Raw genomic sequence first — 144,179 nt, 5'->3', positions numbered from 1 at the left:
AGAGGCAATGAATTATTATTAAAGATAATAGAACTTGCGGCCTTTCGAAGTGATTCCGAATGGAGAATCGGCATTGATGGAGGCTTACACTTTCAAGGCCGTTTTTGCGTCCCGGATCATCCCAAGCTGAAGGAAGCACTGCTAGCTGAGGCCCATAATGTTAAGCTATCCATGCACCCTAGAAGTACCAAGATGTACCAGGACCTCAAGCGTAATTACTGGTGGGACAACATGAAGAGAGAGATAGTTGGCTTTGTATCTTGGTGCCTTACATGTCGACAAGTCAAGGTAGAACATCGTCAAATGCCAGTTCTCCTACAGCCCATGCCACTCGCTGAATGGAAATGGGACTACATTTCCATGGACTTCATTTCGGGTTTGCCCAGGACAAAGAAAGGGGCATGATTTAATTTGGGTGATTATGGACCGGTTGACGAAATCAACCCACTTTCTCCCTATTCAAACTTCATACTCCATAGATGATTTAGCCAAATTGTATAACAAAGAGATAGTTCGACTTCATGGTGTTCCTTTGAAAATTATGTCGAACCGAGACACACGATTCACTTTGATGCTCTGGACCCGAATGCAAGACGCCATGGGAGTCAAGATGAAGTTCAGCCAGCACCGCTTTCTACCCTCAAACTGATGGACAAACGAAACGAGTGAATCGAATACTAGAAGATATGTTGAGAGCGTGTGCATTAGATTTCTTGGACAGTTGGGATGAGTGTCTCCCCTATGCTAAGTTTGCCTACAACAACAGTTTTCCAAGCTAGCATTAGCATGACACCCTATAAAGCCCTATATGGACGCCCGTGTCGAGCTCCACATTGCTGGGCTGAAGTTGATGAGAAAAGTTTGTTGGGACCTGAAATAGTACAGACAACTACTGAAAAGATCGAAATTATCAGACGACGCTTATTGACGGCCCAGAGCAGGCAAAAAAGTTATACGGATACAAGGCGAAGATATTTGGAGTTTGAAGCAGGAGACCATGTATTTCTGAAATTTTCATCAATGAAGGGAGTTCAACGATTTGGTAAGAAGGGAAAACTTACCCACGATATATCGACCCTTTCCAGATCTTGGATCGGATAGGACCGGTTGCGTATCGTCTGGCTTTGCCTACTCCCCTCGTTGGCGTGCATAATGTATTTCACGTCTCCATGCTTAAGAAGTACATTTCGGATCCTTCACATATTATTCGATGGGAGCACATGGAACTCAAGGACAAAGCCACGTATGTTCTTAAGCCCACCAGAATTTTGGATAAGGAGCAAGTGTTGCAAAACAAGGTGATCTCACTAGTGAAGGTGCTATGGACGCATCACGGAGAAGAAGAGGCCACTTGGGAAACCGAAGCTGAAGTACGCAAACACTATCCCAACTTACACAAGCAATACGAACAGGTACAAATTTTGAGGGTGAAATTTATTTGTAACGGGGGTAGATTGTAACACTCCGTCCAAAAGAGGAACAGTGTCTTGAGGCACTCACGTGCGAACTGATTCTGGACCAAATGATTCGATCGCATGTGTAGGCCTAAGGCAGATTAATTAATTCTAATTTACCCTTTTATGCAATTAAATTAAAGAATGACCGGGCTGAGCACGGGCCGTAGAGCTAAACAACCAAGCAATACTTGGCGACTGTCCGTACGAGCTGTGTATCGCCCGAGGAAGGTCTAAAAATTTCAAAATTTTGTCAAGCCTTAGGTCTCACTGGGTTTGTGGTCCCATGCAGACGCCAGCCCTAAAGACACCCAGAAATGGTTAATTAATGCTGCCCGCCGACACTTGCAAACCACAAGTCGCCTAGCCTAAAGAAATAAAATCCTAAAATTAATCAAATAGCCCTGCTGCTTGAGTCTGCATATTCGAGCGTTCTAGCCATCGAATCTCTTCTAAATTCACACTGAAGGTTGGAAATAATTCCCAGCCGTCGCCTACAAAATCTGGCCGTTGATCGTAAGACGGTGACCGTTGATCGCGAATCGGGCCGTTATGGCAAAACCCCGCATCCGTTTACGATCAAACTTTGCCCAACCCTTCATCGGGCCATGGGGCGCCTATCCCATGAATCAGATGGGCCAGGGGCCCCTCAGAGTAGCTCCAATAACCTGATATGGGCTCCACTTGGCTATTTGGGGAATTACCCAACAGCCAAGGTCAATTGAAATAACCTTGAGCATATAAAAACTCATCCTCTCTCAAACCCCATTCTCAGCAGCTGAGAGAGAGAGAGAGAGAAAGAGAAGAGGAGAGAGAAAGGGGTCATTGTGCTTGCATGTGGTCTTGGTGCTTTAATTTGGGAAATCTCAATGTCCTCTCCTCCTACGGCAACTCCTCGTCATTCTCTGCCGTCGAAGAAAAGGAATTCCAACCCATTTAAGGTAAGCTAGGATCATACATCTTATTTCCTTAATTTTTCACAACATACAAGTAACTATTGACCGTTCTATGCAATGCAGGGACCCGACACCTCGAGCTTGCAGACCTAGCGTCGCTAGAACCATCTCAGCAACCTCCGGCTAAGAATAAATGCGGACCATTACCTTTAGGTGGAAGGTTATCGCGCCTAGAGTAGGTTTAATGAATGTGATTGGTGAATTGTTAGTGCATGTGGCTGAATTTATGTTTGGATTGCATAACTAGGATAAGGGACTAGAAATTACTAAAATTTAAAAAAGGGAGGAGACCCTAATATCCCAATCATATGATTTAGTGATTTGCATGTCATGTAGGATGCAAATATTTGATCTTCCCCAAATTGTTGCTGATTTACTATTGATTCCTTAATTTAGAGTTAATTTGCTTGGTTCGAAGACATGAATTGTTGTTTGATGTTTGATTCCCGGATTTCCTGATTTTGTGATTGAATATGCTTGAGTGTAGATTTGTAATGATGAGGATTGGCTGATTAGGTCGAGTCACTTGTCTGGATTTTCAATGCATGGTTGAATTATATGATATATGTTGACCTATGGAAGATTTATTTTGTGCATTGCTATATGGCTGTCCACATAATTGTATGAGCTGAAATATTTTATGTAGGACCTGTAAATTTGAGTGGCACTTTGTGTGTGGCTGTCCATATACTGATTATACTGAAATTGTGTCTGTCATATGTGAATTATATCAAAGGAATCTATGTTTTGTTGTGAATTGTTACATATTCCCCTATGGATCGGCTGATTACGTGGAATTTCTTGGGCGGTCCTTGTTGGACCTGTCCGTGAGTGAATCTGGCCCAAATAGTTAAGCTATAGGTTGTTGGTTGTAGTTGGACTACACGAGACAGTGTTCTCAGGCCGATTAGCTACAGTGCAGCCCATCAGAGCATATTGACTAGAAGTTGACCATCCTTGTACATTAACCATGTTTAATCATGCCTGTATGAACCCAAAGTACCCTGATACCATTGCGCCCACTTCAAATTATTATGTACGGCCCACAAGATTCATGAGCTGGGGATGGTGGTATGGGACACTATACCCGTGTTGTCGGCCTACACTGGGGTGACGAGCCTCCCCGTAGTGTTCATTGAGCACTTAAACTCATGAGCCGAGAACGGTGGTATGGGACACTGTACCTGTGTTGTGGGCCTATGTTGGGGTGATGACCTCCCTACGGTGACTGCGAGTAGGACATTTAAGGCTCAATCTGTTTCGTCTATATTTATACTACTTTTCAGGATTGACGACCCCAAGATAAGACTAAGGGTCGCGAGAGTCACATGGCCACGGTCTTGAGCCGCGTGATCGGGTTAGGGCAATAACTCCACTAGGGTATTCCAGTTTCCCCAACCTGCTAGATGAATAAACTTAACTAATCAACATGACTAACATGTTCCACGACATTACATTTATTATTGTTAGCGATTATGCCATCGAGGTTGCTTTTGAGGGAGTGTTGTTTCATTGCGAATGTTAGATGTTGTCGCTTGAGAGAGCGCTGGTTGTGAGGAGCATGCATCATATCATGACCATGCATTTACATTAACAATAGTGTTTAGGATTCTATGCTGCTTGCTGTTCATTAAATATATCATATGCATGATAATTTGTATGCCTATTGCTAATGGTACCACTGAGTTGATCACTCACTCCCACTCTGGGACGGTATTCTAAAACACCAACCAGAACCCGATATAGATGCAGGTATCCTATAGCAGCACACATTACACGATATCGGTGCCGACGACGACGAGGAGCGAGTATATTTCCAAGAGTTTGGCGGGGCATATTAGCGAGGTAGATGTCGGCGGGAATGGGCCAGAACCCAGATCATTTGGGGAGTGATGAGTGTATGGGATTGGATCCCTGGATGACTGCTATTTGAATTTATTAAGTTATTATGTGGATATGAATTTACGATGGAACTTTATTTGGTTAATAGCACTTGGAACTTAATTAGATGATTAGCAATTAAACATGATTAGTCTAATTCATCATTGCTTGATAATATCTGATTAACTATATGTATTTGTGACTCATTATTGCACACGTGGCACTCAAGAATTCGGGAGCCGAGTAGCCACTCGGTCCTTGAATTTCAGGGCACTACACATTTGCTCCCACGATCGTTGATGTGAGTGATTTAGCTCCACGATCAAACACCTTGCATGCGATGTATTTATGAGGTGATTAAGGTAATGGGAGTTGGGTTGAATATCCTACAACTAATGGTTTTGATTGGTTTCTAGTAGGGATCCACCTAGATGAGTGTTCTAAAGAATTTAGACAAGGATTTACCTATAAGTTTAGCTTCTAATATCTTAAAAGGGGAGAGTTCATCCATGTCTTCATAATGGAGTTTGAAATGCTCATTAGAGCGATCAATCACAAAAAGATTGGCATGAAACTCTTTGGTATAGAGTCTGGAAGAGGGCTAAGAGTGGGGAATCACCTAGGCTTTATTTGGATAAAAAAACTCATTATTTTGTCCAAGAACCGAATGCCCATTTTATAGAAAAAAAAATTTAACGGTTATAAAATGGTTAGTTAATGGCTCTATCGATAGAATTGAAAGGGCCTCTAATAGGATCGAACTTATCCTTTGATCCACTCGAGAAAATTTAGGAATGTGCAATCTAGTTGCTAGACTGATTCTTTGATTTCATCAAGGAGATATTTGATTCTATCAAGTCTTATTAACAGTCTATTGATGGGATCTAGATCCACTTGACAACTATTGTTTTGGGGCTATGAGATTACAACAGCTTTACACCTCTAAAACTTATCTAATTATGATCAAATTAAGATTATAAGGCTATGTGATGATTAAACAAATGTTTACCTATTTGGGAATATATTATCTAGAGGCTAATGTTGTTTTGGACATAAAAGGGTCTAAGGTTAAGGTCATTAAGGCATCGCAACTTACATGTTTCTTCACTCCTTTATGCACCAAGCATTCATGTGTCTTTGGTCTTCAACTTCCAAGGCCTCAATTGACTTACTGACACATGTAATTACCAAACAAGTATACTTATAATCTCCTCATTTGTCAATTACATGACAAAAATTAACGTAGACATTGTCATGGTCCGTACCAATGACAAACTAAAATAATTAAAAAAAATTACATATCAATAATAAAGATTTACAAATTAATTACAAACAAGACATGTAAACACTTGCAATGCCCCTCTAACTTCATCAATTCTTGCAACAAATATAACCTACAAAACAACATTCAACTTGTTTGGGTGGGACTCAATTTTCTCCCCCCCTTTTGTCAGTAAATGACAAAGAGTCGATTCCAGGATAATAGACCAATAAGCGCAAAAACTAGAAAGATTCATAAGTAATTGATTTACCTATAAACATATACTAACAATGGAATATAGGATGCATATAAATATTATGAACATACAGCATGCATAAATATGGTTATTTAAAAGATATACCTGTCAAGCAATATGACCAATGATAGTTTTTAGCCAAAAAAATATATGATACTAAAATTAAGCAACTTTAAAGCTTAAACTATCAAGAAGATTATGAGTCTGAAATCCTGAGATTTACCTATTAACTCATAAAAAAATAATAATGTTAAATATCTTATATTTATATATTAAGCACACATAAACCTTCTAAGGTCACCTATCCCTCTTCACAATCCACTTGGATGTGGATTATTTTTAGGAGAGAGGTCTTCTTTCTCAAATTCAAATCTCTCAAGTGATGTTCTATTTGGAGATCTATGTTTGGCATGTGATTTTCCTATGTTGTTCCTACCATGATTGTTGTCGCCTTAACTAAGTATTTTTATTTTTTTCTCATTCAGAAGGATAACTTATTTTATCAACTCCTTCATATAACTTATCATTTCAGGAGGGGTTAGAAACTTCTTCTTTTCCAGCGATCCTCCATGAGACTTTTCCGTTTGTGTGTTGATTTATCAGTCATGATATATTTACCTATTCAGTTTTGGACTAAGGTGGATTGTGGCCATTTGGACATTAACCATTTAAACTTTAAATAGCCCGCATCTCCATAATTTTGGCACACAAGAGAGGCTCTCGATCTATTTCCTGAAGCAGATGAATACTTTTGGATTACCAAAGAGGTAGATATTGTTGCAATAGTTTTTCTATCAAGTTCAAAACTTTTTTATATCCCCCAAAGGCTTACCCGTATTAATAGATTTTTCTACTTGGTTCAGTTGGGCAACATTAGCCTTGGTATTGGAAAGAAGAGATTCAAGTTGGCTAACATCTTGTCTCATGCCTTAATTTACAGACTAAACTATTTCAAGCTCATATTCAAGGCCTGCATATCTCCTCAAAGTCTCATTTAAATTAGACTTAAGATTTTTCTTTTCTTGCACTAGGGAGATATTTTTAGATTTTACTCTTTCTAGTTCATTAGCCAATTAATTCTTTTTCCGCCTTTACCCGACCCAGCTATTTAAAAATCTTTATACATTTTGTATAAAGTTGGTCGTAGGCCTCTTACAAGTCATTATCTTCTCCATCTTCATTTTATTCATTAGAAGATGACTCTTCTTCTTCTTCCGAGGTGATATGGTTGGAATCTCCTAGCAAATCTCTGGGGAGGGAAGTAGTGGTGGACGCCATCAAAACTCTAAAAGAGTTGAGGTCTTCATCCCTATTGGAGTCTTCATAATCAGAATTGGATTCCTTAGTATCATCCTATGTTGTTGCCATAGCCTTATATTTTACTTCGGTGGCAACACATCCATACCCTCGTAATTGTGACATCGGATATCTGTTATTTTCTTGAAAAGTTTACCTCTACACTTAGATTTAAGAGATTTCTCCTTTTTATCATAATCACTCCATCTAATGATCTTGAGGAATTTTTTTGAATTTTCTAGCCATTTCCTCTTCATCTTCTTCCTCGTCATTGTCATATTTAGATTTGATTTTTCTATCCTTGTGCCCATTTGAAGTTCTAAAAACAATGAGTTTTTTCTTGCTTGAGGGAGTATATTTAAAGTATAGTTCAAATGTATGTAGGAAACCTACAAGTTCTACTTTCATCTTATCTCTGTTTTTACACTCTTATATTGAGAATACTTTGGAAGTGAACATATCCGAAAGGGATCTAAATATTTTCCTACATATAATAGAATTCTCCTCCCCTAAATCCCACATGGAGTTACAAATATCGTTCAATTTTAAATAAAACTCCACTCCACGAAAGTTTCAAACTCTTCATCTTTATATTTTCAAATTGTGTGGTCAAGAGTTTAAGCTTTGATCGATTTACTGTACTATTTCCCTCGTGGGTGATTTCTAATATATCTCATACTTCCTTACCCATTTCACATGTATATATGAGTTTAAATTTATCGAGGGAAACCACACAGTAAATCACATTTAGAGATTTGACATCATATGTATATCTACCTTTCTCACCAACACTCCATTTGGATTTATCTTTGGGAGTGCTAATGGTTTTACTGTCAACTACAACTTATTTTACGGGCATAGTCTATCCTTGTTTGATAATAGCCTAAACCATAAGGTCAAATGATCTAAAAAATACCTCATCCTAGCCTTCTAATAGGCATAGTTAGACCCATTAAAGTACGGTGGTCATGTGATGACATGTTCCTCATGGGTAGACATAATTTTAAAGCTCCTAGCGAATCTTATTCTAAACGGTTGAGTCCTTAAAGAGTGACCCGCTTTGATACGAATTGCAATTGCGTAGATTGTCTACAATGGCATGTGGAAACTTGGCGGAGCTTAAAATTACGACTAAGTCTTAGATGGGGATGAATAAGACCACTTAAAAATTCTTTACTTAATTAACTAATTTACCAATTAAGAATACTTTAGGCATAAGGGTCAAATTCTCATATATTACAATTAAGGCAACTAATTGAGCAACTAGTTTATATATTATAGATAGTGATCTTGTGTATGCGTATGCTATCAATCAAATTCCTAGCATAAAATTCATTCAAGTATTTATTTAATGCAACTAATTAAACCCATAAGCATGAATAGAAATGTTATCAAATCACAATCACAAACATAGTGATATATAGTGGTTTGGCTACTAGCCTACTCCACTACGGGTAGACGTACTCTCCTCGAGTGTTTTACTATCTTGGGAGTTTTTAATGGTTTTACCCCTAACTTTTATAGCCCTACACAATGACATATAATGGTTTTACACAGGCTAACCTAGGCCTAATCCAATGACCTATGTTTTGCTCCCGCTGGAGGCTCCCACGGAAACTAACACGTATACACTTATATCCGGTGAATCCAATCTTGCACAAGAACCTAGGTATTACAAAAGAAATTATGCAAGTTTGGATCTTAAATTGTATACTTAATCCTACATAAGAAATGCGTATACATGAACTTTAACAAATGCCCCTTACTAGGTGGTAGGATTTAGCCCCGTTGTGCCTTCTTGACATGCTTCTTCAATGCTCTCATGTGCTTGAATTAGTCTCTCATTTGATCCTACGATCGTTGATGCAGGTGGTTCAACTCCACAATCAAACACCTGCATGAGAGGTACTTATGAGGTGACCAAGGTAATGAGAGTTGGGATGAATCTCTCACAACTGGTGGTTTTAGTTGGTTCCTAGTAGGGATTCACGTATATGGGTGTTCTAGAGAATTTAGATAAGGATTTACCTATAGATTTAGTATCAAATCTTTAGAAAGGGAGAGTTCATCTACATCTTCATAATGCAGCTTGAAATACTCACTAGAATTATTAATCACAAGAATATTGGTATGAAACTCTTTGGTATAGAATCTAGAAGAGTGATTAAGAGTAGGGAATCACCTATGCTCTATTTTCATTATAAAAAAAATTTCTATCATTTTGCCTAATGACTGAATGCCCATTTTATAGAAAAAGATTTCAAATGGTTATAAAATGTCTAGTTAATGGCTTTGTTGATATGATCGGAGGCCTTTCGATACAATCGAGAAAATTCAAGAATGTGCAATTTAATTGCTGGACCGATTCTTCAATTTTATCGAGATCTTCGATTCTATCAAGTCGTATCGACAACATGTCGATAGGATCGAGATTCACTTGACAAGTGCTATTTTGGGTTATGAAATTACAATAACTTTGCACCTTTAAAGCCTATATAATTATGATCAAATTAATATACTACGAGCATGTAATGATCAAGCAAAGTTTTACCTATTTAGAAATGGAATATATAAACACTAATGTTGTTTTGGACCTAAAGAGGTCTAAGGTTAGGGTTACCAAAGCACCTCAATTTACATGTTTCTTCACTCCTTGATGCACTAAGTCTTTATGTGTCTTCGATCATCAGCTTCCAAGGGATCAACCAATTTACTGATACACTAAAACACATGATTGACAAATGAGTGCACTTACAATATAACAAATGACTAACATAAACTATGGACTGACTTTTAATTTATCTCATTAATTTTATTTGTTTGTAAGTTTTAATTATGAATATTTTTAAAAATATTATTTTAGTTATTCTAAATGTTACTAAATTGTTACATGATAGTTAGAAATTTAAATTTATATGTTAGTTCATTTTTTAATCCAAGCATGAATTGAAATATTGGGTTAACAGTTAGACCCATGTTTAAATTCCATTTATTATCACTTTAGTTGCATTTAACGGACTGTCAGCTTAGCCCAAACCTGACCCAACACGTTTAAGATTTCAAGGCACTTTTGTCTAGAGTGGATTGCTTAAGATTCGACTTCACCAAAGACTATGCAACCCTTACTGTCATGCCCCAAACTCGGAAACCAGACTCACAAAATTTTCGATCGTAGAATCCGGCCCGATAGCCTCCATAGTACCCCATTCTCGGCTCCCGGTTCCCATACACCAGGTTCCGATCCTAGGATCCTATAAGGAGGATTTTTAACAAAAATTTAATTCGTAATAAGCATAACCATAAGCATAACCCATGAACAATAACCAAGGCACCATCACTAAATCCACTATGATAAAAAACTTTAAGGTACAATGCGCATAAAAGGAAATACAATAATAGAATCGGAAGCTCCAGAAGTCTGCTGCACGCCCCAATCTCAATGCTGCTACGGTGTCCTAGCGTTACCTGCTCACATCAATCGTGCATAAGCTTATAGAAAGCTTAGAGGGTAGTGTAAGTGTGTGCGTAATATGAGCATGCTCAGAATGCAATATCAGAGTTATGCGGAATCATGCTGATGAGTACATGAATGCAATCAGCCATACCAAGGCTATATGGTGTAAGACATGAATGCTATCAGTCATATCAAGACCATGCGATGTAAGTCATGAATATTATCGGCCACATTAAAGCCATACGATGCAAGGAGTGAATGATGCTAGCCATACTAAGGCCATGCGATGCAAGATGCAACTCATGCACACCAGTCCTCATCTGAATCCACATATCAATGTAACTCATCATTAGAGCATCAAATATCAGTATAATTCTCACACTGGACAATCACTGGGGTCTAGTACACTCTACGCCAGCTTGTCCCCCTATCCGAGCGCACAACTGGGTAAGTGGAAGAGACCTCACTATCCGTCTGCCAATATTGGGCCCAGCTCGTCGATAGGGGACCCATTCCTCAAGCTGGTCAAACTCAACCTAGATATTGCCTCCTCACTCAGGCGGGTAAGGTCACACCCCTTTCCAACTGACCACGACACAGTGGGAGATGCGACCTACTGGTATATGACCCTTGTGCGCTCATGTATCCACTCGGTCTCGACGTTAGAGTCATCATCTGGTACCATCAGGTTTAGAAATTTTCACCAGGGACATTTATGGCGGTCCGATGCTAGTAACAGTATTTCTGGTGTCCGATCCTGCCATCCACGATATGCTTGTGGAGGCCACAACCTTGATGTCGCTAGGGCGTATAGTAATCATGTCATACAAATGCGATGTGCATGAATCACACTATCAGTCATGCAACAACCCTGCGCGTATCGCGTGCTCATGTGGGGTAACTCTGCCTATCAGGGAACCCCATAAATAATCTGCCCGAAGGCATATGCTATGATCAGTCACTCCTCATATCAAGCATACATATGATGCGTATGAGTATGAATAATGGAGCTATACTGAGCATGTTATATGGTGATGAACTCTATTCATAACGAAGATGGGCCTAAACGGCCTACACACTACAAGTATGGGCCTAACAATGGGCCCTAGGGAGAGTTACAATGCAGACATTTAACCATCATTGCTCTTACAATGTGGATGTCAAACCATCATTGCTCCCAAGGTATGACATATTGTAAACATTATTACATACATCGTGGTGGAATCACGTATCAATCGGTCCTCACATATACTGCTTGGGCCACATCCCATGGGCCTCAAATATATCACAATGGGCCGCATCATATGGGCTTTATATATATCAAATGAGCCTTATTAACGGGCCACACCAATGGGCCTTATATACATCAAGTGGGTCGTATTAACGGGCCGTACCAATGGGCCTCATATACATCAAATGGGCCATATCAACGGGTCACACCAATGGGCCTCATATACATCAAATGGGCCATATCAACGGGTCACACCAATGGGCCTCATATACATCAAATGGGCCGTATCAACGGGTCACACCAATGGGCCTCGCCAAATGTGCCATATATACATCATCTGGGCCTCACACATGGGTCATAAACACACCACATTGGGCCTCAGACGTGGGCCACAATTACATCACATTGGGCCTCCTCACATGGGCCTTAAGACACTCAAACACAGGCCTCAAAACATGCCACCATGGACCTCATATTTGGGCCTCAAATATATCATAAAGGGCCTCCCATATGGGCCCAACAAACATCACATCAAGGTGGGGCCTACACATTAATTAGAGGTTATTTTAGAACATTTCCAAAAAAAATAAATCCCATCAGAAGGTCATCTAGACCATACCACAAATAACAGTAGAGATAATGATTTTCACCATTTAAATTCACGGGGCCCACCATTTTATTTTCTGTCCAACTTGATCATAAGGTCACAAAGTCCTGGATTAAGAGGAAAATAAATTTGATATTGATCCAAACTTCTGTGACCCCAAAAGGGGTTTCAATGGTGGACATTCACTCTACACTATTTTCTGCGGTGTGGTCCACCTGATCATCAGATCTGCTTCATTTTTTTTTCTTAAGCCTTAAGATGAGCTTGACAAATGGCTGGACGGTATGGATATACCTCACATACATCATGGTGGGGTCCCTCACAGCCCGTCTAGATGGACGACGTGGAATATTAAACATACATCACAGTGGGTTTCCACAGATGGATGGATGGTGTGATAAACACAAGCATTAAGGTGGGCCACTGCACAGACGGTGCAGATACAACACTGCATCATGGTGGGGTAGTACATGGCACTGTCCAGATAGACGGTGCAGATGAAACGCTTACATTTATGGTGGGTCCCACCAGATAGACGGACAGTGTGGATTTACTCCACATCACAGCAGGCGTATAGCTGTTGTGCAGTAGGCCAGCCAATGTGTTGCCATGGTGGGTGGTCCCATGTGGTGCTCACCTCGATATATATATATATATATATATATATATATATATATATATTGTTGTTGTTGTTTTAGAAAACTTCCAACGTCCAGGAAGGGATGGACGGCCTGGATGCAAGACGCATCCATCATGTCGGTCACACCGTCCAGGAGGCTGGACGGTGTGGTTAAATTACGTGCATCACGGTGGTCCCACATCCAGTGGGCCACACGTTTGGATCAAGCTGATTCTTATGTTTCCCTTCATTTAGGGCCTATAAAAAGGCAGCAGCAAGGTGGCCTCACTATCGGACGGTCAAGATCATCTTGCATCATGGTGGGCCATAAGGCATCACACAGAGAGAGAGAGAGAGAGAGAGAGAGAGAGAGAGAGAGAGAGAGAGAGAGAGAGAGAGAGAAACGTGAAGGGGAAAGACCCGCCACTATTGGGCTCTCCCTTATACAATGCATACATCAAGTGGGTCTCACAACAAGTGGGCCCTTAAAACAAAAAAATCAATGATGGATCACCCACCTATCGACTTTCTTTTTTAGCTCCTTGAACTCCGAGGCTCCTTGGCTTCGATTTTGACGGAGGATGATGTAGATTGGATGGCTAAGATGGGAGACTGGGGTAGGGAAGTGGGCCACACTTGGGTTAGGCTTGGGAAGCTTGGACATTGGATGCTCTTGGGTTGCTTGGAAGTGAAGAGAGAGAATGAGAGAGAGAGGGAAGTGGTGAGATGAAAAGAGATGGAGTAATGGGTGATGGGTATAAGGAAGGGATGGATGGAGAGAGAGAGTTGACTTTGAGAATGAGAGAGAGATGGGTTGCTTGTATTTGATTGATTGATTGATTGATTGATTGATGGGATAAGTTGTACAGATTCTTTCAAAATTCGCACACACGGCGTTTTCCCCGAAATAAACGCGGGCCCACATCTTCTGACCTGGGATCGCAACGGTGCGCTAGACGCGGCGTTGGAACTGCGGTGACGACGCGGTCGTTAGGATACAAGTTTCGAGTCGAGCCGATATAAACCTTTGGGATGTGACTTAAAGTCGCGCGCAAGAGCCGTTTACAGGTCGAGGGTTGCCATAATTCGACCGGCAGGATAGCGGAAGCCTACGGAACAGTACGGTCTAAGATATGGGCCTTACACTTACCCTATAGTTATCGTGATGCCCACATTGATGTATGTATTATGTATTCATGCTGTCCATCCATTTTTCTAGATCATTTTAGGGCATTATCCCCAAAATGAAGCATATCTAATTATTAGGTCGACCACACCATAAAAAATAATGAATAGTGGTGATTGACCGTTCCACCATTAAAAACTTTTTAGAGTGTTTATTTACCATCGGATCTATTGATAAGGTCACGTCTACCTCAAGGGAAAATACAAATATTAGCTTGATTCATAACTTTTGTGACCCATTAACAGTCAACACCACTGTTTCTCATAATACAGTCCACCCCTTAATTGAATCTTCTTCATTTTTTTAAATAATGTCCTAAAATAATATGAGAAAAACTGATAGATGACGGGGATGCACCATCTTGGGTAAGGCCAGGGCCTCACCTAATCCTGCGAGCTTGTAGATGGCTATTGGAGAAGAGCAGGATATCCTGCAACCCAATGTCAAGGATTTGATTGGGCCACATGTTGTCGTTTGATACTGAACCATCTTGCATGACCAATCAAATCTCACCACGTGCCACCACTAGAAATATCCTTGGTGATTCGGTTGGCAGTTGCAACCGTAAAAGAAAAAGGGTGGTCTCTGGCTTGAGCCAGGCTTAGACCCTAGCCACGCATAATCGTCACGGTAGCGCTCGGGCCTGGGGTTGCTTTTCCAACCGGGCTGGAAAGACACACGGCTGTCAGCACCAGGACCACGTAGTCCCATGTTTGTCGAGGCTAGCCTCATGATAGTCCCTGGCTACTTTACAAATGGTGGTAAATCTTCCACCGTACTCATGTATAGTTTCACAGCAATCCAGGCCGTTCAAGTTGCTGAACCTACCATAAAAGGAGCATAACCGATAAATCAAACAGAGAAAGTGATGGTAACCACCTGAATTTCCGTCTCTCAATTTGTACCAATAACCATCCATTTGGCACTCACGAATTAAATAATTAAGAGTACTCGATCAGTCTAACTTTCGAGCCATGTAATGTCCCAAACTTTTGGGTGGTCTAGATTGCTTTACACGTGTCCACATGTATGGAGAACGAGTCATCACCATTTTAAAAATGGTGGTGGACTATGACCGGTGTCCTGTTAGTTATCCAATTCGATTTTGAGCAAATCGTGAAAACCATCCAAACACACTCGAAAGAAAGCCCTCTGCACCTTCTGAAGTAGAGAGAAAGAGAGAGACACTCAAAAGAAAACCCTCTGCACCTTCTGAAGTACAGAGAGAGAGAGAGAGAGAGAGAGAGAGAGAGATGGCGTGCGGGAGCATGGGATTTGGAAGCCCCTGCACCCTGCAAATGCCCATGGCGTCTTCCTTGCGTTCTCCAAGAAGCGCCTATGCTGCTGCGTCGATTCCAATGCCACCTCTAAACCCTCGAGACCCTTTCCTTTCCAAGCTCGCCTCTGCTGCTGCCACTGCTCCAGACCCTCTTCCCCTCCGTCAGACCTCCACCGATTCGGATACACCTCCGTATCTCGATCTATTCGACAATCCCAAGCTGATGGCTACTCCCGCTCAGGTATAAATACAAACCCATTTCAAGATTCTGTGATTTGGTTCTTTGATTTTGTTCTCGTTTGGAGAAAGACCCATTTCCATTTACGCTTCTTGGCTGTATTTTTTAAATGGATTTCTTTTATTTCTATTAATATTATTGGTTATATTTTTATTTTGTGGATTTTTTTTTTTATTTTGTGATTTTTCGTTTAATTTTGTTCGTCATTGAGTTGATGTGAATTTGATTTAAAAACATTGGGTTTTTATTTATTTATTTATTTTTATTTTTTAAATTTAAAGAGAAAAAGCCATTTCTCAGGTTAGCTTATTGGTTATGCTCTTTATTTGATTTTTAAAATTTTTTAGTTTTATTTTTTTTTTATATATAATTGATGGGTTTTATCATTGGTTTATTCTTCATTTCAACCATGTTAGTTTAATTGAGTTTCATGTTTTTTCTGAGTGGTATTTTTCATGTTTGGAGGAAAATCCATTTGCAATTTATACTTCTTGGTTTTTTTTTTTTTTTGGTTTTTTCTGTGTTTTGGATGAAATTGTTAACTTTCTTTTTTAATAGAATTTCCTAATTTTTAAGAAATTAGGTAGACTTTTTTCTTTTGTAGTTGTTGTATTTTCTTTCCTCTACAATGTTGTTCTGGATTGAGCGTACATTTTATATAGAAGATCCAATACCGACCTTAAGAAAGACCCATTTCTCAGATCAGCCTCTTTGTTAGTTCTTCATCAAAAGAATTTTTTATTGCATATCGACAGATTTTTCATCCTCGCCCCCTTCTAACTAGTTTCTTTTGAGATATTAGAGAATTTATTATAAATTGTTTCTTTTTAGCTTTGCTACTGACAGAGTTCTTTAGGGTCATTTATTATTATGTGAGTAGGCCAACTTCATTTCTTGATTTTTATTTTTATTTTCCTTTTTTGCTTCAGAAACTGAATTCTCCAATAGGGTTCTTGAATACCTGTGGATGACGTTTAGAGACTTTTTAACCCCTTTTTCCTCATTTATGGGTGTTACTTTTGATGGGTTCTATTTTTATTTTTTTTATCATTCCTCATTTCTGAAGTGAGGTTCTGTACTTTCTTTATCATGTTTTTTCTCTTCTTGATGTGTGTTTTATTCTTCTTTTCATTGCCTGTATCAGGTGGAACGCACTGTTACTTACAATGAGCACAGGCCGAGAAAACCTCCCCCGGATTTGCCATCTCTACTTCTACATGGACGGATAGTTTACATTGGCATGCCTGTAAGTTTTTTAAAATTTCATTTGCTTGGGATTTTTTGGCCAAGTCATTCCAGTTGGCATTTAACATAATTGAAATTGATTGTGAATGTTTATTCAGTTATGGGAAAATTGTCAGTTCTAGGCTTCCAGCAATGCTTTCCTTCTGCTTTAGGCAGTTTGCTTTTTCTCTTAAGGATAGTTTCTGATCAGCCACAAATTGGATACCTTTGAATTTATCATCCTTCTTTTTCCCCACCTTGCTATCTTTCATAAACAGTTAAACACATTTGCAGGTGCACTCTCTCTCTCTCTCTCTCTCTCTCTCTCTCTCTCTCTCTCTTTTAATTCCTTGTTTTTCTTTTTTAGAGTTTCACTCTCATAGTTTTATTTTTTATTTTAGTTAGTAACGGGTGTAGCATGTCACTATCTTATTGCTAGTAGAATACACAACTATATTCATGGTAAAAAGTTTGGACGTGGTCAACTATTGTAGTATTAACTGTTAATACTTGTAAAACCATGTTTTTTTGCTTGTAGAATTATACATACGAATATTGAGCCTTTCTGCTATTAGTTGATTTCTGTTCCACATACAAAACTGTTTCCTATCACTTCTTATGTTGTTAGTCTCCCTATATATTGTTACACATACAATCTGTTATCGGTAGACTCTCATGTCTTATCTAATGGCACAATACATGCTAATAATTAGCCATTTGCATTGATTAGTTGGTGCCAGCTGTCACAGAGCTCGTCATAGCAGAACTGCTTTACTTGCAATGGATGGATCCAAACCAGCCAATTTATCTTTACATCAATTCAACTGGAACGACTCGTGATGATGGTGAAACGGTATGTTGGTTCTCATTTCTAACTTGGTTTAGTCTTAGACTCAGCTGGACAAGTTTATAGGCTCTTCAAATTTAAGTTTTCAAATCTCTACTGTTCCAATTTTCAGAGCAGCTGTTGAATTTGTTCCATGCAAACCTGAATCTTAATTTTTTTTTTTTTCTAGATTCTGTTAATATTTGTAGACTTACCAGTCTGTCTCTTCATGACTTATCATATCATAAATTGATCTCTTTATCTTGAATTTCTCATGACATATGGTTGAATTGTTTTACAATTCCAATGTGGAATGTGGAAACTCTTGGTTTTGGACAACACAGTTAGAGAAGCCATTGTACTTATCAATATGCAATGATAAGGTTTTCTGCAGTATTTTAATTTTCAATTTTATAGCTTTTGTTTCTTTGATAGAGTAATTTTAGAAACCAAAAAATTATGAACATGTGGAACAAAAAACAGATTTGAGTTACACGGACAAAAGGACCCAATTTAGGCTCCTATAAATTTCCATTACTTACCCTGCCATAATGACTTAGAAAAAAATGGGAAGTACTGGTGTATTATCTGAATTCTTACTTAATAAAAGATAGCCTACTCAATTCTATTAACAAAATAGCAGCAACTTTTCCATCAGCAGCAGAGTCAACTTCAGAAATTGAGATTTTCTTTTTTGCTTATAAAAATAATAAAAGAAAGAAGTAAAGAATAAAAAGGAAAAAAAGAGGAAATTGAATATAAATTCGAGTTTCTAAGTCACATTTGAGTAGAGCAAGTAGACATTAGGGAGGAGAGGTTTTCAAGGCTTTTGCCCACCCTTTTATCTCATAGGATGGATAGGCTTCTCTTGTGTCTTTTCTCATTTAGTTCATGCAAATAGAGATTAAATAGTTGCAATGATGTATTTTTATGCTTCATGTTTTCTAATGATTTTAATGATTTTAATGTGTGTGTGTGTGTTTTATTTTATTTATTATTATTATTATTTTTTTTCCGTATTTTACAGCCATATGCTAGTAGCATCACTTGACAATTTAAGGAGAAATAATTGAGGGTAAAGAAGCTAGTCCAAGAGAATAAGATTCATCTTGCCACATGGAATATAGGAACATTGACAAATTAGACTATGGAGTTTGTAGATACGATGAAACGAAGGAGAGTTATCATAGCTTGTGTTCAGGCGACTAAGTGGAAAGGGGCCAAAACTAGAGAAAGATGGATATAAGATCTGGTAGAAGAATACTCCATTTGGGAAATTCACAGTTAAATCATTTTACAAGAGGATTCGGGATTCTTCAGAGCCTAGAGGGGTAGAGGGCATTTCCTCACTTTTTGGTTTTATGGGGCCCCTCCAAAGGTAGCTTCATTCACATTGTTAGTTGGGTGGAATCGTATTTTAACCATAGACAATCTTCAACAAAGATCTATGGTCCTTCCTAACATGTGCCTATTTTGTGAATGCAATGTGAAGTCGGTAGACCATATTTTCATCCATTGCACCTTTGTGTATAAAGTGTAGTATGCTTTCCTAAGGTCCTTTGGTGTATAGTGGGTGATGCCCCGATCGGTTGTAGATCTCTTTTGGGCTTGGAACGACAGCCCCATTCCCAAAAGTTGGCATCCCCCATGGCATCTTCTCTTCGTGACCATTTTATGGAACATCTGGTGAGAACATAACCGAAGATGCTTCCTCAACAAGCGGGGAACTTGGGAAGACATTTTGGGGCAATCTAGGAGGGATGTGTTAGAATGGGTTGGTTTCGGCGGTAAAGGATGTACATTCTGATGATGTCTCAAGGCTGATTTGTTTGTAATATCCGGTGGCTGCTAGTTGGTGGGTTTGTATTCTTTGCTGTCGTGATGATTGTCCAATAGTTGATCAATAAATTTAACTTCTTATCCTTAAAAAAAAGATTTGGTATATAAGAAAGAACTATAATATAAATGGATTGGGGATAGTGGTAGATAAATATTTAAAGGATAAAATTGTAGATGTTAAGAGAGTAAGTGATAGGATTTTTTTAATAGAACTTGTGTTAGGAGAGGAGATAATCAATGTTATTAGTGCATATGTGACACAGGTAGGGTTAGAGGATAGAATCAAGAGACAATTGTGGTAGCATGTGGATGGACTAATGTGAGAAATTCTACTAGGATAGAGGATATTTGTAGAGGAGACTTTAATGGTTATGTAGGAAAAGAAAGTAGAGGATATGAGACTCTACATGGAGGATATGGGTTTGGGAGAAGAAATGAGATGGGGGAAGCTATCCTTGGTGTTGCTATGGCATGCAATCCAGCTCTAGCAAACACATACGTTAAGAAGAGACTACATTTAATAACTTTCAAAAGTAGATCATATACAAGCCAAATAAATTTGTTTCTACTTAGGGAGACAATGATTAATATGTAAGGACTATAAAGTGATACCTGGAGAGAGTTTGATTGCGCAACATAGGTTAATGGTCATTGATGTTTACTCTAAGCGATGGAAGAAATGGAATGGAATTAATAGGCGTCCAAAAACTAGGTGGAATTTAAAAGAAGAGAACAATGTTGTTCGGAAATAAATTGATAGAAGAAGGAAAGTGAAATGTCAAAGAAGAAGTAAACTTTTCATATGGAACGAGATGACTGAGTGCATTAGGAAAGTGGCAAAAGATGTCCTAGAAGTATTTAGAGGGAAAAGCCAATCATATCAGGAAACTTGGTGGTGGAATAACAATGTACAAAAAAGCTATTAATAAGAAACATCCATGTTTCAAAGCTTGGTAGGGGAATAGAAACAACAAAAATTTTGAACAATATAGAAATGCGAAAAAGATTGCTAAGAATGTAGTAGGGCTAAACTTGAGGCTTATGATGATCTTTACAGTAGATTGGAGAAAAGAGAAGGTGAGAAAGATGTCTTCAAACTTGCAAAAATGAGAGGGAAAGGAAGAGTGGGGACCTAGATCATGTTAGATATATTAAGAGCGATAACCATAGGGTGCTAGTAAAGAAGAATGAGATCAATGAAAGGTGGAGAAGCTATTTTCAGAACTTGTTAAATGACAACCACTCTAAGAGCATAGGGATAGAAGAAACCATAAACTCAAATAACGTTGGAGTGCATAGATACTTTCATAGGATTATGATATCTGAAGTGAAAAAAGCTTTGAGAAAGATGAAAACAGGAAAGGCCCTTAGACCATATAGTATATCTGTAGAGGTTAGATTTGTATGGGAGATATTGGGTTATTTTGGTTGATAAAGTTGTTCAACAAGTTGTAAGATCGAAGAAAATGGTAGATGAATGGAGGAAAAGTACCATGGTACCTATTGATAAGAATACAGGAGACATGTAGAGCTGTAGTAACCATCATGGAATTAAGGGGCCATTTGATAAAACTTATTTTCAGCATTTATCATTGAAATTTGATATTTTCAGTGATTTTCACTAATTTAGATTGTTTGGCAAATCAGACTTATTAAGTGCTTAAATTAATTTTCACTGAAAATATTCCTTCACTAAATGTTGAAGGTTGAACGTTGAAAGTAGTGGTGCATTAAAATTTCTTTTGAGTTTTGACTAAAACATCCTTAAAATTATTTTAAAATTACAATTTAGCATTTCAGCACTTAAATTAATTTTCAGAGCTTATTTTTCAGTTTATTAAATGGCACCCAACTTATAAGCCATATTATGAAACTTTGGGAAAGGGTGATTGAGCAAGAAGACAAAATGCATTAGAAAAATCAGTTTGGTTTCATACCATGGAGGTCTACCATTCATGTTATTTTCCTTGGATAAATGATGAAGAAATATAGGGAGAAGAGGTAGGATCTCCACATGGTCTTGATTGACTTAGAAAAAGCTTAAGATAGGGTCCCTAAAGAGGTAATGTGGTGGGTTTTTTTTTTTTTTTTTTAATAGATGAAATTTTATTGGGGCCAAAGGCCAAAGAAAAATGGAACTACACAAACAAAAGGAAAAGAAAAAGAAAACAAAATGAAGACGAGCCACAAACACTTAGAAAGAAAAATGAGTTCCAAAAGGAGAGCAAGGAGTTCCAAAAGGATATATTGACATGATTAAGGATATATGGGGGAGTAGTAACAAATACAAGGACCACTGGTGGAGAGACAAGTAAGTTCCTAATTACTGTAGGCTTGCATCAAGGGCCGACATTGAGCGCGTACCTTTTCACATTGGTTATGGATGAATTAACGGGGCATTTGCAGGAAGAGATCCCATTGTGTATGTTGTTTGTAGATGGCATAGTTTCGATTGACAAGATGAGGGAGGGCGTAAACACGAAGCTAGATTTTTGGAGAGGCGCTTTAAAATCTAAAGAGTTTAAAATTAGTTGGACTAAAACAGAGTAAATGGAGTGCAATTGGACTATTGGAGTGGGACAAAGAATTAGTAAAGATTGTTGACCAAGAAGTTTCCCAACATAACCACTTTTGTTATCTTGGTCGATAATTCTTGAGAGTGGAGGGATTGAGAATGATGTTACCCATAGAATTCAAGCAGGGTGGAACAAATGGAGATGTGCCTCTGGAGTTTTATGTGATCGTCATGTATCACTCAAAACTAAAAGTAAATTTTTATATGATGGCTATAAGACCAGCCATGCTTTATGGGATAGAATGTTGGGCAGTTAAGGAACGGCATGTCCATAGGATGAGTATAGTTGAAATGAGGATGTTGAGATGGACGAGTGGCAAGACAAGGATAAAATCAGAAATGAATGCATTTGAGGGAGTTTAGGAGTAGCATCAATAGGTAAGAAGATGAAGGAACGTAGACTTTGTTTGTTCATGTGCAACGGAGACCAAGAACTGGGCCTGTTAGAAGGAGTGAATTTGTACAAGTTGAAGGCTCAAGGGGAAGGCATAAAAGGATGTAGGTGGAGTTCAAGGTGTGCTAAATCGGCTATGTATTGGCCGATACACAATGGTAAGAACTGCAGTTACGTGATATGGGTCTGAATTGGCGTGGGGTAGAAAAGCAAATGCAGAACGGTCCTTACGACTCCCGTAATGGCTGTTATGGGTTCTGACAGTTGTTACCTCGTAATGTCTACCTCCATATATATATATATATAAATATAAAATATTCTTTTATCTTCTTCAAGGAAAAAAAAAAAAGCATACCTAATTGGAGACGCTTCTTCTCCTCCTCCTCTACCATCTCTCTCTTCATTTCAAAATATGCAATGTGGCTTAATATTGTCCAAGTTGTTTTTTGTTTTTTTTTTTTTTAAATAAAAAATAAATAAATAAATAAATAAAAGGTCCAACTGGTTGGACCATAAGTTTTGTCCAATAAGTTTAACCTTTTTTGTGTGAGAAATCCACTCCATCCAATAGGTTCCCCATCACGAGGATCACCTTTTCAAAATTCAGGCATGTCCGCTTTTTAAGTAGACCACACTTGTACTTTTTTGTTGTTTGTCAATGGATAGTCATTTTTGTGTATGGTATGGCCCACCTAATGAGTAGATATGAATTATTTTTGCATTAGGTGGCCCTCATTTTGGAGCTAATCTATTTGAAAGGTTGGATTTCGCACACGCTTTGTGGTCCAACCGATTTGACTTGAGACCACCTCTTTTTTCTTTTTATGATACTCTAGTAGAGCACGACACTTGATACACTTGCACCCAGAAATTGTACATGTGGCATATATTAACTCAAAATTAACCAATTAAATTATGGGACCTGTTGTTGCTAAGTCACAATCCCAATATCAATTTGTTTTAACGATCTTAACCGTTGATTTGCGGACACTTGTTTTTTGAAATAGGACCATTGGATATTTTTCATTCTTCACCATCCAATAAATGTCCACCACTCTAGGGCCAATTACATTGGTGGGATGGGTACCAATAGACTACATGAATTTGATGCCGGTTTCAGGCATCAAGTGGCCCCCAAATCGGCGATTCTATTCATTCGAATTTAATTTTAACTTTTTCTTAAAATTTATTGGGGGAAATTATGCCAAATGGTTAGGGATATGCATTAGTGGGATGGGTATCATAGCTTGCATGGATTTTGGGCTGATTTGGGGGCAATTGAGTAGCTCACCAAATCGGCAAACACTATTTATCCGAATTTAATTTTGTTTTTTTTCTTATAATTACTCACGAGGAGTGATGTCAAATGCTTATAGATATGCATTAGTGGCGTGAATGCCATACATTACATGAATTTTAGGACTATTTGGGGGCATTTGAATAGCCCCCTAAATTAGCGACATTAGTCATCCGAATTTAATTTCAAAATTTTCTTAAGATTTCTTTGGGGGAATGATGTCAAATGCTTGGGGATGTGCATTGGTGTGATGAGTGCTATAACTTGCATGAATTGTGAGCCAATTTGAAATCAATCTAAGCATATCAGGTCGATAAAATCATCAGAAGGGCCGAGACAACATTCTCACCAAAGAGTGGACCGTTTCGCCATCATAAACATGGTCAAAACAAAAAAGAATACATATTTGGAATCATCTAAATATTTGGGATTTTCCCTACATTTTTTGGAATTTTACGCCCACTAAAATTGATACGGCACACCTTTGTGGAGGTAGTAAGAAAAGTCTTGATGACCTATGGTCTAACCAAAGTTATTATTATTATTATTATTATTTTTCAAGTAACGGAATTTTATAAAGGAAAAAGAGGATACAAAAAAGACTGCTGAGGTAGCAGAGCCAAGAGCCTACAAACCCAAAAATAAAAGGTTATGATCCTTGAGATCCATTACATTAACGACCCATTCTATGATCAGATATTTAGCAAAAGAACTGACAGATTGAGCCGAACTCTGAACATTGTTAAAACATCTATCATTTCTTTCCTTCCAAACGGCCCACCAAATGGCAAGGATTGCCATCCTCCAGATACGGGAATTGGTTTTACCCAGCTTAAAACCATGCCAATAAGCCAACATAGAAGAGGCAGAGCTCGGCGTACATCCACTAAGATTGAAACGTGTGAAGAAATCCCTCTAAATTTGGGATATAAAAGGACAGAGAACTAGGAGAAGACCCACAAAATTTTCATTCTTCATGCAACATAGGCATACGTTAACCAGTTGCATTCCTCTTTTCTTCAAATTGTCGACGGTTAAGATCCGATTGTTGGCCGCCAGCCAAGTAAAACAGATATATTTGGGGGGGGGTCGGGGAAGGGGGAGGGGCGAGAATGGAATAGAGGGAATTAACCGTAAATTTTCTAGAAGTTTCCTTTTTCCAAAAAATGCTATCTGGTGCAGACGGATGCAGATTCACATTAGACAAACAGTCCAGCAGTTCCACATAATCCTTTATCTCCCATTCGTGGAGATTTCTGACGCAGGGGATGTCCCACACCACACCACCTGAAGAAAAGACATACCAATTAGCGACCGTGCTATCTTTCTCAGCAGCGATATTAAAGATATGGGGGAATCTGTTCCTCGGGGTGCTATCTCCCACCCACTTGTCCTCCTAGAACCTGATTGATGCTCCATTTCCCGAGCTGAAGGCAATGTTATCAGTGACCACTTTTTTTAAACACAGAATGCCCCTCCAGACAAAGGAAGCTCTATAAGTAGTAGTCCTTGGACCACCAACCGCCCTGAGACGAGCCATACTTGCCTAAAATGATCTTCTTCCAAAGAGCATCCCTTTCCGATCCCAGCCTCCAGATCCATTTTCCCATAGAGCACTGTTCATGATCCTTAGATTTCTTATACTCGCACCGCCATCTCAAAAATTCTTACAAACATCTTTCTAGTCCATAAGGTGAAGCTTTTTCTGGTTCTCCTTGCCGCACCAGAGAAAACCTCTTCTAAGGTTATTAATCCTTTTCAAGCCTGAAGAGGGGCATCTGAAAAGCGACATAAAATAAATTGGGAGATTGGACAGGGCAGCTTTTATGAGGGTCAACCTACCTCCCATCGATAGATAACGGCACTTCCACCTTGCGAGAGACTTTTGGAATTTTTCTACTACTTTGTCCCACATAGATATCGGAGGCGGACCTATAGCGAGAGGAAGGCCAACGAAAGAAGAAGGGAAGGAAGCCGGCGAGCAGCCCAGAGAGTCAGCGAAGGAGGTGAGTTCCATATCGTTGATGGTGATGCCTAACATCTTTGATTTGGACATATTGATTTTTAGACCCGAGACCGCCTCAAAACATTTTAAGGTAGTATTAAGATTTTCAGTAGCTTCTGAGGTTGCTTCCACCATGATCAGAGTGTTGTCTGCGAATTGGACTAGAGGGAGAGGAGCATCCAAACCAGATATCGGGATACCCTTGAAGAGACCAGCACGCTGCCCGTTTAGGATCATTTGAGAGAGAGCTTCGGCTATAAAGAGGAATAGAAGAGGGGACAGGGGATCCCCTTGTCGCAAACCTCTAGTGCCAGGGAAGAAGCCTTTTGGAATACCATTCAAAAGAACCGAAAAGTGAGCCGAGGACATAAAGGAAGTTATCCAGCGTCTCCATTTTTCTCCGAATCCCATACGGATCAGCATATATTGGAGGAAATCCCAGTCAACGTGGTCGTAGGCCTTTTCGATGTCCAGCTTACAGAAGATATTTTTCTTTCCAGACCTGTGACAAGAATGGAGGCATTCGTTCGCAATGAGAGCACCGTCTATTATTTGTCTCCCCTTTATAAATGCATTTTGATATTTGGAGATCAGCTTCCCCATAATTGTTGACAGCCTAACAGATAGGATTTTAGCCAGAATTTTATAAGGACCTCCAATAAGGCTGATTGGCCGGAACTCCGAACAAGAAGAAGCACCCGAAACCTTAGGGATGAGAGTGATGAAGGTAGCGCCCAGACCTTTGGACAACTTTCCCCTCACATGGAATTCGTGGAGAAAATTCATGAAATCGGTTCGGATGCAGTCCCAGAAAACTTGGAAAAAAATAATTGGAAAGCCGTCAGGACCGGGAGATTTATCTCCTTCTAACGTAGATAACGCTACTTTGGTTTCATCTTCAGAGAAAGGGCCTCCAGTAAGTCCGCCTCAGATCTTTCGAGGGCAGAGAAAGCGATACCATCGAGACGGGGTCTCACCCAGCCATCCGACGAAAGAATTGATTTGAAATGACTGATGGCACAGTCGGCGATCTCATCTTTATCCTCAATCTGCCTACCATCGACCATGATGCATTTAATGGCTTTAGCACGAGCTCGAATGTTGGCTAAGTTGTGAAAGTACTTCGTGTTTTTATCTCCCTCGGCAATCCATTTAGATCTCGATTTCAGCTTCCAAGAGATTTCTTCTTCCAAGGCTCTTGTCGATAAAGCTTGGATGATCTGAATACGCCTGGCCAGAACATCTAACGGAAGAGCTTGGTCTACTATAGTGGCATCGATCTCCTGGAGATTTGAAAGGAGGGCTTCAGAATCCTTCTCTCTTTTGCAAAACTCATCCTGCTTCCAGGCTTTGATCTTCTCTTTAAGAAGTTTGAGCTTACATAACAATCTATGGCTAGCAAAATCGTTGACTTGGAACGAGGACCACCATTCCTCAATTTGCTGATGGAACCCCTCAGTTTTAAGCCAGGCTGAGTCGAACTTGAAGGCTTTGGGCCCCAATTCTCTTCTGCCATTAAGAGCAAGATCGGGCAATGGTCGGAAGTCGTTCTGGGAAGGGCTGATTGGCTCGAAGAAGGGAACGTCTCCAACCAGTCCGAAGAAAGGAGGAATTGGTCCAGACAGGATTGAATAGGAGTCCTTCGGCCATTAGACCATGTGAACCTAGCTCCAGACAGCGGCAGATCAATCAGTTCTTGGGACTGAATCCAGTCGGAGAAGGCTTCCATGGCAGGGGTGACTCTCCTTTTGCAGGAATGATCCTCCGCAAATCGAATTATATTGAAATCCCCCACAAAACAACAAGGGCCTGGAAAAGATAATCTGTAAGCGGTCAATTCGTCCCAGAAGGATGGCCTGAGGGAATCAACGTTTGGCCCGTAAACTACTATAACCATACAACAAAAACTAGACAACTTATCTTGAAGGGTGACCGATGCCGAGAAGACGCCTGTTGAGGAATGCTGTAGGTCCCATCTGGATGATTTCCAAGCAAGAAGGATTCCTCCCGACGAGCCGATAGCATCCAAAGTAATACGATGAGCATCCTTCACTCTCCAAATCGAAGCCAGAAGTTTATCAGAGAAGTGGGGGACTTTTGTCTCCTGAAGGCATAGAATATCCGGGTTTATCCTCCGAATAGCATCGCTGATCAAGCTCCTTTTTTGTTTGGAGCCGATTCTCCTAACGTTCCAAGAGAGAATATTCATTGGGGAATCGAACTTCCCCGACGTCCCTTTCGGCCTCGTCTAGCAGCTGACGGAGATGCCATTTCTGGAGATACTCTGAGATTTAGCAGCTCTCTGTTGATGGAAGAACGCGTCCCTTGTCTGGCAGGACTTTTGGAGGGAGGTAGAGGTCGTCCCCTATTTTCTATAAACTGAAAGAGGCCCGTGTAATCTTCAGTTCTATTGCCGAAAGATAAGCCCAAAGATCGGCCGATGTGGCCTACCGCTTCCCTGATCCATTTTTTGTTTTGGATCTCGTCAAATATTTCTTATTTGCTTTTCCCCTCAGTGTTGATTAGCATTTTATCAGGCTGCTGATGGTAGACAATCGTCGAATTGTCTTCTGGTTGTTGGTGGGGAAAATCAGCGCACATTTGGATGGGTTGTGCTACAATCACTTCAATGGAGACATCTTCCTGGAATAAGGTAATGGGACCCAGATCAGTCCAATCCCTGGCTTGTTGATCAGAATTAGCTGGTGAAGAGGGAGTGGAGAGCAAGCTATGAGTCTCAGACATATGACTATCTGTAATTTCTCCCTTGGAGGAATCATCCCCCAAATAATTAGTCGAATGAAGACGGAGAGATGTAGAAGGGTAGAAGTAAGTGGGCCTCGAGGATCGCGTCGGGGAAGAAGCGGGTCTGGGAGTGGGGCTTTTAGGCACGTAGTCAGATATATTAAGCAGGCCCCTTTTTGCAGGAGACAAGTGGATTCTGGTCCCGAACGGACCCACCTCCACAGATTCGAAATCGATAAGGGGTGTCAGCGTAGGGAAGGGCGATAGGTCATCCTGATGGGTGGCTTTGATTGGTTCTTGAGATAAATCCGGAGACACGTGTCGGGAGTCCGCTACTGATGGATTTGCATCTCGGGAAGGTAAGCAACAACAATAAACTTGTCATATTTTGCTTAACTTGAAGGGATGGACGGTTCAATCAGCAATGAACGTGTCGTATTTTGCTTAACTTGAAGGGATGGGCGGTTCAAATCTCGAGAGTCGGGATCGGGGTCGTCGCCACGTGGCATGACATTTGACGCCAGCGGTTGCTTCTCACGAACGCAATCGGTTGCGTCTGACGCAAAGGCTCCTGGATGAACGAGAATGTTGCCACCTAGAGGCAGGGGACAACGATTGCAGTCCCTGTGAACAACGATTGCCTACCGTGCTGGTACTCCGGAGGAGTATGGAAAGCGAGCTCCTTCTTCCAACGAAGCCTCCTGGTTCTGCGAAGAGGGTTGAGTAGCCAACTCCCTGGATCTCCAAACATCACCCCATCTTGGCTGTACAGAATGAGGGGATTCCAACTGGACTGGGAGCATGATGATCCGATCATCGACCTCAACTTAGATATGAGATGGGAGGGGAGTACTCTTCTTAATTCTAACCCTGGCTCTGATGAACTCCTACTTCGACTCCCAACTGAGTTTTGGAATCCATTTCCAGAAGAAAACACAAACAAGAAGCCGCTGATATAAGGAACTCATCATACCAGCATTCCATAGGGATCTCCCAAATAAGAACCCAAATATTCTCCTTACTGAAGCTCGAAAACTCTTCCCATGGAATAATCTTGGCGATCGGGCCCGAGGCATGCAACTGACCCACCATCGTCAACATTTCAGGGTTAAGGCCAGGACATGCCATGACCCACGATGTGTTGAAACCCAGTGGTTTGACATCGGAGTTTCCATATTGGAAGCCGGTACAATCTTTGATCCATTCTCTGACTGCCGCAATAGTGGCTCCCTCTTTGTAAAGATGACTACTGATTTCGCCAATTCCGCTCTGTTTTTTTTTTCAAATATATCTTGGTCCACGGAAATAGAGAAGTCTAAATGATCCGTCTTCTCTACTCTATGGGGTTGGCTACGCGGAGCCTTGACAGCGTCTTCCATAGGAGGCGAAGAGCGGGGGCAAAGGAATGTGATTTGGGTGGCTGATACCCTGAAGGAGAGCATTTCTCAAGGATTGCTCCTCGGAAGGAACTGGGAGGATCCTTGTATGTGCTTGAAGAGGCTCTTGGGACTAGGGGGCCTGAAGAGGGGGTTTGGGATGATCAAAGGGATTCCACTTCAGAGAGGAGGATCTGGGAGGAAGGGACTCAGGCCCGAACCGAGTCCTCTGCACCAATATTTTCTTACCGGCGAAACTTACCCCATGGAGCATGTTGACTGCTCTTGCCAGTTCTGCTTCATTGCCCATATGCACAAGAGCAAACCCCCGATAAGCACCACTGGATTTATCTCTCGGCATAACGACGTCCATCACAGCTCCCGCCCGCCCGAAAATCTTTTCCAGATTTATAGGGTACCAACCATGGGGATATCCTTTCACGAATAGGGTAGGATATGAGGCATATTTCCTACGCCCAGGGTCAGCCAATGGCCTGGCCAGAACTAGTTGCCATCCCCCTCCACCCCCCCGGTCTGTACCCCTCACAGGATCGTTGGCTTCTGAAATTTCGCTCTTCCCTTTCTCCCTAGCATCGGCTCTAGACCCAGCGTTTCTAAGCGAGGTCGACATCGATCGATAGAGAAATCGATGTCATATAATACTTTCTATCATCTGATAACACATAGTCAATGTCTGTCGTCGGTCGTCAGGTCATCGTCATAGGTCGTCATCGTCAGGTCGTCGTCGTCGGTCGTAATTCCCCCAGCCCAAGAATCTGGTTGATCCACTGGTCAGGTGTTAATAAGAAAGTTCATCTAGACCAATTATATGTCTAACCGAAGTTATGCCCCTTGATAGAGTGGAATGGTGGAAAAGGATTCATGTAGCCAACCCCAATTAGTTGGGATAAGGCTTAGATGATGATGATCGCCTACCTATGCACCACCATTTGATTAATCTTGTATACTTCGACGGCGTCATTTTTCTTGACCATTGTTCTATTAATTATTTAGATTTGTACAAATGGTTCTTGCATTTATTTTTTTCCTTTTTATGACCCATTATGTCTTCCTGTTGTTCATGTTTCAGGTTGGAATGGAGTCTGAAGGTTTTGCTATCTATGATGCAATGATGCAGTTGAAAAACGAGGTACATTCATCTTCTCATATATTTTTCTTTCCATTTCTTTCTACACTCATTCCCTTGATAGGGTGGAATGGCAGAACAGGATTCATGTAGCTGATCCCAATTAGTTGGGATAAAGCTTTTAGATGATGATGATGATGATTTCTAGGATTATTAATTTGGTGGATGATTGCAAATGCATAGCAGTACATCAGTAGCTGCTGTGATCTCTATGACATATGCATATCCTATGCTGCTTACAAACACTATTAATTTCTTTATGATTATCTCCAAGCAGCTTGTGGTAGACTTTTCAATCAATTTTGGATTTTTATAATTATTTCCAAGCATCTCCACCCTTTGAAAAGTATGGTTGTTTTCATATTTTGAATTTCCAAGGTTTTAATTGTATTGGTCTGCTTTATGAAATAGCTTAGACAAGGCTATGGTGGTGACAGCCATGATAATGATGATGATGATCTTATGTGTTAGATTCTTCTTTTCTTTGAACAATTTCTAAATCTGAAGTTCTCTTTATTTTTCTTTCATAACATATATGCCAATGTGCAACCATCGTTTTTTCTGACTGTTGATACTCTGGCCATCTTATGATAGATTTACCTTCTATATGGTCCTTCTATTGGTTCCAATTTTCAAGGTATTACTTGAAGAAATAAAGTGGGAGCATGCATCTTGAGGAGTCCGTGCATAGCTCTCCTAGACCTTCCTAGGTCTCAACTTTGCGGAATTGTGAAGTCCTTGTGCCGAGGATGTGCATGGTATCCTCAAATCATCAGTCTGTGCAAATGGAGTTGCAAATGGAGTCTGTAGTTGAGGGATCAGACTGGGGGTGTAATGGGCCTTGGATGTAGTGTGACCAAATATTCTCCTCAATGAGACAATCCAAACCTTCGTTGGTATAGCCAGCAAATAGATGGTTAAGGAAACAGATACAGCAACAATACATATGCCAAAGATAGACAGTATAGGATCTTCCAGTCTAGTAGATTTGTGGGTGTCGCCCCTTAAAGGTGAAGCCTGTCATATGACTCATACAAATGGTCTAGATTACTTTAAAGTGGTCACCACTTGTACAAACAGAAGACCCAGGGATACTATATACAGATCTCAGGTCGAGGATCTCAGGTCAAGTTCTAAATATGCATATGAAGCGTTGGAGAATGTCTGTCTTGGCTGTTTGGTGGGCCGTGTGGGAAGAAAGGAATGGGAGATGTTTTAATGGTATTACTAACTCGGTGGAGTTTACCGTGCATAGGGTGATTCACTTAATAGTTGAGTGGGCCTCTTCTGTCGAAAAGCTAAAGGGTTGTAATTTGCTCTTTTTGGGAGAATAGTTGGTCGGCTATCTCAGCGGTCCAACTTTCCCCTATGTTTCTGTTTTCTTCTTTTGCTTCAATAACGTTCTCGTTATCTTTCAAAAATAAAAATAAAAATTGCATATGAAGCTGATTGATGTCTGAAAGTCTGAATATTTTCACATCCTCATTAATACCACTGCTTGATAGGAATCCTTGTGTTAGGAAAATTTTGAAATTATCTTGGTTTCTTTGCACATAATATTTTTCACTTCATGGTGAAACGGGCGTCACATATGCAGATCCAGACAGTTGCTGTTGGAGCCGCCATAGGGCAGGCTTGTCTACTTCTTGCTGCTGGAAAGAAGGGTAGACGGTTTATGATGCCGCATGCCAAAGGTTTGCTGCTATTCTGTTTGATGTTGCATACATTTTAGCCCTTTTCTCTATCATGCTAAGGTTATGATGCATCATGTTGTTCGTTCTAATTCAATCTCAGCCATGATTCAACAACCCCGAGTCCCATCATCTGGGCTAATGCCAGCAAGTGATGTTCTTATTCGTGCCAATGAGGTTAGTTTTTATTTCACTCTCTTACTAGCATTTGCTTGTAATGGACTTGGGAACCTTGATTTAGTTAGACAAATTCATTTGGATGTTCAATCAGGTTGAATTGCTGTCCATTCATGTAATTGGAAGTGACCTGATGCCCCCGTAGGCAAGGCATTTTTGTGTCTCCATGTCATTCTGCTCATGTGGAATACATTTCATTTAGTAGGCCTAAAGTGAGAGGGCCATTGTCCAAAAAATAACAACGTTTGGACGATCCCTAGCCTTGGTGGCGTACAAATGAGCACTAAAAGACATATCAGCAACATTGCCCATTCAGTGAGAAAAGTTTCATTCATGAGACTGTTAAGATATTACAATAAAAGCATTTCTTTTATCAGTGCCCAATCAATGGTGGGGCCAGGGGTACGGTGCCTGGTTTGGATCATCATGCACATTTGTTGCATGTATGGTATGTAATCTGGAGGAGAAAATGCAATGCCTTCAGGAGCATTGGATCTACTCCCCACTTCATTATGGAAGAAATACAGAACATGGGCACACCATTTTAATTCAAAATGATGAGCGCACTCCGAAGTGCAATTCCATGCATTTCAAGTCAAGACTTAGAATGATAGAATTGGAATTTGGTGGGTAGTTCTCATTATGAATGGAATTGGGCATATCCCACTTTGGTTGTTTACTCTTTGGGAAGTGCTTTGATGCGCTAGCAATTCAATTGAAGTTAATAATCTAGAAAGGTGGAAATAACCAAATAATAATTTTCTTCTGAGCATCATATTGAGGGTCTGGGCTCCAAAGTGCAGCTCCGCTGCATTCAAATTGGACTTGAAAGAAACGTAACTGAAATTGGAGGGCTAATTCCTCGTCATGAGTACAAGGTGATGACACAAGTTTCTGTCATTTCCAATTGCTAATGCATTCAAATGTAGCCTTATTGAGCTGAACTGTAGTTCCAATTCAATTCTATTGTTCATCCAAATGATCCCTTGAATCTATTTTTGACTCTTGAAGGGAGCCTGGTGATTATATGCATTCACAAATCTAGAATCCCATTTACTATTTAAATGACAACCTCCCTCTCTGGTCTAAACTCTAAAGGCCAACTTCAAATTGCTGGGAGAAACACTTGGATGATGGTGACAAAATATGTTGGTATGTTTACCACCTCATCTACTAAAAGCAATGCACTCCAGTGGCACCAGTACCACCATAACCTTACAGTAGTACATGCCATATGTGGGGTGCACGTGATGTTTGCAAGACATCCAGCCCATCCAGATGTGTGAGCTTATTTTTGTCCCAGATGTCAAAAGTAGTCCGATTCAACACTCAGGTGGACCATATTACAGGGAACAAGATGAGAGGAAATGCCCCCTCCCAAAAAAAAAAAAAAAAAAAAAAAACGAAGCTTGCATTTGCATTTCTACCATGAATTTTTTGTGCAAGAATTCATGCCACCAAATGTTCTGGCAGGTTATAAAGAACAGGGACACGCTTGTTAAGCTTATATCCAGACACACTGGAAATGTGAGTGATTCCTCCCCCCCACCGCTTTTTAATTTTAAGTAGAGGATTTGTTTCCTTTTTAATTCACGCAAGGAAAGGACCTCAACTCAAGGATTAAAACATCCATATTTGAGTATGCATCCAAATCTGATATGGACATTGCATCGTCTTACATGGTTTTGTCATATGGGAAACAGAGAGAAAAATAAATTTACCTGTTAATATTATGATGGTTTCACCTATTGTATCTAATGATGGTTCCAATCCCTGATCTGTCTAAACTGTTTATCAGTCAACCGAGACAGTAGCAAAAGTGATGCGAAGACCATTCTATATGGATTCCATGAGAGCCCAGGAGTTTGGTGTCATTGACAAGGTACATTCTGCTTTTACATGTTTTTCTTGCTGATGGGGGACATGCATTCCTTGACTCCATAATGTGGTTAAATAGGTTTTTGCACTCAAATGCTCAACTCGGCTCAGAGCTCTGTTGGGTCAAGTGACTCGATAGTTGGTCGAGGTTTTTTTTTTTTTTTTTTTTGGGAGTACTGAAAACCAAGTATCTGTAATATGAAATGTTTTAAGAGGGTCTCAAACTCAACTAGTTGGATAGTATTGTTATTGTCAAACTAGTGCAGAACTGCTTCCTGATGTGTATATGACATCCAACCTGTCAAACTGGTTGGTCCACCATGAAGACTACCTAGTGCAAAAATCAGACCACTCCACTCATCAGGTTGTCCGCATGTGTACGTTGGACCAAATTGATGTGTCCATGGTTCTTTATGTTGTGGACCATGTGGCTTTGGACCAGATTGGTGATTGTCCATGTTTCTCGATGTTGTGGACCACATGATGAGTGGATCTGTGGCTTTTGCATAGTTGTTCTTCGTGGTGGAGGCTACAGAGGTTTTATGCATGGTTTTACACTATTGCACCTGAGTTTTGCATCTGGCTGAGTCTTGGGTTGCCCCGTTTCATGATGGGAGGCATCTGATGCATGGTTTGGATGTCTGACACACATCATGGTGGACCTCACAGAGTCGACTGTGTGGTATAATAAACTCTACGCAATTATTCCCTTTACACACACACATCGAGTTGTGATCTAGTTGAGTTTTTTCCCAGTCTTGATTTAATCTTATTGAGTTGAGTCAAACCCACCAAAGCATGTCCATTTTCTTCAAGTTTCTAAACTCTCAAGTCGTGAAAACATGCATACACATGCATGCGTAATTCACTCGTACTGATTTTTTGTGTAAATGATCTGACTGAGAATCTGGTTGAGATTAGATGGTAATTGCACATAGGTATCGCCACAAGTGAAGCTGGTAGGCCCCACACCTTGCCAGCTTCAGGTGGTAACCCCCACATGTGACAACTGCCTGATGGTGTCCAGTCCCATGGTGTCCTTTACCCTTGTTCTGAGACCGTCTGATGGTGTCCACTCGCATGAGCATATTACAATTCAGGGAGTGATTTTGGATGTGTTTGCAGATTCTTTGGCGTGGACAAGAGAAGATAATGGCGGATGCAGCCTCACCAGAAGAATGGGACAGGAAAGCGGGCATTAAAATCGTCGATGGGTTGTAATATTCTCTCGAAAGCATGTCAACCCTGTGACTACAAGCTGTGTTTTTGCTGCAGGTGACAAGTCCACAGTCGCTCATACACTGTAGCATACAATGGAAGTTTCCTCCCGTATCATGGGATAGAGATCCTGGTATAAGAAATGATGTCCTCAAGTCACCCTGCGAATTTCATGCCTTTAAAGGAACTATAAAAATGTAAAATGCATCCATCAATGCATGCGATTGCGGAACTTACACCGTTTGATGGGATATTTGGGATATTGATAATTGAGCCTCTTGATCATTGCGAAATGATGCGTTAAAGGAACTATAAAATGAAAAATGCATACAATGAATGCCTTCAAAGAAACTTAATGATAGACTCCCTCAAATACTTGAGCCTCTGATCATGACATTGCGAATGTGATCCATAAAACAAGGTATGAGAAATTTGGTGATTTATAAGGTCAGATTGTCTGATGAAAGCAATTTTTAGTCAGTGGCTAATCAGCAGTAGATGGCTCAGATCATCATACATCTATGGCATGGTAAATGGGCAGAAGTTCTGCAACTCCTGTACCTCAGGGACATTGGCCCAAACAAAAAAAAAAAAAACACAACTGCGTTTGTTGTAATTAGACCAATGCAACATATGTTGATTTGGAAAAAAAATAAATCATTTTCTTTACTTGCACTTGCAGTTTTTCAGCGTACCATTAATAGCTGACATTCAATTGATCAGGTTCCTTGTTCATTAGTAGCAACATACTAATGAAAGATCACACAATGTATCCACCTATGCAAGTGAATCGGTCTGCCAGGTAATTCATGAGGTATGAATAGCCATGGTTTCCTTAGCATTTGTGTTGCCTTCAAATTGCAATATTTAAGTTTGTAGCTGGTGGCTACAATTTAATGGCCATTTCCTCATTATGAATAATATGGAACATAGCTTATTGTTGCCATTTTGTCTAGGATTCACAATGGATTGCGCCTGGGCTTGAAAGCTGGGCCAAGCCAGCAAGGGCTGATGATGAAAGGCCAATTACCAAGTGGGTCACTGTTCTACAAAAGGATGGACGATTTGAAGACATTTGTTGTAAGGGTACTTGTGGATTCGAGGTCATGTTTCTGTCATGAAAACCATTTATATGATGGGACTCATTGCAGATGGACACACCTTTGATCATGTCTTATGTCCCCATTCAATTTCCATGTCTAGTGCAAGGGCACTTCAAATTTGAGGTCATGTTCCTATGATGAAAACCACTTATGTGATGGACATCTTTGATGGTGTCTGATGCCTTGATTAGGGATAGATCCCTCCCTCCCTCCCTCCCTCCCTCCCTTCCCCTACCTCACACAAACCATTGCTACTCCCCTATGTGACCCAAATTGCAATTCCAGTAACTTGGGACTCATAAAGGAACATGAGTGCAATTTGAAGGCTATTTCCTCATCATGAATGGTAGGATACGACATAATAATTTTTTCATCATCTACTGTTAATTAAACTGCATGTCGGCAACTGGATTTGCTTGTGCATCCAAATGCCATGTCAGCGTTACGACCTTTGAGGCTAGTGTGTTTTTTTGCTCCCCAACCCTTCAATGCTGGTTTAGTGCATCATGCTTTGAGAATCCTACATATGGAACAATCAGATTCGATAACCGTATCAATAATTATGATCTTACATATGGACAATTCCTCAATATCTTGTTCATTCGCAACAAAATATTTTCTTTGCGCGTCGGTAAAAAAAAAAAAAAAACATGTTTTTTTGGAGAGATACCATATCACCAATTGAGTCACAGGTATGTGAAAATACTTACCTTCTTTTCTTATTTTATTGCCGTCGAGTCGTCGACTCACCGCTTGCTTCTTCGAATTATATCAAAACTTCACTTCTTCAGCTTATTCTTCAACAGGCACGCGGTCAGATATTTCTCCTCCCAAGCAGTGGGAGGTCACAGTTTCTTGGGTACCAAACCAACACACACACACACACACACACACACAATCAGATGGTTCGAAGCTTCCAAGCAATAGCATGAAAATGGACAGTCCAATCATCATCTTGAAACATTAGTGGATAGATCCCACTTTGCATTTCTTATGATTCCAAAGCAATGCTTTGGTTTGATGATTCTAATCATGTGACATGATTAATGGCTCGTAAACAATGGAAGGTCGTAACAAGTTGGCCTTATTCAAAGGGTTAAGATCATCCGATCAGCACGATTCTTCCACCATGGCTTGCTCCTAGTTGTATAATTGAATGAGTGGTTCAAAGGTCGTAACAAGTTGGCCTTATTCAAAGGGTTAAGATCATCCGATCAGCACGATTCTTCCACCATGGCTTGCTCCTAGTTGTATAATTGAATGAGTGGTTCATATCGACGATAGGTCACCCCTTAGCAGTTTAAAAGGTTTCGAGACATTACTAACGTCCCCATCTTCGTGGGGAGAGAACTTCCGACAGACGAGCATGGCAATGACAGACACTCTCTATAAAATAGTTTTTAGCTAAGGCCCATCTGGGGAGGGGATCCTGCATAATCGGGATTTAAGTCTAATCGCGTTTATTTGGAGGAAAGACCTCTTTTTGAACTCCCACCTCAAATCTGTGATTTCAAATACACAAATCTGTGCAGACAAAAATCCACCTGATTCCATAAACGAGCCCTAAAACTTCCTTAATTGTGTTTATGCGGAAGAAAGTGCCGATTTTAGTGCAGTGAACCCAAAATGGAGAGCATGGGGCTTGCCAAAATCAGGATTAGACAATCCTGATCTGGGGGATCCCATACCCAAATGGACCCTAAAGTACTTCTCATCATCATATTTCGGCTAAACGAATATAACTTGCTGTCATGGCTGTAAAAATTAATTATTGTTCAACAGTTATGTAATGCTATTGAGCAGACAAAAGTTCTAAACTGAAATGGAAAAACCAAAATCAGGATATAAAGAGCACATTGTCACTAAACCATGCTAAATATTCAAGCTATCTGATTTTTGATCCCCTCGTGATCTCAGATTAATGACTATAACATGAAACAAAACAAAAAAAAATCTAGTGAGCGAACTGAGATTCACCGGGCCAGATGATCCTGAAGACTGAAATGGCGATAGGAAGAAGACCCATGAGCGCGATCTGGAGTTGCTCTGAGCTGGTCGTCCGGACCGTGATCTGCCCACTGAGTTTGTTGTTGAGTCCGACACGGATGGCCATCTTAGAGTTCCTACCACATGCAAATTGTGATTGCAGGTTGGCCCCCAATGCTAAGTTGCCCTGCCACTTCATCAAAGACAGACCAAAGGTGGACTGGTCTTGGCCTATCGGATAATCCTGATCTCTGAGGCGAACTTCCAAGTTGGCCCCATAGGCAACATTGCCCTCCCCGCAGACCGCACCAGTGCTACAGGCCAGACTCAACTGTCTACCAATTGAAATATGATCCTCGATCTTGATTCCGGTGGCTATATTTTCACCTATGAAAGCAATGGATACACCAGCAGCGGTCTTGTTCTTTTTAATAATTTTGAATTTTGTTTCGCCTGTTAGAATGTAGGCGAGCTGCTTTCCAACTCTTCGAATTTCAAAGCCTGCTAGAGTCGAACCATTCTCGCCATGTTTTGCTGAAACCGCTGAATCCAAGTGAATGCTGAATTCCTTCTTATCCTTTGTGATTTGGAGCGATGCAGACACTGGAAACCGGCCAAGAACAGCGAGACTCTCTTCAAGGCTGATTCCGTCATACCCGCAATCATGGTCCCACCCATTCGTGTCTAAAACAGGCCGCACCAGAAGCCGCGATGTCGGTTCCAAAAACCGGTACCTGTAAGAAGGATTGTCCCCATCGAAGGATGATGGCAAGGCCATATCGGGTAAAGGAACTGATATAGCTGCAGGGTCCTCATTCACATGATCGAAATCTTCATGGGCCATATCTCTGTACCCATAGTCATCCTGCCCTTCCTTCACTCTCTGCTTGCTCTCCTTCAATCTTTTAAGCTCCTCTCTCCACTGTTTCTTCTGAAGGAGCTTGACCCGATAATCATACTCCACGAGATATGCCTTCTTTTGTTCCTTGGTAAGCTGGGCAATCTGAGATCTTCTCAGAGGCTTGAACGGCGGAAGCTGATCATACTCATCTTCTTCCTCCTCTTGGTCAGAATCCAATAAGTCTGCCAAATCAACATCAGAGCCGCCATTCTCACCGCCTACATCGGTAGAGAGTTTGGGATGAGCCCGAGATTGCAGAAGAGAAGACAAGAAGAAGGGTAGTGGCAGGGAACGAACACGGAACCCGAAAAGCTTCCTGGCAGGTGGGTCTTGAAGTTTCAATAGTGAATTCACTTCGGATGAGACCTTCAAAGAGTAGCACAACAGCAGTAGCTGAGACCTCCAACTTTGGCCATTGGGAAGCACTGCTCGGCCATCTTGGTTCCTTATGCAAGAGGGATGATTCTCAACTAGAGTGACTGGATTCATCAGATGAATATCACCAGCGGCCCGCCGCATGGAGTGCTGAACAATGTGGGATCTTTGAGCAATGGATGCCTCGTAGCTCAACGGAGCCCCATTTGGTCCATCTGGTAGTGCAGAAGCAGCATGAGTCAGCACAACAATGGCATTCAACCAGATGGATGGACTCAAAGTAGTACTGATTGATCTTAACATCGGCAGATCATTAAAATCTCTTGTTTGAGTGTCAAGCCGATCAATGTAGAGAACGATATCCGGTGGAAATTTCTTCATAATCTTCTTCACGGACAGTAAGATCTTCTTGTTCATATTTTGGTCCATCACAGATGGTCGGAGACCTGGCGTGTCTATGACATGCATCCTAACCCCATTTACCATTCCAAAAATCTCTTTCGCAGCATTAGTTGCGGGTTCAAATGCACTTGTTGGAGTCTTTTCTTTGCCAAAAATGGAATTTATGGTTGCGCTCTTACCCACTCCAGTTTTCCCAATGACTAGAATATTGCAGGAGAAGTCAAGATCATCTTGCCTAGCTGTTTCCATTTGCATTGCTGTTTTCTTGGCACCTTCGAGGGAAAAATCTCGACCAGCCTGTCTCCCCAGGCTGATACTCTCAGCGAGGCCCAGCTGATGTAAAACCTGTGCGGCCACTGCATCTTCGGGAGAATGGCCCAGTCGCTGAACAAGACGCAAGAACTTCACCCTCATCTGCTGTATCTTGTCCCACAACTTCTTTTCGTCCTCACCCATGTTAGTTTCCGACTCTCCCACAACGGAAACTTCTGAGGGAGTAAAGATGCTTGGTTGGTATGGGTGAGGACCACGCCATAGAGATGGAGCCCTCGGTCCCAAACTGGCAGGACGCTCAACAGAGAAAATCCCAGCGTTGTCCGGAGCGGTGATAGTGACACTCCCATTTTCTCCTGTGCCACTAGCTGCCTTCAAGAGTGCAACCAATGCAGCAGAGTCGAATAACCCTTTCCTGTCTGCCTCCTCATCAGTGCTCCCTTCTTCATCTGAGTCCGAAATGATCTGTGCATCAATCTTCTGCAAGTCATCATAAGAGCTCTCAAAACCCATTTGAGAACGGGAAGAACCTAGGTCCATTTCTCTTAGAATCAGGTTGGCAGTTTCAGAGCCCCCGGAGATTGCATATTCATCTGAAACCAAGTCTTCGTCTGCTCCAATCATGTAAGCATTTTCTTCATATTCCCCAATCACTTGCGATTCTTCAGCATCCGCCATTCCATTATCATGAGAAGTTAGGCCGAAACTCCCTGTCATCTCACTATCATTCTCCAAACATTCGGAATTCTCAACAACAAGAGGCTGTGATTCCATCTGCTCACATAAATTCAGTTCTATTGGATTACAGCTAGAGTCAGCGATCTGCTCTTCGTACATGCCATGTCCATCGGTTAGACATTCAGATTCCATTGCATCCACAGCCAACATGGTTACTTGCTCATTCAGTTGTGTTTCAAAATCAGATAATGCTGCAACTGATCTGAATCCTAGTTCCTCATGTAAATCTGCTTCAGTGAGCTTCAAATCTTTCGCTTCTTCAATGACGGGGCTAGATTGATTGGACCCACCATGCAAAACTGCATCTTCTTCAACTACAGGCTTCCCCTTTTGTGTTTCCGAAGGCCCATTTTCAGACACCCCCAACACACCTGACTGTTCAGTTTCAGCAATCAAACCCCCTCCAATTGCTGACTTCTGATTATTGCTATCAGGTACCCCATCCTTCTCATCTGGAATACTGTCTTTTGATTCAATCAACAAAAGCTCCTGCCTTTCAAATGCAAGGATTTCTTCCACTGACACATTTACATTCTCACTGGTCATCAGATTTTCAGGCAAGACATTGCCCTTGTCCGCCTCCAAACTGTATTCAACCAATTCAACTGCAGCCGAAGCCTCAACAGGATCCTTTTCCACAGGACAGTCTTTTGCTTCCCGACACAAAACACCATTTTCAGCACTTTCAACATCTCCTTTGATCGCGTTTTCAGCACTTTCAGCATCTCCTTTGATTGCATCCGCATCCTTGACAAGAACCAATATCTCACCCAATCCCGTTGCTCTGATGGCATCGGAATCTCTTGATGGGTCTTCTAATTCACCACCTGAAACCCAAATTCCTTGATTTTCAGCATTACAATCTCTGCTCTCATCCATTTTCAAACCATCTAGAAACAGAGGAACCCGAACAATCACATCTGAAAACCCATCATCCTCGATGTCACCAACCGACCCCACATCGCCAATTCCATCCTCATCCTCAACCGATAAATGCGCGACCGGCATCAGCGTTTTCAGCGGAGGAAAACCCACATCGGAACTGACAAAAGGAACTCCGTTTTCCTCTCCCCCAGAGGCTATTTCCAGATTCTCTCCATCTGGGTCTTTGGAAAAAGACCTTCCAGAAACCACCTCAATGCTATCTTCAAAGATTTTCGATTCAGAACTGGTTTTTCTGTAATGAATGGAAATTTTTCTGTGTTCTTCACTTTCGCTCGGTTCTTCGACAATGGTTTCTTCATCATCAGAGGAATCTGAAGTAGGAGGAGCTCTTATAGGAAGAGAATAAGACGAAGAAGAAGAACCTGAAGGAGAGAGAGAAGTCTCTGCCGCTGCTCCTGCTGGAAGTGTTCCTGTTGATTTTGGTGGGGCTTTCGAAGGTGGGGCCCTTTGTGCTGTGGAAAGAGATGGAGAGAGGGTTGAGTACATGGCTTTTAGCTTTGTTTCTACAACAGAAAACAGAGCTTGGAAAAATACAAAGAGAGAGAGAGAGAGAGAGAGAGAGAGGGTTTTGGTAGGGTTTTAGCTTTTGGCTGCGACTATGGAAGACAGGATAGGAGAAGATGAGAGAGATGGCTAGCCGTGCATGGCTTGACTTCGACAGATGTGTGGTGCATGACATTACTAGCCCTCACACATTGGATTTTGCATTAATCAAGTGGGGCCCACCTAGTCCATCATCACCTGCCCTAGGAATTTTCACCGTCCACTCATCAGTTGGGCCACACGTGTTCGTTGAGTATAGGATGTGGGTTGTTTTCCTTCTAACGGTCCATGTCCCTCTTACAAGTGTTATCCACATGGAACGCGGATTGCGTCCTGCCACCTATTGGACGGATTACCTTCCAGGTAGATCTGTGGAGGATCCCACCGTGATGTATCTGTTTATCCACGCCGTCCATCCCTTTTCTCGGATCATTTTAAGGTATGCTAATAAGAATGAGGCAGATCCAACGCTCAAATGGACCACACCACAGATGACTCTTGCATTTAATGCAACCCAAATGGCCAATTTGGTGTGGTCCACTTGAGCATTGGATCGGCCTCATTCTTGGGATAAAACCTTAAAATGATCCGAGAAAAGGTATGAACGACGTGGATAAACAGATACATCACGGTGGGCCCCTCCACCGATTAACCGTCCAGGCGGGGGCAGGACGCAATTCACGTTCATCCCATGATAAGTGGATTAGCTTGATTTACTGGACAAAGTATCTTCATGGTCAGGTCCACACAACGGGTGGCTTAGATCACACACGTGTGATATATGTGGTTAGAGCATGCTCAGGACGGCTGACCACCATACATACATATGGCTCATTTACAGGGAGCGTGGCCCCATTCATCGGTAGCGGAGCATCAATCAATGTGGAATCTGGATCGCTCAAAAAACGCCAACGTGTCTCCACCAGTGCCATAAAATCAATTTTTGGGATTTTACTGTCCTGTATCTACAAAAAGGTTAAGGCGACGGTCCATATTCAAACCCAAAAAATTAAATGTTAGAAGTGTTGAAATATTTCAATTTATTGATTTATGTTCCTTTACTACATCCTCCATCCTTCATCCAAGGTATGGAAATATTGACAAATCTCATCATCAGCAATTTCTTGGCCAGAAAATTTATTAGGAGATTTTCAAAAATTTTGAAGTATTTATTTTAAATTATTAAATAATTTTAAATTTTAAATATATATTTATTAACAAATTACTTTTATCTCATTTGACACCGTAAATTTGGAGTAGGAATGCATAAAACGCCCGCGATCCAAAAGTAACTATATATTTAAATTATGTAGTATATTTATAAAAGTTCGAATTTAGTTTCTAAATTAACTTCAATATCTTTAATTAGTGTACATATATGATGTTTGACACAATAATTAAGATAAGCCCAATGAAATACATATTTTGGCCAAAATAAAAATAAAATTTCTAGGCTACGGATGGGCCATAAGCACTGGAATACAACCAAGCAACTAATAAATATTTTCTAACCGTTGATTCACAATACTAATGTTTGGGCTACTCAAATCATTCTATTATTGTAATTTTAGTGATGTAATTGATAATTTAATTGTTTTGGAATATAATATGCAGGCCGCATGTATAGTGGATTGGTAGTCTAGTGACACAAATGTTATACAGCCAATTCTCTTACCTTTAAAAGTGATCAAAAAAAAAAAAAAAAAAAAAAAAAACACTAACAATTGCAAAACTCATCAAAATATGAGGATTTGAGATCTCTTGGATTTGGAATACCCTCCGATCAATGAATTTGGAATACCCTCAAATCTTCCAAAATCAGCGGTGCCAGACAATACCAATCCTCTAAAATGTTTACAAATTTTCAAGGTCACATTGCATTGATGTCAGAATAAAATGTGATAATTTAGAATCTTCCTCGAGCTTTTAAAAATTCTGTGATAATAGTGTTTAGTTTATTTCTCACAGTATCTACAAGATTCTCAAAATAATATTTATTACACAGATTAAGAAACATGACATGTCCAAAGGCTAAAGTCCAAGATATTACCTAAAAATGCAACAGGATGTCTTCTAGTGGACCACTCTCTTTTCTACTTTCTTGCCAGGGTTATTTGATACTCTAGCTGCGACACTTTGATACACTTTGATATGACAACACTCAGAATTTGTATGCGCCCATGGATTAACTTAGATTAAATCAATTAAAGTATGACACCCACTATTGCAAAGTAGTGGTCCCAAAATCAAATTGGTTGAACAACTTTAACATCTGATTCATGGATATTTGTTTATTAAAATTGGACCATTCAATATATTTTTATTTTTTAATTTTGACCACCCAATAAATGTCCAACGATTTGATTGTTAGAGTATATAAATTACATTTTGAAAAATTAAATTTATTATTATTTTATTAACAATCACGACAATATATAAAAGTGGCTACATAGAAGTGACTGGAGATCTCTAAAAGTCTAGAAAATTCCTAACAGATACATATTTTTTAAAAAAAAAAGAAAAGAAAAAAAAGAAAGAGGCTGTATCTTAATCTACCTAATATACTCATTCAATCAAATAAGCTCAATTTATTTATTTATTTATTCATGATGCATGTAAAGTGAGACCCCTAATTTGGACAGTTTGTTTGAATTATATTTATACCATGCCTGTATAAGTGCCCATCTTTAATAGTGCTGAATATTGACCAAACCTAAGTTTGGGTCAGGTTGATCAGGTTGCTAGGGAGCTTAAGTCGGGTTAGGGTTGGAAAACATGCTCGCACAAACTTGTGTAGGGTTTGGTCGGGTTCCAAATAATAACATGTATTTGGGACAGGTCGGGCAGGGTCGGTTTAGGGTCAAAATAGGGAAATTCCAGTTGTGTTGGGTTAGAATTTAGGTTGGGAGGGGTTGCATGTTGGGTCCCCTTAAGGTCAAGTTGCGGTTGGATTAACCCTCAATTAGACCCGACCCCTCCAAGTTGCACCCCTACCTGCGTCTCATTTATCACACCGTGCTAGAGTATCGAAGTTTTTCACTTCCCACTTATCTCGGGATTTGCTTGAATATATCCTGGCATATTGCAATAGAATTCTTGGGGACTTTAGTCCTAGAAAAAAATGCGGCATTTTTCTATGATCCATACCATTTTCTAATAACCTCAACTAGTAAATAGATTAATAACAAAGGTCTGCAAGAAAATGAATACATTAATGAGTTCGTCTCATGTCAGTCGTGACTCAAGCTTGAGCATTAGTCAACCATTCTATCTACCATATTAAAGTAGTAATTTGAGATTTACCAGCTTTAATAATTGCTAAAACCAGCCAAGACAGAAAGAAAAAAGTGATAAAAATAAATAAATTAGAGATTTTTCTTTTAATTTTCTTTAACAAATTTCCTTGCTTCTCTCCACAGCAACTTCTCTCATTCACTTTCCTCCTCCCTCGTCCAGTTACTTGGTCCTAGAACAGTCTTTTGGGTTGGCGTACATCAACAAATCTCTCTAGGCCTACCGTATGGTATGTGTGACATTCGTTCTCTTTAACTGCTACTTTATTGGATAATGTTATTAGAACAAAACAATCAGATTCACAATTCAAGTAGGCCACAAACACAAGAAAAAATGAATATGCTATCGTAAGTTTATATGTGTGGCCACCATTGTATTATATCTTTCATCAAATATATTAATCAAGTATTACCCACTAAGATGATCAGAAAATACAAAAAATCAAGACAATCCAAAAGTCAGACATGCCACACCACACGAACATGGAAGTTTTAGGTGTAATTTTTTATTTTTCTCCATGATACGGTCCATCTAAGTTTGTTATTGTACTGACACTCTATGTGTACGGTCAAAATAAGGGTTCACACTTGATTGACGGAGTGGATTTTATATATACAGCAAGGTGGGCTCACAGAGTGACTTCCACGCATAGAACATGTTAACCTGCAAAACACCGAGTCCTATCCAACACCTGTTTTACTCCCCATTTTACAAATACCCAAGTTCTGTGGTGCCCACCACTTTTACACGTAAGATTCACTCCATTCATCAGATTTTATCCTCCATTCTAAGCCATTGGTATATAAATCAACTGCATCCACAACTTAGGTGGGCAACATCAAAGGGAATAAGGAGAAGGATGCCAACCATAGGTTTATGCATGAATTCACCATGGCCTGTGTCTGTAATCAAACTCATTAATCAGGCATAACTCACCAAAGTGAAGTGAAGACAATTCGGTGAGATCCAAAACTAAGGCCGATCACACCGTGTGAACTTGGAGGTTTTTAGGATGAATTTTTATTAGTTCTCATTGGTGCTGCCCATTAAGTTATTTATTGGAATTATCTTTTGCTTGTACGCTGCAAATAAGGTTTCTCAACTAATGAAAAGAGTGGATTGACATAGACAATATGATCGCCCCACATAAATAAAGTGTTAAAAAAAAGTGTTTTATGCTGCTAGGATTTTTTATTTTTATATTTATTTTTTTAAAGCTCTCCATTGAAACATTCGTGGGGCCATGTGAGTTTTGAATCAAACTAATATTTATATTTTTAGTTCATTACATTTCCAATAACCTTATGAATGGTTTGGTTCGCATATAACCTACGAGACTCTTGAAGATCCATCCCCTGCAGAGAAGTCCAAGCCGTGCAGCCTCCAGAGAATAGGCCAGACCTCACCTCCGTCCATTACTTGTAACTTTTTGTCTTTGTTGTAATGCCCCTCCTCTTTCATGTAATGAGGAGACATATAACCCCCCCACCCCTTCGGATGTGTGTGGCCTTCTCAAGTTAGTAGAATCAGTAGGTTAGACAAAGTATAACTAGTAGGTCTAGCAATGAATAACTAATAGACCAATCATGTGGTGGGCCAAGTACGGTAGAACTAATAGGCCGACCAAGTAGTACTAGGCCGAGTGCTCGGAGAAGGGACTTTCTTCCCTTCAATTGAGGTCGGTCATATAGCTCGGGCAGTCGAAACAATAGTATTAAAAGAAATTCCCTTCCCTAGAATGGGAGAAGGTTTTTTTTTTTTTTTTTTAAATTATTATTATTATTATTTATTGTAGAATTCCTAGGACAGTAGAGAGAAAATAATAGCAATATTAAGAGCACCTTCTTTACTTTGGAAAGGGGGTGGCTCTAAGTTGGTCGAACTATTGTCGAGTAGATCAAACACGGTTGACATACCCGTAGAACTTCTCAAATCCTTTCTCAGGAGTAGTAGATCTTTAAATGCTCGGTGTTGCATGGATGAGGCAAGGGTTGCCCATTCATGTCCTCAAGTCGATGTAGACCTGGTCGCGTCGTGCTTGTTACTTTGTAGGGTCCTTCCCAGCTCGATCCCAATGTCCCCGAGTCAGGCTCTTTGGTGATCTAAAAGGTTTTGCGGAGGACCAGGTCCCCTACTCGAAATTGGTGCACTTTGACTCAAGTTGTAAAACTGAGCAGTCCTTTGTTAATAAGTGGAGATCTTCAACTGTTTTTTCCCTCTTTCTTCCTCGAGGAGATCTAGGCTCAGAGTCATCTGCTCAACATTTTGACTTTTGTTGAACGATTTGACACGTGTGGTTGGAATACCCACTTTGACTGGTACCGCTACTTATGCACCAAAGGTTAGGGAGAAAGTGGTCTCTCCAGTTGAAGTTTGATCAGTTGTTCAGTACGCCTAGAGGACATGTGGCAATTCCTCGGCCCATGCCCCTTTGGACTTCTTGTGCCTAGCTTTGAGATGGTTCTTTATGATCTTGTTAACTGTCTTTACTTGTCCATTGGCATGAGAATGCCAAGGTGATGAGTAGGCATGACAGATACCAAGTCTTTCACAAGGTCCTCAGAAACATGCTGTGGACACTGGAAATCGGCGCCCAGGCAGATTTAAAATGTTTTTGAATTTGGTTTGATAGGTTGGAATTAGTTGGCTAATTTGTGAATGTTGGAGTCACCACTAGCTAATTGATCTCAGAATCCCACAGTCGGCTAAAACCCACGAAATATATAAGGTTGAAGAAATCCGAAAACTCTCTTACCTTAGATTGACTCTTGGTCTACGATCCGGGATTCCGGGTAAGGGACCTCGGTTATAAAGAAGGAAGGGGTTAGGCACCCTCTTTGCCCATACAAATGTACGGTCTTTACTTGGTGTGGTAAAATAATATCAAAGGATGATGCATGTTGTGGTTGAGAATGGACTAGGCACACACACAGATTTCTGATGCAGCAAGATCTGAGACTTTGGTAAGCTACAGAGCATACGTCCAACGACATGTCTAGAAGGTAGATATGATGATGCTTATGCAAAGAGATGAAGAAAATTGGACTAGATCACTAGGAATTTCTGATGTGATAGGATCCGGTATACGGCAAGTCACAGAGCATACGTTCACTAGAAATCTAGAGGAGAAGGGAGGTTGAGAAGGGAATAAATGTCCTGTTGAATGCTTGCGTATGAGATGAATGGATCTTTGGCTTGAACTTGGATAGGCTAAGACATGGACTGAGCCATGACCACTTTGGGCTGGGTCTAAAAGGTTGAGATGGTTGAGGTGAGGCTAGGAGGTGGCTGGAAAAAAACTGGTATTTAAGGCTTGGGAGCTCCTCCTCACCCCTCACTCTCACTTTCTTCTCTTTTCTCCCTTTCCTTATCTCACACTTGGAAAGTGAAGTGGTTGTTGTGAAAATGTGAAGAGGAGAGGGCTATTTATAGCCTTCTCTAGTGGTCGTATGGTAAATGTGAGGCTTAGGAGGGGTAAATGCTAATGTGGCAAGTTATGAGTGCTTGAGGAGAGAGAGATGCCACGTGGTGGATCCTATTGGCTCTTGGGGTTGGTAAAATAGTAAATAAGGTTGGATGGGGGTTAATTCTCGAAAAAAGTTGACTTTCGGACGTTGTGCCAGCTGTTGCTTGAAGAACACACGTGCCCCTCGAGCGGAGGTAATCGGAGTACCGCCAAGCTAGGCTCAGGCTGGACTTGAGTGTGTGGGCCTCGTTTAGTGCACTGGTTCGTCCGATCGGGCTTTTGGGTTCAAATAAGTGGGTTTTTGTGTTGATCTGGCTCTAATGAGTTGGGTTGTGGGGTTTTAGGTTTGGATTAGGATTTTGATTAAGGTTTGGGTTTTGGATTAGGTTTGGGGTTTGTGTTATTGATCATGGTCTAGATTGTACTTGCCTTTTCAAGATGTTAGCCCAGGTGGGGTGTTTACAGATGTCCCTCTTTGGCCGAGGTTGTGAGCAACCGAAGGTCAAAGTAAGTGGACACCCCACCCTTCTAGTCAGAAAGGATAGTGATTCGAATATATTGCCTGCCATTGTATCATCATCAGCTGACTGTTTGGGAAAGAGATGACTTGCACATATCATGAGGGTTGAGAAAAACGTTGTGATTGTCCCTACGCGTTCGTGCGGCATTACGGGTAACCAATCACAACCCTTTCACATCGGATTGTTAATAGCATCAGAGGATAAGTCTGAAAAGTAAGGCCTTTGCGCGTTGGTGCGGCTATATGAGGATTCCCATACTGTTTGGTCTATCGTTCCTTTGCTACATAATCACCCTAGGAGTATTCGATCCATTTGATAGTCAAAGTGATTAGCTACCATGCGCGTTGGTGCGGTCTTACAGGGAACTCACTACACGAATTGGACTCGATCAAATTTTGTGAATATCCCAGACTAGGTATGTGCAGGTAATCTTTTGTCATGCAGTGTGCTAATTCTGATACTTTGGTTACAATGGATGGTTGTCACTTTGAGTTTGATTATTCTTTCCAGAGATAGATCCACTCATTTCTACTAACATTCATAAAACTGTCTAGATATAGAGATCAGGCCAATCGTGCATGTATCATGTACGGATTCGATCATCCTCCGGAGAAATCGGGAAAGATCAAATCTTATTTAATTGTTTGCACTGACCACAACTGGAGAATATGGAAGATTCCTCAGTGTACTGCGCGCTGCATACGTTTTTTGAAACCTTCTCTTGACAGCTATTCCCTTTGGAGCTAGACTCTTTGGGGATTTTATTTGAAAATATTTTTGAATTTTTTGAAAAATATATGTTCAGTCTCACGGGTGGGCGTCGTCGTTCGATTTTTCTTGTAAAGTTCAGATCAAATAGTCAGATGGCCTCCACCAATAAATTAATGGGGCATTAATCATGATATGGTCCATATCAAATAGTCAGATAGCCTCCATTAATGAATCAATGGGGCATTTAACCATGATTTATTGTTTTTTTTTTTTTGTCGGGATTTTTCCTTTTTCTTCTTTTTTGTTGTTTTTTCTTCTTTTTATGTATTTTTGTATTTTCTAGCAATTTCAAGTTCTATTTTATCAAGATTCTCAATTTCTCACGAGATTTTGAATTTCTTGCGAGATTTCGAAATGGAATTATGAGAAGAATCTTCTCTCTCTCTCTCTTGTCTTTTCTTACCTTTAGAGTTATTGCCCATTGGATCCAAGAGAGGTTCGGATGTCCCATCCTATCAAAAGGGACCATCCCACTGTCTCATGCAAATCTGGTCGGGGGCGGTAGTTGGACTGCCGCCTATGGCAATCCAATTATGACTGGACAATGGGTTTGTCCACTGGTTTGGGCTGAACACTGGTCCAATGGGTGTTGGCTCCTTCCCTATTTGATTTCTCTTCATGAACATTGAGGGACACTGTTAATCTTGGCATTTTTTCTTGATCTCTCTCCTTCTCTGTTTATTTAGGTGGATGATCTATGGATTGTATCATGTTTTGCTTTGGTTGGATCCTCTTTGTAGTATATTTTTGAAGGAGTTCATCTATGACCTTGAATCTTCTTTTTCATCTTGGGTGAACCATGATCGGGACCATCTTAACCATTGGATCGTTTTGGCTAGATCTTAATGATTGGATATTGCTGGATTTTCTATTTTGGGCCAAAGAGTTGGCTGGATTTTTTTATTATATATATATATATATTGTTTTATTAGAGTGGGGTGTGATAAGAAAGGGAGCCCCACTCTTTTATTTAGTTTTGTCTTTTCTCTCTTTGGTTTTTTTTTTGTTTTTTTTTTTGTGATAATCTGGACCATAGATGATTTAGGGCCCACTTGAGCACTTTAATGGTATGGATCTTGATGGCGGGCCACCACTCGTTGAGTGGGTTGCACACCTTAGCTTGATTTTTTTATTCTATGAATGAAGTCTTTCAAGTGGGCCTAAGATCATGATCCTGATTTGATCAAATTGGAGTGTACCTTGATTTAAATATGTGGTCCCAGGAGATGATCTTGTGGGAATATGGACTTATGGAAGTAGGCTTGAATTATGGACATGTGGACCGAGAGAATGGGCCTTGGAGAAGTAGGCTTGAGCCTTAGAAACATGGGCTTTTTGAAAATGGGCTTTGATGGGCTTTGGGCATTTTGGCTTTGATGGGCCTTGAAGAAGTGGGCTCTTGGGCTCTTGAAAATGTGCCTTGATGGGCTCTGAACATTTGGGCCTTTACCGTTGACTTGGCCCTTTTGTCTTTAGATTTTGACCATTAACTTTGACTTTTGACTTTGACCATTGACTTGGACTTTGACCATTGACTTGAGCTCTGACTTGGTAGCGAGAAGGATACTTACCTATAAATCTTGCTTGTGCAGCATGCCTTACCGTAGTAGAAATGAGCCTGGCCCTTCTCGTCATTCTGCTGATCCGTGTTACGTTCCTTGCGAGGGCCATCACTTATCTGATGTGGCTAGGGAGGGTGGCGCTCCTGCGATCTTAAGGTGTTGTGGAGTCAGGACGCATTGGTATGATTGGTTTCATGATCCCCAACCTCTGTTCTTTGACGTACTGGAGCGTACACCTTTTGTCAATCTGTTCCGAGTTCATCTTAGCAAGATGAATATGTCCCTCTTGTCTATTTTGATGGAATAGTGGCATGCAAAGACCCACACTTTCCATTTGCCCTTCGGGGAATGGGGGATCACCCCATATGACATTTATATGCAGCTGGGTCTGAGGTATAATGGGGGATCCATCCCATTTGAGGACGATCTTCCGATACCTTCTCCTGACGATTGGATGAACCTGTTGGAGATGAAGCTAGATCCTTCTGAATTCTCTGGTCATCGGTTCAAACTACTTTGGTTGTCTACCAATTTTGCCCAGTGCATCCTTGAGACCGAGGCCGCGGCCATTGTAAAGGCCCATGCCTTGATATTGTACACCATGGGGGCGATGATTTTCTATTACGGGAACGAGCTAGTAAGTTCTTGTTTGTTGATGCTTGTGGCTAACATCACCTTCCCCACGTCGTACAATTGGAACGCGGTTCTCCTTGATTATTTGTATGAGGGGTTGGATAAAGCCAGTCGTTGCTTCAGCAAGTCTTTGACTGGTTTCTATCTGGTCATCGAGGTACGATCAAGTCCTTTTATCTGTATATCCCCCTTGAGATGATTGCTTGTAGTTTCTAATTAAGGCCCCATGCAAGTCTACTTTTTCGACCACCTTCTGCATCTAGCACCCACTCTGATTGACTGTTTCCCTCCTTTTCCACGCATGATGTTGTAGTATAAAGATAACCGCTGCCACACGCGTAGCTTCCCAGATCTTGCATGAAGGTCAAACATTGATGCCCTTATCCCTGATGATGTAAGTGATTGTTCCATCCTCTTGTTAGTTACTCCTGCTTGTTTTGCCTTTTATTTCTAATTTTTCAGTTTTCTGCAGTTTCATACTAGACCGTACCTTCGATCAAATGCGGCGCTTACTCCCGCAGCTTAGGAGGCTTTTCAGGCCTCGCAACAGCGTCGCATCCTGGAAGATCCCAGCATGACAAAATGGTATCTTGGGGAGAGGTTCTTTTGCAATTAACAGGCAGTTCTTTGGTTCCGCTTAGCCCTCCGATGGGTCCGTTGGATTGAAGGGCGGTGCCTGAGCGGGAGTTGACTGCTACTTTAGAGGGGTTTGATGCCAGTGCCTTTGTCGATCTGGCAAGGGAGTACAGCTCGTGGTGTGAGCAATACGGTATTAGCCCGATTTTACAGCCTGCCTATGCTCCGGGTGACGGTACGCGTTTTGCTGGAGGGGGACTTTTGGGGCTGCATGTTCGTCGAAAGGATACAGACGACTATATACTTGATGATGATTAGTTCCATTGTATCATGTGATCATATATCACCAGCTGTATTATCTTCTGTATATATGAAATTTTGGTCACTTGATGCTGCTTCTCGGATTGTCTTTGATCATTTTTGTAATCTCACTTTCACTTTAGGCAGACATTTCATGTTTCAAGACCCCTGAAGTGGACCCCACCTTGATTTCGTTGAAAAGTGGGCCCAGGCGGTAGTCGGACCACCTCTGCTGACTTTTTCCTCTTCGTTCAGTCTGTCAGCAATGCAGTGATGCAGCGATGTCAGGGTTTGACGGTGGTACTCGGATTACTGCTGGTGGTAATTGGATTACCACCTCCATCCATCTTTTCTTCTAGCGAACTCCCTTCTCCATCTGCTTCCAACCCTTTTCCTATTTATTCTCTCCCTGTTCAGACCGTCCGATCATTCTCCCTTTTGTCTCCTTTCCTTCTTTTATCTCCTTTCTTTGTCCTCTTCTTCTTTGTCTTTTACTCTCTTTTATCCTTTATTATGGCTGGATTCGGTGGATCACACATCAATGGTGATGGTATGGTAGGTGGGGACCCATTTATGAGTGTTGAAGGTGGTTGGATGGAGGTTAATGGTGGAATAGTGGGCCCCTTCGAGGAAGTTAATGCTATTTATGGTATTGTTCCTCCCACTATTAATGGTGAAGATGGGATGTGGTTAGGAGGATTTGATGGGTTGGATGGGCTTGGTGGGCCTATGCCAAGTGGGCCACCAGGGTTTGTGGATGTTGGTGGGATGAGGATGGACGGGTTTGATGGTGTGGATGATGCGATGATGATGATCGATGGTTCGATTGGTGGGCCCATGGGAGTGATGGGTATGGATGGTGTGGATGTGATGGATCAGGCTCAGATAGATGGTGAGTCACACTTTGATGTTTTGGATTTGGCAGTTGATGGATTTCCTACAGCTAGCTTAGGTCAGATATTTGGTGCGGATTTTGAGGCAGTGATGGGACAGGCTACTGTTGTCAGGGATCAGGGTACCGGTCCAGTCAGCTACTAGGGTACTGCAGCTCTTGGGGCATGTGCTTTTCAGATTGCTCCTGATGTGGTGGTCATTGGAGGCTTGAGCCCACCTGTTGCAGCTTTTTACGATACGCTTCGAGATGCATTGGGTGAGTCCGGCTTTTTTCGGCACCATGAAATAGATCTACTGGATGAGGGCATGCCCATTTTTGATGATTCGCCTATGGATCCAGGGTTCCAGATTGTAGAGGGCGTACCCGTTCGGACTTGCTGATTGCAGCCGCGCGACACCTATTCTGAGCGGTTGCATATTTGGATTGAGAGTCTGACCGAGTCTGAGATCTTTGAGTTAGGCTCCTTGGGCTTCAGGAAGGTTCTTCATTTTCACAGAGTTCGCTTAGACTGGCGACTGTTGAGCATGGCATCATATGATTGGGTTCCAGTGTTGAACTTATTTTCCTTTAATGATATGGAGCTGGGCCCGTCTTTGGAGGAGTTTGCGTGCCTGTTTGGTCTTCCTCTCACTCGGGAGCCTTATATTCCTTTGTATGAGCCGGTTGGTCCAGCTAATCTGATCCCTTGGTTTAGATTTTCAGCTGCTTTTCCCACTACAGAGGGTAGAGCCGATGAGCTTTCGCTCGAGCTTCTGTATGATCGCTACTCTACTGCTCGAGGAGGCCTTGGATCTAATCGCTAGCTTCAGTGCTTGAACGCACTGATATTCTGTGTCTTGGCTGAGCTACTTTTCTCAAGTTGGTGGCAGTCATCGTTGGCGATTTTATTGGATGTTTTTTGCAGCGTTCTATTCCGTAGGGGTATTGTTTCTGTGGTGCCGGCAGAGTTCTTTTTAGGCCTGACCGAGTGCTCTCTTGGTCATACTCATATCCTCTGGAGTTGCTGCTCATTCCTTCAGGTATATATATATATATATATATATATATGCTCTTATCCTCTTTCTTTTCTTCTACTTTGTTATTTGCTTGCAACTTGAACTCGACTCGTTCCTTTCTCCAGGTATGGCTGTGGAAGCACCTTTATATGACCCCCCCACTTATGTGACTTGTCTCCCGTCGTGACGACGTACTATCTCTGTTGCTTAATGGCCTTCCTCTTGGTGCAAAGGCCATTGAGTCATTATACCGTCGTATGCTTTCTCAACTCCAAGGATGGGAGATTAATTGGGAGGCTCCATGGCTCTACCGTACTCATTTGATCTGCAGCACAGCTCCCACTCCTCTATTGTTGCTAGGCCTTCGAGGGTACTGCTCTTATCATCTCATATGCTTTCTTCAGCAGTTTGACTTTTAGCAGGATGTTCCTGACTTCATCTTTTCTGGATTTGGGCATGCTCCTCTTCCTTCTAGCTTGATCGCTCTGTATCGGCGAGTCTGGATTTCCTGGCAGGTCTCTTTGGATGCGGCGACTCTAGAGTTCAAGTCTCGGGCTCCACCCTTGGCAACAGTACCATACCAGCGATGGATGGCAGAGCAGTTGCTTTATCGTCAGGTCCCTGGTTGGCACTTGGCGGATGAGTCGATGATCAAGACATGGCTAGCGATACTGCTTCATTTTCCCAATGTGTCAATGATTCGTTGGAGGCATTCGAGGAGCGGTCGTTCATTGATCCGTCGTTTCTACTCGCGACACATGGCCATCTCATATCTGAGATTACCGTCCTTCGCCATTCCTGTGAGGAAATGGCCCACTGATTGGCAGTGGGGAGACGGTATGATGAGGGTATGCTTGTTGCACATCGCTTGGAGAGGGATGAGGTCTTCTACTTGTGCATAGAGGTAGAGCGACTCAGACAGATTGTTGATGTATGAGAGATAGGAGCTTACCTCCCTGATTTTGACCAGCTGCCTGTCCTATATGGATGGATACATATTTTTTGTTTTCTTGTTGTTTTTGCAAGTAAAGAAAAGACAAGTGATGTAAAAGACTTTTGATAAGAAAGAATATTTTTGTGTGTGCCAAAACTTGTGAATGCTAGCTCAAGTTTGGGTTTGTGCTTTGGATGATTGGGATCAGAATATTAGGCTCAGCACACATTGCGTGCAGTAGTCTGGATTGTATATTAGAGATCTTGGTCCCCTGAGAGTGTGTCCAAGATCGTGTCCTTTAGATTTAAGTAGAGTTGGATGGAATACTGATCCGGAGTTAGTCTCTTCTTTGTATCTCATTGTTGCACTTGTTGCCTCGGCTTCTTTTGTTCCCGCACTTTTTTTTTGTTCTTATTTGTTAGCCATTTTTAACCCGTAGCGCCCTTTCGGGTTTTCACTACGACTGGCTTTTCTGTCATTTTTGCCTGTAGCATCCTTTCAGATTTTCACCATGTCTTGGGATTTTAATCTTGCTTGCCCCTTGGCAACTATGTTGTTTTTATCCTTGGCGCCCTTTCGGGTTTTCACCAAGTCTGTCACATACCAGCTATTTTTACTCGAGCTGCCCTTTCAGGTTTTCAACTTTCCCTTTTACTTAGGCATGTTTCTCTCTCTCTCTCTCTTTTGTTTGAAGTGTCGGAAGAGACGGAGAGGTTTCCTTCATAGCCGGCCGAAAGGTTACCCTCCTGTCCTTGTCTTTGATCATAATCGCAAGTTGTTTTATGTCAGTTGGATGACTCGGGGATGGTGGTTTTATTTTCTTCTCCTTTTTTGTCTTCTTTTTTGGGATTTCTGTCTTTTCCTTTTTCCTTGTTTCCTTTTGTTTTTGTGTTTTCTTTCCTTTTTTGTTAGGAGAGATGACAGATATATATATATATATATATATATATATATATATATATATATATATATATATTGGTATGGGAGAGGTGAGGGATACTCTTTAGAAGGAGAAGTGGTGGGTATATATATATATATATTTGACGGACGAAGAGTACTTTTCTCTTCCTTTCTTTTTTTTTGGTTGGGGGAAGTGATGGGTATAACTTTGCGATTGTGATCATTGACAAGGTTAGGTATGATTACCTGTGATAGATTTTCACATTGTCAGCGTTGATGGGCTCGTGAAGATCTTCTCCTCTCAGACTAATGAGTCGAAGAGTGCCTCGTGGAAGTACCTCTCGAATGATTAGCGATCCGTCCTACAAGGGTTTGAACTTTCCTTTAGGATCTGGCAAGTGCATGGTAGGATACGCTTCATGACCATGTCAGAGACTTTGAAACTTCTTTTTCGGACCCTCTTGTTGTAAGCCCGGGCGATCCTTCTTTGATAGCATTGCGAGTGACTAAGCACACGCATGCGCTTTTCATATGCCAGATGCAGTTGATCGTATCTTGCTTGTTGCCACTCACCTTCCTTGACATCGCTCTCCAGCAATACTCGGAGCAATGAGATTTCAATTTCAACTGATAACACTGCTTCCATTTCGTATGCGAGTTCGTATGGAGTTGCGCCCGTAGCAGACTGTACAGATGTTCGATAAGCCCAAAGTGCGTATGGGAGCATTTCCGACTAGTCGCGATATGTTTTGACCATTTTTTTCAGTATGCGGATGATAGTCTTGTTTGTAGCTTCGACCCCTCCATTCATTTGAGGACGGTAGGGGCTTGACCGATGACGTTGAATTTTGAACTTGTTGAGGAAATCGCCCATCCTTTTATTGACGAAAGGAGTCCCGTTATTGGTAATAATGGCATGAGAAACCCCGTACCGGCTGATGATATTGTTCTTCATAAACTTGACCACGTGCACTACCGCGATGGTGGTGTAGGATGTTGTATCTATCCATTTGGTGAAGTAATCTACCGCCACCAGGATATACTCATGCCCGTTTAAAGCTTTGGGGTTGACCTTGCCGATGATGTCAAATCCCCATATAGAGAAGGGCCATGGTGTCGTTAGTTTGTAGAGTTCAGAAGCAGGTGCATGAATATAATTCAAATGTTCCTGACACTTGAAGCATTTCCTAACATGTTTGTAGCAATCTATCTCCATCGTTAACTAGTAATAACCGAGCCATAGGATCTTCTTTGCCATTATATGTCCGTTCATGTGTGGGCCGCATAGTCCTTCATAGATTTCCGTCATGATCTGTGCTGCTTCTATTTCATCCATGTAATGAAGAAGGACTTGATTGAAGGATTGCTTGTAGAGGATGCTCCCGCTGATCGTGAATTGGGCCGCTAGCCGTTGGATAGTGCGACGATCGGTTGATATCGTTCCTTCTGGGTACTTTTGATGCTCTAGATATTCTTTGATATCTGTGTACCATGGCTGATCGTTCAGAGAGGTTTCGACTTTATCGATATGTAGATAGAACATGGGTTCTTCTTGGAGTTCAACGATGAGTTCCCATTCAGCTGCTCCTTTTGAAATTTCTAGCATTGAGGCAAGGGTAGCCAGAGCGTCCGCAAATTGATTCTTGGCTTGAGGCATGTAAGAGAATGTAATCTCTTCAAAGTCCTCAGTCAGATTTTTCAAATAGACATGATACGGGATCAACTTTTCATCCTTGGTCTTCCAGTCGCCATTCATCTGGTTGATGATGAGTTGTGAGTCTCCAAAAACTCGTAACTTCTTCACGTTGAGGATTATAGTTTCTCATAGACTAGTGATACATGTTTTATATTCAGCCACATTATTGGTGCATTGGAATGCCAATCGCCTGGAGATGGGAATTAGGATGTCATCGGGGGAGTAGAGTATTGCTCCTACCCCACTCCCTTTTGAATTGGCAGCTCTATCGAAGAAGAGTGTCCACTCTCCTGCCTTTCTTTCTTCTTCTTCCTCGATTAGGAGGATGTCCTCGTCAGGGAAGAAGGTCTTCAGTGGTTGGTAATCTGGCAGAGAGTACACTACTAAATGGTCAGCCAGTGCTTGTCCCTTGATTGCTTTCTGAGTGACATATGTGATGTCAAACTCGGAAAGCAGCAGTTGCCATTTTATGATTCTCCTCGTTGGTGTCGATTTTTCGAATAAGTACTTTAACGGGTCTATGCGAGCGAGCAGAAGGATTGGGTGAGTGATCATGTATTGTCGTAATCGTTGCATTGCCTAGGTTAGGGCGAGGCACATTTTCTCTAAGCTGGAGTATTTGACTTCATAGCTTGTGAACCATTAGCATAGATAGTAGATTGTTTGCTCCTTTTTTCCTGAGTCATTATGTTGGCCTGAGAATGCATCTGATTGCTTTTGCTGCGACAGAGATGTACAGTAGTAGGGGCCTACCTGAGATAGGTGGCATAAGTAGTGGAGGATTTAGCAGGTACTTCTTGATCTTGTCGAAAGCCACTTAATAGTCGTCATTCCATTCCTTTAGCAAATTCTTCCTTAGAAGCTTGAATATGGCCTCACAGATGGGTGTGAGCTGTGCGATGAATCGGCTGATATACTAGATCCTTCCGAGGAAACACTGAATCTCTTTTTTCGGTACTGGGCGGAAGCATCTTGATGATTGCTTTAGTTTTGTTCTCATCCACTCGGATGCCATCTTCGTTGACGATGAAACCTAGCAGCTTGCCTCCGGTTGTGCCAAAGACACATTTTTGTAAATTGAGGTAGAGCTTGAACTTTTTTAACCTATCGAAGAACTTCTTGAGGTCTTTAAAATGTCCTTCGATCATGTGAGATTTGACGATCATGTCATCCACATAGACTTCCATTTCCTTATTTATCATGTCGTGGAACAAGGCAGTTATGACTCGCTGATATGTAGCTCCTGCATTCTTTAACCCGAAGGGCATAACCCAATAACAAAAAGTTTCCCATGGTGTGATGAAAGAAGTCTTCTCACGATCCTCGACTGCCATCTTGATCTGATTGTAGCCAGAGAAGCCATCTATGAAGGAGAAGATCTTGTGTCCAACAATGTTATCTACCAGTGTATCAATATGAGGCAGAGGAAAATCGTCTTTAAGACTTGCTTTGTTGAGGTCCTTAAAGTCGATGCACATCCTGACTTTGCCGTCCTTCTTTGGAACTTGTACGATATTTGCGAGCCATTTCGAACAGTTGGAGACTACTAAGAACTCTGCATTGTATTGCTTGATGACTTCATCACGGACCTTTAGAGCCCATTTTGACTTCATTCTCCATAGCTTCTGTTTGATAGGCTTCATGTCTGTCTTTGTTGGCAGGTGGTGTATTACCAAATCTTCATCAAACCCTGACATATCTTCCTAAGAGAAGGTAAAGTTGGATAACCTCGGTTTCAAGAATTCTATCATCCTCTGCTTAAGTTCCAGAGATAGTGAACTACCGATGTGCACTTTTCTAGGGAGTTCCTATGATCCCAAGTTCACAACTTCAAAGTCATTTGCCAAAACGTTAGCCTTTGTTTCGAACCTTTCGAGGGAATCCTCGAGTTCGAGAGCTGTATCATCATTTCCCTCATCCTGGTCTACATCCAAACTCATGAGCTCGAAGCCCAACTCTAGATCGAAATCGTTTGAGTTGACCTCGAATTCGGGGGCTGCGTGTGGAGTGTTTGGCACAGTAATTTTTGAAAGTTTTTTCGATGTTTTTGATTTTTAAAGGTTTTCTGATGGTTTGTGGTTTTGAGAAATATTTGATGTTTTTATGGTTTTTGAAATATCTGTTGTTTTTGTGTTTTGAAGGTTTTCTTATTTTTTTATGTCATCAAGGATCCCGAATAGGACGGTGTTGTAAACCATGATTGATCATGTCCTGATTTGGGGTATCAACTGCTATTTACATTGGTGTTTTTTTTAAGCCAATGTCCATGGGTGGTTCACTGGCCGATTCGATCGTCAGGGGGATGGTTGTCCAGCCTGGTTCTTTCCCGTTTCTATCCTATTGTTCTGTTCCGTTTGTTCCTACGGGTCATCCATCCTGATGACTATGATGTCTGCTGGGTTGGGCTTAGAGTCAGAGTTTAATTCAATCTCTTCGCTTAGAAGTTGGAGCTCCTCGGGCTCCTCGGGTCCGCACTGTGGTGGGATATTGATATCTGTCCAGTCAAGGGAAGGCCACTTCCCCTTCTTGATCTAATGGATGGGCTGCTTCTCCCCCTTGTGCTGCTGAGTTGTTGGTAGGGGTGTTTCCCCTTGACTATTAGTAGGGATGGGTGCCTCCCCGTTCTTGCCTGGGTGACTTGTAATGGGCACTCATGGTCCCGGGTCCTCTATGGGTGGCCCTGCCTCCGTGCTCTTGGCTTTATGTGAGGGGTCCGGGGGTTCTGCCCCTGACATCGAGTGTGCTTTTGATGCCCTGAGGATCTTATCCTAACGTATTGGCGGCCAAATGAATTCCTGGCTAGAATATTCTGTTAGTTTGAGCCGCTAGAGGTAATCCTCAAGAGAGATCATCGTGTCACCATAGACAGTTCCGACTTTAACAAACTCAATGGGTGTACACTTGAATGGTTGCCTCTTCTTTGACCTTGCAATCTGATCTTCCGGTGTTGGTTGATACCCCACTCCGTATCTTTGTACGTTGGCACGGGCTGGCTTTACTACCATACCTTTCTCATGGAACTCAGTACAGTAGTTTAGGATTAGCTGTTCAGCAGGAGGAATGACATATTCGACTACGAGTGGGTATGGGTTGGAAATGGAATTCACAATTTCGAATTCAAAATTGTGATATGATATGTCACCTTCTGTGTGCTGGACGTCAATCACTGGAATGTCAGTTTCTAGGGTATTGATCGCCACTGGTAGGATGATTTTTGGTTCGGCTAGCACTGAGATGATCCGATTTCCCAAAGGAAATTTAACCCTTTGATGGAGAGTAGATTCGATGGCTCCAACAGCATGAAGCCATGGCCGTCCCAACAGAAGGTTAAATGAGGCAGGAATGTCAATGATTTGAAATGTAACAAGAGTCATGTCTGGTCCGATTTGTAACTCAATATCTATTTCCACCTCTACTTGCCTTCGGGAGTTATCGATGGCTCTGACACTCATGGTGTGTAACGTCTCGAAAAAATTCATACAAAGACCGAAGTACCACCTCAGGCAGAAATCGCTAAGGACCAAATCCTTTAAAAATTAGATGAAAATTAATGAAGTACTAAACTGAATTAGTCGGCAAATTAGCTCGAATCACTTTCTATATGAACTGCAAAACCCAAAACTAGTAGAATCGCTAGCTCTACATTACCTAAAAACTTAGGGTCAATCTCAAAACCCAGTTGCTCTCGAGAGCACATTGAAACTCCGTCTCGGACCTATATTGCCCGTCGAAAGTCCAATTACTGCGAAATTATACGGTTATGACCGCCTTACTGGCTTGACAACCATCTCGGAAATCAAGTCCAAATAGTATCCAGAAACGCACAACTTGAGCTCGTAGCGAAGTGTGTGAGAAACGTGAATATCTTTAGAAAATAGACTCAAACTTAAGTGAATTGGGCCGTTCGGTTGTAGGTCAAATTTGAAGTTTCAGATCGTCAGATTCTGACCCAACTACACCCTCACATCAGAGAAATTTTCATACACATGTCAGTGCACTGGTGGCCCTGATCGAGAGATGATGACCGTTGAACTGAAACTGGTCCTCCACGGTCGATCTACAAACCCAATCGGACCAAAAACTTAACCTAACATAGATCCATTGTCAGGAAACTTTTGTTGGACCGTATGCAGGAAATGAACCTCCAGATGAGCTCCGTTGGCCCAGATCAGCCACTCTTGGGCTATAACCTAAGTATACCATGGCCCTGGGGCCATTGACATCAGTTCTGGGCCTATATAAGGGCCTTAACCCACCCCTCTCTCATTCGATACGAATTCCCTAAACCCTAGGAGAGAGAAGAGAGAAAAGAGAAGGAAAGAGTGAGGTGAAGTGAGAGAAAGTGAGAGAGAGTTGCTGGGATTCTTTCCCACCGCTCCATGTGCCGAATCATCCTACCTGTATCGCTATACTAGTAATTTTGACTCTGTTCACGGGTAAGAAATTCTAACCCTAATCTATTTTAGGTATCTAGATAGGTAAAATGGTGAACTAGCTAACCTATTTCATGTTATAGGTTACTGTTGTGCCATAGAAAAAGACGTAGTGATCAAACTGAGTACGATACGAGTTTACCGACGAAAGGTGCAGATTATAAATATTTACGTTATGGTTTTTAAGGCTTTTAATGTCAGTTAATGATTTGTGACTGACTTAATTGCTATCACATATGCTTAAATGCGATATTTTTTACATATTACATATATATATGAACTATGTTGAAATTAATGCATTCCATGCGTTTGTTGAAATGTCTGAATGAAAATAGAATTATGATTTTTGTGTACCATGATTGTTCTTTGGAAATACATGATTATTGTACGTGTGACAACTCCCTTGTGAAAGGATGCACTATATTATACGTTATAATTAATTTATTTCACGTATGTTGATATGTATAGTCTAAGTGTTTAATAAAATGCCTGAATGAGAAAATTCTTGTTGAAATGTATTTAATGAGGATGTTGAGATAGGATTCTCAATCACCTCATCTATAGCTACAGTTTCCTTTATGTAAGCTCTCTTACTACTATGTGATTCATGGATGAAATGCCTATATATATTAACATGTGTACTATGTGTTTGTTGAAATGCTCAAATGAAATTTATACTGAAGTTAGTTGCCACATGTTGTTTGACTATCACATATGAATGACTATTGCGTTTGAATATGATTAGGACTACTGTGTAGTCCAGGCAATCGGTAATGATTCCTGAATTAGTGGCCGAGGTTATTTTGCCATATAAGGCACGTTCGATGAATCCCAGTCGTATACTGCTTGTCGACAGTGGTTAGGCCACGCGGAGTGCATACACACTACATGTCGATTAATTCAACGTATGCTCGTACCAGTCGAGCTTGTCAAGTAATCTGATTGGCCTAATGTATGTTCACCATGTATAGACACTACTGCTTGAATCTAAGGTACCACTTACCAGTGCAAAGCCCATTTAACCTAGGTACCACGATCCACTAAGACTCATGAGCCGGGCATGGTGGTGTATGGGACACCGTGGTTGAGCTGTCAGCCTATGTTGGGGTGACGAGCCTCCCCATAGTGACCAGTGAGCAACCCAAACTCATGAGCCAAATATAATGGTGTATGGGATACTGTATTTGAGCTGTCAACCAATGATCAGGTGACGAGCCTCTCGTAGTGACCTCGAGTATACACTAGGACTATGCTAAGGTGACGAGCCTTCTCGTAGTGACCTCGAGTATAAACTAGGCCTGTACTGAGGTGACGAGCCTCTCTACAACGACATGAAACTGCCTATCGTATGTGATTAACTAAGATTGACGACCTTAGATGATCATTGTTTGGGTCAATGATATAAAGAGAGGTACCTTAGCTTCCCAAACCTGCTGTATGAATAGGTCTAATTAAGAACTTGGCTAATCATGTACATGCACCGCATTACATGTGCCTTTGGCATTGGAGTTGAGCACAGCGGGAGTGTTGCATGCACGACCATGAGATGATGTCGTAGAGGGAGTGTAGGTGAGGGCATACATCATTATCGCATCCTATCCTTACATTAACAAGAGTACTTAGGGCATGATTATTGTACTACTTTATCATTACTACTTGATTAAATTGATAACATGTTAACCTTTGCCTTATAGCTCTACTGAGTTGATCACTGGCGAGTCTATGTAGACCTGGAGTTGCGTTACCGGGGCTACAGGGATATGGATTAGACGACATTACACTTTATTATTTTATATATTTTGGGACCATACATGTAATTATTTAACCTAGTATCATGTTCATACTCTGGGGACCTACAACCACTTATATGCTTTATATACTTATCACAGTCTTCTGCTTGCGTAATCCAATTGTCTTTGGAGTATGATTTGTTGTTTTGGTATAATCTCATTCATGTTTAATGCACTAATACGGACAATATTTAATCATCATTATCTATGTGCATAAGTGATGCGTTGGAACTTGGGAGTTGGGCATCTGCTCGACTCTCGATTTTCAGGGCATTACATGGTGCTAAGCCTGACAGAAGATGGTTTGATCTTCAAACGTTCAGCATTCCTCAAAGGGAAAACATTAAGGCTTGATCAATTCTCAATGAGTACAAGTAGTACTTTAAAATTCTCATAACAGATGACTATATTAAGTGAACGCCCATGTTTGTGGCCTTCAGGTGGCAATTCATCATTAAAGAAAGTGATCGCTCGTGGTGTGAGGAGTTGTCCGATCATGCTTGCCATCATTTTAGGAGGTATGTTAGGAGAGATATGTGCATCGTTCAGAGTTTTTGCAAAGATTTATCAATGCGATCTGGACGTACACAAGAGTTCTCAAATGAAAATTTGTGCAGGAATGGATTTAAGCTGAGCTGCTATGTCGTAAGCAATGTCAGCTTTTTGGGTTGTTTTTGACAAAGCTTCACAGATTTCTTTTAGGTTCTGATTGTCTTTCCTAAAATAAATACCGTTGTTACCCACTTCAGCACACTTTGGATAGTGCCACGGGACTACCTTTGTGTTAAAGGAGGGAACCGTCCTCCCTTCCAGATATATCATCGGTTCTCGAGGTTGAGTAGTTGTTACCGAAACTGTTTGTGGTGGACTTAGTGATTTCTCTTAGAGTGTGACTGAATCTTGGTGGGGTTTGCTGGTGGGATCCTCCTTCTCCTCTTGATGTGTACTTTGCGATGGAGGGATCCTCTAAGCATGTGCCAGTTGGTGAGGCATTAGGAAGCTTAGTAATTGGACCAGGGGTGCCCCTTGCAAGGTTAATGGGGCTAAATCAGGGAGGCCTATCGGGAGAATGAGGGGTTTAGAATTCGACCTATTGGGATATTTCAAGGATGGGGCTGGACATGCCCCTTGAAGAGCGATGAGCTGAGAATGTGACATGGTGGGCATTGTTGATGCCCTTTAGAGGATGAGAGGTTATGCTGTTGGTGTAGCGTCGAGGATGAGGAATGATGTTGTTGGTGCTACTTCAAGGATGAACGGTGGTGGTGCCTCAAGGAATACATGTGGCCCAGGGGAGGATGCCTATCGATATCCCCATGTTCGATTTGCTATATCGGGCATGATTGCTTATATGTGGTGATGTGGGGGGAAGTATGTGGGATGCTCCTTCTCAATGTTATTGACGGTAAAGGTGTCGGATGTGCTAGGTCCTGTTGAATGCGATGGCAGGGGATTTTGGAGAATGTTAGCTTGAGTGGTACTGCCAACTTGTGGGGTGATCGCAATCTTTTAGCTCTCGATCAAATCTTGGACTGCATGTTTCAAGGCAAAACAATGGTCTGTTAGATGATGGGGATGCTGGTGATATGCGCAATATTGGTTTTCATTGTAACCGACTGGTAGGGGATTTGGCGAAAGTCGAGGTTGGAGTGGTGTCAGGAGTTGCTTTTACATCAACATTGTCAAGACCTGTCTGTATGTTTATGCTAACAGGGTGAACTTCCTGCCTAGCATTGCCTATTTATATGGGTTTTGCACGTTTCCCCTAGGCTGTTGTTGTTGTTGTTGAGGCAGATGTGCCTGATATCCCTGTTGGGCTTGTTGTGATTGGTACTGCCTATTCAATTGCGGCTGGTACTACACGTCTTGTTATGGCTAGTGCTGACTGTCTTGTTGTGGCTCCAGTGGTAGAACGTACTAGTTGCCTTGAGTGTTAGCGACGATATTTTTGACCTCTGTAGCGCACTGGCGCGAGAGCAGTGCTATTTCTATTCCCATATCCGACAGGTTTCCCCTTTACTTTGTTTCTTTTGATTGAGGGAGCCTAATGTGGCCATGGGAAAATGGTCCCAGCTCTGATCCCGGCTTCCACCTGTTCTCTAGCTTGAATGAGCTGGCAGAAATTCACATATGGGTACGAGATCAGATATCCTGAAATGTTTGAGTTTGCTGAATAGACAATCATGGATATTTGCTCTTCATCGTTGATGGGGTTTTTCATTCGAGCCGCATGGCCCGCCATCATCCCACGTATGCTGACAATGATTCATCACTTTTTTGTCTCAAGGCAAATAGATCTGCCCTTCTTAGAGCCATGTTCAGATTGTAGAAAAATCTATCGATGAATGCCCGGGTGAGCCTCTCTCATGTCCTAATCTGATGGCTATTCAGTAATGTATACCAATCCAAAGCATCACCCTTAAGGGATTTCTGAAAGAGCCATATCAAAGCTCCATTATTCCCTGCTATCGCATTGACTTCCCCACAAAATGCTTTTAGATGTGTTGTAGGGCACCCACTACCGTCGTATCTTTTGAATTTGGATACCTCAAAGTTTGGAGGCACTCAAGCATCTGGAAAGGGACATAGGTCCCTGAATTTAGTGGATGGATGATCCACTCCTTGTTGCCTTTGCAGTTGATTTTACACCATCTGCAGTTGTTCTCGTAACTCCTTGATTTTTGACTTGCTGTATTGCGAATACCTTGCCCCTTGTTGTAAGGCTTGCGTTGCTTCTTCCTCATAAGGATCGACTTCTTTGACCCTTTGGTTTCCGAGAATGTGGGGTTGCTGGAAAGAGTATAGACTCCCGATGGCGGGAGGTAGCTAGAATTAAACGCCACTCTCGCTTGGGGTATCTTCCAATTCCGGAATGCTGCTCCCATTAGGGGGAGTGAGCTGGACTCGAAACTGATCCCCTTCATGGGCATCCGCCAGTTCTTGTCTGTGACTCCCGTTAAGGAGAGCCTGTGTTGTGAGTTGATTGTTGTGATGTGCTGGGTAATATGTGTGGGAGGGTTGCTCCCATTTGTTGGTTGCTATTGATCCTATGTTGACTCTTCTGGGAGAGGGAGAACATGATTTACTGAAGGGATGAGGGAGAAAGCGAAAGGCGTTTGAGGGATTGAACCGTTTTGCATAGTAGGTTGTGTTGCCTACATGTTTAGTGCAACACTTGGCACTAGGCAAAGTAATATCTCTTGCAATGCTCGGAAACTTTGGGCCATCCCACTCAAGGTTACATTGTCTAGAGGATTTGTTGAAAATGTCGGAGGGGTTGGCACCAGTGTCGGTGTTGGTGTTAGTGTTGATGTTTCAAGAGTTGGCTGAGCTGCCGACTCTTCTTCATGGGTAGCTTGAGAAGTCATGGCTGCCTGGGATTGAGTGGTCATGATTCGAATTTATGCCTAAGCAAGTGTAAGCCAAAGATTAGTGGATTTTTTATATATATGTGAATGCAGTGATGAATGTCCCTTGAGATTGGAATTCCACACATTTTCAAGTTGGGTCACCACTAGGGGTGCACATCGAACCGGTAGAACTGTGGAACCGGACTGGAACCGACCAAATGGTCTGGTTTGGTCCGGTTCTAGAGTGCATCGGTTCCGGTTCCGGTTCCAAAAATTAAAGAACCGTTTAGTTCGGTTCAGTTCCGGTTTGGGGGTATGTAGAACCGAACCAAACCGTGATCCGAACCGTGAATCCGAACCGTGGATCCGATCCATGTAACCGAACTTAGAACCATGAGTTTACAATATATTTTAGTTGTATATTTGACTCATGATTTATGGTTTACAATGCACCATTTGATTATTTTCATAAATATATTTTTTCACACCATATATAATATCTAAACCATTCATCAAATGGATCACAATGCGAATGGACATGGGCTAAATAATAAATTAGAACATGCAATTGGGCTGGATTATAAAAAGCCCAGAATCGTGGAACTGAACCAGTTTTCACGGTCGGGTTCTAGTTCAGTTCTAGGGTGCTAACGGTTCAGTTCCGATTCTGAAAATCCTAGAACCATAAGGAACGGTTCGGTTCCAGTTTCACCCCGAAACCGGAATGAACCGAACCGTGTGCACCCCTAGTCACCACTAGTGTGTTCTAACAAATCCCCAATGGAGTCGCCATTATGAGAACATTGGAAATCGGTGCCTACGCGGATTTAAAATGTTTTTGAATTTGGTTTTATAGGTTGGAATTAGTTGGCTGATTTGTGAATGTTGGACTCACTATTAGCCAATTAATCTCAGAATCCCGTAGTCGGCTAGAACCCGTGAAATATATAAGGTTGAAGAAATCCGAAGACTCTCCTACCTTAGATTGACTCCTGGTCTACGATTCGGGATTCCAGATAAGGGACCTCAGTTACAAAGAAGGAAGGTGTTAGGCACCCTCTTTGCCTGTACAAATGTACGGTCTCTACTTGGTGTGGTAAAATATTCTCAAGGAATGATGTATGTTGTGGTTGAGATGGGACTAGGCACACATGCAGATTTTTGATGCAGCAAGATCCGAGACTTCGGTAAGCCACCAAGCATACATTCAATGGCGTGTCTAGAATGCAGATATGATGATGCTTATGCAAAGAGATGAAGAAAATTGGAGTAGATCGCTAGGAATTTCTGATGTGACAGGATCCAGTATACGGCAAGTCACAGAGCATATGTTCACTAGAAATCTAGAGGAGCAGAGGGCTTGAGAAGGGAATAAATGTCCTGATGAATGCTTACGTATGAGATGAATGGATCTTTGGCTTGAACTTGAATAGGCTAAGACATGGAACGAGCCATGACCACTTTGAGCTGGGTCTAAAGGGTTGAGATGGTTGAGGTGAGGCTAGGAGGTGGCTGAAAAAAGTCTGGAATTTAAGGCTTGGGAGCTCCTCCTCACCCCTCACTCTCACTTTCTTCTCTTCTCTCCCTCTCTTTCTCTTACACTTGGAAAGTGAAGTGGTTGTTGTGAAAATGTGAAGAGGAGAGGGCTTTTTATAGCCTTCTCCAATGGTCTTATTGTAAATGTGAGGCTTAGGAGGGGTAAAAGCTGATGTTGCAAGTTATGAGTGGCTGAGGAGAGAGAGACACCACGTGGCACATTCTCATTGGCTCTTGGGGTTGGTAAAATAGTATATAAGGTTAGATGAGGGGTTAATTCTTGAAGAAAGTTGACTTTCGGATGTTGTGCCAGCTATTGCTCGGATGACACACCCGCCCTGCGAGCGGAGGTAATTGGAGTACCGTTGGGCCGAGCTCGAGTATGTGGGCCTCGTTTGGTGTACTGGTTCATCCGATGGTCTTCTTTCGGGCTTTTGGGTTCGAATAAGTGGGTTTTTGTGCTGATCTGGCTCTAATGGGTTGGGTTGTGGGGTTTGAGGTTTGGATTAGGGTTTTAATTAGGGTTCGGGGTTTGGATTAGGTTTTGATTAGGGTTTGGGGTTTGGGATTAAGGTTTGGGGTCTGGATTGTCCTTGCCTTTTCAAGATGTTAGCTGGGTAGGGTGTATACACATGCTTTGTCAAATTGTATGCCATTGTCGGTAATAATTGTGTGCGGGATTCAATATCTACAGATAATGTTCTTTCAGACAAAGTTGATGATCTTATACTCGGTAATTTTGGCCAATAGCTCGGCTTCAACCCACTTGGTAAAGTAGTTGACAGCTACGATGGTAAACCTAGTTTGAACTTTGCCCATAGGTAGGGGTCCTATGATAACAATATGCCACTGGGTGAATTGGCAGGGGCCAGTCATCGGGCTTAGCTGCTTGGATGGCTGTCAAGGTACTACTATGAATCGTTGAAACTTATCACATTTCCTCGAATATTGCTTGGTGTCCTCTTGGATGGTCATCCAATAGTACCCCTATCGAATCACTTTGTGGGCTAGTGCTCTTCCACCTTAGTGATTGCCATAGATGCCTTCGTGAATCTCCCTCAGAACATATTCAGCCTCCTTGGGTTAAAGACACCTAAGGTATGGTAGGGAAAATTCCCCTTTTATAAAGGACATCCCCTATCATGATGTATCGAGCTACCTGGTTTTGAACTCTTTGTACTTGGAGCTTGTCATCGGGCAGTGTGTTCTATTGGAGGTAGCTTATGATTGAATCCATCCAGCTTATGCATCAAAGTGATAGGAAGTGCTTCCTTCGGTTCAGGTCGGCCGATGCTAGGCTTGAGTGGGAATTTAATCGGGACCATTGTGGCAATGTCGTCGTCGGCTGTTGTGGCCAGCTTTGTCAGAGCATCTACTTAGGAATTTTCTGCTCTGGGGACCAAGACGACTTCACACTTGATGGACTTGTCGATAAGCTCCTTCACTTTTTGCAGGTGGACTATCATCTTCTCCCCCTTGGCCTTGTACTCAGCAGTAACTTGGTTGACGATGAGTTGGGAGTTGTTGTGGATCTTCGGGGATCGGGCTCCCATAGCTTTCGCTAGTCTGAGCCCAGCTAGGAGTGCTTCATACTCTTCCTCGTTGTTAGATGTCGGGAACCCAAACCTCAAGGCGTACTGTACGTAGGTTTGGTCAGGTGCAAAAAGAATTATCCCTGCTCCACTGCCTTTTAAATTGGAAGATCCATCAACGTGGAGGGTCCACTCTTGCAAGTCAATTTCATCTTTATTCTCCGGCTTTTCTAGGGGTTCAACGTTGGTGAACTCAACGATGAAGTCGAACACTGCCCAACCTTTGATGGCGACTCAGGGTTGGTATATGATGTTGAACTCGTCGAGCTCAATCGCCAAATTTGTCAATCTCCCCAACACCTCGGGCTTCTGGAGCACTTGATAGAGGGGTTGATTGGTCAAGACCACAATGGTATGGGCTTGAAAGTAAGGGCAGAGACGTCACGATGACACGATCAAGGCCTGCGTGAGCTTCTCAATATCAGGATATATGTTCGCTGCTTGGACTAATGTCATACTGACGTAATACACGAAAAGTTGCTTGCCTTCGACCGCTTGTATCATTACCGAGCTAACCACTGTGGCTGAGACAACCAAATAGAGCAACAATGACTCTCCCTATTCGGGTTTGGAGAGTAGCGGGGGAGACCCCAGGTACTGCTTGAGTCGTTAAAAGTCCTACTCACAGTCGTCATCCCGTGTCGGCTTTGTTTTGCCTTTCAATTGTTAGAAGAATGGTAGGCACTTATTAGTAGCTCTAGAGACAAATTTACTTAGGGCCACAACTCTGCCTATAATGCACTGGATTTCTTTCATAGTTTTAGGCGAGCTCATGTTTGATAGTGCCTAAATTTTGTCAGGATTCACCTCAATTCCCCTCTGGTTGACCAAGAAGCCGAGGAATTTTCTTGAGCACACTCTAAAGGAGCATTTGTTTAGGTTCGGTCTCATCTAGTACTTCCTCAGGATGGCGAATATTTCTTTGAGATCAGCCACGTGGTTTGCCGCTCTGGTGCTCTTAATCAGCATGTTGTCAACGTAGACTTCCATAAAACATCTGATTTTCTTAGCGAACATCTTGTTGACCAGGCATTGATATGTTGCTCCAACATTTTTCAGCCCAAAAGGCATGGCTTTGTAGTAGTAGAGCCATTTATCAGTGATGAAGGTCATTTTTTGCTTGTCTCGTTCATGCATGGCTATTTGGTTATAGCCTAACTAGGCGTCCATGAAGCTAAGAAGCTCATGCCTGGCTGTATTATCGACCAGTTAGTTAATCCTCGGAGAGAGAAACTATCTTTCAAGCATGCTTTATGCAAGTTTGTGTAGTCGACACATACTTTCCATTTTTCGTTTGACTTCTTCATGAGCACGACATTTGATATCCAATCAGGATGGTAGATCTCTTCAATGAACTTGGCCTTAAGAAGCTTGTCGACCTCTTCATCGATGATCACGTATCACTCTGGTTCGAACGATCATTGTTTTTGTCTCACTAGTTGACGGTCAGGATCGATGTTCAGTCTATGAACCATTACCATGGGTTGATGTTAAGCATGTCCTAGTGGAACCATGTGAAGATGTTAGCATGCCGCTTCAGTAGAATAATGATCTCATCTCGCTGATCTGAGGCTAGTAACGAGCCGACTTGATCGTGTTGGTCGGGTCGGCCTCTCAGAGGAGTACAACCACTAGGTCTTTCATAGGAGACCCTCTTTCGACTAACTCTTCTCAGGGGTCCAGGGAGGTAATGGCCATTTTTTGTTGTTGTGCTTTTGCTATAAGTGTCGTTGAGTAGCATTGAAGGGGCTTGTGTTAATCGTCTTTGACTTGGTTGACCCCATGCTTGGTCAGGAACCTCATTGCGAGGTGGTAGGTAGATATCGCTGCTCTCATGACATCGAGGGATGGTTGTCCTAATATTATGCCGTAGACAGAGGGGAAGTCGATTATGAGGAAGTCGATTATCACAGTGGTCTAATTGTGGCCCTCTCATGCTGTCACGGGCAACAATATACTTCCTTCGAAGGTGACTCTCTCTCCTCCAAATTCGAGCAAGGGAGTACAGACAGGGGGTAGCTTAGACCTCCCTATTCCCATCTTATCGAAGGAGGTGGCAAAGAAGATTGGCCGAGTTACCGGTGTCCATCAAAATGAGGTGCACCTTGTGGTTAGCCACAGTCATGGTTACCACCAAGGCATCATTGTGTGGGTGGTAGATTCCTCAGGCATCTTCCTCAGTGAAGGTTAAGCTGCAAGGCTCAATTTTTACTCTTTCGCAGCCTTACTAGTGAGGTACATGTGGTGCTCTGTGCTGCTGCTACTGATGTTTCGGGCGTGCACCCTACGAGGTCTATTTTAATCCCCACCTCCTATAAGTCCTTCGAATATTGTGCATATTTCACCTATTGCTTCATGTTTGTTTTTGTTGCCTTATTGCTTGTCTCGCTTATTAGGTCATTCATCCCTCCTTTTGTTGACGTACTCCCGTAGATGCCCGCCTCAAATGAGGGACTCGATCTCTTCCTTAAGATCGAAACATTCAGTGGTAGTATGGTCGTAATCGCGGTAGAAGTGGCAGTACTTCTGCTTATCTTTTCTCGGCGTCGACCTTTATCCTATTCGGCCATTTTGAGATCTTTTGTCGTGAATCTCCATGAGAACTTGCTTGGGAGTCGCATTTTGTGGGGTATAGGAGAGGAATCTTCTCTCCAGTGGTCGGTTTGCACATTGACCTCTGCTCGAATCGTCATACTTTCTCTTCTTGTTGTTTACAGTAGGCAGCTCCCTTTCCTCTTTGCACTTCCTATCCTTAGTCGAGCTACCTATAATGCCCTGTGTTTTCAGGACCCGAGTATATGGCTCGTTTCCCAAAAACACGTGTGTTAACCTTAAAGGATGGTCAAATTCGAGTAATTTTTTTTTCAACTATCAGAGTAAGCAGATGAGCATAGAGTGGACAATCAATATAAGAGAAATTCCAATATCATTCAAACATACAAGCAGCCTATAATGACTTATACAAACTAATGTCTCACATTAACGATTACAAGGTTTGTGTACATAAGAAATAACAGAAAGTATATAAATGTAAGCTGCATGACCATGCAGCTCCTTTTAGCAATATGGCCATGCGTCCATGGCACCTGCACAACTCCTCATCAAGTCTGATCATATACATCATCTGGGCCACCTGTTCTACCTGTACAGTTATATATTTAATGGATGAGTGGCCAGCTCAGTGTGAATTTCTCTCAAGATTACACACCGCCGCATTAGGTACACATAGTTATAAAACAACAAAGCAATCAAAATAATACATGATGCAGTCTTTTTAAATGTATGGATGCATGAATGCACATCGGCTTGGGGATGCACATCCAACCGGACTTGGGCTCGTCACCCATGCAAATCATCGACCTGGGAAAATCATCCCGTCGGACAGGGGTCAATAGTCGGTGGTCTGGGAGCTAGCGAAACGATACCCCGAAGATCTTAAGGGCACGTGCTACAACATCCAGATTAGTCACCCGTCATCACTAACATGCTATAGATGAATGATTAGCCAAACTATTATTAGTCCAGTTACAATCAACCAATTTAGGTAAGCTCAAGGTCACTACGGAGAACTCAGAGCCCAGCATAGACCGATAGCTCGAGCATAGTATTTCATTACCACCATCTCCGGCTCATGAGGCTACCATCTTAGGATGTTTAATAGAAAACTGTCGACTAGTGGTCAATCATATTACAGTATATGGGGTTTGCCATCGCATGGTTGCATAGTATAAAAACATCAAGCCCATATAGGGAAAATACCAGGACAAGGACACATACGGTGATATCAAAGCAAGACATATAAGGCAAATATCAAAATAAGCCACATAAGATGAGTATCAAAATCATGCGATAAAAGACCATCCTTAAAAACCGTTGGACACAATAGCCTTGGATGGTAGGCCCATATCACTGGTTAATTTAAACCACCATTCAATAACCACTAAGCCGAAGGTCCATTACTATCACAACCAATCGGGTTACATCCAAAGTATGGGTGTACACATATAGGTGGGGGTTTTCCACTGGTGTACCAATTCAAGTTCCATAAGCAATCCACAAATAATCCACAAGCATGAATAAATATGCAGGATAAACATTAAGCATGTAATATAGCAATTTAATTCCAACAATTAACACATGTGACCATGAAATGGATATATTAATTATAAGTTAAAATAAAAACTATAACTCAAGCTAATGGGAAAATGGAAAGCTTAAGGGGAAGAATCATCACCTCACGCGTCGAATCACCAACTGACATTGCTAGTGAGCGTGTGCATCCTTAGAACCGGACCCTACCATAGATGATGAAGTTGTACGTGAGATCGGGTTTCTACAAAGTATTTATGGTCAAGGTTAATATGACCTAGGGTTTGGACTACTTGTTTTTAGGGTTCTGATGTAGGACTTAGGGTTTCGTCCTAGAGTTTAGTCCTAGACTTAGATTTTTAGGATTTGAACTCTAGTCGGTGTGCAATTAATCTTAATGTTAATTTAGCAATTATAAGTATTTAATAACATTGGTGTTATATTTTATATTAGCTCACATTTTAATAATGATGGTGCACAAGTCCATAACAATTGCAGTCTTATTATCTACTATTCTTATAATGACTAACAATCTCCTAAACAATACAAGAAACGATTATAAGATGATCTAACAAGGATTAACACTAATAATCATATTAACAAGGATTAGTCCCATAAGGAGGACGATGATGATTCCTGAGTCATAACTACTCATAATGAACCTAGTCTTGATGATAGATACTATAATCCCCCATGAATCATGAATTTCTACAATTAGGTCCAAACTTAAAGCACTATCTATGTTTAGGGTATTGACTTAGAGTTTAAAATCAAATTCCTATAATTAATTTAAAATAATATTAGAGTGGAGTAATGATAAACAGTGATTATCAGTTAACACTATCAATACTAATCTTATAATAAATAATCTACTAATGACCACATAAGGAAGATATTATTATTAATAATGTGAAGTTCTAATACTAACCAATCGAGTAGGAGGATTAGTAACATCCATTAATAATTCCTGACAATAATGATAATTTAACTCTGACAATTCACATGTACAAAGATGGGAGGTGGGCATACTTGAGTTGAACGGATCAGGAGGCTCGGTCCCAACTGAGTTGACTCGGCTCAAGTACTCTACTCTCCTTCTTTCTCTCTTTCTTCTCCTCTTTTTTTTCTTATTTTCTTACCTGCTAGCTGTCTAAAATTGTCTAGATAGCCCAGACCCAACCCAATTCAGTTGGACTCGGTTCTAACTGAGTCAATTCAGCAGCAACTCGGTACAAATTCCACTTTCTTCTCTCTCTCTTTCTTATTTCCCTTTTTCTATCTATCCTTTTTCTTTTTCTTTTTCTTTTCTTTTTCCTTCCCTTCTTCCTTTCTTCCATGCTGGAAATCCAGCAATAATACCTGAACAACGGGCCCGACTCAGTCAGTGCCTTGACTCAACCCACATGAATCGAGTCAACTCGGCGAGTTGACTCAGAGGGTGCAACCATCGACTGCCCTCCCTCTCTCCTTCAATTTTTTCTTTCTTTTCTTCCTCTCTTTCCTTCTCCTACCAACTGAGACGTCCAACAACAGACGTCAGGCCCGACCTGACTCAAGTCTGATCGGGTCGGGTTATAGCAGTGCGATGCAACGGCCGCACCCCACCATCCTCACCTTCTTCTTTCTTTCCTCTCCTTCTTCTCTTTTCATTCCTTTCTCTCCCTCTTCTATTTCCTTCCTCTCTTTTATACTTCCGCTGATCTACAGACTTGATTCCGCCCCAACTCGAGACGACCTGGAGCAGCTCCTAACGAGGAAGAAGAAGCTGTCATTAATGGCAGATCTCAAACGGAAGCCTTTTCCTCCAATCGGCTCCTTTCAGACGGTCCATATAGATCCTAGAGAGCTTAAGGTTAGGCTTTTTCGAAGCTCTAGGACGATTTGGCTGGTGGGTTCGTTGGAGGGGGGAAACGGATGTTTTCTAGGTTTTTTTGAAAATGAGAGAAGCTCCCATTACATCCGCGATCCTAACCTTCTTTATAACACTTCCCTAAGCCTCTCAGCACCGTCGGATGAGCCACAAATGGCCCAGATTGATTCCACTGATTAGCTTCTCAAAATAGTTGGTGCAATGGTGGTTTCAGCCACTGGTTTTCTCCCCTAGTTTTGAGGAACTAATGCCCTCAGTTGGACAGCTAAGATTCACCTTGAATGGATGCCTGAGATCAAAGGAATCCTCCTCACTCGGATCACTGAGTTGGAAAAGAGACAGCTTCCGTTCTTAGAATTTTTGTATTTTTGGGCTCACTTGTGGCGAGGTTCGTGTGCATGTATACGCGTGAAATAGCATGAAACTTAGGGCTTTTGGTCTAACTTCTATCCTTTGTCAGATGGATGGTTCAGATCGTCCCAATGGGGCTAGATGGTGGGCCACCAATCTGGAGAGAGAGAGAGAGAGAGAGATCTCAGTTCGAGAGAGGGCGCGGGTCAGCGCTGGTCGGCCTGTCTGGCACGTCTGATGCACACCAGGTGCACTACACCATGGTGTACGTGCACAGCAACATAGGGCCCACAATGATGTTCACGATAAATTTACTCTGTTCATTAGTCTTGGAGGCTCCACCAAGGGATCTTGGCCGTTGATCAGGCTGATCTAAGGTCTAGGTGGGCCATACGAGTTGATTCCTAGCTCTAACGGTGGATTCTCGTCGATTTAATGGTCAGATTGTTTTGAAATTGAATGTCAACGGCTAAAATAGTCCTTGAAATTTACCAGATGATTGGGTCCACATGTTGTAAGGACATGGGGGTGGAAACCACAATCACTTCTGGTTTCTGAATGTTTCTTCACGTTGCTTTTCAAAATAGGTGGGGTCCACCTGTGATGATCTTTCAGAGAATCCATGCTATTCACCACTTTTGTACCGCTATGTTAGGACATGGGGTCAACTATGAGATGATTTGGTTAGTTGAGTAAGTTGTACGGTGTATCTAATAGCAACCAACGCTCACCGTTAAACCCCATGCTCGAGAGACGTAGCTTGCTGTGAAAATTTGAATGAATTGAGTTATTTTGTGTGAAATCCACTTTACTACTTGTAGTTGTACGATCCACTCTGTTTATTGTGTTTAACATGCCCTGCTAGGATTAAGGTCCAAAAATGGGGCAGATCTGTTAATCAGGTAAGCCATACTATCTGATCAAGCATCAATGGTGGCATGTAGTGGCATTCACTATTTACGAACTCATCATCCATTTCTCAACCGGCATCTGACGCCCGTTATGTCGAAATGTGCTGTCCAAATGTCTTGAAATTTGGCAAACATGCATCATTTTCGTGCTCTTTCCTGTGATCCAGTTTGGGTCCCGATCTCCTGAGGATAAATAAGATGTTCTTTTAATGGCTAATATACTTCAAAATTTTAAAATAATATTTGTACACCTCTAATCAATAAGTTACCGGGCAGTTTGGACTTAGAACCTAAGATCTTCATGATAATCGGTTTACCGTGATGTTCTTGTGGCCCGTTTGACAGATCCGAATATGACTGGGGGTCAGATGACTAGCTAAAAAAAAAGAAAACTTGATGGTTAGCACTCTATGTAGGTGGGTATATGGTCAGTTTCATAAACGGATAATATGTAAAGCGGGTTTCAGGAGGATTAGGGGGTAAAGCATGTGTATCATTAGATTAGAGTGTCTTATTCACACGTGTAGGTTTCTCAGATTATAATTCTAATGGTGGGTTAAGCATATTCATATGGTGTGAACAAGATGAACGGATTAGAATCTTGGTCTGATAAGTGTACGGACGGATGTAGGGATCACGTAGCTAAATTAATGTGATCTAAGGGCTGAAATTTGATGTGTATGGTTAATTTATGATAATTAGACTTGGTATAAAGTTTCACACGAAACGGATCATGAGAACCTTGTGAGTTGAAATTCAGGGTATAGGTTGATGGCATTTTCATAATTATTACTAATCTAAGAGTTTTGTGAAATCTAATGGCTCCACATAGTTATAGGTACGTTTCTAAGCAATTCTTACAAAAGAACGTATATCTAAATCATTATGGATAGGGAGTTTATCCGTCGTTTCGTTCAAGGGAAAATTACTTACGTCAAATCGCGTGACGAATGGCCTTGTTTTGAAATTCAAGGGCCAGATGGCTTATCGATGGAGATTATACTAGACGGCCGAGATGCATAGATTGTGGGTCACTAGATGATGATGTGTAAGGTAAGTCACATGTGTTTCCACACACGTGTAGACAGATTTAGACTTCCACTGTAACACCCGTGTACTAAAAGGTACGGGGCATTACAGTACCTATGCTCCGAGTAGCTTTCCGCGAGTAGAAGAGTTCTTGCACGTTAGATTACTTATGGGCTTGGTTAAGGAGATCAGTCAAGGTAGTCAGAGGGTTCTTGCAAATTGAGAAGAGCAACTTCCCCTCCCATAGACCGGATATCATGGCAGCCAGAGCTATCTAGTAGGAGTAGTCGTCCACCTGTATCGCCTCCCCATTGAATCAGATGATGTGGTCTTTTAGTAGCTCATTTTCTCTTTGGGTAACGGTAAGGAGGTGGGTCACTGGTTTCCTTCTATCATTCCTATCGATGAACTGCGTGATAAAGGTCTTACAAAGCTGGGCGAAGGAGCTAATAGACTTCAGTTTAGCTGCATGTACCACTTTTGTGCTGCTCCTGACGAGGTCAGGGAGAATTCTCGGCACATTACTAAGCTCGAAGCATCGTGTAGCTCCATCCATGCTCTGAAGGATTCAAGATGCTTGGTTAGGTCTCCAGCTCTAGAGTAAGGGGTAATTTGAGGCATTCGGAATCTTGGTGAAAGTTGAGATCTCATGATGTTGTCAGTAAATCGAGGTTCTCTTTCTTCTAACATGGCTTCAACAGGGGTTGGAACTTGAGCACGGTACGCTTGTTGGATGTCACTGAGCTATCCTCAAATTTCTCTAAGCTTGGCTTCCCACGGGCCCTCAGTCCCTGCGACGACCTTGCGGGCCTTCCCACACCTCCTTTTCTCTAGAGTGTGGTGCAAGTTGGAGTTTGCAAGTATGGTGGTTCATGGGGTATGCGTGGGAGCTTGGCAATGTTGCCCGGGTCGTTGCTTTATCACATGGGAGTTGTGGAGCACCTAAGGAGGTCGAGACATTTCTATTGATGCACCTACTACCGCATCGCTATCAGGATATGGTTGTTGCCTTTCCAGTATCTGCATTATCTGGTCGACATTGCCAACTAGAGCTTCAACCTGATTTTCAAGGAGATGAGATGACCTCCCCTGTTGTGGGACCTCTGTGCAGCCGCTGCATTAGGAGGGTCGATATGATATTCTGAAGATGGATCCAGGAAATTATCAGGCTGTTGCTCTAATGCGAGGGTTTGTGCAGCAATGGCAGCCAAGGCCTTCTTCCTCCCTTTATCCATTACAGGGTAGATGGAGATACAATAAGCGAATTCGAGATGGCTTCACTATCGTTCCCACAGACGACGCCAAACTATTGATGCTACGATCTGGTTATCCCCGTTAGCTTGTCGTGTACCTGCAAAACCAAGTGATAATGAGGGCGCCGGTTGTAGCCGGAGGCCCTTAGATGCCCAAGTTAGATTAAACACACGCAGGACTGGTCGAATTGGGGTAATTGTGCATACATTTTCCTATGGGGAGGGTCCTTATTTATAACCCATTGTCACTACTTACGGATATGGCAGTGAATCTGTTAGGTAAATGCGTATCATAGAAGGGATCTTTCCCCGGATATGTCGGGCTCATCTTGGCATGATCCTTGGTGAATATCTCAAGAAGGTAATCCTTCCCATATACAGAGGGGATCTTCCTTGGTGGTTAGTATCAAAGGCCAAGGTCTATAGTCAAGGCTGACCTCTAGGTCATTGGTCGAGATGTCACTGGCCGAGGTTGACAGTCAAAGTTGGTGGCTGAGGTCAGGGTTAATAGCTGAGGCTAACCTTTAAGTTGGTGGTCAAGGCCAATCCCTGAGGTTGGGCCCTTGGTCGAAGTTGGTCCTCACAATCATCTCTTTAGGTCAGCTTACAAGCTATCAACTAGGCGGTCGAGGCTGTCATTCATGGTCACTACTCGAATTGGTCGAGGATGTCGTGGTTGGCATCTGAGACTATGCTCATACCCGACCTCTCATCTGAGCTGCTTGTCTTTGATATTTCCATTTCATCTAAGCCATTTGGTCAGTCCAGATTTACCCATAATAGTCACTATGGATTCAGAATACTTAGATTGAAAATGGACACCGATCAGCTATTAACAAGTTGAGTAGCCATACTGGCTACTGAAGTGACTTCACCAAGTTTTGTGGGCCCCGCCATGACGTGTGTATTGTACTCATACCGTCTATCCATTTGGAGAGATCATTTTAGGGCATGAGCTAAATAATGAGTCAAATCCAAAGCTCGAGTGGACCCCACCACATAAAATAGTGGAAATTAAAAGCCTAACATTAAAAACTTCAAGAGGCTACATAAGTTTTCAATCAAGCTGATATTTGTGTTTACCCTTCATTCATGTCTGTGTTAACTTATGAATAAGTTAGATCTCAAATAAACATCATGGTGGACCGAGGAAGGTTTCAACAGTGGGTCATTCTCCCCACTGTTTTCTATAGTGGGATCCCCATGAGATTTGGACCTGCCTCGTTCTTTGGCTCATGCCATAAAATGATCTCTCCAAATGAACAAATGGTGTGAATACAACACATACATCATGGTTGGGCCACAGAACTTGGTAACGTCACTTCAGTAGTGAGTTGGATACTTTACCTATAAGTAGCTAATCCTATCCACCCAAAATGTCCCATGATCCAAAAATAACTATGCACTTAAATTATGTAGTACATTTACATAAGTTTGAATTTAGTTACTAAATTAACTTTAATATCTTTAGTTAGTGTTCCTATATGATGTTTGACACAATAATTGTAATAAGCCCAATGAAATACATAGTTTGGCAAAAAAAAAAAAAAAAATTAAAATTAAAATTAAAATTAAAATTTAAAAAAAGAAGAAGAAGAAGAAGAAGAAGAAGAAAGAAAGAAAGATGAAATTCCAAGCCTGGGATGGGCCACAAGTATAGAAACACAGCCAAGCAAGTAATGAACATTTTTTAACCATTGATTTACATGGCCAATGTTAGGGCTGCTCAAACCATTCTATTGATGTAATTTTAGTGATGCAATTAATAATCTAATTGTTTTAGAATATCATCAGCAAGCCACATGTATAGTGGATTAGTATCCTAGTGACACAAATATTACACATGCAACTCTTACTACTTTTTAAATTGAGCAAAAAATAAGAGAGAAAATTGACAACGCATGAGCAATTGCAAAACACATCAAAAGTGAGGATTTGAGATCCCTTGGATTTGAAATACCCTCTAATCAATGTTGTCAAACAACCAATGGATTTCAAATACCCTAAAATGCCCCGAAATCAGTGGTGCCAAACTACCTCAATCCTCTAAAATATTTACATATTTTCAAGGTCACATTGTGTTGATATCATAATAAAATGTGATATTTTAAAATCTTCCTCAATGTTTTAAAAATCCTGTCATAATAGTGTTTAATTTATTTCTCACAGTATCTACAAGATTCTCAAAATAATATTTATTACAAAAATATGGAACTGTAAGATTCTCAAAATCGAAATATCTTAAGAAACATGACCTACATCCAAAGGCTAAAGTCCCAAGATATTACCTAGAAATGCATCAGGATGTCTTCTAGTGGACACCTCTCTTTTCTACTTTTGAGCCGGGGTTATTTGATACTCTAGCTGCGACACTTTGATACACTTTGATATGACAACACTCAGAAATTGCATGCCGCATGTATTAGCACAATCCAGACCCAGCAGCTCAACATGATTTGTTGGAATCAGTGGAGTGATAAGGAGATCCAAAACTATCAGAGAGATAAGGATGGTTACTCCCACAAATATGCCTATATTAGTGGAGAGATGTTGGCGGATGAAGGAGTTTCAATGGCAACAGATTCAACCTAAGATGGTAGCTCAACAAGATAAGGAAACTCCAACAAAAATCAAATCAGATCATATCTCGAATTTAAATCAAATCAAATTAAATCAGATCACCTTTGGTGGTGTTTGAAATCAGTCAAGATGTAGAGCATATCGTTGAGAATATTGCCCCCAGATTTCATGCAATCTGTTACTATGTTTTTATGTTTAAATAGAAGTCTTATGTATTAGTTTAAAACTATTGCCGAGTGTTCACGTTTTTCAATAATAAGAAAGCAGTTTTTTATTCAAACATCTCCATCATTTTCAATTTTTCTTCTTCGTATCAAAGCATTGTGTGAACACATGGCACAACCCAGCACCTCCTTGCAACCATGACTTCACTATCTCTCAATGTTGGCAACTTCATTACCCACAAACTCAGTCCTACAAATTATCCTTGGTGGCGTGAACAAGCCTTGACTCTTGCAGAAAGCCAAGAACTGGTCGACCACCTTACTAATGAAGATCCTACCCCCACCAAACACATCATACCAGATTCAAATAACATCACAGATACAGAAATTTTTGCACCAAGATTAACCGAAGCATACATTACCTAGCGAAAGGTGGATCGTCTTTTTCATGGGTGGATAATTGGAACACTCTCTCAAGAAATGCGCGGCCTCGTTGTTGGCTTAGAGACAACCCATGCTGTCTGGGACGCACTTAAGAATGCACATGCGGAAGATTCATAAGAACGTGAATTCACACTCAGATAATAGGTAACATATCTTCATAAAGAAGATGACAAAACCATTGGAAAAAATATTTGCACCTTCAAGGGTTTATGCGATAGTCTTGCAGCTATCGAGAAACCAGTCCCAGACAAATAAAAAGTTTTCTCCCTTCTCACTACCCTTGGCCCTCAATATGAAACTTTCACCACTACCAAGCTGAAGCCACCTAAGCCATCATACTATGAGCTGGTCTCACAACTCCAAAGTCTTGATCTGCTACACAATTGGTTCTCTAATCATACAAATGTCCCAAACTCATTCACTCCTCAAATAGCATTTTATGGGCAACAACAATAGCGCTTCCAGCAATCCTCCTCAAGATATCATCGCAACAAACGAAAATTCATATCAATTGGGAGAGGATTTCAAGCACAACAACCAAAAGAACGAAACCGTGCTTATTCTGCTAGCCCCACTTCGGGCTCTCAACAAAGACATCCTCCACCACCTGGTGAATGCCGTATGACCCCTGTAGAACGAGATCTTTACCATGAAGAAAAATGTCAATATTGTGGCACGATGGGACATATTGCAAAAATATGCTGGTGGCTGCCCAAAAAGCCAACTCAACATGATGACATACCACAAGCTCTTGCAGCTCTCACCTTGGACAACACCATCACTGAAACAGAGTGGACCTCAGACATAGGAGCCTCTAACCACATGATAGGTAAGCCAGGTATGTTAACTAATATTCGCAACTACTTTGGTGCAGATTCAGTTCTTATTGGTGATGGATCTTCTCTACTAATTCTTGGTATTGGAGATTCTAGCATTAAGCAAAAAAATAATACCTTACCTCTTCACGATGTCTTGCTAGTTCCTGACTTTAAAAAAAATTGCTCTCTGTAAGTCAGTTAACAACTCAGTTTACTGTTAATTGTGAATTTTCTAATGTTAACTTTTGTGTTAAGGAATGACAAACAGGACAACCGATGATCACAAGGAGGAGCAAGGGTGATCTTTATGCTTTTCCCACTTCGCCGGAGCTCTATTTTTCTCATCAATTCAAATTCGGATCAACAAACGTTTGGCATCAATGCTTAGGACATTCTTAGTTTTCTGCTTTATAGTTATTAAAAAATAAAGGATTGATTAATGTTATAGGTGCTGCAAAACCTGAACACATTTGTGATAGTTGTCAATTAGGAAAGCTTAGTAGATTACCGTTTTCCTGTTCTGAACATTCTAGTTCTGGTATTTTTGAAAAAAATTCATTGTGACTTGTGGGGACCTGCTCCTATTTTATCAATTGAAAAATTCATATATTATGCATGTTTGGTAGATGACTTTTCTAAGTATACTTGAATTATTCCCTTACAACATAAATCTAATTTTGCAAATGCTTATTTAGTCTTTGAACAGTGCGTTACTAGACAATTCAACAAACAAATCAAGATTTTTCACTCTGATAGAGGAGGAGAATTCATAAAATCCAAGCTATCATTTCATTTTCTTTCCATCGACTCCAATCATCAGGTATCATGCCCATATACTCCAGAGCAAACAGGTATGGTTGAAAGGCGACATAGGATAATACGAGAACTAGGTATAACTATGTTATTTCACAGTAGTGCCCCTTTATTTTTATGGGTAGAAGCTTTCACTACCGCTATCTACCTTTTTAATCGGTTGCCTTTGTCTGCTCTTAATTTTGAAACTCCATACTTTACACTGCATGACACTCATCCTGATTATTCTTCACTTTGTGTCTTTGGTTCTAAATATTTTCCTTACACCTGGGATACATGGCGATACAAGTTTGATTCAAAAACCATACTTTGCATCTTTGTAGGCTATAATGATAAACATAAAGGATACAAGTGTTTTCATCCCTCTAGCAAATTTTTTTATCTCCCGCCATGTGATTTTTGATGAGTTATTTTTTCCTTATAAAAGTACTCTGAATCAAAGCATTACTCCTACATCACATGTCATTAGCATATTTAATTCATGGTTACCTCCTACTGACTCCAATCCTGTGAGACCCGTATCCTAGCCCGTACCATTCCGTAGGCTTCTGCGGTCCTCCCGGTCGAATTTCGGTAACCCATAATCTATAACCAGTGTTTGCACGCTATCCTGAGTAGTATCCCATATTCCAGAGTCAGCTCGACCCGAGACTTGTACCCTTGCAATCGCGCCGTCACCGTGGTTCCGATGCCGCATCTCACACGCTGAGGCTATACCCGGGTCAAAAGATGTGAGCTCACGTTCAATTTGAAAAAACGCCGCGCATTTGCGAAACCTAAGAGAAATATCTCATCAATCACTTCACATGTCAAGTACAACACCCATCCCCAAGTACAACCACCCTCCCCTAAAGTTAACTCTCTCTCTCTCTCCACCCATCAAGTACACCCATACTCACTCACCCATCACACCCCATCACTCACCCATCCCTCTCTCTCTTACAGCCTCTCTCTCTCTCTCTCATCTCTCTCTCATTCTCCCAAACAACCCACATCTAAGCTCCATGGGAGAGAGCTAGTGTGGCCCACCTTCCTACCACCCAATACCACCATCCTAAGTCCATCTCAACCATTGAAATTGTTCCTTTGGAACTCTAGCATGCATTGGCGGAAGAAGGAAGAGGAGATCCAATGGTGGGTGTTCGTAGCATTAGATTTTTTTTATGATTTGAGGGCTCACATATGGTGGGACCCATCTTGATGTATGCATTGTATTATGGAGGAGCTCATAGTGGCAAAGTTCCTCCCATCATCACTGTTCTATCTCTCTCTCTCCTTTTTTGATGTCATGTGGCCCACCTTGATGGATGATCCACGTTATCCATTTTGTGGGCCACATCGCTGTCCAAGTGGAAACCCACCTACTGGCGTGTATGATCCAGACCGTCCAAATGATGTGGGGCCGACCATGACATGTGTGTTGTATTTACGAGCACACCACTGTCTATTACTTGGACGTGGGGTCCACATGGTGTGCGTGTTTCATTCATACCATCCACCACATGGACCCACCTGGACATGTGTGATTTATTCACACCGTCTAAGAATGTGGCAGATTCAAATATCTGATGGGCCATGCTCGTGGGGCCCACTTGAAGTTTATAAGGCCCATTGGCACGGCCCGTTGTTGTGGCCCACCTTGATGTATATAAGGCCCATTGGCGCAACCCATTGTTGTGGCCCACTTGATGTATATGAGGCCCAATTGTATGGCCCATTGATGCCGCCCACTTGATGTATATGAGGCCCATTGGTGAAGTCCATTGATGCAGCCCACTTGATGTATATGAGGCCCATTGGTGCGGCCCATTGATGCGGCCCACATGATTTATTAGGCCCATGGGATGCGGCCCGCTTTAATGTACATAAGGCCCAGGTATGAGGACCACTTGATTGTATTAGGCCCATGGGATGTGCCCGCTTTGATGTACATAAGGCCCAGGTATGAGGACCACTTGATTGTATTAGGCCCATGTGATGCGGCCTACTTGATGTGTATAGGCCCACGTAATGCGGCCCATTATGATATATTTGAGGCCCATGGGTATATGGCCCGTTATGATGTATTTTCGGCCCATTTGGTAAGGCCCACTAAGATGTAATTCCAACCCATATATTGTGGTCCATTTGATGTATATAAGGCCTATGTATTGCAGCCAATTGTGATGTATATGTGGCCCTTGAGTAAGGCCCATTGTGATATATATTAGGCCTTTGTGTGAGGTTGTGGGCCCACTATATGTTTGGCCCTACGTGAGCCACTTCTTGAGAGAAATGTTGGTTAAATGTACACATCGATGGGTAATGATGGTTAAATGTCCACATTGTAACCTTTCCTTAGGCCCTTTATTAGGCCGATTCCGATTGTTGAGGCCGATTATCGAGGTTGATTTCGATTGTCGAAGCCGATTTCGATTGGCCAATTTCGATTATCAAAGCCGATTCCAATTGTCGAGGCCGATTTTAATTATCGAGGCTGATTCCAATTGTCGAGGCCGATTTCGATTGTCGAGGCTGATTATCGAGGCCAATTTCGATTATCGAGGCCGATTTTGATTATCAAGGCTAGTTATCAATACCGATTATGAGTATGTGACAGCATAGCATCATAATATCTATACCTTGGAGCCCACCTTGTGTATATATTGGGCCTCATATGGAAGTCTAGTTTATTGCGCGATAGAGAGGGTAAGAAAGCCCACTTATTTTACTTAGACTCGGATCTGCCCCCGGTGGGGGATATTGTAACGCTCCATCACTGTGATCACATGTGGACAGGCGCACGTGGGCGGACACTGAGTGAGCTGGGCATGAGAACCTGAGCGAGCTATCAGTGATTGGCAGGCTACTGTGCACACAGTGAAGGCAGAACTTTATCTCACATCGGGAGCATCATTCGATATTGTGATGGCTATAAGTTGGATTATTTCCTTAACTATTGTGACGCGTTTTAAATCAGTGAGCCTATCTTAATATTTGGACTAGATCCGACGTCCTTCTGTGGACCCCCATCATTCGTATGCATGTTGTGATGGATGATTGATTAAAGCAGATGCTATTGGGCTGAGATGTTTATGGGATTCCTTGTAAGACGGAGTTATCCCCACATGATACGCGCAGGTTTGATATATGGCCTAGATGAGGTTTATGGTATTCATGGCTCTTCAGGATTTGCATATTGCATTGCATCATCGGCATCTGATATTTGGCTCTTTATGACTCCTCATTTGCATAGCTGATCTGTATTGCATATCTGATATTGTATGACTCATGGACTTGTCAATATTTCCGCTTACTCTAATATCGTATGATTCATAATCTTGCCAGTATTTTCAATATTGTATGATTATGGCATTGTATTGAATACTTGGCACTTACCTTGTGCACACACTTACACCACCCTCTAAGCTTTCTATAAGCTTATGCACGATAGATGCGTGCAGGTGATGTTAGGTTGCAGCAGCATTGAGCTTGGAGCGTGCAACAGTCTTCTGGAGCTTTGATTTTCGATATATGTATTTCCCTTTCAGTATTGTATTCAAATGTTTATATTAGTGGATATGTGATGATGATGTTACCTTTATGATTTGGGTAAACTTGTGATTATGCTTCTTATTAGAAGAATGTACGTTGGAAAATCTTCCTTGTGGGATCTCAGAATCGGAATCTGGCATATGGGCGCTGGGAGCCGAGAATGGGGTACTATGGAGGCTATCGACACTGGATTCGGCAATCGAAAATTTTGTGAGTTCGATTTCTGGGTTTGGGGCTTGACAAATCCTGTTGTAGAGACTCATTTGCAAACACTTACACCACCATGTTTGAGTCCTTTACCGGCAGTGCCAATATTCACTTTAGATTCACAAACTTCTGCAGGTTCTCTCTCCCCAACTGAAGATACAAGTCGGTATGGAGCCCAGCAATTCAGGTCTGAAACTGAGTCTGAGATACAGCTGCCACAACTTGAGCATCTCGAGTCTGAGATGCACAAGCAACCCACACATTCTTCACAGCCTGAGTTTGAGCCTTCTCACACAGTCTCATAGCCCCAAATTCTCCAAATTCAACAAATTCAACCTCCACAAGCACCCCTCTCACATTCCATGGTTACTCGCTCATAAAGAGAAATTGTTAAACCCAATCCAAAATATGCCTTAACTTCCTCCGCATCCTCTCATAAAATTCGATCTTCCTTAGCTCACCTTGGCTGGAAGGTTGCAATGGATGAGGAACTTGAGGCTTTTCATAAAAATTAGACTTAGCATCTTGTTCCTCGCACTTCTGACATACATGTTATTGGCTCTAAATGGGTGCTCAAGCCAAAACTCAAACCCGATGGCTCACTAGATCATCTCAAAGCTCGAGTTGTAGCAAAGGGGTATCATCAAGTTGATGGGTTGGACTACACCGAGACCTTTTCTCCAGTCATCAAACCTGGAACTATTCGCATGGTCATCACTATAGCACTTATTTAGAAATGGTCTACACGTCAACTTGATGTAAAAAATGCTTTCCTATATGGTTTAATTTTGGAAGATATATACATGGAACAACCTCCAGGAATGGCCAACCCTCAATATCCAACACATGTTTGCAAGCTTCAAAAGGCTCTCTATGTCTCAAATAAGCACCTCGTGCTTGGTTTGATCTGTTTAGTGTTTTTCTTCTTAAATATGGTTTCTTTTGCAGCCTAGCAGACCCATCCTTATTCATTTTTCATTCTAATTACGGTACATTAATTCTCCTTCTTTATGTAAATGATATACTTCTCACAGGATCCTCTACTACTCTAGTTACAACCTTCATTCAACTTCTGAGTTCAAAATTTACGATGAAGGAGTTGGGACCAGTTCATCACTTTCTTGGGATCAAGATCTCTCAAACACTTGATAGCCTCCACCTGTCCCAGTCACATTATGCCCTTACCATCCTTGAACGAGCCAGCATGGTTAACTGTAAGCCTATGAGCACACCACTTGAAGCAAAGACCAAGACCTCATTAAATGACATCTTATTGAAAGATCCAAGTTACTTTCGAGGACTTGTCAATGCTTTACAGTATCTAACACTCACACGTCCAGATCTTTCATACAGTGTTAACTATGTATCTCAATTCATGCATGCTCCTAGTATCATGCATTTAAAAATGGTTCGCCATATCTTAAGATACTTCAAGGGCACTATTGATATAGGCTTATACTTTACTAAAAAAACTATACTTGATCTATGTGCTTTCTTAGATGCAGATTGGGCGGGCTGTCCCACCACAAAGCGCTCCACCACTGGATATTGCATGTTTCTTGGAGGAAATTTCATCTCTTGGTGTGTGAAGAAATAGCATACCATCTCTCGATCCAGCACCAAAGCAGAGTATCGAGTCATGGCCAACACTGCAGCCGAACTCACGTGGATGACATTTATTCTAAAAGATCATTCCGCTTGCCTCTCCTCTAATCCTCTACTGCAACAACCTTAGTGCACTTCGTATGACAGTTAATCCAGTGTTTCATGCTCGTAGTAAACATATTGAGTTGGATTATCATTTTTGCGCGAATAAGTTGCACTTGGACTTCTCATCACTCAACACATCTCCACTAATGATCAAGTAGTAGACCTCTTCACTAAACCAATGTTAAACGCTGCTCTCAGTTACTTTTGGACCAAACTCTGCCTCCAACCCTGGCACAGTTTGAGGGAGATTATTAGCACAACCCAGACCCAGCAGCTCGGCATGATTTGTGGGAATCAGTGGAGTGATAAGGAGATCCAAAACTATCGAAGAGATTAGGATGGTTACTCCCACAACTCTGCCTATATTAGTGGAAAGACGTTGGAGGATGAAGAAGTTTCAATGACAACAGATTCAACCCAAGATGGTATTTCAACAAGATAAGGAAACTCTAACAAAAATCAAATTAGATCATATCTCGGATTCAAATCAAAACAAATCTCCTTTGGTTGTGTTTGAAATTAGTCGAGGTGCAGAGCATGTCGTTAAGAATATTGCCCCTGGATTTCATGCAATCTGTTAATATGTTTTTATGTTTAAATAGAAGTCTTCTGTATTAGTTTAAAACTATTGCCAAGTGTTCACGTTTTTCAATAATAAGAAAGCAGTTTTTTATTCAAACATCTCCATCATTTTCAATTTTTCTTCCACATGGATTAACTTAGATTAAACTAGCTAAAGTATGACACCCACTATTGCTTAGTGGTCCCAAAGTCAAATTGGTTGAACAATGGTAACATTTGATTCATGGATATTTGTTTATTGAAATTAGACCATTCAATATATATATATATATATATATATATATATATTTGACCACCCAATAAATGTCCAACGATTTAACTATTAGAGTACCAGATTACCTTTTGAAAAATTAATTTTTTATTTTATTTTATTAACAATCACGAGAATATATAGAAGTGATTGGAGATCTGTAAAGATTTAGAAAAATCCTAACAAATACGTATTTTTTTTTTAAAAAAAAGGCAGTAATCTAATCTATCTAATATACTCATTTAATCGAATAAACACAATTTTTTATTTATGATGCATCTAAAGTGAAACCCCTAATTTAGACAGTTTGTTTGAATTATATTTATACCATGTCTGTATAAGTGCCAATCTTTAGAGCCGAATATTGACGCAACCTAAGTTTGGGTCAGGTTGATCAGGTTGCTAGGGAGCTTAAGTCAGCTTAGGGTTGGAAAACATGCACCCACAAACTTGGGTAGGGTTAGGTCGGGTTCCAAATAACAACATGTATTTGGGAACGGCCGGGCTGGGTTGGTTCAAAATAGAGAAATTCGAGTTGTGTTTGGGTTATTTTGGTTGGGAGGGGTAGCATGTTGGGTCCCCTTAAAGGTCAAATTGCAGTTGGATTAACCCTCAATTAGACCCGACCCCTCCAAGTTGCACCCCTACCTGTGTCTCATCTATCACACTATACTAGAGTAATATTAAAGTTTTTCTCTTCCCACTGATCTCGGGATTTGCTCGAATATATCCTGACATATTACAATAGAATACTTGGGGACTTTAGTCCTAGAAGAAAAATGCAGCGTTTTTTAATCCACACCATTTTATAATAACCTCAACTAGTATTGAATACATTAAAAAGAATAGATTAATGACTTCATCTCACGTCATCCGTGACTTAAGCTTGAGCAGTAGCCACCCATTCTATCTGCCATATTAAAGAAGTAATTTGAGATTAACCGGCTTTAATAATTGCTAAAACCAGTCAAGACAGAAAGAAAAAAGTGATAAAAAGAACTAAATTAGAAAATTTTCTTTTAATTTTCTTAGACAAATCTCCTCGCTTCTGTCCACAGCAACTTCCTCATTCATTTTTCTCCTCCCTCATCCAGTTACTCGGTCTTAGCACAGTCTTTTAGGTTGGCCTACAACAAATCTCTCTAGGCCCACCATGTGGTTATGTGTGACATTTGCTCTCTTTAGCTGGTGCTTTTTTGAATAATGTCACTAAGCAAGACCATTTCAGAGTCACAATTCAAATAGGCTACAACACAAGAAACAGTGGAAACGCTATAGTAAGTTTATGTGTGTGGCCACCATTGTATTATATCTTTCATCAAATGTATTAATGAAGTATTACCCACTAAGATGATGAGAAAATACAAAAATCCAAATGATCCAAAAGTCAGACATGCCACACCACATGAACCTAGAAGTTTTAGGTGTAATTTTTTATTTTTCTCATGATATGGCCCATCTAAGTTTGCCATCATGCCGGCACTTTATATGTACGGTCAATATAAAGGTTCACACTTGATGGACGGAGTGGATTTTATATATACAACAAGGTGGGTTCACAGAGTGAATTTCACATATAAAACATGTTAACCTACAAAACAACTTTTATGCCCCATTTTACAAATACCCAAGTTCTGTGGTGCCCACCAGTTTTACATGTAAGATCCATTCCATTCATCAGTTTTTATCTTAATGTGAGCGGGCAAAACTAATGAAAGGAGTGGATTTCTAACCGAGGTTGTGAGAGCCCCCAATAAAGTCGTCCAATCTACATGAGTTATGTAAGGAAAGGTAAAGGTAGATTTTTATTTATGAGTGGATTTATAGTGAAGGTTGTTAGAGGCCCACGGAGCTTTCACAGTAAAGTTGTCCAATCTAGATGAGTTATTGGAAGAAGTGGGTGAGGAGATTTTATTTAAAAGAACATAAATATTATTAGAGATGATCCGGTACTCTCAAAGTAATATAAGTTATAGTGCTCCTAGTTGAATTGGGACAATTAAGATAACCGAGTCGATTGATCTGGACTGTCTATTAGGTTTAGTATGCATTTGCATGTGCTACCATGCAAATATCACACCGATTAGATGGTCTTAACTATCTGATCAATGGCCTCAAATATGAACGGTCAAGATCACTTGTATAAAAGTTTTAACCAATAGTTCAATCCGTCTATTTAATAGTTCCCATCATGGATTGATTATAATTCTAAATATTCACTTCTATTAGGCAATCCTGACCATTCCATTCATGGGTTGGAAAAAGGATGACTACAAAAAAAAAAAAAAAGAAGAAGAAGAAGAAGAAGAAGAAGAAGGCTGAATATAGGATGGATTTGGTCTTCAGATCAGCCTCATTTTTGTATGGTACCCTTTGAAATATGTTCTAGACTTAATGGACGGTTTAGATCAACATCGAGTGGTCTGTCAAATTTACTCGGTGCAACTAGGATCACCATAATGTATATGCTTTGAGCCGGCCTCTATATTGATAAAGACTCTCAGGGCGTGTTTGGTCCGTGGAGTTAAATGGTATTGAATTGTATTAGATGGGAGTAACACTGATATTGTATAATGATTGTATGTTTGGAAATACCATGGTATTCTAGCCATCCAATCTTATGTTTGGGATAAAATTTTTGTTATAGAAAAACACTGGATTAAGCAAAATCCTATTTGGTGGACCATGGAATTATAATGAACAAACAAAATTTGTAATGGATGTTGTTCACCAGTACACATATAATCAAAATGCCACGTGTAAAATGTGTATATGGATGGACAGCATGGATAAATGCATGCATCAATGTGGGGCCCACATGTATAGTGGATTTCAAAATCTATGAAAATCCCACATCGGACCAAATGTAAGTCCATAGACCAAATGCAATTCCATCCCCCCAATGTCAACCTTTTCCATCCTCCTTAAAATGTTGGATGGAATCTATATGGGCTGTTTGGAATGTTGAATTTGTGTTGATGTCATTGGATGGTGATGAGTGCACTTGAAAGTAGTGTATTTAATGTAAATTGAAATCCAATTCACTTCAAATATACCAAAAATATTTTTTGATATGATTGTACTAAAGTATACTTTAATTATCATAGCTTACTAGGGATATTCAAGAGTCAAAGTCATCTCTCTCAGCCTCTGTCTCTCAAATACAAGCCGCCCAAATATAATTTGATGATTTCAATTATTGAATTGTTTGGTTTTATTGAATTTTAATTACGGGCTGCTCAAAATAATGGGTTATTTTATTAAGATTTAGGCCTACAGAATCACACAGATCTAAATCTAGGATAGCAATCCAATGGCACCAAGCACACAAGAGAACATGCAGATTTAACGTGGAAAACCCTTGCGGGAAAAAAACCACAGTACAAAGCGACAGAATTCCACAATGAAAGCATCAATTACAAAGAGAGAGGACTTACCCGATTCGAACAACCTCGAATCTCACCCTTGTTACACCCTTTGATAACCCTAGAACCTTTTAGGAACCCTTGGAAACCTTTTAGAAAGCTTTAATATTATTTCCCATACCCTAGAAAGGCCCTAGGAACACCTACTTATAGTTTAGGCAACTTCCCTTTCGCATCCTTGAGAAACTCGACTCAAATTTCTGCAGTCCGCATCAGATCCGGAAACGAATCTGCGTAACTACGACTGGTCGAGCAGACTGCACGACCAGTCGAGGGACCCCTACAACCGGTCTAGCGGCCCAAACACCAAAAAATTGAGCTCACTGGACTTTGAGTCGAGCAGCTCCCACGACCAGTCGTGGCTAACCCACGACCAGTCAAGCAACACCAAAAGTAAGATTTAAGGCATCTGACAACATATTCTAATTCACATCGTTTCTATGGGTACCGACAATATATTATCAATTCATATCAAATGGAAGTTACCAAACGGCTCCTTGCAGGGGAGGATGCCAACGTTGACTGTTTTCCCTTGGACATGGACGGTCTCCCTAATACTTGAAAATTCACAAGTCTTAAATAATCCAATTTTAGATTATTTTTTTTTTACCGGGCATTCGGGATTTACACGCCTCATAATATAAACAGTTCGGGTCTCTCAAAAGTACCCCATGCATGGGATAAAGTCCTCCGAGGTATCCTATTGCAATACATTAGGATGGGGTGGATTGGGTACTACATGACTGGGACCTATGGTCCTGTAAGAGTTGTTCATCTATTTTGAAATATTATTTAAGGGTATGAGCCTAAAAATGAGGCATATTGAAAGCTCAAATGGACCACACCAAGCTGATATTTATGTTTTCCGTTCATACAAGTTTATGTGACCTTGTGAATAAGTTGGATGGCAAATAAACATCACAGTGGACCCTAGGAAGTTTTCAATAGTAGAAACTCAATCGAGCCTTTAATCTACCTCATTTTTGAGCTCATAGTATAAAATGATCAAACATATAAAGCACAGTAGGCCTCATAATCTCATGATAGGACCATCCTCCCTATCTAGGTCCTGGTGGGGTAGTACGCAATCCATTGCCTAACGGTTATTCCAGTAAACCTCACAATGTACTTAATCATGAGGTGGACGCTTGAGGTGACGCGGTTGTGGAGGAGCCCCGTACATATGAGAATAAGGATTTCTGGCCATGAATTCACTTTTTCATTTTTTGGATGATGAAATGACCATTTGCCACATCTACCCCTGGTATGATAGGCTCTTGCCTTGGGAAGCAAAAGGTCTTTTTCAAAATAGACGCGGGCCCACCTAAAATTGAAATTCGGCCCACCTCATGGTTGATTTGATCTATTCATTTTAATCGGATTGTCGTGAACCCACAGAAGAGTGTTCTCAGTGTTTTTTAAAGGATTTCACGGCCTACAACTACACTAACTTTGTGCGTTAATACTGAACTTTTTCCTTCGATGTAGTCTATCTATGATGAGATTTGACCTCAATCTTGAGTCAGTGATAAAAAATTAAAACTCCTTACTTATGAATAGGTTGGATTTGCCTCAAGACAACCCAATGGGCCCCACGTTAAATGTGGATGGGTTTAAAATGTGGGACCATTTCGTATGAGGGTCATTTGATCGTTTCCTTTTTCCTTAATTTTTCACTATGAATTGCCAATATTTTCAGTGTGGATCGTTGACATTCAGTGTAGATAGTCGATATTCTTTATGGACCGTTGATATTAAGAGTGAACTGCTAATATTAAGAGCGAACCACTTATATTGCCACAGTGAATATTTGTGATCACAGTGGACATATCAATGATCCACAATGAATATCAACAATCCGCTTTTAATGTCTGTGGTCCACAATGAATATTGACGATTTACACTAAATATCGGGGATTCATAGTGAATATGGGTAATTCACAGTAAATATCGATAATCCACCATACAACATTCGTTCATTACAATATACTTCCATCCCAACATTCTTTGATTACAAAAATTTATCCATTACAAAAGTCATCAATTACAACATTAATCTATTTCAACATTCATTATATTCATCCATTACAATATTATTTCCTTAAAAATTTATCTATTAGAACATCATTCCATTATAAAAATTCACCCATTAAAGCAGAAGGAAACAGCTAAATGTTCTTCGTATGGTAAGGGCCTCTCGTTTTGAACTCATCTACATCTTATATGAGGTCTCCCGAGTCGCTGTAAAGCAAATCCAACCCATCAACATGTAAGGGATTTTAATTTCATGTAAACGATTTAAGTTTGAGGGTAAAAATCATCACAGATGAACCACATCAAAAGAAACAGTTCAGAATTAATGCATTAAATTAGTGTAGTAATGGGCTACAGAAAACTGAATAATTAGTCTATTGATTCACGACTTTTTGATTAACATGAACGGATCAAATCAATCAAAAGTTGGGCCAATTTTGAGTTTTGGGTGGAGCCTACATACCCTTTCAAATGGACCTTTCATTTCCCCACACGAGAGCGTGAAGTTCAAGAGACGGTTGTGGTAGAGAAACATTTTTATCATCCAAAAATTAAAAAGCCAAGGATTCGGGAGTATAATTCTGTATTCTTGTCCATGAAAGCTCTTACCACGACCATGTCACCATACAGCCATGCACACTATAAACCCAACCCAATAACACCCGGTGGGGATTATGTACTACCTCCACTGTCCCCAGATGGTAGAGGCTTCAACGGCCACCATCTATATCGTCCATCTGATTTTCCATTTCATTTTAGATTTTCAGCTCAAAATTAAGACAATCCAAGGCTCTAGTGGACCACACCACAAGATGCAGTTGTGCCAAGGATGCGCACCATTGAAACTTTCTTAGGGCCACCATGTTGTTTATTTGCCATCCAACTTGTTGATATGGTCATATACACATGGATGAAGTGAGAAACTCATCCAAAACTTCTATGCCCCCAGTAAATTTTCAACGGTATGAATTTTATCACCGTTGTGTGATCCACTTGGGCCTTTGATCTTAATTATTTTTGGGCTTATAATCTAAAATAATTTTAAAAAATGGATGGACGGTGTGGATGGAATCTATGCATCATGGTGGTCCCCTAGAGCTCAGCCTGTCCCGAGCTCCAACATACATACGGGGAAGAACCTAAGGGCCCGTTTGGATGGGTGGATTGAAAGGGATTGCTTTGGCTTTGGATGGATTGCACACATCCCAAGGCTCTTTAAGAGTTGTCAGTGGATTGTCCCTAATCCCATTGGCTTTCTTGATCCCATGCCCATTATCTGTGCGTGTTTGGATGGACAGGATAATCCCTGGATGGCAACAACCTATCCTGTTTGGACAGGCATGGGATTAGGCTTCAATCCCTGGACGGCTCCCGTATCCCCATCGCCGAGACCGCGTCCCTCAGCCTCCACCGCGATTGCATCGACAAGGAGTCCTCGAAGGTCACCTACGTCAGCACCGACAACGTCCGTGTAACTGGGGCCATCGATTTCAAGGTGTTCGAGAAAGAGGATCTAATCCTCTGCGGGTCGCTCAAGAGGATGGAGCCCTCGTGGAAGAACGGTGGTGTCGGGTTTAATCAGCACCATCATCAGGCCCTCCATTCTGCCAGCCTAAGCTCGGGATTTCCTCGCCCTCCATTGAGGTGTATGTCGCTGGTTGCTGCTCTAGATTCCCCCTGATTCTGACGAAGACGATTCATCTGAGTCCAAGGCGGAAGCCTCTGAGGCAAACGACTCTCGACTCTATATCGGAGGATGAAGAAACGGGAAGAGAGTATAGGAGCAATCTAGAGAGAGAGAGCACTGTGTCGAATCCAGTAAGAGAAATCCAATCCGGCTGCCGAATCCAGCTGGATCGCTGGTGAATCCCATCGGCCTTTAATCCCTTGCCAGTCCAAACACCTCAACGACCATACTCAGCTTCGTTTTCTGTGCACTCCAACCCAATGCAACGTACTCCACCCTAATACTCCCGTCCAAACGGGCCCTAATAGGCATCCCTCACTACCGGAAACGAATTGGATACTCCCCCTGCCACTAGCCCTGTGGCTATGGTTGGTGCTCTGTGGCCCCCACCATGATGTGTGTGTTTCATCCATTCCGTTCATCCAGTTTTACATATCATTTTAGGGCTTGGTCCTAGAAATTAGAGGTATATAAATCTCAGGTGGAACACACCACATGAAAACAATAGTGATTGGATATCCACCATTAAAATCCTCCTAAGGCCCATTGTACTGTTTATTTGACATCCAATCTGTTGATCAAGTCATACAGGCCCAGATGAAGGGAAACAACAAAAATCAACTTGATCCAAAACTTCTATGGCCCCCAAAATGTTTTTAATGGTTGAATCTCATTCAATATTGTTTCCTGTAATGTGGTCCATTAGCGATTGGCATATAATAATTTTTGGTCTCATATAGTAAAATCATCTATAAAAATAGATGGACGGCATGGATGAAACACATACATCATGGTGGGTCCCACAGAGCACCGACCACCAGCCATTGGCTGGTGTCGGGGGAGTAGCCAATCCGTTTCCCTCACTGCCAAGGTATGTCATATATGTTTCACGTACTAAAAATTAAAAATAATACACATCAATTAATCCTATTTATCACTTTTCTTTTATTTACTTGTAGGACAAGACTATTAGTTTTCTTTGTTTCTACGGTCGCCTTGGAGGCCACTAATCAGAAAGTTGAAATCATAGAAAATATTTTTTACTTTTAACCATCTTCCATCTGCACTTATGCAACTAGATGGACGGTATAAGATGGTCAACCAACCGTCCACATGTACTATGGAGAGATGGATGTACCACTCCCAGTTCTACATTCTAGCGTATCATCTCTCCGTCATACGACGCCGTCGGTAGTACTACGGGACCCACCATAAGAATTATGTGATACTCGACCTCAGGATATTCACCGTACACTTGTGTATTCGCTCTGTACACGTGGCCATGTTTCGGTCACTCAGACGGACGCGGATTCCCTGCGACGGCCTTTCACAGAACTTCATGCGACCGGGATGTTAGGTGGGACCCACCGTGATGTTTACGGGAAATCCACTACGCCCATTAGTTTTGAAAGATCATTTTTAGGTGATGGCCCCAAAAATGATATAAATGCAAAACTCAAGTGATCCGTGCATCAGGTAAACTTGTATAATTAAATTCCTACGGTTGAAAATTTTATTGGGTCCACTGTTTTTTATATACCATCCATAACATTCATAAAGTAATTCTCACTAAGATAAACTGAAAACATAAAAATTATCCTCCCTGGCCCATGCGTATTCCAACAGTGGACATTTAATTCTCTACGGTGTGCCCAGGATTTCCGTAATTTCTTGATCCATACTTGCGCATGATCTTAAAAAGCTGACAATCATGAAAGTACCTGTGAAAACTATAAACATGGCGGTGGCCCCACGTAACTTACGGTGTCATGTCAGAAAGTTTCCGTGAAAGCTTTCCACGGGAATTTCCTGCGATGGGATGTTAGGTAAGGTCACCGTGATGTTTATGGGAAATCCATCACGCCCGTTAGTTTTGCAAAATTATTTTACGCTATGGGCGAAATAATCCAAAACACAGGCGAGCCCTACATTAGGTAAACGTGCGTGGGTAAATTCATATAATTAAAGGTTTATTTAGCTAAGTGCATTAGGTGAGATTAAAGTGGATAGAATTATAAAAGTAATAATAAATGCACATGTTAAGTATTGTTCCTGATTTAGGTATGTCTCATATTTTTCAATACTACGTTTGAAATGTATGTAATTAAAAGTAAATTTTGAGATTTCTTTTCAAATTACACTTGAAAAAAGATAAAAATCATCATTTATGGGATTTAAAAATTCCACCCCACACCTTTTAACACAAGACTCATTTTTCAAAGCCTATAAGATTAATTTTAATCTCATCCCACACTTCTTCCAAACATGTCATTTCCAATATCAAGGTGGGATTATCAATACAATCTCATTTAATACAACTTAATACTACTAGCTAAACAAGCCCTAAAACTTTCCCAAGTTCATTGTCTTTTTTATATACCATCCGTACAATTCATAAAATAATTCACCTAAAACATAAAAATTATCCTAATTCAAATCTTCTGTGGCCCCATGCATGCTTCAATGTGGACATTCAATCCTCTATTGTGCACCCACATGAGATTTGAATTTCCATAATTTCTTAATCCATGTTTTAACATTATCTTAAAAAGCTGATATACGTAGTGGATTTCCTATAAACATCATGGTGGGCCCCACATAACTACCAGTGTCACCTCAAAAAGTTCCCGCAAAAGCCTATCACAGGAATTTCCTGCCAAGGGAAATTAGGTGGGGCCACGGAAATCCACCACGCCCATCAGTTTTGGGAAATCATTTTACGTGGTGGGGCCAAAAATAATATAAACATAAAACTCAAGCGAGCCCCGCATCAGGTAAACTTGTGGGGGTAAATTCATGAACTTAAAACTTTCTCAAGTCCTTTTTATACGATCCATATATAAAATAATTCACGGAAAACATAAAAATTATCTCTATTCAAATCTTTTGTGGCCACGCATGTTTCCACTGCGGGCATTCAATCTTGTGGTGTGGCCCATATGACATTTGGATTTCCACAGACCAAGTATCTGAAGTACTTAACCATGGGCCACACCGTGGATGGATCATGCCTTAAAACTATCTTTTATATCTAACTATTCAATTTGTGGCTTTCATGGATTGCAGACATACGATTAATTAGATAAATGCAGCAATGGTCCATTTTCAAATAATAATAATAATAATAATAAACCCTAAGATCAATGGATAGATTCTTCGAATGTGGTAGAATTTTGTAACATTGTCCGTCAATGGTGGGTCACAACAGATCAATGGTCTAGATCACTGAATCACGGTCCCACTTGTACAAGTTCAATACCCCAGTACCACGTCCGACTGTGCATGTCCGTTTAAGCATGCAACTCTTTTGCATGGGGAAACGGATTGGCTACTCTCCCTGCCACCAGCCAATGGCTAGTGGTCGGCGCTCCGTGGGCCCCAACATGATGTATGTTTTCATCCATGCCGTCCATATATTTTTATAGATAATTTTATGGAATGAAAGAAAAAAATGAGATATATATAAATCTCAAGTGGACCACATTACAGGAAACAGTGTTGAATGAACGTCAACCATTAAAAACGTTTTGGGGGCCATGAAAGTTTTGGATCAAGCTGATATTTATTTTTTCGCTTCATCTGGGTCTTTATGACCTAATCAACAGATTGGATGTCAAATAAAAAGTACAGTGGGCCTTATGAGGATTTTAATGGTGGATATCCAATCATTATCTTTTTTCCTATGGTGTCGTCCACCTAAGATTTATATCCATAAATTTTTTTTCCCAATACCTAAAATGATCTGTAAAAAAGGATGAACGGAATGGATGAAACACATACATCACGGTAGGGCCCACAGATCACCGTCCATCAGCCACGGGGCTGGTGTCAGGGGGAGTAGCCAATCCGTCTCCTTTGCATGGAGCCTTTCCACAAAGATTGGAATGGTCATAAGCACGGTCCCAATCACCAAAGCATCAAGGAAAAAGTTTGCCTTTTGGACGATTCTTAACCGTCTAAATTGCTTTTTGGACGATTCTTAACCGTCTGTGTACAATGCTTATGTCTCAGTACGTAAGACGTTTGTTAATTGCAGGCCCACGTGTAAGGCAGTCTCTCTACACGCCACTACATGTGCCCACGTGGAAAACGGGTGTTGCATCCAAGCCTTCCATGAGGTGGGCCCCTTCCTATACATATCCTGGCACGAAAAATCAGGCTGGTTTGCGTACTAGATTGGCAATAGTTTAGGAAACAAACGTACGGCGTACAAAACTCAGAAGGGTTCTTTTGGCCGTCCATTTGTTTTATAATTGTGGCCCACCTGATGCACCAGATCTATTATTATTACAGGGCTCTACATCTGGGACCTCCTAATGGACGGCTCGGATCTTGCACCCATGTGCCATATTTGCAGCATCCAGTGTCGCTTAGGTTAGCTGCTTTAGTTAGGACTTATGCGTGTGCAGTTTAACGGAAAAGTCTACTCACAAAAAAAGCATTGGTGGTATTGGTATTACACGAAATTTTCATATCCAATTTCCAATTTTTTCAAGTAAGATCTCAATTTTCAGTAATCCAAACCGTTGATATGATGGGACCCACTTTGGATGGTCTACTCACAAAAAAGTGGGATTCAAAGATCACATCCATAGAATCCTTGGCTTTTTCTAGTTGAGTGTTGTCAACCACACCTCCATTCTATTTTGAAAGAATCAAAGGACTTGCCTGTGCATTGAGGAAGCTCTTCTTCAAGGTTAGGGTTCATTTTGGGAGATGGATGAGACACACATTGAGGCAAGCACCCAAAACATCGTGCGAAGGAGAATGCTTTATTATCTCGCATTTCGTTGATTTTCACGAGCTTTTGTCGACCCCCTGTAAAAATAGATGGTTGTGATTTGTCCATTCGAGACCGCATCTGTCTTTTCATATTTCATGTGTACACATGCTAACCCCATCTTAAGAAAGGAAAAACGAATTTTCAAATAAGAAAAAGAAAACTCTGTCAAATCTGGAGCCTATGGCTGAAATTCAGGAGGGTTCAACCCGACCCGACAATGGGTTGGGCTGGAGCAGGATGTATCGGGTTCTCTCTCAGGCTTGACCTATACAAATACCAACTACCCAACCCGGCCCGACCGATAATATATAAGTTATAAATTATAATTGAGTGTAGATCATCTATACGGAAGGTACAGGAAATTTCACGGTCGGGTTTTATTGGCCCACATCATTTATGATGACTCAAGCTAACAAGATATGCCGGATTTCTTTCTCCCAAATAGGTTGTGTGCTACATAACACAACTTTTAAAGAAGTAGTTGCCGCATATTTTAACCCATTTGTTTAGAAAAATGAAATTTTACAGTAAATAACTACGTATATAATTAATAAAATTATAGCTATAAAATATAAGACAACTATTGAAAATATAATAAACTAATGTAATAACGATAATATTAGCAAGTATCCCCGACCAACCTAGTCGAGCCCGCTTGGGTTGAGTTAGATTTGAGGTATAGAAACCTTGGGTTGGGCTAGGGTTGAGCACCAGCCTTGACCCAACCCGACTTTCAGCCCTATTGGAGCCCACCCTTATGAGAGAATGACATCCTACCTATACAAGCTCACCATGAAAATGAAATGACCTTAAAGCTAGACATGTCCAATTAGGCCACATCATATAAAAAGATTACAACTGCCTAGAAACCTTTAAATTTACATTAACATCCACCCAATAATTATAAGGGCCCACTCTTTAGGTGACACTTTGGACGGTTTAGATATCATACATACAAAGCAGTGGGGCCAGCATGCATCCAATTGCATAAGCTTATCATCTACAATTAAATAGTCATGGTAGAAACATACCCACATAGATAATAGCAAAACTTCAAAAAAAACAATGATGAAGAAATAAAAGTCGATTAAAAAAAAAAAAGTCCAAGGATGTTCACATTTGTTAATATAAAAAGCCTCAAAAATTAACAGATTTTACTCTTGATAGAATGATGGTTGCTATGTAGTAGTGTCAAAGAAAGAAATTGAACACAGGTCGCTAGAAAAGTCCTTAGAATTTAAATGGCCCACACCGATGTGTACTCGACATGCTCTGTTATGGTTTATATTTCTATAATGTCTGTGAATATTAGAAATTACAAAAGGAAAACCATTAAAATTGCTTAGGACAAACTCACCTCATTTTCATCAATGTAGTCTTTGAAAGGAGTTGAAGCTCTTGAGGGAATTCATTTTTCTTATAAAGTTGATTTAGAGCTCTTTCTTACCCAATGGGGGACAAACAAATGGGCTAAAAAATACTTATATTTGTTTTGAAATCGTTATATACATAATAGCATTTAGCTTTAGCTATGAGAAAACTGTTTAAGATTTGAAAAAAATCACTTGAGTTTTTACCAATAATAGAGATCTTTCTTGGAATGCACAACCCAAATAACTTCATTTATGATCTTTGGAAATTCTACTGAGAAAAGTAAGTGTTTCTCTTATACAACGGAGGATGGAAGAAAACTATAACGAAACGATCAGATCGATCAGGTTCAAGGCTCGACTAGAATAGTCAATTTCTCAAAACAGATTTGCTGTCTTTTTTTTAAAAATTTCAGCAAGTGCAGATGAAGGAAATGTGTAAATTGTCTTCAGGATACAATGAACTCTCAATCCAATTTTCAACACGAAAATTTGCACATTTAATTGTTAAATAGATCTCTAGTTTTGACACTGATATGCTTTAAGACATTCAGAAAATATTTAGCAAAAGATTAGATCGAGGGTGATTGCACGGAAGATGATATAATATCAAGGATTAAGAGTGTCATCTTCTGGATTATAGTATCCAGGATTTATATCAATTGAAAGATTATAGATTTCTTCTTAAAGAGGTGCTAAAGTGCTTCTTCATAAAATCCATATCCATTCACAGCAAATAATTGCTTTTTCATGAAAGGACATGACTCTTTGTCCTATAACAGTTATTTCTGTACCCATTCAGACAGGAGCAGTTATCTAACAGGAAAAACTGAATCCACATAAGCAACACATGGCATAGGTGCCACATATACAATCATGTCTCAATTAATAAAAAGGTAATAAAACATTAGGGTATTATGACCCATAAAATTTAAACCAAGTGCCAAAAAGACTAAGGCTCTCTTAGCTCCTTGCAACGATGCGCACGTGCGAAGTACTAAGTGTGGCTAATAAAGCGCCAAAAAGCGCCCAAGCAACCATACAGCCCACGCCGCGCGCGTCCGCATTCGCACCGTCCTTGAGGAGATTTGAACCCTGGTTGCATAAGTAAAAACTACTTCTGTTACCGACTAACTATACACACTATTTATGGAAAGTTTAAATAATTAATATATTTACTTACTTTCTAAAAATAACTTTTATTTTTGAAATTTATTTATTTTTATTCTAAAAAACACAACAAGTACAAATTATAAATTACAAATTATTTTTCTCCACTCTTAAAAATGTTCATAAGCTAAAGACAACTCAGTTGAAATCCAACTAAAATATAGAATTATATTGCAGACAAGAACTTCTGCTCATCATATAAGAATATAAGTACCCTCTTATAATTAAACCCATGTCCAGAGGAGATTACACCCATACTTCTTCACACACTAAAGGGTGTGTTTGGATGCACTAGTGATTTGAATTGCAATCACCCATCTAATAATGTGAGAATAACCCAATTTTAGTTTCATTTCTTCACATTCATTATCAGGGTCTAGTCTTCAAATGCAATTACATTTCTATCAACTCCAACTTGAAATAAGTGCAATTTATGGGCTACTTCATCACTACTGATGCTAGGAAATATCATTGAACTTTTGTCATTTCCTTTTGATTAAACAGAATGTTTGTAATTGGATACTTAGGCATCCGAACACGGCTTAACCCACATTCCTCATACTTTGAAAGGAAAAGAATCATGTCATAGAAAACTGCTTGAAGCTTTAAAAGAAAGAAAGGAAAAAAAGAAGAAGAAGAAGAAGAAGAAGAAAGCAATACCTGGATAGTCCAGAGTCACCTCCATGAATGGAGAGAGAGAGAGAGAGAGAGAGAGAGAGAGAGAGAGAGAGAGAGAGAGAGAGAGAGAGAGAGAGAGAGGTTTTGTAGAAGTTTCCATGTCCTTGGTTTACTTAATGTAGTTAGAATAAGAACAAAAACAGGTACAGATTTTTCTCTTCCTCTGCTCTTTCTTTTCTTGTTGTCCACCCATGAAAAAAAATCACCCCATAAGATAGGTAGTTTTCTAGCTTTATAGTTGATATGATGGGTCCCACTACAGATGGCTCATGGACCAAAAATCTCATGAGCAGAAAAATACTAAAATCATGATCCTAGAAAGAAACACAGCAATGATCCACCTTCAACCGAAAAATGTCCAAAGATTCAATTGATTGGTATTCTCATATTAAGATATTTTAATTGCATACAAGTCCATCATGAGGCCCATCATATCAACGGATTGGATCACTTAACCATAGGCCACACTTGCATATAAACTTAAAAATACCTAACAGTGTGATCCTCCTGTATGAGAACTAAAATACTCTTCTAAAGAAACTATTTCTTTTTTTCTTTTTCTTTTTTTCTTGAGGAAATAATAATAAGAAACAAGGGAGGTTTGCTGAATCTACATATATTGTAGCCTACCTAAGGTATGAAATTGCCTGATTTTCAAGCCAAAAGATTAAAAAAGTGAACCCCACCTGATGGAAAGATCTAATACACACGTGTTGCATTTTGGCAGGCCTTCCAGCATGTGGATTGGCATGGCAACCACAAGCATGTGCCAGCAAAAAGGATAATAAACCACATCTCCAGGAACTGAATATTCACCTCTCGTGACACTCATCATTGCTAAAACAGAGGCGAAAAGGATAGGTCTCTTGTTATTTACTTACAAAAGAAAAAAAAACAAATTCATGCAACTTGTGGTGAAAGATTCATATGGACAAGGGTATTTTATCAATGGAGTTATTTGATACTCTGGCAGAGTCCTTGATACACAGGTGCTCAGAAATTGTACACATCGACTCAAGCTTAGCTGACTAATTTGTGGGACCCCCTGTCACCTAAGTCTTTGTCCCAAAATTATATTGATTGATCAGTCCTAAACTCTTTAAGTCATGGACACTTGTTGAAATGGGACCATTGGATGTCTTCATTTTTAACTGTCCTATAAAGGTCCACTAATCCAATAGTAAGATAATCAAGTAACCATGATTTTTTTTCTCATGTTACATCTAAATTGAAAATCATAATTTGGACAGTTTGGTTTGAATTAATTATATACGCATGTGCAAATGGTAAGCAATTTCTTAGTATATGCTTATGATCCATCACACTTTGCCAGAGTATTAAAGATTTTCTCTTTTGTCAGACAAGTGAGGATACTGTAAGTTATAAGTGCTCTTAGTTGCATTGGGTCATTTGGGAACTCCGATTTAAAGGTCGACCGTGCAAAAATCACACTGATCGGATGATCCAATCCATCCATAATTTGACCTTTTTATCTTTTATAGCCATATTTTTCTAAGCCATTGATGGAATGGTTAGGATCACCTAACAAAAGCGATATTTTACAATAGTAAGCAATCCATGATGGATATTGCCAACCCTAGAACGGGACCTGCCGAATTGATGGGTTACACCACGGTTGATAATGCAATGGATGTGTGGCCTAGATCCACTCATTCATCTAGTGAATTCTCGTGCATGTGTTGCATGGCTCAAAAATTAGCAGTCCAACAAAAGAGTGGGCTACACATGTATAGGAGGATGGCTTAAAATTTTTGACAATGGTCCACGTACAAGGTACAGATGGCCAAGTTGATGGCCCAAATGGAGTGTTTTACAAGTCATAGAGCAATCAAGTAGGACCCACTTGATGGATGACCGTGATTTCTCACACAAGTGCCACGGTGGCACTTTTATAGAGAGACCTTAGTGTTAACGTAATGAGCTCCGTGCACTAGGCCTCTTAGGTGAAAGCACACCTAAGGGAAGGATCATTCATCACTTGGGAGAGGAACATGGTGTGGTTTGTCAAGTGGACCACATTTAATGAGAAAAATGGAGGGCTAGGAAAAGGACTGTTAATTGATCTATATTCAATGGACAAATGGGCCAGGAAATGTCTATCGGCATTTTGGAAAAACTCAGGTCGACGAGTATCAGCCCATGTTTTCACTCAGTGGACGGCCATGAGCGTATGAGAAATGGTTAGGGTGGTTTTTTTTTTTCTTTTTTAACACACACTCACTTACAATATAGTAGGATTTCACCACAACGGGGGTACTCGAACCATGACCTCGTGTTGAAAAAAGAGCTGTACACGAGTCGAGTTAGCTCAGTCGGCTGGCTCAACTTGGCTTGGAAAAGCTCGACTTGCCTTGGCTTGAAATTGGATTCGAATTGAGTCGGGCTGGTTTTTGGAGCTCGGATCAAACCTCAACTCGAATCTACTCAGATCGAATCAGCTCGGTGACTCGGTTATTTTGATACTGATGTTGCTCGCCAAATGTTTGATGAAATGACTCAATGAAGTGTGACTACCCTCGTATATTGATTTTGATGTTGCTCACCGAGTGTTTGAAGAAATACTTGTAAAGTGTTGTTATGGTTTTGCATTTTGTGAGAAAATGAAGATACATTCTACATGTTTGAGAAAATGTCACACAGACCCGAACTCAGCTTGAATTGGCCCGAGCTACTGACTGAACTGAGCCGAGCTGGCCAGACAGGCTCGAGGACCAAGCCGAGCCAAGTTCGAGCTGGGTTAGACACTGGCCGAGTTGAGCTGAACTATGCCAAGCTCGACTCGGTTCAACTCATGTACAGCTCTAGTTGAAACTCTTGTGAGTCTACCACAAGGCATGAGCATGATGTCAATGGGCTGGACTTGGTCCTAAAAAATCAAATTTTTGATTAGGGCCGGCCAGACAGCCTGGCCCAAAACAGTTCAACATCCAGGCCAAAACCTACCCGGGCCTGGCCCGTTGACAGCCTTAGGCATGAGTAAGGACCTGGTTAAGTGGGTTGAGTGTATAAAAACCTTCTCATGCACTTAGTTGTATTTGAACTCGTTGACATCCACATTACCCATCCCAACCACGCATTGGGTTCATTCCATCTTCTTTCACAATTACAGAAAAAATCATAGCAATCAGATGGTGACTTGATTTTCTTTGGATGATCTTGTCCATCCATTTTCACATGCCACTAACTGTATTGTTTGGATCATCCAATCAGTTTAATTTTTCAAAGCGCGTATACAGAGCAAACTGACCTCAATGGCAATCTAGACAGGTGATGAAGATGGCAACAAGTCCACATACAACTAGGTGCATGGGAAGGTTTCTGTGCTATGAGCCCAGTAGACTTCCCTTAATAGATTAAACTATTGCAATAATTCTACCTATAGGGTACAGTGAAATCTTGCCATGTTTTATTGCCACTCAAAAATAATTTCATGCCATTTAAGTTAATTGTACTTATGTGTTGGAGGTTTCGCTAAGAACAAAAATAATCTTGATAAACAGTATTTTATATACGATATTTAATACATAATTACTATTAACTTAAATGAGATTAAATCATTTTTAACTGGCAGTCAAATCGGACCTTAGGTTTTGTATAATTTTACATTCCCAAAATCAATGATAAAACCCGGATAGTAGTCAAATTGGTGATAGGTTTTTCTTTTTCCAACAAAATCAAAATAATACATAAGTAGAAAAGAGAGTTTCTTAGCGCTTGCATATTGTAGACATCTCACCTTGGGTTGATAAGCTAATTGAGTTTGAATTGATGGATGGCCAACTAAACCTTAATCTTAAACACTAAACCTAGAAGCTTAAACTCTAGAAATTCCAATATTAAACCCTAACCTCTACTCATTCAACCCAATAAACTCAATTAGCCTAACTCGAAACTTCAGGAACCTAAAACCCTAAAGCCTTGAGTCAGATCGGCGAATCAACTCACCCAGTTAACTTGCTTAGTAAACTCACCTGTTCAATTTACCCAATCTAACAACCCAGTTAACTCACCTAATTAAGCTCAAAAGCAAGCCCAATCGGAAAAATAAAAAATAAAAAATGCAAAACCTCGAAGTAGTAACTCTCACAGCAAAACCTCAACACGCTTAGAGGAGGCAATCTGCCAAAGTAGGGAGTCCAAGTGGGGACCGGCAGCAACCAGGTTACCGCTAAGCACATGGCATTCATCTTCTTTGCGGTAGCGTCCCTCAAGCATGTGGAGTTCTCATTTTTCAAACCCCAAGTGTGCGATTGAAGTATATTTACTCTGATGCCCATCTCTTTACTCAAAATTATCCTTTTACCACCTCATTCAACCCACGAGATGATGTCATGCATATGGCAATCTCTAATTTTAACCTTTCAACCACCTTTTGCCCTTAGGATCACCAACAATTACCAGAAAATCAGATTTAGAGACTATAAATAGCCCCATGCCCTTCTCATTTTAAGGACTCACTCCCATCCATTTTCATAATATTTTTTAAAAAAAAAAACCACTCATCTACTTTCATTTCAAAGCCTCTTCATCCCTTAGAGCTTTATCCATTTAGTCATCCCTCCACCAAGAAGAGAGAGAGAGAGAGAGAGAGAGAGAGAGAGAGAGAGAGGGAGAGCCTAGCCAGTCTAAGCTTCTTGAGCCACCTAAGTTCAAATCCGAGCCACTCAATCTAGCCTTGCAACACTATCGTTCATTCAATTAATCAAACTTCAATCAATTTCATCAAACCAAAGTATTAGCATCGTGCAATATTTATTCCATTCTCAACCCCCTTGCTCCTCATATATATCAGCATTATATTGCATTTTATTGTTTTCTCTCATTTAACTAGCGGGCATATGCTCTAATGCTTGCCGATATAATCGCTCATGCCCACCAGAAACCTTAGCCAATTAACCGTCGTTTTGACATATATATTACATTCCATCATTTTCTCGTATCTGACTGATGGACGTATGCTCTGAGGCTTGCCGATATAATTGAAGCTGGTCCACCAGAAACCTTAGCCAGTTGGCTGTCGTTTTATCATAAGCATCAATACAACATTAAGCATCACATACATACATACTTTGCCCCATATATTTGATTGTTTCGAACGTATGCTTTGCGGCTTGCTGATATAATCAGATTTTGCCCATCAGAAATTCGGATCAATCAATCATCATTGACATTACATCACATTACATCTTCTACATGCAACAACAAATCTCAGTCCTCAAAAAATTATCATATTTTGTGAAGTAAAGACCATACATCCATATGAGCAGAATGGGTGCCTAACACCTTCCATTTCTGTAACTGCGATTACTTGCTCGGAATCTCTGAAATATAAATTCATAAGTCATCTTAGGGTCAAGGATCTTTAGGTTGTCAACCTTAAGCATTTTTATAAGGTCTAATTAACTATATGATTATAATAATTGATTAGTAGCAACTCCGGTAAAATATAATACGTTTTACTCTCAAACGAAAGCCCTTGAGTGAGGCAACCAGTGGAAATGAGAGTCGATCTCCCATACCCTCAGAAAATCTACCCTCTAGTGTCTACACATATTGACCATCACGCTTAAGTATCGAAGTGTTTCTCATTAAGCGACTAATAGGTACAATTTTCACCGAGGAAGTCTCCATAAAAGTAGTTGAATGATGATATTATTTTTATTAAGTTTAACAGCTGGAAACATTTGTAAAGCTTTTTAAAAACTTTTGAAGGTTGGGTTAAGTGAAGAAATTACTAGACAAATATCCGGTCTTTTATATTTAAGTCATACGTAAGTTATTAAGAAACGAGTGAATCCCTAGTTTGCTCATGTAAGTTTCAACGAATCTTAATGAATACACCCAATTATACTTTTATTTATCACGTGATGATCTCGTAAAATGAACTAAAGCATATATAGTGAAGACCTTGAACTCTCACATGTACTCTGACTTAAAGATTAATCAAATAAAGTGTATTCTCAAGTTATTCATATTAATTTAAACATAACAGGCTTCCTAGCCTAAAGAATACAAGTACCCATTATATAGGTCTGCTTAGGAGCCTTTATCCATGACAAACTTACCCTTATATGTACAATAGGGTAATGGCATAATAGCTCGTCATTATCATGACTCGTCAACCCCTTGCACGGAATGACCATATCCATCATCATAATGATTAAAAAAAAAAAAAAAAACACACATGTCTATCATACAACTTACTAAATGATTATAAAACATCATGCAGTGGATTATGGACCACAACTGTCTCTTAATAGTAATCAATGTATCCAATTTCAATTTCAACTCTTCTTTAGCCTCACTTTATATATGTTTTAAAGCACTTTCATATATTATATTAATTATGGCATAGTCACATGGTCACCTCTAACCTGTGGTCATCATCATTTATAGCCAAGACGTCAATCAACATCACATACGCTTGCAGGGATGACCGTTGATTTTTTAAGATACAAATCCAATGGTTGTCCACCTATCACCTAAACGTCTACATGTCATTGGTGCATGGCACCTGCCTTGTATAAAGAGGTTTGCCCGGCCTGAAGAAAACATGATGAGGGAATCAGACCGTTAGAAAATAATAGACAACGGTCAATATGATCCCAAGTACATGTGTGTCCCACCTAATGAGTAGATCATCCTGATCTTTGCCTTATTTGTTCTTCATGGTGGGACCAACCTATTAGACGGGTTGGATGAAACAAGCACTTAAACAAGCATTCAAACAATTAAAGCTAAGTCAGTTCTTAGATATAATTTAAGTGAGTTCCATTGGAATTGTATCTTAAATGTACGCCACGTGTGCAATTTATTATAGCCTGCGTATCATGCATTATTGCCTGCCTGAGTATCATTCAACTCTCTTCTTCAAAACGTACACGAGTCATGCCTTGAAATATGGGACCAGCACATGTTGGTAACAGATCCAATGGCTATGTACCTATAGTATTTTCTACTGGATGGTGCTCTGTGGGCCCTATAATGATATATGCGTTGTATCATGCCGTCTATATATTTTTTTATCATTATTTTAATATATGAATGCAAAATGAGGCAGATCCAAATCTCAGGCCGACCACGCAATAAGGAAACGGTGAGTATTGAACGCCGACCATTAAAAACTTCATATGGCTCAATGCAATGTTAATTTTCCATCCAACCCGTTGATTACATCACAGAGACTTGACGAAGGAAAAACACAAATATCAGCTTGATCCAGAACTTTTGTGCCCTTGAGAAGTTTTTAATGGTGGCCATTCAATCACAATTGTTCCTATAGTGTGGTCCACCTTAGATTTGGATCTGCCTTATTTTTGGAACCATACCCTAAAATAATCTGTAAAAATACATGGACCGTGTGGATAAAACACATACAGCATGGTGGAGCCCACAGAGTATGGTCCAGTATGTAATCCGCGTCCAGCCTGGTCCAGCCCTTGATGGGTGTGCCTACAGTTTAAGCCCGTTTGACAACGGGCCAGGCTCTGACTACATCTGTGAGCCCATAGGTCCAGAAGGGGCAGAGCAGGCTCAAGGACATTTGAATCATATATCATGGATGGCGAGGCCCATCTAGCGAACAGCCTACATCATGCATTGTCCGGGCTCTGGTTTCTTTGTTTTGGCCCGGAACAGGCTGGGCGATTCTTGTAACTACGAATTGTATTGCTTTACCGGCCGGGCTTCTACAGACCTCGGCCCAGCCCGTTGGGAGAATTAAAAATTACAATGCTCCGTTTCCAACAGTGACGTGGAAGCATGGTGGTTGGAAATCGGATTGCGGACTGGTTTGCTTTACGCCAGGGGCTTATTGGGTAAGCTCTGTGGGGCCCACCATGATTTAGGTGTCTTATTCACCCCGTCTATCCGTTTTACCAGCTTATTTTTCGATACGTGGGGCCCATCATATCGAAAGCTAAAGTGGACCACCTCACATGAGACTCTGTGAATTGAACAACTACCATTGAAATCCTAGTGGGGGCTACTAAGGTTTTGGATCAAGCTGATATTTGTATTTTCACTTCATCCATGTCTGTGTGGCCTTATGTACAGGTTGGATGACAAATAAACATTACTGTGGGCCTGGAGAGGTTTCAACGGTAGACATCATTATCCCCACTGTTTCCTGTGGTGGGGTCCACTTGAGATTTATTCAATTTTAGGTTCAACTCCTGAAATAAGCTGAAAAAACGGATGGACGGCATGGATAGGCCACATACATTCACGGTGGACCCGACAGAGTTTACTCACAACATTCGATTTCGTAGTATGCCGAAGCGGTTTCGGTGGATCCCTGACTGTGGGCCTCGCCGTGATGTACTTTAATTAAATCCACGCCGTACATCCGTTTTGGAGGATTATTTTAGGTCATTATCTCAATAATGAAGCAGATCCAAATCACAGGTGGACCACATCACAGGAAGAAGTTATGAATGACTATTAAGAACTTCTTGTGGGGCACAAAAGTTTTGGATCAAGCTGAAATTTGCATTGTCCCTTAGGGAAAGTTTTTTTTTTTTTTTTAACCTTATTAATAGGTTAGATGGGAAATAAACATTCCCAGTGGCCCAAGAAGTTTTGAATGGTGGATATTCAATCACCATTGTTTCGTCTGGTGTCGTCCAACTAAGAATTGGATCTGTTTCATTTTTTGGGTAATTCTCTAAAATAATCTTTCAAAACGGATGAACAGAATGGATGTAAATCTCATACATCAATGTGGGCCCCACAGTCAGGTATCCACCGGGGATCCACCGAAGCCACGGGAGGCACTTGACAACGGACGCCCATTGCCTACTGACACCTGGACAGTGCTATGTGGGTCCTATAATGATGTATTGTTTTATCCACTCCATCCATCCAATTTTTCATCTCATTTTAGATCAAAACAAAAAAAATGAAACAGATCCAAGTCTCAGGAGGACCACACCAATGGAAACAGTGTCAATTGAATGCCTACCATTAAAAACTTTTTGAGGGCCACAGAAATTTTAGATCAAGCTGTTATTTGTACTTCCCTTCATCCTGGTACGTGTGACCTAATCAACAGTTTGGATGGTAAATAAACATTAAATATCCCTCACACGTGTGCACATCACACACGTGACTTTCCATACCCTGTATATCCCTTCCCAATCCCCGCCTTTTCCTCTCATTACCAATAAATGGCGGGGGCAGCTCAAGCTCGCTTCCTCTCTCCATCCTTCCCTTCTTCTCACCGCATTTCAAAATCGACGACGATCCAATCGTCCTTTTCTTCTCTTCCATTCCCACACAAACCCGTTAAAAAAACTAACAGAAAAAACTACCTCCGCCCAAAGCTTCCAATATCCCCAAATTGCCCCTCCCCCCTCCAAGAAATCCCAAACCCCACAAAAGATCTCTTCCAAGAAGAAGGAAAGAAAGAACAAGAACAAGAACAGGATCAAGATGTCCAAGGAAAAGATGGAAAGACAGAGCTTGATCTTTCCCCTTCAGCAATTTCGAATCCTTTCACTTTCGGTAATGCGAATTCATTCGTCAAGATCGCTTTTTTTGGCTTTGGCCTCTTTGTATTCCAAACCATATGCACCGTTTGGTTTCTGAGTTATGCTGATCTTGATGAGAAGTCCAGGTCTGAAAATTCGGCGGCTGGCAGTTCCCAGCCGGAAGCAGTGGACCAGAGCAAGATTGGTGATGTGGGTGTTTCTTTAAATGAGCCAGAATTCGAAAAGAAAGTCTCAGAAATTCGGATCATGGCAAAGGAAGCCCGGGCTGTCGAGCGGAAGAATAAGAGGAATGCCGGTCCAGACTCTTCGTCTGTAGTTGGGGAAGAGGGCAATGAAAATGTGGTTGAAGATGCTGTTTCTAGCATTAAAACTGATATTCGGAAAGAGGTAGATCAGCGTTTGGTTAGGTTGCAGAAGGGTCTTCGAATACGTAAGGAGAAGAACCTGAATTCGTCAAGTTTGGATACCAAAGGTGGGAATTCGGCACTTAGGAAGAAACCCAAGTCTGGAATTCCATCTATGAATGCGAGAAATTATCCAAAGGGTTTTGGGGTGTCGAAGAATTACCGGAGTAGGAGTGAAAGTGATGGTAGTGGTTTGGATTCATCAGATCAAGAACGGGGAGTGGATGTATCAGATGGTAATTTTAAGGAAAGTGGTGTGGCGGGAACAGAAGAAGAAGAATCTCAGTGGTTGAGAGATGAGGTTTTCGAAGGGATTGTGAAGAAGGTTTGTGCAAATGAAGAAGCTGGTAGAGACCTATTTGGCGGTTTGGATTCGGAAGAGGAGATTAGTTTCTTTCGAGCATTGGAGAGGAAGTTTGAGAGAGAAGGGGAGAGCGCGAAGCAGTGGATGGAGGAGAAACTTGATGATTTCAGGAACGGTATGGATTGTGACAATCCCTTTAGGTTTAGAATGACTCCTTGATTGTTAATATGTTTTATTGTATTCTTTTTGGATTTTATTTAAGAGGTATTCTACAATGATTAGTCCAAACCAGCTGTCCCTATTGGTGGGACCCACCTCGCAGTGATCTCGGCTTTACATCTCGTGGGCCCGATATGGATGAGAGGACCAAAAATCTAGTCCCTTGAATAATCGCATGCTTTACTATTGCATACAACCATTGCATATGTTTCTTTCTATGTGTCCATGTACAGGCCAATTTAATTACTAGATTGTCCGATGAGTGAGTTTTTCCTTTTCTTTGTTCTTTTGCAGCAGCGGCCTGTAATGGAATGCTGGCCCAAACTAAGATACCACTGGTTTGAGCTGAAATGTTTTATATTGCCACATTGTTTTTGTTCATATACTATGCGAATTCGCATTTGGATGTGTAATCCATGAAGCTCTAGATGAAGTTGGCCTTGGTCAGGATTTAACTATTTCTATTATTTCATGCTCCAAAGAAGGGTGTCTTAAAACCAATCCCAGTCCACAAAACCACTTCGTTTTTAAGGTAGAAAAGATCCACTTTGTGGAGGCTCCAAGAATTTTCTGTTGATTAAGTTACCAAACAGATGATATCAGCTTTTTTCAGGCTCCCTCTGAAATTGGGATCTCTGTTCCAACCTGACGAATCATTTTATCTCACACTCTCCTAAATGGTGAATTACATACTTCCAAATCTACAAGTGAATGTCACTTATTTATGTGGATACTGACGACTCGGCTCAAAACAAACCAAATAGGTTGCGCAAAACATACCATGTTCCAACAATAGATTTTTGTGTGAAACCCAGTTTGACACTGTCTTTTACTTGGCAAAGCATGTCTGAGTTGGGCGTCTTATAGGGCTGCACCTAAAGGCTCTCTTGGTACTTTACTCTCTGAATCTTCTTTCTTTGATTACACTAGATTTAGTTTACTGGAATTCTTTTGGCTAACATGCAACTGGAAATGTACCTGTATACATAAATGTATGCTGTGCTTTTTTATGAGATTAAAGTTTCTTGTTAGCACTGCCTCACTCTATAGCTATCAATCTTATGGTATGTTATATTGTGAAAGAGAGATTTATTAGTTGCACACACATGTACAATAAAGCTCATGTACAAACCACACATGCCATCATGGTACATAGGCGTGAGATCCAATCCATCCATCAATCTGCCCTTAAACATGTTTTCCCTAAATAAACCTGGTCCACTGAGCATGTGGGCCCCTGTATTGGAAGTTAGGTGTATGGGTTAGAAAACTTCAGCCTAGTTTTTCAGAGCCATACACTTGTTTTGCAAACTATGGCCCACCTGATCAGTGGATCAACCCCATTCTTGGGTTAGGGCATCAATATAGTGGTGCCATTATAATGGATAGATTGGATCTCAGACATATCATGCCATGCTGGCACGTGTGGTGTGTATGTGAGCTTTATTAGACACGTGTGGGCTTAGCAAAGCTCTGTGATCTCAAAACATAAGTTATACACTGAAACATTTTTCAGCTAATCTTTGGGACAGAATCATGAGTTGCTGTCACAATATGTTCCCCCATTGAGTTTTTCTTGAATAAGGATCTTGAGAAACAGACAATCACTTTCATTTTATGTAAAGATGACTTTTGATTTGGCATATCTATTCCTTGTCTCTTTCTTTCCAGTCTTCATTGCCCTGGTCTGTTATATTGGTTCATTCTCCTATGGCCTCTATCTTGCCATTTTTGAGATGTCTTGAAGTGCTGAAAAAATATAATAACATCGCGGAGAACTATTATTTCCAGGTGGCATTCAGGAAAGCAGTGAAGTGAGCCCTCTGCGAAAACCTGTGGGGCCATATGAAATGATTCAATCAACTGTACAAGGAAACGTATCTGATATCACCAGCAAGTTAATCAGAAGATCGGAGAGTGCCCATGGCACTGCTATCAGTGGTATCAAGAACAATGGTAGTCTTCGGGTGGATTTTCAGAAAGATCCTTCTGTTGGAGACTCTAGTTCACATTATGATGATCAGTCCTCCCAAATTTCTCATGGGAAAAGTAACCCAAGTGAAGGTTTGGAAATGGGAACTAAATCAAGGGAATCGGAGACTCAAAATTTTCAAAGTTCCATAAATGGAAAACAGGACATGTCCACAGTATCTAGGAAGCAGATTCCATCAACCGGCAATGGCACCTCCAAGAAAGGGCTACGAACTAGAAGAACTGAACACAAATCAGTGCTTCGCAAAGTTAAAGACGGCCAGTCAGATGTTGAGACTACTTTGTGGTGGCTGAAACTTCCGCACGTTTTTGTACGTGAATCATGCTTCCATCTTGTGGACATTGATCAGATCTTAGGGTGCTGACAGTGAGCAAACTTCTTGTATCCTTAAGTCTATGACTCTGTACATGTGGTTTCCATGGTACTCCAGACCATTTATCTGATGACATCCTGAATGGGGGGGAAATCTCCGAGTTAGGAAGATCCTAATGCTATGGTTTTTGGCCTCCCAAAGTTGATGGTTAAGAAAATACAGCAATGATCCACATTTAATGAAAAATGAGAAATGATCAGATGCAGCAGTTGTATCAGTAGCTATGAACAGAAATTTTTCCTGCCAAAATGCCACATTTGCAGAATATCCAATTCATCAAAAGGTGGGCCACTTCATGATGATAAACTGATATGAAAAATCAGCCATCCCACTTTTCTATTGCCACACAACATTAAAATCAATTGACCGCCAATGGTATGACTCAGTGTACTGGTGAGCCCCACCCAGTTGGTGGATCATCCTGATTTTCATTAAAAGTTATAATCATTGTGCGGCCCACCTTTTTCAGATATTGAATAATTCTGCATATGTTAGTGTTGACAAAACAAAAATAATAATAATAATAATAATAATAATAATAATAAGAGATGTGTTATAACGTATTATAAAGCCACTATATCCAATAATTTCTCATGAAAAATAGGCCCAAGATCAAAGGTTTATGATCTTTCCATCTGGGAGGTTTTTTGGGGGCATCCCCTATTCACAGTCTGGATCACCTTAACCATGGGCCCCAAACAAGCTGAATCCTACACCTAAGCAAACTATACATGTGCAGAGGCTCAGCACCCTATTGTTGCCCATTGATAGATCTATTATACTCACTGTATAAGTCAATCATTTTTTATGGATAAGAGACTATTTTGTACTCTGTTTATACTCTTAAATCAATTTTTTGAAAACCTTGTTTAGTTCATATTAAGAAAAAACCACAGATTTTCTGTTCTTATCGAGTTCCAGATGGCTCAGATACTAGCATTCAGTTACAAACATATCCCGTATCCTGTTTCAGGCTATTCTTTTGCTCAGAGGGTCCGACCGAAAAAGCTCAAATGGACTTTATTCCTTAAAGATGAATTCCCATTCAGATGTCGAAAGATCTTATGTTATTACTTTTGAGGGCCGTGGTGATGCCACTAACATGTGCTGTATACTGGAATCATTTTTTCAAGATCTGGGCGATTTCAGTGCTGAAGCCATTCCGTTGTCAATAAAAGTAAGACTTTTTACTTGATTTGGTGATTGGTTATCTGAACTCTATCTAATCATCTTTATTTATTATTTATTATTATTATTATTTGGTTTTTTGAAAGATTTTGCTTTACGCCTTTACCCATGCATCTATTGCATTCTCAAACCTGAAAGCAATCTGCTGAAAGTTCCATTGTGCATTTACAGCATAGGAATGTCAACTGAACGTGGCTTGTTGAGCACATTACGGAGCATTTGTTTCCATGGGGATGCATGGAAAATATGTAGAAGATCTAGACTTGCGCATCTACCCAGCCCCACAATCTAGGGCCATGGGCCAAAAACAGGCTAATTGGGCAATTCTAACTGCTCTATTGGAGGAAAAAAATCACCACCAGACATTTTTGGGCCCTCTTCTGATTGAAAAGTTAGGATCGTCTGACCAGCCTAATTTGTGGGCCCTGCTGTATATATAGTGGGGCCGGGCAGATGAGTGGTACATATCTTATTTGCTATGCCCCCATGGGTACTTGTGTGTAATTGGCTTTCTTATTTACAATATTGAAAGCAAAAGGTGCATTTATGCAATATCTCTAGGAACACTTTGAAGTAGCCCAATCATCAAGGGTTTTCCAAACTCATTACGAGTCTTCCATGGGTCTAAAGCTACATCTTTTTTCTCATGAAATAGCCATATGTTCCTCAGATTTGCATAACGAGGACACTCCCTTTTCTAATCCGACCCTGTTGGACACACCTTGACAATTCTAGCAGGTAAAAAAAAAAAAAAAAAAAACCCTGATTTGTCCTCGGTCTTGTATTTTAGTAGCACATGTAGTAGTTGTATCTGTACATATTGTAAATCATTTGCATAAACGAAGCAAATTTTAAATAATTATACATTTTTTTAGCATCATTACACACAGATGTATTGTTTTGTTTTTTTTTTCAGAATCATCGTGACAGACACATCTTGTGCTGCCCATCTCTAACATAACTTCTAAGATGAAGCTTGCAAGTGTAGTAGCTAACAAAGTAGGGCAAATAGCTAATGATGGGAACAAGAACTTGATTCATCTCCAAAACAATTTATCTTCTTGCATGCCTTCATTAATGAATTCATGTCTACTTCACCAGCAATAAAACCCGAAAATGGATCCATTTCAGGAACTTGAAGAACTAATGAAGTCTAGAAGCTTGATGGTGACTGTTGTTAGGAAGGGGCAGCTTCAGCTTTACGCTGGACAGCCGCTTGAGGATGTCGAAGGGGCTTTGTATTCCATTTTAGAATAAAATTCTCAGAGAAAGACACCGAAAAGGAAAGTTGGCAAGAAAGAAGCAGAAGAAAACAGGCTTCGTATGGGTTGATCATGTGACCTTTCCTCCTTGCTGAGTATGAGCATTCTTTGAATAGGATACTGCTGAATTCCTCCGTGCATGCATTTGTCCACGGCATTTGGAATTTCTGCTTGGAGTCATCTCTACAGTGGAGAATCGACCCCCACAAATAACCTGAGTTTGCTTTAAGGACACACATTTCATTTAAAACGGACGGTCCTATACAGCAAGCCTCATTGGTTAGATGCTGGAATTGAGATGCCAGAACAAGTCATTGGCATGAGTTTTTCACAATTGGTTCCAATCAGAATCCAATGCCCAAATAGATGAAAACCACTAGTACCTGATTTTGATTTAATGAAGCCCTATTCTGCATGCATCAAGTACAATTTGGTAAATAGTTTCAACCCCATAACTCAAAAGATTGGTGATTGAGTAAACAAATCCAGATCAACCAACCAATGAACTGCCTATTGGGTGGGCCGGTGAGGTTTAGCGGTTCAAATTTTAATTTTCAAACCATTCAATTTGTAGAACGTTCTCTGGATGGTTGCTCTGGATTTTTCTTAACAAATTGTGCAATGAATTTCAAATCAGCGACTTCAGGCTGTGGATCATCCAAGAGTTGGTTCAATAATTGGACGGTCTGGATCCATTGCAAAGTGCACCAATCAAGGGTTGAATCAGAGTTAAAGGCATCGGCATCGGCATCAACTGCAACTCCTTCAATTGGTCAGAGGCTCTCATGGAAGTTCCTTAATTCATCTCTCTCATGGAAGTTCCTTAATTCATTCCTCTCATTTGTGCAAGTTGTACTTTCATTTCTTTGGAAAGATAAAGGTTCTCCAGTTTCATTTCAAAACGTGTTTGAGAAGTTGAATTTGTTTCTTGTTTGCTCTTTTGGCAAAATCATGATTTTGCAGGATTCCCCCACCAAATATGAATCCCTTGTTTTTTTTTTAGTTTGGGCTAGTGAGGAACATGGCTTGGCAGTCCAGTTTGGCCTTATCTGTGGATGGCCTATGCATCTAAGGTACCCCAGATAGGAAGATCCAAGTCATGGGAACTTGGCCTTTTCTGGGTGAGTGTGGATCTTTGCCGTATATTCTTTCTTAAATGTGTATCTATACTTGGCCCTAAGTGAAGGGTTAGAATTTCCCCCTCTGGGGATTTTGGTGCATCGGCCAACATGAATGGATCCAATCGTATCGGCAGTTTGGATCAATGAACCATGGCCCCATATGAAAGTATTGAAAACACAAGCACATGCATGTGGAAGGAACTCATAATGAGTTCATTGATTCCCAAGGGATTTAGGATGAGTGGAGCCACTGGAATGAACTTTGTTCCATGCACATCACTTGGATGGTCCCCAAGGAATCACGAAGGAGTGAAGAAATGTAAAAGAATGCGAAAGAAAATACGAAATTCAGAAATGAAAAAGGGATGGATTCTCTGTCATGTAACCGAAACCAATCTTGTCTATTTCTATCCTCCACCTCCGAACTACACTTTTGGGCTTTTCAGTCAAGCCAATGACAATGAGCCCATTGTTGTCGAATTTAAACTTACATATATCATAGGGGTGAGCCTTTCCCGTATTCTTTCTTCAATGTGTATTTGTTGGCCCTAACTGAAGGGTTAGAATTTCCCCGTCTATGGATTTTGGTGTGTTGACCAGTAGAAATGAATCCAATCGTATCGATGGTTTGGATCAATAAACCATGGCCCCCCATGTAAAGTATCGAAAACACAAGCACATGCACGCCGTGGGAACTCATACTAGTTCATTAATTCCCTAGGGATTTAGGATGAGTGGAGCTGATGGGATGGGTATTAAATAGAAAAGGAGAGAGAGCTCCACATGTGAACTTTGTACCATGCACATCACTTTAGATGGTGCCCAAGAAGTTACTTAAAGAGTGAAGAAACATAAAAGAATGTGAAAGAAATTATGAAATTCAGAAATGAAAAGAGATGGATTCTCAGTCCTGTATCAAAAACCAATCCTGTCTATTTTTATCCTCCAACTCCAAATTTGGACTTTTCGGGCCAATGCTAATGAACCCATTTCTATTAAATTGAAATTGAGGGCTTTGTTAAGGAGGTGCTTGTGAGTCTTTGAATTGTGACTTTCATCTGGGAACTGTGTATTTGTTGGTCCTAATTGAAGGGTTAGAATTTCCCCTTCTAGGGATTTTGGTACATTGGCCGGCAGGAATTAATCCAATCATATCAATGATTTGGATCAATGAACCATGGCTTCCAATGCAAGTATTGAGATCACAAGTACATGCATGCTGAAGGAACTCATTATGGGTTCATTGATTCCCAAGGAATTTAGGATGAGTGGAGCCAATGGGTGGGTGTTAAATAAAAAAATAGAGAAAGAGCTCTGCACACTAAACTTTGTACCATACACGTCACTTGGATGTTTGTTAACAAATCACCTAAGAGTGAAGAAACACAAAAGATTGTGAAAGAAAATATGAAATTCAGAAATTAAAAGGGATGGATTCTTTTTATCCTATGTCTAAAACCAATCCTATCCATTTCTATCCTCGAACTTTGAACTAGACTTTTGGGTATTTTAGCCAAGGCAATGATAATGAACCCAAAGACAAGGTATGGAACTCCGCATGGGAAGACATGAGGCATATTTATTACTCCCGAAATTCGAACATAAGAACTACTCTAATACCATCTCTTATTATAAAAGCTTGAGCTGTCAGAGGATGATGTACCAATGCATATTAAGGGACTTAGACATAAACAAATCTATTTCTAATCTCTAATTCTGTACTAGACTTTTCGGCTTTTCAGACAAGCCAATGACAATGAAGTCTTTGAATTGAAACTTAGGGCTTTCCAAAGATGGGGCCTTTAAGTGATTTCCCACCTCAATAACCCTTGTGCGCCAATTCCATGTTATGCCCTCAATTTGGGAACAATGAAAACTTTGGAAAGGAAATCAACTTCCATGGAAATCAATCACCATTCAATTCAAGGTGGAAATCAAGACAGCAAAAAGGGCATCTTTAGTGTTTGAAGTAAGACGGAGTAGAAATTATTACTATCCCAACAGTTTAATAGCATAACGTGATGTATTTCATTCCTCCTATGCCTTTTTAGCGTATTGGTTGGACTCTTTAACAGTTAGTATAAACACCACATCCTGTATTGGTTGGACTCTTACAGTTAGTATAAGAGCTAACACCACATCCTGTATTGTTTGGACTCTTTAACAGTTAGTATAAGAGCTAACACCACATCCTGTATTGGTTGGACTCTTTAACAGTTAGTATAAGAGCCAACACTACATCCTGTATTCGAGCCACGGAAAGAAAAACTCATAAAAAGGCAATCTAGAATAGGGTGAAAGCCACCATGACATGGATTGGGTGTACTTGAATAACTAGTGTAGCTATGGCTGCCACAGACATCAGCTGGGACACCCTTTCCCTAGGTGGACACCTGATCTGCAATCAAGTCAATCCACTCATTGGGTCAGTCACATGGTTGAAAATCAATGGACAGGCAATGACTAATTGTATAAGTGTGGCCCGCCCATTAAGTAGATTGGCCTGGTTTTCATTACAAATGATATTTATGGTTGTGTCCGACTTTGTTATATGCAGAAGTTGGCATACAAGGGCTTCATTATTTCTTAATCTGATGTAAATTAGGAGCGGATTTGGTGTGGCCTGGTACCACCCAAATGGTGGGGCCCTTACCGTGGGCCCACCTTAATATGTTTATTATATATCCACGCCATCCATCCATTTTTTCAGATCATTTTAGGGCATGAGCCCAAACAGGAAGAAGATCCAAAACTCAAGCGGACCGTAGTATAGGAAATAGTGATGTTGAATGCCCTACCATTAAAAACTTACTAGCGCCCACTGTAATGTTTCAATAGTGTTTATTTTCCATCTAGCCTGTTGATAAAGTCATATAAACCCGGATGGAGGGGAAAACAAATATCAACTTGATCCAAAACTTGTGTGGCCCATTAATGGTCAATCACCGCTGCTTCCTATGTTATGGTCCACCTCAGCTTCGTTTCTAGGCCCATTCTATGAAATGATACGGAAAAACGGATGGATGGCGTGGATATAGAATACATACATCAAGGTGGGGCCCACAGTATGGGCCGCATCGTCTTGGGTTTGGTTGGGGCTGCACGGACGCGGATTTCCTACGAAAGCCTTTTTGCAGGAAGTTTTTGCACTGGAGACCTAAGTTGGCCCATTGTGATGTTTGTAAGAAATCTACCTTGTCCATACATTTTGTGAGTTCATAACAAACATGAGAAGGATACAAGACTCAAGTGGGCTACGGTAAAGGAAAAGGTGGGTAAGGATATTCTTGCTGTTGAAACCTCTCTAGGGTTGACAGTAATGCTTACATGTCATCTATATCGTCCGTAACATCATTCCTACTGAGATGAATTGAACAAAGAAATATTATCCTGATTAACGGTGGATTTGGTCCGTCGCATAGTCGGTTGTTAGCAGCGTCACAAAAATTAGATGGGATCCGTCACAAATTTGCGACGGATCTGCGACGGATTTAGGTCGTCACAAATTTTTGACGAATCTTATCTGCCTCAAAAATAATATCCATTCCAAAAACCACCTGAAATATTCGTCATTATAAAATTTTGCGACGGACCGCATTAGGAGAATGGACGTCCGTCGTTGAATGTTGTTCAGAAATTAGTGACGGATTTGGTCCGTCGCTAAAACTTCTGCAAATGAGAGAGACAACATTATATTTGGTTTTATACCTTTTGAATCTGTTACACCTGATAGCCATCCAATAAAATATTCACACGATTGTTTAATAAGAATCCCACTCACAAAATTCAAAACATTGGGCTGAATATGAAACTAGACTAAATATCATTTTGGGTGTGTTTGGATGGTCAGTTGGTCTGTATGGCAAACTGAACTATATATTAGCCAATAAATTTGTTTCTATAAATATATGCTGAAGGGGATGCCACCCCATTAAAAAGTCCCAATTTTGTTTGGGGCCCATCAAGATGTGTGTGTGACATTCAACTAGTGGATCAAATGTGGTCCACCATGATATTGAGATGCCCCAAGAATTAGGCAAATCTAACATTCCAGCGGGCCTTAACGCCTGAGTTTATTATACATCTTCAGGTGTTTTTTTTTGTGGTTTTTTATAATGTGTCATCCCCGATGATTGTATCAACCTGATTTTTGGGCTCCCCCAACAACCTTCGGTTCCACACCCTGATGGACGGGTTGAGCAACATCCATACAATATGTGGGCTTCCAAACAACCATTACCGCCATAGCATGACCTTGTACATAGGCTAGATTATTATGAATCTTTGATTATATCAAAATTTTTATTTTTATTTTTTAAAAAAAAAAACTCCAATTTAGGGTCCACATTCAAATCTATGAAAGCCCTAAAATACCCAAATCCCTAAATGATGGTCCACATTGAATCGGAAATCCACAAATTAATAAATCCCCAAAATCCTAAATCAGCATTGATATTGACAAAGATTGAGAGAGAGTGGAATCGTAGGTGGAGAGAGAGAGAGAGAGAGAGAGAGAGAGGGGGAGGGAGGGGATTAGGACGAGAGAGAGAGAGACAGAGAGAGAGAGAGAGAGAGGGAGGGAGGGGATTAGGACGAGAGAAAGAGAGAGAGAGAGAGAGAGAGAGAGAGAGAGAGAGAGAGGATTAGGACGAGAGAGAGAGAGAGGGAGGAAATGATTAGGGTGGATGCGGATTGCTTACTGATAGCGTCAGTAGCGAGATGGCTACTGACAGTGCTACGTGGGCCCCAGATGATATATATGTGTTTTATCTAAGCCGTCCATTTATTTTTCTAGATCATTATAGAGCATGTTCCCAAAAAATAGGGAGATCTAAATCTTGAGTGTTTCACACCACAAGAAAAAGTGATGATTGATTTCCCACCATTAAAAACTTCCCAAGGCCCACTGTAATGTATATTTGTCATTCGAACTTTTGATTACGTCACTCACACCTGGATTAAGAGAAATAACTAATATCAGCTTAATCCAAAATTTTTGGGGCCCTTGATAAGTTTTTAATGATGATTGTTCAATCACCACTCTTTCTTATGGTGTGTTTTATATGAGATTTGAATCTTACTCATTTTGGGGCTAATGCCATAAAATAGTCTGGAAAAATGGATGGATGGTTTGGATAGGACACATACTACATAATGGGGTTCAAAGAACACTATCACGAGACAATCAGCTTCCGATTAGGGCGAGGGGGACGCGGATTTCCTATGAAAGCCTTTGGCAGGAAGTTCCTGCTCTGGGATGCTAGGTGGGTCCCACTGTGATGTTTTTGATAAATCCACACCGTACATACTTTTTGGGAGATCGTTTTAGTACGTTATGCCAAAAATGAAGTGTATCCAAAACTCAAGGGCGCTGTACGAGAGGAAACAGTGTAGCTTCAGCGACCACCGTTTGAAACATTTGTATGGCCACGAAGTTTCATATCAGGTGAAGTTTTTGGTGTTTTCACTTCATCTTAATGGGAATGACCTTATAAACAGTTTGGATGGCTTATAAATATCATGTTAGATCCTAGGAAGGTTTCAACGGTAGAAAACTCTTTCCCAGGATTTCCCTCTCGTCCGCCCAGTGGAGTTTTGGATCCACCTCAATTTATAGCATTTCCTAAAATGAGCTCCCACAATGGATGGACAGCGTGGATTTCTTACAAGCATTACTATGGCCCCATATAGCATACCGGTGACTCGGATGTACTGAGTAAACTCTGTGGGGCTACCGTGAATGCATGTGGTTTATCCACTCCATCCATCCATTTTACCAAATAATTTTAGGTCTTTATCCCAAAAATAAAACATATCAAAAGCTCAAGTGGACCACACCACCAGAAACAATGTTAATTGAACGTTTACGGTTGAAAAGCTCTTGGGGGCCATTGAAGTTTTAGATCAAGATGATATTTTGGGTTTCACTTCATCCATGTCTCTGTGATCTTATGAACTGGGTAGATGACAAATAAATATCAATGGAGGCTTTGGAAAGGTTTCAACAGTGGGAATCAATACTTCCACTATTTCCTTTGGTATGGTCCACTTGAGCTTTGGATATGCTTTAACATGGCCTTAACTCCTACAACGATATGGAAGAACGGATCGATGGAGTGGATAAAGCATATGCATTCACGGTGGGCCTAATGAAGTTTACTTTTAGTATGATAAGTGTATTGAGTAATATGCCATTTGAAAGTTGCCACTGATGTGATGTCACTACATTACATAGGCCCCACCATGATATATGTGTGTTATATCGACACCGTCCATCCATTTGGAGAGATAATTTTAGAGCATGAGCCAAAGTATGAGGCAAATCCAAAGTTCAAGTGTAACACCCCGGTTTTTAAAACCTGAGTATATGGCTTATTTTCTAAAAACCTGAGTGCTAATCTTTAAAATTCAGTGTAAATTTAAATCGCTTTGTCATTAATTAGAGTTCGCAGCAAACATAGCTATAGTAAACCATGCATTATATGAAAACATTTCAAACACCATAAAAATCCAAATGTAGTGCCCATACAGGACTTATACAATTCCAAATAATAAAGTTCATTAAATAAAAACATAAATATATCATCTAATGATGGACCTCAATATGTGCCGCAGGGACCCCGTCTAGCTCCTTAGCTACCCGATCTGCTCTAACAACCCAGTGAACAGCATCGGCCTGCTCTACACCTGCATCAACTGATATGGTTTAATAGCGTCAATGGCTAGCGCAGTGAGGAGTACCCTTTAAGATTATACACTCATCATTCATGATCCAGGATAGATCACAAGTCAATGAGAATGGATATATTAATTAGCACAATTCATAATCATGATCATATACTCAAAAATTAAACCGATCAACATAATTTTAACATTTAGATAATATAATAGCAATCGCAATGCAAGTGAATGTGTCCAGGTAGTCAAATAATTAATCATACAATTTTCTATTGCACCCGGAAATCACATTGTATGTGAACTCCACAAAATGGCTAGAAAATCGATAAGCGAACTCCCACTCCACTTGGAAATCATAATATAAGTAAACTCCGTAAGATTAATAGAAGATCAACCTTTAAACCTCTCCTTCACCAAAAAATCATACGTACGTGAACTTCACAAGATGGCTACAAAATCGATAAGCGAACTTCGGCTCCACTCAAAAATCATGGTATGACTGAACTTCGCAAGATAAAGAGAGTCAGCATACAAATATCTACTTCACCTGGAAAGTATATCGTATATAAACTCCGCAAGATGGCTAGAAAATTGATAAGCAAACTTCAGCTCCACCCAGAAATCATGGTAGGACTAAACTCACAAGATGAAGAGAAAATCAACATACAAACTCTAAACCAGCCAGAAATCATATCGTACGTGAACTCCATAAGATGGCTAGAAAATCAACATACAAACTCTAGACCACCCAGAAATCATATCGTACGTGAACTCTATAAAATGGCTAGAAAATTGATAAGCGAACTTCAGCTCTACCTGAAAATCATAGTACGGTTGAATGCCGCAAGATATCTAGGAAACCAACATACAAACCTCTACTTCACCTGAAAATCATATCGTATGTGAACATCACAAGATAGCTAGAAAATCGACAATCGAACTTTAGCTCCACCCGGAAATCACCATACGAATGAACACCACAAGATGAAGAGAGAATCAACATAGGAACTTCGGCGTCATTTAAAAATCGTATGAACTCCGCAATATGGCTATAAAATCGACAAGTGAATTTTAGCTCCACCCAAAAATCATATTGAACTCCGCATAATAATCCAAAAACTAACAAGATATTCGAATATAACCAACAAGCTATAAAATGGGCACTAATGCTCCATTAAAGCCACAAGGGCAAATATGCTATCTAAACCATGTAAGGCAATGTACAATCTAAGCCATGTAAGGCAAATATGGACGCAAGATGGTAAATCTATGACAGGTTCCATTCATTCCATTACTTACTCGCAAGTGACAAACATACAGTTAATTAATAGAAGTATAACTAAAGATGGCATATTATCATCAAATCATTTATGTTTGCTATAATTAAAAAAAGGTGTCTATTATCTAACACAGGAAATAGTTGCACAACAAATTAACATATTTAATAGTCAGGTAACTCAAGGAGAGAAATCAAGGCATCATCTGTCTAGAATGATGAATTTAAGTGAGAATCTCAAAGGGTGACTCCTCACCTGAGAGTGTAGATTTATTTATTGCTTGGTTAGAGACCATTAAAGGACTCCTTAGCACTCGATTAACCTAAAATATCACATGTGAATGGTTAGGATAGAATAGATTCGGATGCGCCCAAATGATTATAGTTCCCAATGTGTATCCGGGTTAGATTCAAATTGGCACAACTAGATAAACTAAAGTGTAAAGTTTAAATCCAAGAAAATGTGTAATCTCAAATCTTAAATTAGTTACTAATTAGTTATAATGAACATTCTAGATAGAGTAGGGCCTGCTTACAAAAAATCTAAGTCAACTTGGATCTAGCTCGGCTCGAAATGATCTATCCTTCTCAACGAATATGATCTGCACCAATATCATTCACATACTTGCAACTAAGAAACTGATTAAATATTTAATTGCATTAAATTAGGGTTAATCATTTCAAGAAGTTAAGTTGACTCACCTCAACCTGGATCAACTCACTTGGGCTCGGCGAGTTTTAACCTAGACAACTCATTAGACCCACTCTCTCTCTCTCTCTCTCTCTCTCTCTCTCTCTCTCTCTCTCTCTCTCTCCTTCCCTTTTCCTTCTTCCTTTCTTCCTCTTCCTCTACTGGTCCAAACAGTGTCTGGGCTCAACTAGATCACACCCAACTCAGTCCAGACTCAGTCCAAACCCAGAAGCACCACTATTGGTGGTGCGGATTGCGTGAAGGATGAGGACAGTGCCCCCTCTCTCTTCCTCTCTATTTTCCTCTTCCCTGCTCTCTCTCCTTACTTCCTCACCTCTCTTTCTCCTCACCCCAGCAAGACCTTTGGACCGTCCGGCAACTCGCCAGGGTTATACCAGCTGAGTCAATCTGCAAGTCGACTCAAACTCGACTCAACAGCAAGCCTCACGCGCCACTTTGTTTCCTCTACTGACTTGGATTTAAAAATTTAAAAAAAAAAAAAAATGATTGTTTCAGGGCTGCCATTGACAGTAAACATGCCTACTTGGTGGGCGAGTGGATTACGAATCAATGTTTGCAACTGGTCGTGCGGTGGGTAGTTTCCGATGAGGAAGATTAGTTCCTCCAATGGCAAAACTCTATCCGACAAATCTTTCTTTGATCTGAGGCATGTGGACATCAAAGAACAATCCGGGGAGGCTAGTAGGAGGGATATTTCGAAGCTCCAGGTCAGTTTTGGTGGTGGGTTCAAGCTTTGAAAGAAGCGTCTGAGTTTTGGAGGTGCAGCTACAAGGAATGGAGCAGCAAACCTCCTGCTATATATGCTCTTTCTTTTGAAGCCCTAAGCCTCCCAAAACCGTCGGATGAAGATCGGATGGCCGGGATTATTCTTAGGGCGATACTTTCCTCTAATGGAAAGGTTCCTCCTGATCTCTTTTTTGTTAGCTGCAAAGAGCCATAACTAGGATGAAATTGAGGGCTGGGATCATCCTAAATGGGTGGATGGGATGGTCAGTAGACGGTTTCACGTGGATCTCCAGCGTGGAAAGGAGAACAAGACGAAAGCTTTTCATTTTCAGAAAGCTCAGTTTGTGTGTGCACACATGCGCATATGCGTGTGGGACCTATGTGGCTTTGGTCGGACCCATCTTCCTAACATGATGGACGGTTCAGATTATTGAAGGGGTGATCATGGTGGGCCAGATGATGATCGCACAGTAATGGTGCGTTTAAAAGGGGTGGGCTGGAAAGGAGGGAAGGATCATTCTCCTCTGTTTGCCGAAACCACAACTTTCCTGCTTTTTACCTCCCTTTACTGTATAGTGATTGGTCCATCTTAATCAGCAATGCATTATTCAATGCATTACACAAAATCACGGTCCAATTAGATTGCAACAACCATAGTTTTGCTGCTTAACGCAAACAGAGGATCCGTATTCCCTTTGGAAATGTCGGGTTAGCATGGTTTGACCGAGCTCTCAGTCCAGTGCTCGGCGGCTATACAGACGTGGTGTACACACACCACACAAAAGTGGGGTCCACAATGGTTTGTGATCCAATCCGCTCTGTTCATCTGTTTTGCCAGCCCGATATAGAGCCCAAACCAAAGGATGAGGCAAATTCAAGGCTCATGTGGGCTGCCTCTTTCAAAATCTTTGGTTCTAATTATGAACTTTCACTGATCTAACAGTCAGATTCTTTCCAAATCTGATCATTGGCATATTTGACAATTCATAATCTTATTTAGGATAGAATCATCAGTCATTTCCGTCATTAATTGCCCCTACACCTCAATTGAGAGCGCAACATGGTTTTGAATAAATGAGTTATTTCAAGACGATTCATTGACACCCAAGAGTTCTTTAAATGGATCTAATGACCAGTTTTAATGATCATATTGCGAGGCCCAACTCCAATGATTTATCTTGAATTTTATAGTTGATCTATAATTTCAACAGTTGGATCTTGTGATCCAGAAGCAAAGTGTTTCATATTCACTCCTTATTAGTTCCAGGTGTTCTAAAGTCAGCATAGGTAGAGGTCTAACCACTGATCCTATGCTTAGAGGGTCAAATGGCTCGATCTCTGATGAGGATCTTTCCAATAGTCGAACTTAAGTTAGAACAAAGATGGGTGTTTGGGTGAATCGACTTTGTTTTTATACTAAATTAGGTTCTTATGGTAACACTCGAGTACTAGAAAGTACGGAGTGTTACATCGAATGGACCCCACCACAAAAAATAGTGAGGATTGTACGCCTACCATTAAAAACTTCTTTGGGCCATAGAAGTTTTCGATCAATCTAATATTTATGTTTTCCCTTATTCCATGTTTGTATTAACTTATAAACAGGTTGGATCTCAAATAAACATCATGGTGGGCTCTTAAGAAGGTTTCATGAGTGGGTGTCACTATCCCACTCTTTTCTATGGTGGGGTCCACTTGAACTTTGGATCTGCTCCATTAGTCAAATGCGCGATTCCATGGTGGGCCACGAGCTTAAAAATAAATTCAATCCATGGCTTGGGGTGGGCTACACGACATACTATAGTTGAGAGGGGTTACCCTCCCATTAAAACATTCATAATCATTTATTAGGCCCATGTAGATGTGGTTCACGAATCTAGCCCATTCATTATGTGTGTCCCACTTGGCCGAGGGATCAAACCAAGTTTCAGCCACATCCAAAACTCATGTGGGCCCCACCAAGTGCTTTTATATGTTTTAGGGATGTCTTCACATAGTTTAAGATGTTATGGCCCATCTGAGTTTCGTATATGGCTGATTTTTGAGATATCCCATAACCTAAAGGGGACACATCAAATGCACGGTGTTGATGTTTTACACACATCATGGTGGGGCCCACACAGCTCAACCTCACGGGAAGTTCCTAAGAGGTCAACATTATAGTACCATTTTCCTATTTAGTTAACTCCTTCATGGGTGTTACCTTGACGTGTAGGGCCCGCCTTAATATATTTTCTGTATATCCACATCATCCATATGTTTTTCCATCATATTTTAGAATGTCATTGTAAATTATAAGAATATCCAAATCTCCGGTGGGCCATACCAATCAAAATAGTGATGAATAACCATTAAAAACCTTTTACAGGTTACAAAAGTTTTGGATCAATTTGATCTTTGTAATTTCCCTTCATCCACTTGACCTTTGGATCTGCCTGATTCTTTGGCTCATGCCCTAAAATGATCTCTCTAAATGGATGAACGGTGTGGATACAACACATACATCATGGTGGGGCTCACAAAACTTGGGGACATCATTTTTTGGGTTTTCACAAGGTCGGTAAGTTGCGGCACAATTTTGACCAAATATGTAATGACCTGGAAAATTTCGTGCAAAGACTCGAGTACTACCTCAAATTCCTTAAAAGTTATATGTGGGTTAATTAGCGTTAAACTCAATTGCTTGTGAAATTTGCACAAATCACTTTAAATTTGATCTGCAGGACTCAAAACCTGTAGAATCGTTAACGCTATGTTACCCTGAAATCTAGGATTCAACGCTAAATCCAGTTGCTTTAGGGAGTACTTGAAAACTTTGTATCGGACCTGGACCGCGCGTCGAAAGTCCGATAGCGATGATCTTAGACAACTATAATCTCTTTGTTGGGCTTGACCATCACCTCAAAAATCAAGTTCAGATAATGTCCTGAGTTAATTTGCTTGAGTCTGGAGTAAAGAGTGTGAGAAAGCTGAGAAATTAAATATATATTTATGAAATCTGATTAGTGTCGCTTACACACCGATTCTAAGCTTTCTAACCGTTGGATTCAGACCCAAATTTACCCTCGGATCAGGGAAGATGGCCCAGGCATGTCATAGTGCTTGTGGACCTGATCGAGTTTCGGTGACCGTTGAATTGAGATTGGTCCGCCACGGCTGATCTGTAAATCCGACCGGTACAAAAACTCAGCCTGACCTAGATCCATGGTCAGTGAGCTTAAGTCCGACCACACGTAGAGAAAGGACCACCAGAAGTGTTCCGTTGGACCAATATAGACCCGATTTGGTTATAACCTAAGTATACCTTGGCCCTAGGGCTATTTTCATCCATATTATGCCTATATAAAGACCTTAAAATCCTCACTCTCAATTCCATACGAATTTTCTAACCCTAGCTAAGAAAGAGAGAGGAAAAAAGAGAGAGTGAGAGAGAAGTCGGTGAATCATCTTGAGATTCTTCCTTGTTACTCTGCATCTCTAAACCATCACTTCTGAATCGTTATTCCAGTGATTCTAAGTTCATTCTTGGGTAAGTTAATCAAACCCTAGTCTGTGTTAGAGCTTAGAATAGTCTAAGTGTTGATGTAGCTCATTTCTATTCATGCCTTAAGTTTTTTAGTCGCCGTTGACAAAGATTTATCGTCTGAATCAGATCTGTGCGCATTTTCTAGTTTAAGGTGCGAACTATATTCGTATAGGTTATGGTTTTCAAGGCTTTCAATGTCGGTTAATGGTTTATTATTGTTGTGGGTGCAATTTCACATGTTAAATGCGATGTTTATTTTGCGTTCCTGATATATATGAGATATATTGAGATTTGTGTATTCTATGTATAGGTAGAAAGTATCGTATACGTATGAAATACAAACGTGTTTGCCATGATTAATTGTCATGTACTTGTGCTTGTTGTATATGTGTCAACTCCTTGGCGAAAGGAATTGTCCAAATGTGTGTTATCACCAACATACGTCATGTATGTTGGAATATGTAGTCTAAGTGTTTGTAGAAATGTCTAAATGATTAAGTGTGTAATATATTAACTTGTTTACGGGCGTTGAGAAGAGATTCTCAACTCTCCTATTGGTGTGTATGATTTCCTACATGCAATTTACATTCTTTGTTGTTTAACTTCAAGTACTACTTATGTGTAATTTCATGTTAAGTTGATGTTCATCAAATGCTCACATACTGTATGATTAGAATTGTTGTTTCTTTACTGTTCCAAAGTACTGGTATGAATATCTGTTATACTTGAATGTGCTTAGGGCTATGAAAAAGTCCAAGGAATCGGTAACAAACCTTGAATTCGTGGCCGAGGTAGTTTTCGCCACGTAGGACGTGTTTGACGAAACCGAGTCGTATTAGGGTTGTCGGCAGTGGTTTGGCCACACGGGGTATTTGCGCACTCTATGTCGTTTAACTCAACGTGCGCTAGTGCTGGTCGAGTTCGTCAAGTAACCCGATTGTCCCGGTGAATGTACACCATGTATGGACGCTATTGCTTGAATCTAGGGTACCAAGCTACCAATGCAATCCCGTTAACCATTGTACCTAGATCCACTAAGACTCATGAGCCGGGCATGGTGGTATGGGACACTGTGGTCGAGCTATCGGCCTACGCTGGGGTAACGAGCCTCCCCGTAGTGACCAGTGAGCACACCAGACTCGTGAGCCGATTATGGTGGTATGAGACACTATATTCGTGTTATCGGCCTACATTGATTGGTGACGAGCCATTTGTAGTAACCTCGAGCATACTTTGATACTGCATTGAAGCGACGAGCCTTAGGGTAGTAACTAAAGTATGGTAGGCATGCATTGATTGGTGACGAGCCCTTTGCAACGACCTAAAACCATATGATCGTATGAGATTGTCTAGGACTGACGACCCTAAAATGGATCACTGTTTGGGACTTACTATGAGGAAGGTACCTTAGCTTCCCAATCCTGCTGTATGAAAAGGACTAATAACAACTTGGTAATCATGTTCATGCACCGCATTGCATGTGCGTTGGTGTCGTTGGCACTGCGAGAGGTTGTCATGTGTGCCGTAAGATGAAGACACTGAGAGAGTGCAGGCGAGAGCATGCGTCATTTCTACATACATCCTTGCATTAACAAGAGTAATTAGGACGTGTTTGATTGTATTGCCTTATCATTACTGCTTGATTGATTTGATAATATGTTAACTTTTACTGTATAGTTCCACTGAGTTGATCACTCACTCCCACATTCTGGGACGGTGTTTCAACACCAACCAGACTCTGTCTTAGATGCAGATGATGACGCGACCCCTGAGGCAGAGCAGGAGTATGAGGATGACGAGGACGCGTTTTCTTTTATGCAGTTCTCAGGTAGGTTCATGTGAGCCGTGTCCTAATCTACGGAGATTCTGGGTTTTCTTGTAATAAATGATTTCATTTTGATACTTATATATTTTGAAAACAACACTTGTAATTATGACCTGACAGAGTATACATATTACAGGGACTTGCACATGTACACATATATTTCTTTAAGTCTTCCGCTTGCGTCTTTCACTTATCCCTGAATTATGTTTGCAGTTTGGCTTAATCTATTCCATGTTTTATGCACTCATACAGACAACATACATCCATCATTAAATATGTTGCATAAGTGATGTTTTGAAACTCGGGAGCTGAGTTATGCTCGACCCCCGAATTTCAGGGCGTTACAAAATATTTGGCCTAATTTAGAAATCTAATCCATTCACTCTATTCTACTAATCAAGAGCTTCGATTTGACTAGTTACTTGCCCCGAGCAGGCTTCAAATGAGAAAGATATTGGTCAGACAAGATTGATCAACAATATGATGGGCCATATCTTACGATCCAATGACCATATTTGAGTGAAATGTAATCTAAACATCTTAAGTTATATTTACTGTTTAATCTGGACCAATCAGATTGCCTAAAATCAGTCTAGATCGAGACAAACTGATCATAACCATTTAAAGAGTGTTTTAAATTGATCTAATTTGTTTCAGGTCATGATGTTGAGCTGATTTTTGTTCTACGTCCTAATTAGCACGTTTCGAACATATTTGACCGTTCAGATCAACCTTATGATGGCCTGATCATAAAATTTGATCAATCTCATCATTATAAGTTAAGCTTGCAATTACACTTCAATATACTTGGACTACCATTTTTTCACGAGTGAATCTTTCTATGCATAAATGGTTAGAGGTTCAATTAGTGGATGTCCCTAGTAATTTAGTAAAAAATTATAATTGTTTTCATGGATAAAGATCAATTTCTTTTTAAAAATCTCTTCTTTTTCTTCAAAATGTACATTTTTTTTATCTTAATTTTTTTCAAAGCTTTTAACAAAATCTCATTTTTGTTATCAAACATTTCAATTTTTTTTTTTCAAAATGCAAATTCTGAATTTTTATTTTCAAAGTCTCAATTTTTTCCCAAAATATATTTTTTATTTGTCAAACTTGACAATTTATTCACACTTCTCAAAATTTTCAAGATGCCATTTTTTTTTTAAAGCACCATTTTGTTTTCACTTTTCAAAATGATAATTTTTTGTCAAAATCTGTGTTTTTTTAAATCACTTTTTTCTTTTTCAATATGTCAATTTTCCTTGAACATTTCCATTTTTTTTTTCAAATTCATTAATTTTTTTTTTTACTTCTCAATTTTCCTTTTCAAAATGTTAGTATTTTGTCAAAATCTCTATTTTTTAATCTTCAAATTTTCAATTCTTTTGAGCTTCTCCATTTTCTTTTTTAAAAATATATTTTTCCAAACTTCTCAATTATTGTCGGAACTTCTCAATTTTGTTTCAAAACACAAATCTCAATTTCTTTTTCAAAATATTTTCTTTTTTCAAAGTTGTAAAAATTTTCACTATTTTTTAATTCTTTTCAATTTTACTTTTCAAAATATCATTTTTTTTATATCTATTTTTTTTCCAATTTATCAAATTTATTCAATTTCCTTTTTTTTTTTCCTTCAAAATTTAGATTTTCATTAAATCACAGCTTTTTCAAAATCTCAAATTTTCACAAACATTGTTAATTGTTTGTTTTTATTTTCTCAATGATTTTTTTCAAAATAGTAATTTTTTTTAAACCTCTCAATTTTCTTTTTCAAAATGTCAATTATATATCAAAATATCGATACTTTTTAATCATAATTTTTTTCAAACTTCGTTTCCTAAAATACAAAGGATGTATATTGGGATTTTTTGTGTGATATTGCAAAGCATTTAAATATTAGTTTTAAAGCAAAAAAAAAAAAAAAGTAATAATAGTTTCCACTCAATTGATATAAAAACAAAACAAAAAGCAATTGTTGCATTCAATCAATTAGTACAAAATTAAGCTTAGATACAATAAATATAATTAAAGCACTGAAATTCTATTAAAAACACTTCTTAGACTATAAAACAATCTACCACCATATTCTATAAAATAATAAATTAAAAATTAAAAAAAAAGGGGGCAAAAGTCAATTTACGATCGACCATAAGCCGTCACAAAAGCAAATAAATCTGTCGCTAAACGTTCTATTTTGGCCGGGATGCTACTTTGCAACGGACCAAAATCCGTCGCAAAAGTTAATTTACGACGGACCACGATCCATCGCAAAAGTTAATTTACGACGGACCAAAAATCTATCGCAAAATCTTAACTTGCGACGGATTAAATCCTTCGTAAATTTGCAACGAACCATATCTGCCGCAAACAGTATTTTAGCGACGGACCGGTCCGTCGCTAAATCCTGCCACATTTTACTACCACGATTTCAGTGAAAAATTTTGAGCTCGACGGATGTTTTCCGTTAGCGACGAACTCATTCCTTGTGTCTCAGCTGGCCAATACCAATATTTTCTTGATTTGCATACTTCCCTCTCCCTAATCTTATGTCATTGGGCATGGCGCCTGGCCAGTATAAAGAGGTTTGTCCGACATGAAGAAAACATAGTGCAGGAATAAAACCGTTTAAAAATTTCTTTCAATTGAGCAATCCTAACCACTTAAAAAATAAACACTTTGCTCATCTAACATGAGCATTTGGAATTTTACCTTTCAATGTCTATTTGTACGCCTCCAATTAGAAAGCTAAGATCATCCAAACTGTGGGCATGGTTTCTTCAGTGGATCGAAACTTGATGAACTTCGAGATGGGGAGTCCTTTCGTGAAGATATTGACAAGCTGCTCTTCGGTGGATATGGGCACAAGGTCAATATCTCCATTTAACACCTCTCGTATGTAGTGGTGACAATTCAGAATAATTGATGATGAGCCAGCCCACCATCGCCGCCAAAAGAAGTTCTCTAGTTCGTTCGGCAGGCGCCGATCACTGAAACGATGACCCAAGATGGTGTCTGACAAGCAGCGCCCAGGCCATTCACACAAGAAGTCTAGCGACAAACAGAACCACACATGGTGTTTCTGCGGTGAATATGTACCTGGGCTTGTACACATAGCCCGTCACACCCTAGGAATTGGTTTCGCCCGAAGCATTGGACCAATGATTACCCATGACTTTTGTGTACCGCTACTTCCTTCTGGCCTTTACTACTATTAGCAGTTCAGTCTCTTTCCCCCAAGGAAAGCCCTTTCAAGATGGAGTAGTTCATCTCTGTCTTGAAAGCCCGCTCTAAAGATAGGAGTTCCTATCTCTACTGCCTATCTGACGGCCCACAAGCACACAACTTAACAGAGCTAAGGGTACTTGCTCTTTTACTGGTCTCGGTTCTCACAGCTAGAGAGAAAGAGCCCTCCGTTGGCTTGAAAGAAACAGTAGATCACTAACGGTGGAGCTGACCGTGATATATGTGCCTTACATCCCTTGCCGTCCATCCGTTTTGACAGCTCATTTAATGGTATCACCCGAAAAATGGAACAGATCCAAATCTAAGGCGGACCACACTAAAGGAAACACTGCTTAATCAGCGCAGGTTAGGCCGTCCGCTTACCTGGGCAAGTTACCAATCTGCTTACCCACGCAAGTCAGACTAGCACTGCCCTTCAGGGGTGGAGCGGATTAGGTGCGGCCCTTATCGTGGGGCCCACCTTGATGCATGTATTCTATATCCATGCCATTAATCCGTTTTGACAGATCATTTCAGTATACAATCCCAAAAATTAAGTAGATCCAATTCTCAGGTGGACCCTACCCTAGGAAATAGTGATGATTGACCATCAATGAGCCATTGATATTTGTTGTTTTTCCTTCGTCCAGATTTATTCGACCTTATCAACAACATTCGGGTCTTCTTCATGATACGGAAAATGGATGGACGCAAGTACATACATCAAAGTGGGCACATGGTAGGGGGTCTCTTCTGGATGGTGCTCTATGGGCCCCATAATGATTATGCGTTGTATCCATCCTGTCTATATATTTTTTTTTATCATTATTTTAAGATATGCACGAAAGATGGGGGAGATCCAAACCTCAGGTGGACAACACAATAAGGAAACGGTGAGTATTGAACACCGACCATTAAAAACTTCATAGGGCTCACTGTAATGTTAATTTTCCATCTAACCTGTTGATTTTTTTATTTTCTTTTTGGGTTAGCTTGTTAGTACACACCCATGTCAGTACACACACTCCATGTTAGCCACCCCCACTAGGGATCCATACCAAGACCTCAAGTGTTGAAACGAGGTATATCCACTCAGTCTGCCACTGGAGCTATGGATCTGGGTGTATCTAACCTGTTGATTACGTCGTAAAGACTTGAATGAAGGAAAAACACGAATCATCCAAAACTTTTGTACCCTTGAGAAACTTTTAGTTGTTGGCATTCAATCACAACTTTTTCATGTAGTGTGGTCCACCTTAGATTTGAATATGCCTTATTTTTGGAACCATGCATTAAAATAATTTGCAAAAATAAATGAACCGTGTGTGGATACAACACATACTCTGTGGGTCCATCGACGCTGTCTATATAATTATTTTAATCATTATTTTAGAGTATGCACGCAAAATGAGGCAGATCCAAATCTCAGGCGGACCACAGAATACGGAAATGGTAAGGAAACG

General features: G+C 40.6%; 3 protein-coding genes and 1 pseudogene across 6 annotated transcripts; 3 read left to right on the top strand and 1 right to left on the bottom strand.

Annotated features, from left to right (window-relative positions):
* The first annotated feature begins 15,377 nt into the window (after nt 1-15,377).
* On the top strand, nt 15,378-36,353 carry LOC131225573 (ATP-dependent Clp protease proteolytic subunit-related protein 3, chloroplastic-like). Its single transcript, XM_058221124.1, has 9 exons — nt 15,378-15,721; nt 16,863-16,964; nt 17,673-17,795; nt 31,090-31,149; nt 32,744-32,840; nt 32,941-33,014; nt 34,488-34,541; nt 34,813-34,896; nt 36,018-36,353. The coding sequence occupies exons 1-9, from the start codon at nt 15,455-15,457 to the stop codon at nt 36,111-36,113; spliced, it is 957 nt and encodes a 318-aa protein (XP_058077107.1). The 5' UTR covers nt 15,378-15,454; the 3' UTR covers nt 36,114-36,353.
* Nucleotides 36,354-39,050: 2,697 nt separating this feature from the next.
* Nucleotides 39,051-43,482, bottom strand: LOC131225572 (translocase of chloroplast 101, chloroplastic-like). Its single transcript, XM_058221123.1, has one exon. The coding sequence runs from the start codon at nt 43,317-43,319 to the stop codon at nt 39,168-39,170; it is 4,152 nt and encodes a 1,383-aa protein (XP_058077106.1). The 5' UTR covers nt 43,320-43,482; the 3' UTR covers nt 39,051-39,167.
* Nucleotides 43,483-85,989: 42,507 nt separating this feature from the next.
* Nucleotides 85,990-100,550, top strand: LOC131224899 (uncharacterized protein At1g01500-like; annotated as a pseudogene).
* A 17,003-nt stretch (nt 100,551-117,553) lies between these two features.
* On the top strand, nt 117,554-123,762 carry LOC131225426 (uncharacterized). 4 transcript variants are annotated; one of them, XM_058220959.1, is made up of 5 exons: nt 117,761-117,897; nt 118,010-118,767; nt 120,603-121,114; nt 122,151-122,354; nt 123,497-123,762. In XM_058220959.1, exons 2-5 carry the CDS (start codon nt 118,131-118,133, stop codon nt 123,620-123,622), a joined length of 1,479 nt encoding a protein of 492 aa, XP_058076942.1. In that variant the 5' UTR covers nt 117,761-117,897; nt 118,010-118,130; the 3' UTR covers nt 123,623-123,762. The 4 variants fall into 4 exon arrangements, with proteins under 4 accessions (XP_058076939.1, XP_058076940.1, XP_058076941.1 ...); XM_058220956.1 differs by having other exon boundaries at nt 117,554-118,767; XM_058220957.1 differs by lacking the exon at nt 123,497-123,762 and adding an exon at nt 123,282-123,457 and having other exon boundaries at nt 117,554-118,767.
* The last annotated feature ends 20,417 nt before the right edge of the window (nt 123,763-144,179 follow it).

The sequence above is a fragment of the Magnolia sinica genome, chromosome 14 (assembly GCF_029962835.1).
Source record: "Magnolia sinica isolate HGM2019 chromosome 14, MsV1, whole genome shotgun sequence".
Taxonomy (NCBI): Eukaryota; Viridiplantae; Streptophyta; class Magnoliopsida; order Magnoliales; family Magnoliaceae; genus Magnolia; species Magnolia sinica.
The sequence above is the reverse complement of the archived record's forward strand: the minus strand, read 5'-3'. Positions and strand labels throughout refer to the sequence as shown.

Bases quoted from the DNA above. Each gene is read 5' to 3' on its own strand.
- LOC131225573 (XM_058221124.1), top strand. From the start codon at position 15,455: ATGGCGTGCGGGAGCATGGGATTTGGAAGCCCCTGCACCCTGCAAATG. The intron at 34,542-34,812 runs GTGAGTGATTCC...ACTGTTTATCAG, and splicing joins TATCCAGACACACTGGAAAT to TCAACCGAGACAGTAGCAAA. The intron at 34,897-36,017 runs GTACATTCTGCT...ATGTGTTTGCAG, and splicing joins AGTTTGGTGTCATTGACAAG to ATTCTTTGGCGTGGACAAGA.
- LOC131225572 (XM_058221123.1), bottom strand. From the start codon at position 43,319: ATGTACTCAACCCTCTCTCCATCTCTTTCCACAGCACAAAGGGCCCCA.
- LOC131225426 (XM_058220956.1), top strand. From the start codon at position 117,561: ATGGCGGGGGCAGCTCAAGCTCGCTTCCTCTCTCCATCCTTCCCTTCT. The intron at 118,768-120,602 runs GTATGGATTGTG...TATTATTTCCAG, and splicing joins ACTTGATGATTTCAGGAACG to GTGGCATTCAGGAAAGCAGT. The intron at 122,355-123,496 runs GTAAGACTTTTT...GATCCATTTCAG, and splicing joins CCATTCCGTTGTCAATAAAA to GAACTTGAAGAACTAATGAA.